At 43.8% G+C, this 144179-nt stretch overlaps 1 protein-coding gene across 1 annotated transcript; it reads left to right on the forward strand.

Moving 5' to 3' along the window:
- The first annotated feature begins 7554 nt into the window (after positions 1–7554).
- SLC41A3 (solute carrier family 41 member 3) lies at positions 7555–114799 on the forward strand. Its single transcript, XM_032592364.1, is given in 13 exon segments — positions 7555–7679; positions 24411–24697; positions 48140–48181; positions 48183–48200; positions 48202–48249; positions 73397–73468; positions 79402–79546; positions 88735–88881; positions 91484–91628; positions 93053–93132; positions 95202–95336; positions 112469–112617; positions 113908–114799. Coding segments are annotated over 12 exon segments (1446 nt in total). The 5' UTR covers positions 7555–7679; positions 24411–24442; the 3' UTR covers positions 114118–114799.
- The last annotated feature ends 29380 nt before the right edge of the window (positions 114800–144179 follow it).

The raw sequence follows: 144179 nt of genomic DNA on the forward strand, positions 1-144179 counted from the left end.
TAATGTTTATTTACTTCTGAGACAGAGACAGAGAAGAGCATGAATGGGGGAGGGGCAGAGAGAGAGGGAGACACAGAATCAGAAGCAGGCTCCAGGCTCTGAGCCATCAGCACAGAGCCTGATGTGGGGCTTGAACTCACAAACCGTGAGATCGTGACCTGAGCTGAAGTCAGTCACTCAGCCGACTGAGCCACCAGGCACCCTGCATCTCAACCACTTTTAAGCATCCAGTTCAGTGGCATTAAGTTCACTTCCATGTTGTGTGACTATCATCCATGTCCAGAATTTACACATCTTCCCAAACTGACTCTCTAAACATAGACTTTTTAATGACAATGGCAAATGAGGGGGCTCAGAGAGCTGAGATATATCACTCACATCCAGAAGAAGAAGATGCACATTATACAAATTTAAATTTGTGCCCTTTAACTACATACTACACAACAATTTAGAATTGTTAATGAATACTACAATGACTTAACTCTGAGTTATATTTTTAAGCATTAATGTGCTCCATGTTTTTTTTAAATACTTTATTTATTTTTGAGAGAGAGAGAATGAGTAGGGGAGGGGCAGAGAGAGAAGGATACACAGAATCCAAAGCTGGCTCCAGGCTCTGAGCTATAAGCACACAGCCCAACACGGGGCTCGAACTCACAAACCACGAGATTATGACTTAAGCCAAAGTTGGATGCTTAAGCAACTGGGCTACCCAGGTGCCCCAATGTGCTCTGTGTTAACATGTAAAATGTACAAGTTTTGTAGGCTTGTTTTGACATTTCTTCATCTTTTTAATATACTGCTAGCCCCCAGGCATGGAAGTGGTCCAGGCCTCTTGAGCCTTTGGGAGGAAATGGTCTGCATCTTACAGGTGAGGAGGCGGGCTTTCCTTAGGCTCTTGTTTCTGGTGAGTTGCTGACTCCTAGTCTTTTCCCCTCTGCCAGCTGCTCTTCCAAGTGAGGTCAGAAAAACTTGTGGGACTATTTTTAGTGGCAGATGCAGTGACCTTAGCCCTCCTTCTGGGGCCCTGAGGCTTCTTCCCAGTAGCCCAGGGGTTGTTTTTGAGGTTCCTATAACCCTTGAGGTGTCAGCAGCTTCGTGTGCTATCCTCCTTCGTGGGGCTATTCCCTCCTGCGTCCCCAGGCTGTCAGGGGCCTGGATGTGAGCCCAGTTGCTGTGACATTCCTACCTGGAGGGAAAACCAGCAGCTTCACTGAGGCACACCTGAGTCCATGCCCCTACCGGGGCACTGTAAGTCTGCTTGCATGAATCTCAACAAAGACAAGAACGTCCCTGGCTGTTAAGCCATTTTGGGGGTGGAGAAGACTCCTGGGTCTGCTGCAGGGAGGTTTCCTAACAGAGGCATGATCATCCCTCACATTGTAAGTCCAGCACTGCCAGACACTCTCTAGGGGCAAGTCTCAGTTTCCTCATTGGAAAATGGGAATGGTAGTGTCTGTTCTGCCTGCCCCCAGGTCTGTCACAATGATTCAATGATATCATGGATGTAAGCATGTATTGGAAAGTCCTAGTAAAGTGCAAGGTACTATTTCCATTATAGCATGAACAGTGTTTTTAAGTTTTTTAATTTACTTTGAGAGAGGGGGAGTGAGAGCATGAACAGGGGAGGGGCAGAGGGAGAGGAAGAGAGAGCGACTCCCAAGCAGGTTCTGTGCTGTCAGCGTAGAGCCCAACGTGGGGCTCGAACTCACAAACCATGAAATGATGACCTGAGCCAAAATCAAGAGTTGAACGCTTAACTGACTGAGCATAAATATTTTTGTTCATGGTTATGCAAATTACAAGAGGGTTTTGAGTAGTGGCGCTGTCTTCCTTCCTGGCAGCTCTCGACACAAGGTGGTGGTCCGGGCCTAGGGCAGAGAGAACTGCTGCAGTCCTGTCCCACCTTGAGGCCCGTGTGCTTCGTCCTGCTGTCACTGAGTCATGGGGTCATGGATTTGGCAGGACCAACAATAACAACAGCTCACTTCTCCATGTGTGCATGAAGCCCAGGAATGGCCTTTGGGTGTGGGTGGGCAGGCTGGGGTGGAGGGCAACTAAACCAGCCCTGGATTATTCAGCATGCCAAGCAGGGGTGGTGAGGGGCAGGCCCTGATTCTAAGATATCTTCCTCACCAGACAACAGATTTCTTACTTGGAATTTTATAGTTTCCTGTGTAAATTTGATTATAAATTTAATACCAAAGAGCAGCTAATTCAGTCAGTAGTCATCTTTGAGCCAGAACACTAGATGAATCGGAGCCTCCCCCTATTTATAAAGCACTCATCCGTTCATGCCTTCATTCTCTTGTTCCCTTGCGTGAGAGAGGCAGCTTGGTTGATGGAATGGAAAATGTCATCTTTAGATTTAATTGGAATGGAGTTTGAATTCTGGCTATGCCTCTCAGGGCTGTGACCTCCAGCAAGTGGAGGAACTCTTTAGGACCTCAGTTTCCTCATCATATAAAAGGTAGGAGATATTCCCCTCACAGGCTTGATCCAGAGGTCAGCACTGATTTGCAGATGGCAATCTGCACCTGGAGTAAGTGGCTGGCAGGCACCCTTTGCCCTCCATCATTGCACCTTTTTATTTATTCTGCAGTCAGCAAATGTCTTTCCAGTGCTGCAGATGTCCCCGCCACTGCCCCACTCAGGTTCCACCTCCAGCCCTGGGCACACCTGCCTGACTTCTTAATGTGGGCCCGCAGCAATTCCCAGGAAAGCCTTCTCTGCCGTGGGAGCCACTTGGCCCACCTTGCCTGACAGTCCATCAGGCCTGAAGGACCGGGGCACTATTGTCCCCTGGAAGTAGTCCTCATGTAAAGATAGGTGGGAGTTAGGATTTGTACACCCTTCAGGGGCAATATCTCCGAGGCTCCCAGAATTCCAGGCAGGACTGAGCTCCAGATGCCCACGGAGGTAACTTGCTTGGTAACAAAACTTCATTGGCTGCCCTCCTTTCCCTGCTTCACCTCCTCCCTCTCCCACCAACGTTTTCTGGGATCATCTCCCAGATAAACTCCTTGTACTTGAATCCCCATCTCAAGGTCACTTCTGGGGGCTGGGAGTGGGGGCAACCTAAAGCAAGTGTCTACTATGTACTAGTGGAGATGTTCAGAGATGAACAGACAGAGTCTCTTCCCTTGGGGAATTCACAGTCTGAGAGGCAAAAATATCCCACCTAATATAGCACAATGACATAGTTAAGAGGTGTTGGGGGATTCCAAGGAAAGAGGCTGAGGGGCATGTGTTTGACACTTCCCAGGGGAGGACAAGCCTGAGCAGAGGCTAAGGGAGTCATTGCAGAGGGCAACCACTGCAGGGACAGGACCAGGTAGGAGGCTGACCTTGCTGCAAGGTGTGGTCTCTGAAAGGATGGCTGAGTGGCAGCACAGGTGTTGGTGGGATTGTGGAAAGAAGGTGAGGTTCCTAAACTCCAAAGTGATTTGTAGTATCTATAGTATGTCTTTGTGGGTCAGTCTGTGAGGCCGGGCGATGGCCCTCCACTCTGGGCAGTGGGGCAGTCAGGGCTTGGCCAGCCCATCATACGGGCCTCTGAGACTGTGGGGGACAGTGCAGCAGTGGAGCAGGGGGCTGGGAAGGATTTGAACTGGGGCTGCTGCCTCCAGGCTGAAGGCCATTTGGAGAAGACAAGGACTGGTTGGGAACGAAGGATGGACGGTATGGTGGCAGAGCAACAGCAGGAAACTGGAATAGGCATGAGGAAAGCTGTGGGCAGGGTAAGGCCCTCCTTGTGCCCCAAGCCTGCTACAACGGTCCATCCATGTGCCTAGAATCACCCCCTGCTTGTGATTTGTCCTGTTAGAACATTAATGGTAACAGTAAACATAGTAGCAGGAAACATGAATTGAGCCCTTGCTACATGTGAGGCACTAGATGTGAGGACTTTACATGGATTGCTTCCTGTCGCCCTCAACCTTTTGAGGCAGGTACTAACATTAACTCCACTTTACAGATGAGAAGACTGAGGTTCACATCTTTCCTAAGCTCAGCTTGTGAAATTATTTTTTTAAACTTAAAAAATTATTCATTTATTTTTGAGAGAGAGAGAGAGAGAGAGAGAGAGAGAGCGAGCAGAGCAGGGGCAGAGAGAGAGTTAGGATCTAAAGCAGGCTTCGGGCTCCAAGCTGTCAGCACAGATCCTGATGCAAGGCTCAAATTCACGAATCATGAGATCATGAGCTGAGCTGAAGTTGGATGCTCAACTGACTGAGCCACCCAGGTGTTCCTAAGCTTGTGAAATTATTAATCCCTTGCATTAGTCAGCCGGGACAGCCACAACAAAGTACTCCAGACCAGGTGGTTTAAACAACAGACATTAATTTCTCAGAGTCCTGGAGCTTGGAAGTCCAAGCTAAAGGTGCCAGCACAGTTGGTTTCTGGTGACACCTTTACACTGGGTCCTCACATGGCCTGTTTTCTGTGGGCACAAGCAGGAAGAGAGAGAGATGAGAGATGAAAAGAGAGCACTCTTGATTCTCTTCCCCCCAGTTGTGAGCATTCCAGTCCTATAGGGTCAGGGTCCCACCCCATAAGACCTCATTTAACCTTTCTTATAAAATTTTTTACACATTTATTCATTGTTGAGAATGAGAGAGACAGAGTTTGAGCAAGAGAGGGGCAGAGAGAGAGGGAGACACAGAATCTGAAGCAGGTTCCAGGCTCTGAGCTGTCAGCACAGACCCCAAAACGGGGCTCAAAATCACAGATCGTGAGATCATGACCTGAGCTGAAGTCAGATGCTTAACCAACTGAGCCATCCAGGTCCCCCTCATTTAACCTTTATTGCATCCTTATAGATATTATCCTCAAGTACAATCACATTGCGTATTAGGACTTTAATATACAAAATATTCGGGTGGGGAACAACACAACTCAGTCCGTAAAATCCACTAACATTTTATCATTTACAAATGTATTTTGTGTCTATATATCTTAAATTTCCATCCCAGGACTACAGTTTTGGTGTAGTATTTCTTTGTAAAGCTATTCACTGCCAAAAGTTCAGCCAGGCCTGTGGACTCCCAAGGCAGCACTCTGGGCACTTCTAGATGCCCGTTAGTGAGGGGAAGAGAATGGGGCACGAGCTAGTTTGCAGGATTTGGTGCACACTGCCTGCCACTTACCAAGGCCCTGAAGAATGGGTCCTGTGTCCAAGCATTGCAATTGTCCTTTGGAACTTAGCTGGGGCTGCCCCCTTTGCAAGAGTGCTACATTCTCCCTATGGTTTCTTTACTATTTAAGTCAACTGATAGTTGCCATTTATCCTCATCCTTTTGATGGTTTATTTTTCCTGCATTAGAGGTAAGTAGAAAATAAAATGTTTCTTATAAGTATATTGACACAAGATAAACCCACCTCAAAATTTACAGAACCCAGGGCAAGATTACAAATGGAGGCCCACAGGGGCACCTGGGTGGCTCAGTCAGTTAAACGTCCGACTTCAGCTCAGGTTCCCGGGTTTAAGCCCCGCATTGGGCTCCGTGCTGACACCTCAGAGCCTGGAGCCTGCTTCACATTCTGTGTCTCCCTCTCTCTCTGCCCCTCTCCTGCCCATGCTCTGTCTCTCAAAAATAAAAGTAAATAAAAGTTAAAAAAAAAAAAAACAACACAATTGCGAGCCCCACAAACCATATGTTTAAATACATATGCAAATAAAACATAGCTGTAAAATAGAGTCTATTCTGTTTTCTGGCCTTGACAAATGTACTTCCATAGCAACCTGGGAGGCCAGTTCAAATGTAGAATTCTTGGACTCTTGTATAAAGACACAGGGCATGCTCCACAACTGGTTCATTCTCTGGGGCACTGATCTGAGTATATATCCTAGCAGTGGGCTTAGAGCCATTCAGAATTCCCAGGTCTGGGGAGCTGGAGCATCATCTGGAAAGTTTAGGGCAGGATTACTGGCTACCAATAGACATGAACCCTCTTTCCTTGGGGAGTGCAGGAGGTGCCAGAGGATGGCTGGCCCCCAGAAGCCTAGATGGGTAAGGAAGTGTGCAGGCAGTACCCAACCCAGATATAGGGCAAGACACCTGCTGAAAATCAGGGTGTCTGTAAACCTATAGTATATAGATATAGATAGATAGATGATTAGATATAGATATAGATATAGATAGATAGATCTATATAGATAGATATATAGATATATCTAGATATATCATATATAGATATATCTAGATATATCATATATAGATATATCTAGATATATCATATATAGATATATCTAGATATATCATATATAGATATATCTAGATATATCTATGTCTAGATAGATATATCTAGATATATCTATGTAGATAGATATATCTAGATATATCTATGTAGATAGATATATCTAGATATATCTATCTAGACATAGATATATCTAGATATATCTATGTAGATAGATATATCTATGTAGATATATATATTTGACAAAGATATATATATCTTTGTGTTTAGCAGGCAGATTTGTCTTTTGCTGAAATAATATAGCATAGGACTAAATCTTATTAAATATCTAGCATCCACTTGCCCTTGTGTTTCCATTCATTTTGGACTTTTGTCTGGTTCCACTCATGTTCCGGCTCTGTGAGCATGAGGTTTCTGGCAAAAACCATAAGGGTGAAATTTGCCTGAGGCTGTGTGCCTCCAAAATCTCTCATCCTTCTTTAGATGTTGGTCAGAAGAGGCCAACAATTAAGACTGTTTTGAGTCAATTAGGGAAAATAGAACTGGACGGGGTATTGCTAACTTTGTTGGGTGTGATACTGGTATTCTGGGGATGTTTGAAAAAACAAACCTTAATGATTAGAGAAACATACTCAAGAATTTAAAGGTGAAATACGTCTGCCAGAATGCTTTAAAAATTACTCCGAGAACAACAAAACAAACAAACAAACAAAAGGTGTGTGTAGGGGGATATAGACAGGAAAAAAAAAAAAAGGTCAAGAGGCAGACCATGATAGAAGCTGGCCTATCAGTGTGTGGGACCATTTTATTGGTCTACTTTTGCGTGAGTAAACATTTTTCATAATAAAGAAGTTAAACATAAGAACAAAATGGTATCCTGGAGAGCTGATGGAGCTCTGGCTGCAGGCGAAGCAACTGTTCCTTAAGAATGGCTGGTCTTCACACACCCTTTACAGATGGGATCCTCAAGCCCCCATTCCTCCTGGGTGGTTTCACAGCCTCCCCGGTTTCCTTCTTTGTAAACTAGGCCTCAGCATATGACCTCCCCGCAAGGGCTGTTGCCAGCATTGAGCATTGACTGCAACAAAGGAGGAGAGGAGCTTGGCACTCTCAGGAAGTGTTCAGTTTTACCCAGCCTGGAAATGACTTCTGGCTACACTTGTCCCCACCACAAAGTCCAAACTCCTGGGCCCGGGGGTGGAGTCTGCGAGGCCCTGCCTTCCAGCGAAGTAGGGGTCAGACACCGCGACCTTGCAGTGGGGGCACCCGGGGCCCGCCTCCCTCGGGCCCTGGGCGTCAGGGCCCTGCCTCCAGAGCCGGCTCCGCCCAAGGCCCCGCCTAGGCCCGCCTTCGCCATGTTCTGCGGCGGCTGGGTACGGTGGCCTGAAGATCTGGCGTTCCCTGTTTCCTCATTGAGCCCTCCCCTTGGCCCGCGCGCCTTCTGCTCGCCTCTTGCGCGCTGCTGCCCGGGAGGGGATCGGGTAAACATGGCGCTGCGCCCCAAGCGGGCCTGGGCAGGGGTGCGGGAAGTCTGGGGTAAAGCGGCGATGGAGTCCAAAGGGGGCAGAGGTCTGGGTGGGTGGACATGTCATACTGAGGAGGCCCGGCCCTGGGGAAGCGCTGGGGTTGGGGCGCGGAGTGGCGGATGAGCAGTAGAGGGAGTAAACCCAGGGCCTTTGGAGGGGGACCTCGGGACGGGGTGGGGCACACCTGGAAAGTCTGGGGCCTGGGCAACGCAGAAGAGGACATGAACCCAGAGCGCGGGGAGGCCGGTGGGAGGCCAGGGGCCTGCAAGAAGGCGAAAGTAAGGGAGAACGGGAAGGGGAAAGGGAAAGTGGTACCAGAGGGGCCTTAGGCAGAGGGGGCGCCTGGGAAGGTATCCAGGTAAGGACCCAGGGCAGGGTCCTGGATGACGGACCTGGGATGGAGGGAGACAAACCCAGGGCCCAAGGCAGGTTTGGTGCCTGGGGCGGGGGCAGGGAGGCGGGGGGGGGGGGGGGGGGGGGGGAATCCAGACTGAGGGTTGGGCAAGTCTTCACGTATTTCTGAGGCTCTCTCTCCTGCATATCCAGTATCTTGGCTTACTAGGCCTGCTGTCCCCCCACCTACTTATCAGAAACTACCCAGGTGGGTATTCCAGCTGATTCTGATGCAGCTATAATTTAAGAGGCACTGGTCTGAAACATTAGAGCTTTGAGGGATTTGAAGTGGGAGAACCAGCCAGGTGCCCTGTGATGCAAGTGCATTATTACATTTAATCTTCACAGCCTTGTGAAGTTGGTGCTCTTGTCCCCATTTAACAGATGAGGCACAGAAATTTCACTTTTCCAAGGACCAGCATCTAGGAAGAGGAAGAGCTGGGATTCAGACCCTCAGGGCAGACTCCAGGGTGCTCCCACTGAACCAGGTCTCCTATAAAACTACCAGAGGTAGTTTGGCCTCACAGCAGGTAGTAGTGGGCAGCTGAGTGGAGCCGATCGGTTCCAGCATTTTGGCTGTGCAGTGAATAGTTAGGACTGGCCTTGTCTCTTGCCTTGGGGTGAGCACTAGTTTGTATGAGGTCCTGGTGACCAGGTCTCAGACCTGATGTGTTGGCCCCAGGGTGCCCAAAGGCCCTAGATTCAAGGCCAGCTTCTCCCTGACTCATGGGGAGGCTGCGCATCAGTGTCCTCCTCAGTCTGATGGGTACAGACTCCCCAGGAGGCATCTGCAAGAGCAATGACCTTACAGATTCCTGTGACTGGCAGCCAGATGGGCCCAGGTCCCCCTGCCCAGCCCTTCTCAAGGCCTGCGCCCAAGGAAGGGGCTCCAAGCACACGGGCTGTGCACGGCTCTCACTCCACACTCTGACACCTTGGCAGGGTCTGACACCTTAGTAGTTCTTTGTTGGAGGGGCCTGTCTTGGGGCACTGCCTCCATATTGTGTCCCAGAGGAACAGAGGGAAAGGCTGGGTGGGAACCTCTGCCCTGGAGTCAGTGCCACCCCCCCAGGTCTCCCCCTCTCTGGGGGCTACAGGACAGGGTTTTCCTGCGTCCACAGCCCACTCTCCCGACAGAGGCTGCCTTCACCAGCAGGCCTGTCCTTCAGTGTGTTCATCTGTACTCATTTCTGTCGATGCAAATGACATCTGAACACATTGTCCTTCTGACACACCCCCACGTTCCCAAGGAAGCTGAGTGCCCTTGACTACCATCCACAGGGTTGTGAGGTCCCTGCTGGGGGATCACGGAGGCCCCCACACTGTAAGGGGCACAGGGTAGGTGGGAATGCATGCTGGGTGCTGACCACACTGGGCCTCTGGTGCACATTTGATGAGTTTAGAGGGCATTCTTCAGTGTGCTTCCCTCACACAAGTTTCTTCTGGAACTGTTCTGTGTGGTCCCCATAGCTCCGCCCTACACCTTGAGAGGAGGCCGCTTTCTTAGCAGTTTAGCTCGGCTGCTGGCACTTGCCTCCTGGTGCCTACCTGGTTTCTTGGTGTATTTGGAAACTCATTTGTATTCTGTCTGAATCCAACCGCCATGAGTGAGTCATCCAGAGGGTTTCACTCATTTTGGGAGGAGAGAACGAAGCTTTGTGGTTCATGCTTCTCTAATTGTCTAGTGTTTGTAAACGCTTTTGGGCCTCTTTATTTTTTTTAATGTTTATTTTTGAGAGAGAGAGACAGATGGAGCATGAGCAGGGGAGGGGCAAAGAGGGAGGGAGACACAGAATGTGAAGCAGGCTCCAGACTCTAAGCCTTCAGCACAGATCCTGACATGGGGCTTGAACTCATAGCTGTGAGACCATGACCTGAGCCAAAGTCAGACACTTAGCATACTGAGCCACCCAGGCTCCCCATTGGGCCTCTTTTTAATTGATTATCTTGTCTGATCTGTGCCCTTCAGCTGGTGAGACTTCCAGCTCCCTGGTTATCCTGTGACTGTGGTGATGGGTGATTTCTCCTCCCCTTCCTCTGGTTCCTGCTTTTCCCAGCTCTGTCTTGACTTTTCCACTCCTTCCTGCTTACATGCGTGAGTCTTCCTGAAGTGATGCAGTTGTGATTAAGTTGTCAAAAGCAGCTGACTAAAGTCAACAAAGGAAGGATTCTCTGGTAGGCTGTATCTCATCCTTTGTTGACTTTAATTAGTGACTGATTTTGTCTGCTGATTTATTTTATTCATTATTGGCTTTATACATTTTGTATTAATTTAACTTTTCTGTTTTGATATCATAATGAACTCATGGTCCTTTGCAGATTCAACTTGTGACGTAGTAACTATACTGTATTATTATTAGATGCTGAAGTTGTCACCAATTGACAGTGGTAGTCTGTTTATAATTTTGTTCCTTTGTCATTTTAGTCCCTCTTCTGACACCTTTGAAAACATCTTATTTTCTAGCAACCCCAGAGGGTTCCAGAGCCGTCTCATCTTTTCTCCTGCCCCAAGTTATGGGATTCATTGTCCTCCAAGAGTCCTGTTTTGAGTATTAGACATGAAAATCTGAGTGCAGAGATACATGGCCCCCAGGCTAGGGGGACATGTTGTTGCTTTGGACTACTTTTAGAAGTGTCAGAGCCAGAAAATACATCTTGTTTTAAGGTTAGAGTTCACATGGACTTCCAGCGTTTTGATGCTCTGTACCCAACTATCTTTGAAGTACATAGTGTCACGGGCAGCTAAGATTTTTCTCCCACATTGGCAGTCCTCAGCTCAGCACCATCTCTCACCCCCAGAGGAGGGCAGCTAAACTGTAAATGAAATCACAGAGCTGGAACATTGTCAGTTATCTTTTGATGCATAACAAAGTACTGCCAAACCTAGGGACTTAAACAGACAGTGATTTATCATTTCTCAATGTTCTGTGGATTGCTGGGGTGTATCTTTGGCTTCACAGGGGTGATCTGGGGTCATTCAGGGGCCCTGATCCCTTTTTAGTGGGGGAAGCAACAGAGTTGTCTTTTGAAAACATAAACAGTCACTCTGAGGAAGAAGCATGTACTCCTTGCTCTGCCTGTAAGACCCTAGGTGACTGGCTGCCTTGTCCTCCTTTCCTGCCATCCTCTTGTATCTACATACCCCAGACTTGTTGGCCTCTTTGCCTTTCCTTCCTTGGAAGCACCAAATTTGCCCTACCTCAGTGCCTCTGTACTCGCTGTTGTCTGCTTGCAGGGCTCCTCCCCTAGATCTTTGCACAGTTGGCTTTTTTTTTTTAAGTTTTCACTTTCCCAGGATAGTCCCTGTCAATTCACAGTATTTAATTTATCTTGTTCACTTACTTGTTCTATTGTTTATTTCTGTCTCTGCCTCTAGAATGCAAATTTCCTGAGAGCAGGACCTTTATCTGTCTTGCTTTCCACTGCATTCTTGGTGCCTAGAAAACTCCTTGCATAAAAGGAAGGAACAAAACATTTGTTGAATGGATGATAAATCATTCATGCACCAAAGGAGGAGAGGGATGAATAGGTGGAGCACAGAGGATTTTTAGGGCAGTGTAACTACTGTGTGTGATATAATGATGGATGCATGTCATTCTACATTTGTCCAAACCCATCGACTGTACAACACAGGAATGACCCCTACTGTAAACTGGACTTGGGGTGATCATGATGTGCCAGTGTGGGTTCATCAGTTGTAACATGCTCCTGTCTCGTGTGGGATGTTGGGGTATATGGGAACTCTGTGTACATTCCTCTCAATTTCTCTGCGAACCTAAGACTGCTCTAAAAAATAAAGGTGTTTTTTTTCTTTTTTTTTTTTAATAGTGCACATCCATTGGGAAGAAGTCTGAACAATATAGACTTACATATAAAGTCCAGAGGATTATATTCATACCTTCTGTACCCCAAGCCCTTTCTGTTTATATCCGCGCCTCTTGTGTTGACTGGCTGGGTGGCTGTGATGCCTTTCATGGGAAAGATGAGATTAAGAGGTGGAATGGGGAAACTGCAAGCTCTGTGTTAGACTGAGGGTGCCTGAAATGACTCTCAGACCCGCTGAGTGGGAAGTTGGCTCTCCGTGTCTGGATCCTGGGCTGAGGGCTGAGCTGGGAGACGTGATTGGGAGGTAGTAGCAGCATATCATTGTTACTTCAGGCTATGGGACTGGGGGAGGTCCACACACAGGATGTAGACAGAAGACAAGTGAGGAGAGTCTGGAGTGTCAGCGTTAGAGATCAGAGGGAGAAGCCACACCAGGAAAAGAGACAGGACACCTGTGGAGTAGGACAAAAATGAGACATGCATGGAAACCTGGGAAGGGCTGCCAGATAAAACACGGAATTTGAGAGAAACAGTGACTCACTTTTCAGCATAACTATGTCCCATTTTACCTGCAAAATCTGGCAACCCTAAGCTGGAAGAAGAATGGTGTGACATCATATCAGCCTTTCCACAGTGCTGCTATAGGCCAGGAATGCCTGCTGGGACTATACTACTTGTGGTGATCCCCTTGCGGGTTCCCCTCCTGGAGCCATTGTTGAAGCTGGATCAGCCCTTGTGGTTCTTGTTATATTATTGCAGGAAGTGCCTTAGCACAGTCATGAGGGAACTTTGGAGAACAAGATTTATTACTCACAGGTCCTGGCAGGTCCATGGCATGCCCTAGGGCCACACAGCCACGCAGTGCAGTCTAAGGTAGAGAGAGAGGGAGGGCGTGTGGGTCTGGGGCTCTGCATTTATTGGGACAGGATAACTAGGGTTTCATGGGTTCACTGTTTATTGGATGGCTTAAAACATGAGAGCAAGAAGTTGGATAAGGGAAGGGAGCAGCAGAGTCACTCAAGCAGTCAGTGATCTAGATTACCCAGGACTTGCTAAAAGGGGAGCTTCATGGGTGAGGGTGAGCTTCTGGGGTTGGTTTTCTAGGAGCTGCCTTTGAAACGGATGCCTCAGCAATCAAAGGCTTCTTGACATGCACACACTAGGAGCCCAGGAGAAACAAAATCAGTCCCAGCACCATTAACCTAGCCTTTATTGTAGAGTGCTGAACACAGGAAAGCTCCAGAAGAGCCTTTTAACAAGGGGGAGGTGGGCAGAATGTTTTAAGGGCTTTAGGGGGAAGGTATTTGTCAGAGTTCCTGTAGATGTAGCAGGAAGGGGGCAGCACCAGTGTGGCCATTTTCAGAAATGAGAGCAGGGCGTTGTTCTTGATGGTCAGCAGCTCTTCTGTGCAGGCTGGACTGGACTTCATCAGGAGGGAGGAGAAGGGATGAAAAAGGAGCAGGGGCTAAAGCCACATGCAAGAGGGGTGGGGGGCACACTGCGGGGACAAGGATGTGGGGAGGCCACGGTGGGCAAGTCTCAAGTCCTTGAGTCTCTCATGCCCTAGTGAATCTGGCTGAGACGTTGGGCACACTGAGGTCTGTGGGGATTGTTTGGCATCGTGCAGGTGACCGCTGGTCTCAGCAAGGACCACGTGTGCAGGAAGGAGCCAAATGGGTATTGAGCACAGAGGCAAGGACATAGAGACAGTATGGACATGTCTCTTTCATTGTGCCCTGAAAGGGAGGAGAGAAATAGGGTACAAGCTAGAGGATGGCTTGGGGTCCAGGAAACTTATTTGAGAGACAGATTCTCGTGCAAGGTCCTATTGTTGGAGGATCCCGCAGAGGGAGTGCGTAGAAACTGAAAAGGCAGGAAAGGAGACCCTTGCTAGTGCTAGTTCTTGAGAAGGCCAAGGTGGGCTCCAGGGCCCAGGGGAGAGGCAGTGATAGCCCTTCTCAGGATTTGTGAGCATAAAGGATATGAAGGGCTGCTGCACGGGTCCTGGGTAGCTGTGTCTATTTTTTTTTTTTTTCAACGTTTATTTATTTTTGGGACAGAGAGAGACAGAGCATGAACGGGGGAGGGGCAGAGAGAGAGGGAGACACAGAATCGGAAACAGGCTCCAGGCTCTGAGCCATCAGCCCAGAGCCCGACGCGGGGCTCGAACTCACGGACCGCGAGATCGTGACCTGGCTGAAGTCGGACGCTTAACCGACTGCGCCACCCAGGCGCCCCTATTTTTTTTTTTTTAAGAGATTAAGTATCTGGCACTGCAGGGACCCAGGGACTGCCCCCTCCCCAACCCTATTCTACTAAGCATCCTTTCTCCCCTTGGGTTTGAAGGGAGCCACATAGGATAGCAGAATGGGGACCTGAGACCCTGTTGATTGTTCTGTATGTGGCTCCGGATGAGGTTTTGGGGTGATAGTGGGGTTCAAGGGATCCAGAGCCAACAGCCAAGAAAGACTTCTTGAAGACGTCTTTGGTGCAAAAGTGATTTTTATTGAAGCATGAGGACAGGACCCGTGGGTAGGAAGAGCTGCCTGGGACCATGAGGAGAGACTGGGGGAGGTAAAGTCCAGGGGAAGTTTCCAGTGAGATTTTCATATGCCAAAGAAGACTCATAGGATACCAGAGGCCTAGCCATTGTCGAGCTAAGCTGGTTTTTCCCTGTAGCAAAGCATTAGCTCCAAAGAGTTCCTGGAGAAACTTTTTACTCTGCCAGCCTCAAGTAATTGTCAGTGGGCTGCAGGTTATAAGGAAATTTAGTTCTATATGCCATTTCCTTCTGCCTTTTTTTTCCACATCAGCTCCAGTGGTGGTAGGACTGGTACTCTTCCCCTCCCCCCCCCCAGCGCCATTACCTGCCTCCCTACTGTGGCCAGGCCTCCTATGTGTGCCTGACTCAGTTTACCACTGTTGCTGCACAGCTTGTGGTGAATTTAAGAAGAATGGTTGGTTCGCCTCAAGGTTCAGGCTCAGAGGGTCTAGGGCAAGAAAGCCACTGGGAAGATGGAGTGTGGGCCTCAGTCCGAATGAATGACCTGGGCCTGGACCAACCAGGTAAGGGTGACTTCTGTAGGGGAAGGACCAGGGCAGGAGCCAGGGTGGTACCTCTGTAGCAAGAAGAGCAGACATTTCCTGTTTTGCTGCTGGGCTGCTGTAAAGCCTTTAGGAGGGGGGACTCATGGTGTAGTACGTAATTTCCGTCTTTTTTTTTTTTTTTTTTGTAGTTTATTGCTTTTTTGAGCTGAGCAAAGCCTGCCTTCACCCAGGTTCTGTAGCCTTGTGTGTGTGGACTGTTCTACCTTCAGTCATGTCCCCAAAGATGTGAGGTTTCTCCTGTGTCCTCCTTACTCATTGCTCACAGCTCAGGCTGTCCTCACAGGCCCAGCATCTCTGTTGACTTAATAAAACTGCTGTACTCAGTGCAGGGCCCCTGGTCCCTTGCCAATGGGGATCTGGGGCTGGTGGCCTTGGGCTGGCTAGGAGTTAAAACATGTAGCGACTTGTCCCTGCCGTGTTCTTTCCTCTATTCTTCCTCAGTCTATAAATCCTCTGGCAAAAAAGGTTTTACCAACCACTGGGTGAACTATCAAGGATGACATGAGAAATTACATAAAAATTATATCCGTGCTAAAAATAGGGGTGGACAGATGTATACATTTTATTAAATAAAACAACCCAGTATCTAGGACATTGATTAAAAAAAATAGCACGTGTGTGTGTGTGTACACATTGGAAGGATATACACTAGATTTAGCATTAATTATTTGGGGGCAGTAACATTGTCAGTGATTTAAACATCCTTATTTACATCTTTATGTTGTCTAAATTATATTTCTTATTAACAAATTACTTTTGTGTTAAAAAGCAATCCGGTTTTGTTTTGTTTTGTTTTTTTTTTTGGAAAGGGATGGTTCTTCAGGAGTAGAATAGATGGATTGTGGTTCTACAGCATAACTGAATGCAAGAATCTTCATGTCAGGTAAAAGACATCACACCTGAAGAATAAGTGGAAAGTGACTATTGATCTAAATTGCAATGTAAGCACAACACTGTTATTTAGGGCTGTATTCTTAGTTGGTAACACTAAATAAGGATGATACAGAAGCTGAGGAGTGATTCTCTCCAGAGTTTGGACAGTCGCCCCTGTGATAAGGAATAAAGGTTATTGTTAGGGGCTCAGAGAGTTTGGGAAGCTGCTAGTGTTCTGCTTCTTCACCTATTCCATAAATAATTCATGAATTTTTTTATTTATTTGTAAATCACATACCATAAAATTTGCCCCTTCAAAATGTATAATTCAGGAGAACAGAAGATACATGTTCACGCAAAACCTGCATATGTTCTATGTTCATGTAATAGCCAAAAAGTAAAAAAAGTTCATGACATGGTGAATGGATAAACCAAATGTGTTCTATCCATACAGTGGAATATTATTTGGCCATAAAAAGGAGCGAAGTACTCATTGATGTAACAACGTCAGTGAACCTGGAAAACATTATGCTAAGTGGTGTCTTTTTGACTTGCATTTTTCTAACAACTGATGTTGAGCATCTTTTAATGTGCTTATTGTCCATTCAACTCCTTTGCCAGTTTTTAAATTGGATTTATTGTTGAGTTGTAAGTATTCTTTATAAATTCGGGATATTAGACCCTTATCAGATTACATGGCAAATATTCTCTCTCTTTATGTGGATTGTCTTTTTACTTTATTGATAGTGTCCCACAAAACTTAAATTTTGATGAAGTCCAATTTATTTAATTTTTCTTTGGTTGCTTTTACTTTAGATATCATGTCTAAGAAACCGTTACCTAATCCAAAGTCACTAAAACTTATACCTACGTTTTCTTTTAAATGTTTTATAGTTTTAGCTGTTAGGTTTAGGGCTTTGGACCATTTTGTGTTAGTTTTTGTATATGGTTTGAGGTAGGAGTCTAAACACATGATTTTGCATGTGGATATCCAGTTATTTTGGCACCATTTTTGAAGAGGCTCTTCTCTTCCCATTAAATAGCCGTGGCATCCTGGCTGAAAATCAATTGAACACAGGTGCATGGGTTTATTTGTGGATTCTCAACTCTATTTCATTTATCTATATTTTGATTTTTTTTTAACGTTTATTTATTTTTGAGACAGAGAGAGACAGAGCATGAACGGGGGAGGGTCAGAGAGAGAGGGAGACACAGAATCTGAAGCAGGCTCCAGGCTCTGAGCGGTCAGCACAGAGCCTGACGCGGGGCTCGAACTCACGGATCGTGAGATCATGACCTGAGCTGAAGTCGGCAGCTTAACCGACTGAGCCACCCAGGCGCCCCATCTATATTTTGATTTTAATACCAGTACTATACTGTCTTGATTATTGTAGCTTTATAGTAAGTTTTGAAATCAGGAAGTGTATTCTTTTTTTCAAGATTGTTTAAAATTCTGGCTTTCTTGCATTTCCCTATGGATTTTAGGATTAGCTTGAAAAAGATGAATATAATTTTGTAGGAACGCATTGGATTTGTAGATCAGTTTGAGAAATATCACCATCTTAACAATATAAGTCTTTCAGTCCATGAGCACAAGATATCTTTTCATTTTATTAGGTTTCTCAAAATTCCTTTCAACAGTGCTTTATAGTTTTCAGGGTAAAAGTTTTTATACTTTTTTTTGGTTACCTTTATCCTTTAAGTATTTTATTCTTTTTGATGCTATTGCAGATGCAGTTTTCTTAGTTTATTAGATTGTTCATTGCTAGTGTATAGAAATAAAACTGACTTTTAAAAAATTGATCTTGTATCCTACAGCCTTGCTGAAGTTGTATGTGTGTGTGTGTATTCCTCAGAATGTTCTATGTACAAGATCATGTCATCTGTAAACAGAGTTAGTTTTACTTCTTCCATTCCAATTTGGATGCTTTTTATTTCATTTCTTGCCTGATTGTGCTGGATACAACTTCAAGTACAATGTCATAGGACAGGAGTGGCAAAAACAGGTATCCTTGTCTTGTCCCTCATGTTAAGGGGGATGCTTTCAGTCTTTCACCATTAAGTTTGTTAACCGAGGGTTTCTCATAAACTTTATCAGATTGAAATAATTCCCTTAAATTCCTAGTGATTTTTTTTAGTGTTTATGAAAGTGTTGGATATTGCTGAATGCTCTTCTGATCTATTAAGTGAATCATGTTTTTTTTTTCTTCCTCCATTCTATTAATATGGTGTAATACATTGATTTTCACAAATTGAACCGACTTTGCATTCCTGAGATAAATCCCACTTGGTCATGTTGTATAAGACTTTTTATATGCCACATAAATCACTTTGTTAGTATTTTGTTGAGGAGTTGTGTGTGTATATTTATAAGGCTCTTATACTGGTCTGTAGTTTTCTTAGGTTGGCTCTGTCTGATTTTGGTATCAGGCAAATGTTCCCACTTCATCAGTTTCTTTGGGAGTGTGTGAAGGATGGTGTTAATTCTTTTTTAAATGCTTGGTAAACTTCATCAGTGAAGCCATCTGGTCTTGGACTTTGTGGGGGAATTTTTTGTATTGCTAATTCAATCTTGTAATTGTTACAGGTCTCTTAATTTTTTTATTTCTTCTTAATTAGTTTGTTAGTGTGTTTTTAGGAATTTATCCATCTCATCTAGATTTTCTAACGTCTTGGCATACAATTGTTCATAGTATTCCCTCATTATTGTTTTTATATTAGGTGAATGTGATAACCACTACACTACAGAAACAATTCTTTTTATGTTTGTAAGTTCAGAAGTAGTGTTCCCTCTTAAATATTTACATCCTCGCTCTTTCTTGGTCAGTTTTAGCTAAAGGTTTGTGTATTTTGTCAATCTTTCCAGAGACCCAACTGTTGGTTTTGTTGATTTTCTCTATGGTTTTTCTATTCTCTATTCCATTTATTACCACTCTAATCTTTATTGCTTCCCAGTCTCTACTTTTTTTGTGTTAGTTTAGTCTTCTTTCTCATTTTTCTTAAGGTGAAAGATCAATTTATTAATATAAGCTTCTTTTATTTTTTGCTTTTTCATATATAAAGTTTAAGCACTGTATTCCCAGCATCCCATAAATTTTGGTATGCTATATTTTCATTTTAATTCATCCCCAAAATTTTATGATTCCCTCGTGATTTCTTCTTTGACCCTTTAGTTATTTGGGTGTGTTGTTTACACAAATTTGTGACTTTCCCAAATTTTCTTTTATTTATTTGTAATTTTATTGCATTTTGTGTGTTTTTTATATGATGTGTAGTTTATCCTAGTGAATGTTCTGTATACATTGAAAATAATGTCTATTCTGCTATTGTTGGGTGGAATGTTCTATGCATGTATGATCTAATTTTTTTATAGTGTTCAAGTCTTCCCTTTTTTTGTCGATCTTCTAATTGTTCAGTAGATTATTGAAAGTAGAGTATTGAAGTCTTCTATTATTATTGAATTGTATTTCCCTCTCTCCAATTCTGTCAGGTTTTGCTTCATGTATTTTGTAGCTATACTGTAGGTGTATATAATTGTTATGTTTTTTGATAATTATTGACGCATTTACCATTATCAAATGCCCTTCTTTATCTGTAGTAACAATTTTGTTTTAATGTCTGTTTGTCTGATGCTAGGAAAGTCACTCCCCCCCCTTTTTTTGGTTACTGTTTGCATGGTGTATGTTTTAAAAATCTTTTTACTTTCAACCAATCCATTTATATTTAGTGTAATTACTGATAAGATAGCATCCTGACATTTTGCCATTTGTTTTCTATATCTTATGGTTTCGTTCTGTTCCTCTATCCTTCATTACTATCTTCTTTTGTATTAGGTGGATATTTTCTAATGTATTATTTTTATTCCATTGTTGTTTTAAAAATATATATATTTTAGTTATTAGTGATTGCTCTGAGGATTACAATTCCTTCCTTAGATAACATTGTAATTTAAATTAATAGCAACTTAATTTCACTAGTATATGAAACTTTGCTCCTATATAGCTCTGTTCTCTCCTACTTTGTGCTCCTCCTGTCATACAAATTACATTTGTGTATATTGTGTACCTATATATAGTGATTTATAATTACTGAATTATGCAGTTGTCTTTAAGTTGGATAAGAGAAAATAGAGTTACAATGCATTTATACATTTTTTTAAATTTGCCTATGTAGTTACCTTTACTAGTGTTCTTTATTTTTTATATGAATTTAAAGTACTATCTAGGTCCTTTCATTTCAGTCTCATGGTCTTTCTTTGGTGTTTCTTGTAGGGCAGGTGTGCTAGTGGCACATTCTCTTGGTTTTTGCTCATTTGGGAATCTCTTAATTTGTCCTTCATTTTTGAAGGATCCTTTTTCTGCTTTTCAGAACTGCTGGTGGAAGGTCTTATTCTTTCAGCACTTTGAACATGTCATCCCACTGCCTCTGTCCTCCATGGATTCCGATGTGAAGTAAGCTGTTAATCTTCCTGAGGAGTCCTTGTGCATGAAGAGTTGCTTCTCCCTGCTTTCAAGATTTTCTGTCTTTGACTTTTGGAAGATTGATAATGGTGTGTCTTGCGGTGGATCTCTTGTAATTTGTTCTCTTATATTCTACTTGTGATTTGTTGAGCTTCTTGAATATGGAAGTTTGATCGTATTTGGAAAGCTTTTGTGCATTATGTCTTCAAATATTCTTTTGGACCCCTTTATTTTTTCATCCCTGAGACTCCTGTTATACGTGCTGGTGTGCTTGATGCTGTCCCAAGGGCCCTGAGGACTTGTTCATTTTTCTTCATTCTGTTTTCTTTCTTTTCTTCAGATTGGATAATTTCTGTTGACTTAGCTTTCAGTTCAGTTGTTCTTTATTCTCCCTGCTCAGATCAGCCATTGTACTCCTCTAGGGCCATTATATTTTACAACTCCAGAATTTTGATTTGGTTCTTCTTTAAAATAGTTTTTATCTCCTTGATATTCTCCATTTTGGTTAGACTCCATTTTTTTTACTTTATCTAGTTCTTCAGGGATGGTTGTTCCAAGCTGGAACACTGGCAGAAAAACCACGCGGCACTCAGTGGTCTTGGTGGGTTGGAGATTTATTTTACACTAGTGGGCTCAGAGGAGACTGTTTCGCCAAAGGTCTCAGCCCAGAATGCAAGTGGGGAGGGTAATTTATAGCCAACAGCCTCCATATCTGTGGGAGTTTTCACGCGCACAGCAAACAAAGGAAGAAGAAACCGGAGGAGGGGCCTCTAAGCTAGAGACCAGAGTTTGTTTTAGTCCAGTCAGCCATCTTTGGTGTACTTTATCCACTTCTCCAACATTCCCCCCTTTGATGCCTTTTAAAAAAACTTTTAGTAGGCATCACCTTTCAATTTTACAGGTTGGTACTCTCAGAAGGCTAAAATATACAGGTTGGTACTCTCGGAACGCTTGGAGTACTTTGGCAAGCAACAGTGTTTTCAGTAAAACATACCATGGCATTCAGTATACAGGGGCCAATGGATACAAGTAAAATTATGGAGAGGAGGGGCCCTACCAGGGCAGGAAGCCAGGATGCCCAGTCTGTGAGATCCCATCCTTTCCATTGATTGACATTTTCCTGTTGTCTATGTTGAATTCTTTCCTTGAGTTCCTTAACCTTAGTTGTAACTATTCCTGACTGGTTTACAAAATAGCAACATTCGTCCCCCAGAAAGATACAAGTTCCTCCTTTTTCTGAAGTGAGGAGGTCCAGGGCTCACCTGTTTTGGAGGGTCACTGCTTCCAGAGAGTTTATTTGGCTTTGTAAGGTTACCAGAGAATCTGCCACCTGTTCCATGTCTTCATTTAGCTCTTGAGATAGTCTATGGTATAGTCCTATGGATGAACCTATGCCCCCTATTCCAGTTCCTATACCTGTCGCAATTCCTGCTGCTATCAGAATGGGTAGCAGGATTGCCCATTTAGCCCAGGAGGTGGGCCTAAAAGTTGTTAGGAGCTGATCTTCAGTGTATACGGATATCTCTGGGGTTAGGAAGATGGAATAACATCTCTGAGTCCAGTTGGCCTGTAAGCATTGGTAGGCCAAATTAGAACATAGATAGAACACCCCAGGGGTTGAACATAGGGTTGTATTCCTCTTTAAGGTTATATTTCTTCCGTATAGAGAGGTACCGTTCATACCTTCAGGGACAGATTACATTGTTGGCATTTGTGAGACGGATCCCAGTCCGTCTCTCTTAATTGGCCAGGGGTCCAATTAAGACAGAAATGTTGGTTTTGATATTTTCAGGAGCTTCCTAGGTAAAAGGGATAGGAGTGGCTAAGTAAGCCCTCCTGCTGAGGGGAAGCACATCCAGCAGGTTTGGGTGTGATTATCTATTTTATGGAGGACCGGTAAGGTAGCATTAGTCCAATGTTGGAGTGGGGAATTGGTAAGCATCTGATTGAGGGCTGAAAGGCTCAAACCCTGGTAGGCTACCGGGGGAGTGGTCACCTTTATGGCTTATATTACCCTGTTCTGGGTATCCTTTATAACCTTTTGAAGGGCCCTGTCCTGTATCCCTTCCCTGCCTGAGATTCCCCCATTGAGGAAGGTAAGTGTAGCAAGACTTCCCTCTCTGGAAGCCCTTGCTGTCACATGGGTTCCTGACATTTTGGGTTATCTCTACAGTCCAATACTTAGTCCTTGGGGCACCAGGTAACTGACAGAGAGTGGGTGTTTTTCCCTTGTAGCAATCTTTGTGGAGGGAGGTGAAGGCGCTGAACGCCCTTGACTCCCTTATTGTCATATAGCAATCCTGGGGGCAAAGTGGGTAAGCAACAGTTGTAAGGGTGGGAGAGGTTATCATAATATACAGGCAATACTTAACAATCCTCCCATCCAGAGGAGGTATGTGAGATCCAGCATGCATCTTTTGTCCCATCTCTAGCTTGTTGGTGCAGTCTCTATTAGCCCAACAGTAAGAAGTTAGATGAGGGCTATGACACCAGTGAGGGGCAAGGGCTGGCAGAGTTGCATCCAAACCCCTGGGCTCAGTCCACATATTGATTCCTCAAGCTTCTGTCACACAGGCCAGCCAACTTTCAGGGTGTGGCTGGAGCAGGGCTGGAGATCTCAGGGGCCAGTGTCTTTTTGAGGATCTGTTATTGCTGCTTTCTGTAGCTGTTGTTGGTTTAGCAACCTTTCTAAATGACTTCTTTGGTTTGTATTCTGTGTTGTACTTAGCTCCTGAGGACTCTGCTCTGTGGTCAGGTAATGCTTGGTTAGAGATTTCCTTGAATGCCGTGTGTGGAAGTGATGAGTCCCTCAGTCTTTGCCTGGAGGCTCTGTGTGCATGTTGGGGCACACCTTCAGTACATAGTGCTGTCGTTCACAGCCCTGCCTTAGTCTTCACGTCTGCTTATGCATAGCCTCCAGATCAGCTGGGGGTTAGAGCTTCGGGCCTTCTCGGCTCTTTCCTGAGCATATGCCCAGCTCACCATGAGAGGCCTTCTAGATTCCCAGGATTTTTAGGAACTTTTCAGAATTTAGGCATCTCATCTTTTAGGCTTTTGGTTTCTGTATTATTTACCCCAGCTATTACCCACTGCCTTAGGCAGCTTGAAGTGCTTATAATTGTTTTCAATAAATATCCCCCAGGGAAAAGGTTTTTTACACTATGTGAATTTTATAAGTCAGGTGAGGGGCACCTGGGTGGGTTAGTTGGTTGAGCTGTTGGCCTGGGCTCAGGTCATGATCTCACAGTTCATGGGTTCAAGCCCCGAGTCAGGTGCTGTGCTGACAGTATGGGGCCTGCTTCGGGTCTGTCTCCCTCTCTCTGTCCCTACCCCTATTCGCACTCTGTCTCTCAAAAATAAAGAAACGTTAAAAATTTTTTTAAATGTCAGGTGAAATACAGATAGTCTGTAAGTGGCATTTTGCGATGAACCACCTGATAGGCAAACAGTGATAGTCCTTTGAGAATGAGGCTTTGAAAGAGCTCCAGCCCATTCTGCTCTTTCTAGGCTGTTGGTTTTTAAGGGTGCTGCAGAGCTGCAGAGCAGGGGGTGGGACTAAGGCACAGTAAAAATATCACAAACACCATGGACACTACAATGTGGCTGTTCTTGCTGAGGATTAAGCATTTTTTTTTTTAATAAATACTCCTACATTGCTCCAAGCTTTGGTGAATTTCCAGAGTTCTGAAAAACTGGGTTCTGACATTTTTTGCTAGGTATCTTGTTCTTCTCTGGAGGAAAGAATTTTCCTCCACCTATACCACCAGTTTTGCTGACTCAAATTCGTAAATATTGAGTGCTCTCTTCTGTGATATTTTATTTTTCTCAAACATGTGCATATTAAATAAAAACTGTTTAAATTGGTGTTGCAGGAGACCATGTGGAGCAGTCCCTGAGCGAGGGGCTATTGACTAGGTAGAATGATGCCAGCCTCTGCTGGGCAGAACGGCCTGAGGGCTTACAGGGTATCAGTCCTATGGGGGTCAGGAACTCTGCTGATCAGCCACTATTGCTTTGTGTCTCCCAGGTTAAGGCTGCCAGGGGCTCAGCTCTGCTCACATGGATGGGACAGAGACCCGACAGCGGAAGCCAGAGGAGCTGGCTCTGCCACACGCCTTCAGCCCTGGAAGACTCTCTGGAGCCTCAGAAGATGGACTTCCGAGTGTGTCTGAGAGCCACAGGGTGGTCTCTAAACCACTGGGGTCTGAGTTCAGCAAGGAGACTGCCTTGTCCATTGGCCTTCAGGTGATGGTGCCCTTCATGTTTGCAGGACTGGGACTGTCTGGGGCTGGTATGCTTTTGAACTATTTCCAGGTAAGAGGAAAATAAATGGGAATGGTGGTGTTGGGGGCACTGTTGAATGCCATACCTGAAGAATAGGCCTCTACACTTTGAATCCAGCTTGAGGGACAAGGGACAGGACGTCCTCTTCTTAAATACCATTTTTCTATAAATTGAGAAAGATTCTTTTAGTTACTGGTGACAGAGACTAAAATTAACCCAGGTTAAGCTTTAAAAAGACAATTTATTAGCTCATATAATTGAAATATGTAAGGGGTTAGATTTCAGGCATGGCATGATCCAGGTGCTTAAATGATTAGCAGGATGCTGGCTTTTTCTCTGCCACTCATCTATGATTTATTTTCAGGTAGGATTCTGTACATAGAGGGGAAGATGGCCCTTGGCATTTAATTTCAACTTAATACATGCGTTCTTAGAAAAAAGAGAGACTTCTTTGTCAATGTCCACATCAGTCTCTAAAAATTGATCCTGATGTCAGGTGTCCACTCCTGTTCCAGTTCCTGTTCCCTGAGGGAGAACATTCTCTGGCTCGCCTGACTACATTGTCATCACTCTTGGAGGGGAGGCAGGGTGCCTTGATTTGCAGCCCTACCGAAATGCCACAGAGTGAAGAACTGGGAGTTACCCATCAGACAAAAAAGTTACAAATGTACCCTGACTTTCTTGTTCTTCTACTGTCATTCCTTTCATTGGTATGGTCTCAGAAGTCCTCCCTGGAAGGACATAGTACCTAAGAATATTCTAAGTCATGACTGGCCACACTGTCATTCCTTTTATCAGTGTGGTCTTCAGAAGTCCTTCCTGGAAAGGTATAGTCCCTAAGAATATTCTAAGTCATAACTGGCTAGATCTCTCCTATTAGTTAGCAGTCAGCAGAGATCAAAGGCTGTCTAGAGTGAGGCAGACTGGGAGAAACAGGGCTGATGTGTGTGACAGTTCCTGGCCTGTGACTCACTCAGTGCTCCAGGGGCTCTGTGTCTGGTAACCTAGGCCCTGCCCCTCATGGATTTAAGTCCCAGTTCTACCACTTAGCAGTAAGGCTGTGGTTTAAATTTTTAAAAAGTGTTTTTTAAGTTTATTTATTTATTTTGAGAGCAAGAAATAGCAAGTGGGGGAGGGGCATAGAGAAAGAATCCCAAGCAGGCTCCCTACTGTCAGCTCAGAGCCTGATGTGGGGCTTGAACCTATGAACCATGAGATCATGATCTGAGCTGAAATCAAGAGTTGGATGCTTAACTGACTGAGTCACCTACCCCTAAATTTTTTTTAATGTTTTTTTTTTTTTTTTTTATTTTAGAAACAGTGTGAGTAGGGGAGGGGCAGAGAGAGAGAGAGGGAGACGCAGAACCTGAAGCAGGCTGCAGGCTCTGAGCTCTCAGCACAGCGCCCCGTCATGGGGCTCAAACTTACAGACCACAAGATCATGACCTGAGCTGAAGTTGAATGCTTAACAGCCACCCAGGCGCCCCTAAATTCTTTTTAAACTAACACTAAAATCAAGAGATTTTATGTAAAAGTCTGAATTTCTGTTTTGTCTTGAAACTTGGCAACTCTCACATAATTGGCCCCACTTTCTCTCACTGCACAGTGGATGGTTGCAGCTGCCTCCAGGCGGCCATGTTCTCCGATTTGCCACAGTCCCCACCATCCCACTGCATTCCACCACCTGCCTGGCCCTGCTCCAGTCTGGAGTTCTCAAAGACCCTTCCAGTACCCAGCTGTCTAGTTCCTCATGACGTCACAACACCAGTGACCACCAGCTCACTCCCAGAATCCACCTGGACCTTGCCCGGCCCCAGGATGGCTGTCTCTTAAACCAGAGCACCTATCCCAGTCTGATTCAGTCCCTGCCTGCATGTTTGGTCTCTCTGTGCCCTCCAGACCCCTCAGCCCTCTCCTTTTTCCTGGTGACCTAGTCCACATTTTTCTTGACATGGTTAGTCAGCACTGCGGTAGCCTCTGGAGCACCTCAGTGTCCCAGCCTCCTCACCGCCCTACTTACTTCAGGTGCTGTTCCCTGCAGTCCATTCTCAATACCACTGATTTGCAAGATGCCTATTTTATTGAATGTTCTGTCAGTATGGTGTCACTGGGGCATGTACCCCTATACAGACACACACACACACACACACACACACACACACACACACACACCTCACACTTATATATTTATATATACATCCATATATATCAACCCCCTAAACATACACACATTGGTTTAGAGTGTACACACACAGGTTTATAGATTATATAGGGAGAGGCAGTATAACAGTGAGCTGAATTGCTTGAGAGTCCAGACTCTGGAGCTAGTCTAACTGGGTTTGAGTCCCACTTTTGTCACTTACACAAGTTGCTCTTTGTTCCCCTGTTTTCTCTTCTGTAAATTAGAACTGAGCCCCGAAGTTTGTTACGAGGTCTGTGAAGTGGAGGTTACAGGGCCTGGTACTAGGCAGTGAAGGTTAACTGCTGTTAACTCCTGTTGTCATTGATATTCTGTCAGTGCAACAATTTAAGAGGATAAAATTAGGCAGAAATACCCATTCTACAGTTTTTTTCATGTGTTTGTTGGATCCACATGAAGGTCATGGCCTAACTGCCATCTCAGGGGGAACTCCGTGATGCAGATCTGAATTTTATTTTTATTATTTTTATTTTCTTAAGTTTATTTTTAGAGAGAGCAAGCAGGGGAGGGACAAAGAGACCTGCATGTTTGCAGAGAGACAGAGAGAGAGAGAGAGAGAGAGAGAGAGAATCCCAAGCAGGCTCCACACTGTCAGCACAGAGCCCAATGCAGGGCTGAACCCATGAATCATGAGATCATGACCCGAGCCAAAATCAAGAGTCAGAAGCTTAACTAACTGAGCCACCCAGGTGCCTTGCAGATCTGAATTTTAAAACCTCTGTTGATTTCTCTACTGACTGTGGAATAAAATCCAAACTCCGCAAACTGGCATCCAGACATCCTGAGCTCACCTTGGCTGTATCAATTAGGATGGTTTCAGCTACACATACCAGAAAAAACACCTGTAGTAGATTAAATAAGAAGGAAGTCTGTCATCTCCCAAAATGGAATTTCCAAGATGGGGTAATTCCAGGCTTGTAAAGTATTACCATAACTGGCCCACAATGACTCCAAGGAACCAGGATCTTTCCAAGTTCCTGCCGAGTCAGCAGCCAAAGTTGACTTTGCCTTATAGCCCCATCATATCCAGAGGGGGAAGAATGGGTCTTCTGCTCTGGTTCCTTCTCCTTTTTTTTTTTTACTCATTTTCAAAGTTTATTTATTTATTTTGAGGGAAAGAGAGAGTGGGCAGGGAGGGGAAGAGAGAAGAAGAAGAAGAGAGAGAGAGAGAGAGAGAGGGAATCCCAAGCAAGCTCCTCACTGTCCGTGCAGAGCCCAATGTGAGGCTCAATCCCACGAACTGTGATATCATGACCTGAGCTGAAACCAAGAGTCAGAAGCTTAACCAACTGAGCCACCAGTTACGCCTGGTTCCTCCTTCTTAAGCACAGGGAACCTTTCCTGGGCATCCCCAACAAAACTCTTCAACTTCTCACTGGCAGATTTGGGCATGTTCTACTTCAAAACCAAAAATTGGCAAAGAGAATGGAATGGCCATGATTGGCTTGGCTTGATTGAGCTGAGAAGAGGAGAAGGTCCCCTGCCCTGTGGATTGGTTCCTGTGTACAGTTGGTTCTGTCGGGAAGGTGAAAACAGTCAGTGGTGCCACACTGGCTCAGCTGACTAAAGCCAGCACTACTGGACAGACCTCTGTCTGCTCTATTCAGTGGTGCTGGCTTTAGTCAGCTGTGTGGTAACCCCCAGCCTCACTTAGACTGCCCCCTCCCTGTGCCTTCTTTCCCACCAACCCTGAGGGAAGAGGCCTTCCGTCATCCTTCCCACCCCGTTTCACATGGGCAGCCTTACATGGAGCCTTTCTTGAGGTGCTAGCCTCACCAGCATGTCACCTTCTATAGATGTTGGGATATTTGCCATTTCTTTTTACCATGTGCAGGATCTGATGCTCTCCCTGGCTTGAATGTGAACTCCCTGAGAAAAGAGGCTGTGGTTCAGAATGTAAAAGGTTCACAAATATGCACAGGGACAAGGTCCCCAGTCTATACCAAGGCAGCCACTGGGCCCCAGTTTGTTTTGTTTCCTCCTAAAGATATTTTATGCACGTACAAACAAATATCTATATCTGTTCATCTGTCTCTGTATATTTTGCTCACTCTTTTTTTTCAAGTTTTGGCATATACAAACTCTTGACTTTTGGTGTTTTCACCTCACAGTATAGCTATACAGTATATTCACTACACAATATATTCACCTTACAATATTCTTTATAGGTACATTAAAAGTTTCCTTTTTTAGAAATGGTTGTTCAGTATTCCATTATACAAATATACCAGAATTTATTTAACCATTTCTTTTCTGATGTGTTTTTAAACTTAATTATTAGTTTGCTAGGGCTGCCATATCAAAGGACCATAGATGGGCAGCTTAAACAACAGAGACTTATTTTCCCTCAGTTCTGGAAGCCAGAAGTCCAAAATCAAGGTGTCCTCAGGGCTGGTTTCTTCCGAGGCCTCTCTGTGAGGCGTGCAGATGGCCATCTTCTCCGTGTCTCTTTACATAGTTGTTCCTCTGTGCATGTCTGTGTTCAAATTTCCTTTTCTTGCAAGGACACCAGTCATATTGGGTTAAGGCCTATCCTTGTGACCTCATTTTAATTTAATACCACTTTAAAGGCCTTGTCTCCAAATACAGTCACATTCTGAGGTGCTAGGGGGTTAAGACTGCAGTTTGGGGGAGGGGTGCATGATTCAGCTCATAACAACACCTTAAAATAGTCTTACTAATGAAAGCTGCAGTGAATAATCTTTCTTTTTAAGTTTGTTTGTTTATTTAGAGAGAGAGCAGGGGAGGGGCAGCGAGGGAGACAGAGAACCCCAAGCAGCCTCTACGCTCAGCACAGAGCCTGACTTGGGGCTTGAACTCCTGAAGCATGAGATCATGACCTGAGCCAAACTCAGGAGTCAGGATGACTACCTACTGAGCCCCCTACAGTTCCTTGCAGTGAATAATCTTGACGTTTGCTACATGCTGGAGTAAATGAGTAGGGTACATGTTGCAAGTAGAAGTGCTGGGTCAAAACATCATGCATTTGATAGATATATCACCAAATCGCCTACCCTTGGGGTGGGACCAATTATACTTCCTCCAGCACCATAGGGAGATGCCTGCTTGCCAATACTCAGCAACGTAGTTTATTTTCAAACTCTTTGATCTTTAACAATCTGATAGATGGAAAATTGCATTTCCTTGTACACTGTATTAGCTTCTATTACTATGCAACATGTCATCCCCAAATTTAGCAGCTTAAAATGGTACTCACTGATTACCTCATGGCTGCCATGGGCCAAGAATCCAGGAGACCTAGGTTTTCTGCTTCCAGATTTCTCAGGAGGCTGCTGTCCAGACGTCAGCCACAGCTGTGGCATCATCCCAGGGCACTCATAGGCTGTGGGAGGGGTTCAGCTCCCAGCAGGTTGTTGGACTGAGGGCCTCAGTTCCTCTCTGGATGTTGCCCAGAGGCCACCTTCAGTTCTTTCCTCACTGGATGTCTCCAACATGGCAGCATCATGAAAGCATGCAGTCTGAGAAGGAAATAGAGTCCGCTAGCAAGACAGAAACCACCTTTTGTAAATCTTATCACAGAAGCAACATCTTTCTTCTCTTGGCTGGAAGCAAGTCACTGAGTTCAGCCCACATTTCAGGGGAAGGTATTATACCCAGTGTCAGTAGAGGAGGCAGGGATCCTTAGAGATCATTCTCCAGGGCTGCCTTCTGGGTCCCTGGTAGTGCAATTTGTATTTCTCACATTAGCAAGTGAAGTTGAATATCTTTGGATGTTTGCTTCTATTCTTTGCCTGTATTTTTATGGAGTGGTTATCCTTTTACTGGCACCTGAGGGCTTCTTATATATTAAGGGAATTGACCTTTTAATTGTGATATGGATTATAAATATGTTTCTCATTTTTCTATTTGTTGACTTTGCTTTTGATGGTTATGTTGTGCATATTTTTTAAATTTATTTTGTTTGTGTATGTAATGAGATTAATACTCTTTCTTTTAAGGCTCTATGCCAGCGTTCTCCTTAGAAACAGAAGCTGCCTCTCATATAGTTCTCCAGCCCCCTGGGTGCCCACACAAGGCAGCATATATGACAGGGTTTTGGGAATGTGTACATAGGAAGAAGAAAGAACCCCATTCTTTGTGATGAATCTGATCTCTTTGTATTACATGTAGCAGAAATTCAAACTGGTGGTCCACAGACATCATGCTCGTTTGCAGAGGGGTCAGGAACCATGGGCCCCATGGAGTGGAGTGCGGGTAAAGAGGAGGAAGGGTCTGGCAGGGATGGTGCCTTAGCAAAGACATGGAACCCTCTAGAAAGGCAGGAGGGCAAGGGGCTGATGAGAGGGGAGAAGCAAGGGAGTGGAGAGTTATGTGAGGGAAAGGAGTGAAGCCTGGACTGAGTGCCACAGGGGATGAGGCCAGCCTTGATGAGGGATAGATTCCCATCGTTGGGCTGTGGGGATGGTTGAATATAGGGCATCCGGCCTTGGACTTGAGAAATACAGCAGGTCATTAGTTATTACATATACTCCTAACCTGAGAGGGGGACAGCAGATGCTGTGAAGGGCCCTCAGAAAGGAGCGCTTGGGAGCAGAGTGAGCCTGCATGAGCTTGGGGAACACTGTGTGCTATCGGTGGGGGAACCCTCCACCGCCCCTGTTTCTGAAGAAGGGTGTGCCTGGCTCCTTCACAGGCCGGCAGGGAAGCAGAGAGAGCCCGCTCCTCAGGGATAGGAAGGGTTGTGGGAACAGAGCGGGGTGGAACTTGTGGTTAGGTTCCTCATGGCCTTCCTTCTTTCCCCCATGTCACAACACATAATACTGCTAGTTTTAGGCCTCATACCACATTGACCCCATGATGCCGTGACACCAACTTAAATCGTGGTGGTGACTGGGACTTCTAGGGAGCAGGTAGAGAACCCCCTCACCCCCCCAGCAAGTGAAGCAGCCTCTTGACCTGGAGGGAGAGGGCCCCTGGTGACTTATAAGGGTTCCCCATTGCAGCCAATAAAAGGTAGTGGAGGGGCTGTGTTGGGGTGCAGATTAGCATGTATCCCAGGAGCATGAATCCAGATTAAAATCAGTGCCAGGGGTGCATGGCTGGCTCAGTCAGTTAAGAGCGTCCAGCTCTTGATTTCAGCTCAGGTCATGATCCCAGATGTGGGATCAAGCCCCATGTTGGGCTCTGCGCTGAGTGTGGAGCCTGCTTGGAGTCTCTCCTCCCTCAGCCCTTCCTCCTCCTCCTTTTTCTTCTTCTTCTTCTTCTTCTTCTTCTTCTTCTTCTTCTTCTTCTTCTCTCTCTCTCTGTCTCGAAAAAAAAAAAAAAAGAAAAAACTCAATCAAAAAATACCACATTAATCAACCTCCAACCCCCACTGGGGCTTATTTTTCACCTTATAGCTTAATTTGAGGAGACCAGTGTGCCTCTCAATTCTTCTGGCTGCTCAGGGTCTGCAGAGGAGGTGGGGAGTTTATTGAGTCCTTCCTGTAGAGTCAGCCCTGTGTGTCCTCAGAAGCAAAATGAGGGCTGGGCCATGACTGTAATGTGGAAAATAAGGAGGACAAGCAGTGTCCTGGTGAGGCCTTGTATTGGTGGCCTTAGTGCATGTGGAGACATCTGTGACTTTGACCTATATTTGGGTGTCTCTGAGGCAAGAGTGCCTAGTTCCTTAGAGTAAAAGTTTGGGAACAGCTCCTAGGCAGTGGCCCAAGAGTTTGTAAAAAGTTGCAGATGGAACCATTGCTGGCCAGAGCATCCAGTGCTAAAATGGTAGCCTAAATTTGACCATTTTTGCTGACTGTTGGGTGAGTTATTTCCTTTATCAGGGACATAAACATTCCACTGAGCTCCATGATGTAGTATCGTGGTCATACCACCCATAAAGTATACAAAGTCCATTGCTGTTCACTAGGTTAACGTCAAGGGGGCTCCCTACATAGCCAAGGGGACTGGGAGGGGTGACCTCCTCTGGTATGGTAGCATCTGGCAAGGGACTAAGAAAGGACAGAGGAGGCATCCTTCTGTATGGCTATGCCAGAGAGTCCAAGTTTGACTCTATCCTGTATTGAGTCCTCAGTAGCTGTGCCTCCCAAGGCTCAGTGAGCTGCTGCGTATGGAGGGTCACAGGCCAGGGTCTGTGAGAGCCTCCCTTTCCAGGAGAGCCCAGTATGTAGCCAGCAGTTGCTGCTCAGTTGGTGTAAAGGTTAGGCAAGGAGGGTATTTTCTTGCATCCAAGGGCTTCTTGGGCAACATATATCCATTATAGGTGTGTGGGTCCAGGACTCCAAGAAGCATAAGAGGAGGGTGCTAATGCTTTGTCAGTGAAGGAATTTTTGAGGGCACTGATAGCAATGCTGTTGACTTTAATTTGGACAGATTCTAGAGCCTTTTGTTGGGGGTGTCTGTTTAAAACAGCGTCCTTTGCAAGTGACAGCATAATGGGCATAAGTCAAATGTGCAGAGGAGGACTGTGTTGCCTCCAGAATTCAAAAAGGACTACAAGGTGTTGGGCTTCTATGAACAGTTTATTACAGTGTGGGTGCTAAGAGTCAATGGCTGTTTTCTGATAATGTCAAGGATGGAGTTGCTCTCGGTTTACCAAAATATGTTTAGGAATTTGCCAAGGTGTCTGGCTTTGCCCCACATGTGGAGTAATGGCCCATCCTCTCTTTGCGAGCTCCTGAGTGTTTTGCCTTTAGTGAATGTGTCACATGAGTCTCCCTGGAGGAGGACATCATAATGTAATATTAGACCTGTGCTCCTTGAGAAAGGTGCATGCAGTTAAGATGTTGCCTGCAAGACCATGCGTGGCAGAGCTGGTGAGGTACCCCGTGAGTAACCTGGAAAGTCTACTGTGTCCATTCAGAGTTGAAGGTCACCTGCGCCTAAGAGGGTGTGGAAATAGGCATTGAACAGAAAATATTAGCCCAATCTATAGTAGCAAATCCTTACTGGTGCTGATCAGGGGGAGTCGGTAATTTCAGTTACATTGGATGTTGTGTATGGGGCCACAGTGGATGGAACCAGAGCATGAAGGATGCAGTCATTCCACCCTGTGGCAGGTTCTTTCCAGGTTTAAGAGCAGGCCAAATTGGACTTTTTTTTTTTTTTAAATTTTTTTTTCAACGTTTTTTTATTTATTTTTGGGACAGAGAGAGACAGAGCATGAACAGGGGAGGGGCAGAGAGAGAGGGAGACACAGAATCGGAAACAGGCTCCAGGCTCCGAGCCATCAGCCCAGAGCCTGACGCGGGGCTCGAACTCACAGACCGCGAGATCGTGACCTGGCTGAAGTCGGACGCTTAACCGACTGCGCCACCCAGGCGCCCCTAAATTGGACTTTTAAAAGGAGAAGCAGTGGGGGTAATCACCAAGTAGGTCTTGTATGATAAATTTCAAACCTTGAAGGCCCTGTGTTAGCTTACATTGGGCTGTGTTAACTATTTTATTTTTAGCTGGGTGGAGGAGGGTGTTCCATGGTGTCCCATCTTGGCAGTTTATAATTTAGACTAGGTGCAGGAGTGCCACAGAGCACTTGCCAGATACAGATTGCCCTGAGGTGCCTCCTGCTGGGCTATGGCCAGTTGGCAATAGTTCTTGCCTTGGTGATGGGAGGAGATGGCATTACCCAGAGAGACAGTGGGACATGGAACAGGCTAATAATGCACAAGCTGGCCAGCAGTTAGTGGCTCCATCCCAGGCAGCACTGGCCATGTCAGGAGCTAGTCAGGCAGCAAAGAGCAGTTACAGTGAAAGCTGACCAGGCATCTTCTATCAGGGTTGGGCAGTCCTGTTTGTGATGCCAGCTGCTGCAATCACCCTCTCCTTACTCTGTTGGTGAAGGAGGGGTTTCCACCCTAGCATATGGAGATGGCCAAACACATGACCCCAACACTGGACTGAGGAAATCACAGTTTATCAGTCACACAAACTCACACCCAGGGACACGCAGGGTTGCACTGGAAAGCAGAGTGAACCATGAGGGGCTGCAGGAGGCAGGCTTTGTAGTAACAATAGCATAAAGTGCCCCAGTTCTCATTGAAGGTATGATTGACTTGTTTGAATAATTCTGTGGGCCGCAGGAACTAAAACCCCCCTACTCAGGGATAAGTGGGAACTGTGCCTGGTCCCCTTGGTAAGGACGGTTGCTTGACTAGGGGACCTTGTCCCTGGAGAAGAGTGGGGAGGGGGAGTTGCAGGTAGACCCTGTGAGGCCCTCCTGGTTTTACCACATGTCAAGGCAGCAGATCGTAATAATTTTAGGGCCTTACACCACTCAACCTACAGAAGGCTGATTGGGTTTCTTTTTTTCTTGTGTTTCTATGATTCTGTATATTCATTTTTTCACTCATTAATGCAACACGTATGTGTCAGCAGTGGGGGAGGAGAAGACCAGCACTATGCTGGACCCTGTGGAGGACACAAGAGCCAGGCTCCACTCTCACAGCAGCACAGTCAAGCAAGGAGGGCAGCAGATGCATTAGTCAGTGTTAGCAGAAAGAGCTATGAGGCAAGAAGGCCAGCTGCATCTCAGCCTTGGAGAGGGAGGTCCCAGAATGCCTGAGTGACATGAAGGAGCTGCTTGAGAAAGTGCTTGAAGACAGCCAGCCCTGAGTAGACATGAGTGCTCTGGTTCGTGTTTTCACCTGTGGGTGGGTTCTGCCAGTGACATCAGAAGCGGGAAATAAAGAAGAAGCCCTCCATTATTGAGAATGTAATCAGCTTGATCTCTGAGACCTTAACAGGATGAGGAAGAATTCAGGCCTTTTAGATTGACGTTTTGGCTCAGAATAGCCCAGGCTCAAGATGCCATGAAAGGAATAGGAGCCATTTAGAAGGTGTGCTTCTGGGAAGACACCCAGTTCCCATGAAGAATCAGAAATGAAAGCCAGGAATGGTGATGTGCATTCCAAAGCTCTCTGCCCACCCTCTGCAGGCCTTCCTAATTGTCCTCCAAGACACACTCCCAAAGAATCAAGGGGGTTGGAATAGATGAGTAGGTCATGCTGCAGGCCTCGGGATCCTGATTCTTGGTCCAGGCTTGGGCTTGGGCTACACATTTCAGGAGCTCCCAGGTCATTCTGGTGGCAGAGTAGACTGAAAACCACTGATGCAGTCCCACCTCTCATGTTTAGAGTTTAGAGGCCTGTACAGGGCAGGGCCTTGTTCAGGGTCATCTGGGAAACCACTAATGCTTGACCCAGATTCCATCTGCTGCTCAGTGCAGCCCCAGAATCTAGTTCAAGGTCTTTGAGCTTTTCTCCTGTGCTAGCTATTTTTAAAATTACATTCCTGATCTTCTGGATTCTGACCCAGTAAACCATGTTAACATATTTTGTTCTCAAGTTGCATGGGAAAGTAATCTTTCTCATGTAATGACATCTTTTATTTATTTTTGGTGACAGTTTATGTTTTGATGGTTATAAAAGCAAGTAATCACAATAGAATGTTAGAACATTATAAAATAAAGGTCATTTTAAATTCTGCTTCTCAACGGTAGTCACTCTTAGCATCTTGATGACTATCCTTCTGAACTTCACTACTTGCATGTGTGTGGTGTGTATTATGTGTGTGTGCATTTATCTTAATTTCTCATTTGGTTTTTAAACAGAAATTAGAAATATTTTTTATAATTAAGAACTTACTTAATCAGAAATCTGTTTCTATATGGAATTATGTAAATTATTGTCTGTTTCCATATCTTCTGTACTGATGAGGATGGTTCAAGGCCCACTGTGTATGATTATACATTGTATTAGGATGTTTGACCACATTCAAAAACTAAATCACAGGAGTTGTTGAAGTCAGAATAAAGCAATCACTTGTTGGGGGTCCCTCCAGCTGAGTGCTGTGGGAGCCGTGTGGTCAGTGTCCAGAGAAACCAGCCCAGTCCAGAGTGGTTCTGTCTGAAACGAATTACGTCTTAACTCTTTTCTCTGAAATATGCCATTTGTGTCTGCCTCCTCCTGGTTCAGACTCTTGTTTGAACACAAGAACCCAAACCACAGATGCAGGCAGCATCAGACAGGAGAAGGTGTGGAGCAGAGAGCATGGAGGGTGGTGGAGGCAGTCTGCCCCCAGAGTTGGGAGCTGAGGGTCTTCGTCCTGCCTCTGATACTGACTTGGGGTGTGGTCTTGGGTAAACCCTCTCAGGGCCTTTGTTTTCTCATTTGCAAAACTGGTGTACTTCCTGCTGGATATCCTAGAGATATTTTGAGAGTTTGGTGATTGAACATGAAATCAGTGTGAAAGGGCAGTGAGAGGCACAGATGGGTACACAAGGGAATGAAGATCTTTCATTCATTTGTTCATTCCTTCATTTGCAGGTCGTTTGGGTGCTGTGTATGGTTGGTTGATCCTCATTTCTTGCTCCCATTCCTTGGGTTTCCTTCAGAGCACTTACCACAGGTCATAATTACATTTCCATTTTATGATTATCTGCCACACTGAAAAGCTCTAAGTATGTGCTGTTCAGCTAACAGATGTACCACAACACTTAGACCAAGAGTCTGGCAAACATAAGGCCCTCAGTACTAATCTGTGGAGTAAGTGAATGAATACTTTCCCCTGCTCTGAAAGATTGTGGCCATGAATCAACCAGACTCCACCTCAAGAGGAGTGCACTTTGGGATGGAGGGTTGATGTATGTGCATTTCATTATGTCATTAGACATATGTGGACTTCCTCAGAGGGGTTCAAAAAAGAGTGTTAGTAATTCTGGGGAAGATGTTAGGCTCTGGCCAGGACACTGAATGGCCTCAGAGATGAGAAGGCACCTCAGTTGGCCATGAGGTTTGGCAAGAGTTTGGCCTGAGCAGCGAGTGGAACATGCAGAGGGAGTAGTGTGAACATAGGCACAGCCCATGTGAGGGGTCCACAGGAAGCTCCTTTTAAGGCATGCAGTGGGATGATCATGTACTAGGCAGAAAGAGGGCTCAAAAGGATGCTTTCCCCCCCTAAAGTGTGAGAGACCTTGAATGTCTGGCCACAAATCTGAACTCTCTCAGGTAAGGATTGGCAGTTATTGAGGATATTTGGGCAAGCAGGTGACTTGAAGACATAATATAAGATGTTAAGAGCAGGTATTACTTTTGGTGGACAGAAGGGTTAGGAGGTAGTTAAGGGCTATGCGAAGGTGGTGCCATGAGCTGGAGAGGAGGGGAAGACATGGGGACAGGTAGACTGGATGTGGGGTTGAGTTGGTCGGGGAATGGGCAGTCAGAGTGCAGTTTGGGCTTCTGGCAGAACCATTTATTGAGGCAAGAGGCTGGGGGAGGAGTTGGAAGGAACAAACGTGAAAGACTAATTGAGTTATACAGGGTTACACAGAGCCTGAAGCTCAGGGAGGGGTCTGGACTAGAGAGAGGTTTGGAATTGTTAGTTTCTCTGAGATGAGAAAAGTAAAGGGTGGAGATGAGGTTCCCCAGGTGTCCCAATTATCTATTGCTATGCAACACACTGCATCCACATTTAGTGGCTTGTTTAAAGCTAGTCATTCAGTTTGATCATGAATCTACAGTTCGAATAGGGCTCTGTGAGAAGGGATGTCTGCTGTGTGCAGCATCTTCTGGGGTGGCTTGCCAAGCATTGTACCCAATCCAGGCTAGCTCACTCACATGACATGACAGTTGCTGCTGTCACCTGGATCCTCAGCTGGAACAGTCAATACATGGCCTTTCTGTGTGACTACTTGAGCTTTCTCATAGCATGGTATCTGGGTTTCAAGTATGAGCATCTCAAGAGATGGGAAGCGGAGACTGTTTCTCAAGAACCAGACTGACGCAGTGTCTTTTCCACTGTGTTCTACTGGTCCAGCAGTCACAGGTTGAAGGGAGGAGACAGAAACTCCAACTCCCAATGGGAGAATGTCCAAGAAGTTTAGAGCTCGTTATGTCTGGCTCCAAGGAAGGGCTTAAAAATATCTATTGAATGAATGAGCAAGTGAATTGTTTGAGGACAGATGTAGAGAGAGGAATATTTGGGGCATGAGAAAATAGTTGTTGGAGAAGTTTGCTGGAGCTGGGGAGAGAGGTGGATAGGCCTGGGGAGGTCAGTAGGATCTAGATTGTGAACTCCAGGCTAAGGGGATGGGACCTGAGTGTAGGATAGACTATCCAACAGAGGGGAACCAGGAGGTTGCCCAAGATGGCCCTGGTTTAGGAACAGGAGCAGAAGTTGAGGTTCAGATCAGGATCCTGGTCCAGGAGAAGTCCCCACAGGGTCAGTAGGTGAGTGTGCTTCTGACCTTCAGCCTTGGGCTTCTTCTGGCTGTGACCTTGATCCCTGTTCCAGCCAACCCTCATGCCTGACATTCCATCCCTGCTACCTGTGGAATGCCCAGTGCACACCCAACAATAGACTTGCTGGCAGTCAAAGGTGATATCCAAGCCTACTCTCTGGAAGGCGGCAGTAAGCTGGGTATCGGGGCTGGTCTAACCTTTGTAATGGATGAGAGTGGAGCCTCTTCAGAAGCATCTTTAAAAAAAATTTTTTTTATGTTTATCTTATGTTGAGAGAGAGACTGAGCATAGGTGGGGGAGGGACAGAGAAGAGGTAAACACCGAATCCAAAGCAGGCTCCAGGCTCCAAGCTGTCAGCACAGCCCAATGCAGGTCCCGAACTCAGACTGTGAAATCATGACCTGAGCCGAAGTCAGACACTTACCAACTGAGACACCCAGGTGCCCCTATGTTTATTTTTGAGAGAGAGGCAGAGCATGAGCAGGGAAGGGGAAGAGAGAGAGGAAGTCACAGAATCAGAAGCAAGCTCCAGGCTCTGAACTGTCAACACAGAGCCCAACGCCGGGCCTGAATTCACAGACCTGAACTCACAGACCTGATCATGACCTGATCAGATCATGACCTGAGCCAAAGTCGACACTGAACCGACTGAGCCACCCAGGTGCCCCTGGAAGTGTGTTTATTAGTTTTCTGGGCCCTTGAGAGTAAAGAGGGCTGCATTTCCTCTGTGAACATAGCTTCTTCATATGGTCAAGAGCCCTTGATTCTGAAGTCAAGATGATCACAGGATGTGGCTTCTTTCTTGGGTACCTGCAGCCCTCTCAACCTTGAGGCATGAAACTCCTCAGGGGGGCTGTAAGAGTGGGTCCTTTAGGCTGAGATTTCTCCAGGCCTTTGTCTGCCAAGAGTAGAAGCAACTGGGGAGTATGTGCAGAGGCAGGCAGGATTCTTTGTGGGCCCTCACCAAGGTCAGGCCTCATGTGGTTCTGTCCTCCCAGGGTCTAGCCAAGCCAGTGTAGGCTGGAAGGCTGGATGCTATCAAGGTCACTGTGAGAGACTTAGCTGAGGGACGTCCTGGATGACAGAGCAGCTACTCTCTGAGGAGAACCTGATCTGTAGGGGGTGGAGAAACAGCAGGAGTTTGCCAAGGCCCCACATGAGGCTCTGAGTCACACTGGCCTTTGTTCCTTGCTTGCTCTGGCCCTTGGCTGAGGGGCATTCGGGGATCCTGCCAGCGGCTCAGGGCACTGGAAGCGTTCCCTATGTGTGCATCTTTGGAAGCATATCCTGGTGCAGGAGGAAGACAGAGGACACAAGTGGACGTCTTGCTCCTGTGAACGTGGTTGGCAGCCTGATCATGGTGGTCACCCAGCTGAACCTGCAGTTTTGCTTCCAGGGCAAGAAGTTGCGAGGCATCAGCTGTGAACTCACCCGGTCCCCCCATGGGGTCTTCTCTATCATGTGCCAGATCATGGTGCCCATTCTGCTCTCAGGCTTGGGCATGTTGACAGCCGGCCTGGTGATGAACACTATCCAAGTGCGTACCGGGCTTTGGGGGCCTGGGGGGGATGGGGGTGGGAAGCCAGGGCTCCCTAGGCATCACAGATATGATAGGCCAGGGGAACACCAGAGGCCCTGAGTCGGGGTGCCCCAGGATTCCCAGGCTCAGTGGTGCCAGCAGGAGGATCCTCCGGGGGGCCTCGGGTCTGAAATTCAAAGAAGCTTCTGACGACCCTCTCCAAGGTCAGCCCACACTAACCATGTTAGCTCAAACCATTTTCCTTCCAGATTCATCAGGCAGGGCCTGGAGGGGTTCAAATCCTCTGCCATTCACGTTACTACTTGAGGGAATTCATTAGCTTCCCCCGTATCAGTTTTCCCCATCTACAGATGGGGCTAATGAATGCACTGACCTCACCTGGGTTGTGAGGGTGAGATACCCAGTATGCTTCGTGTTGTGACTCCAAGGGTGATGGGCACTGTTCCCTCCAGTCCCCAGAATCTCTGTGGGCTCTTCAGTGAGGGGAAAAGGTCCAGATCCCGGGCTGGGGTCCAGACGAGTGTGGGGATGTGGTGGTCTCTGTTGATTAGAAGCATTGTGGGGAGGCCCTTAAACGAGCACACACTCTGGCATTCACTTCTCCTGGTCTCTTTATGCCCTGGGGTTGGTTCACGTAATGCTGTTTGAATCATTGAGGGTTTGCTCTCTCTACCTAAATATTTTTATAGTTAGTGTGTGATAGAAAAATTAGAAAATATGCACAAGTGAAGAAGGAAGGGTGCCCATAATCTCTATCAACATCGTGGTGCGTGTCTATCAAGAATGTGTAAACATAGGGGCGCCTGGGTGGCGCAGTCGGTTAAGCGTCCGACTTCAGCCAGGTCACGATCTCGCGGTCTGTGAGTTTGAGTCCCGCGTCGGGCTCTGGGCTGATGGCTCAGAGCCTGGAGCCTGTTTCCGATTCTGTGTCTCCCTCTCTCTCTGCCCCTCCCCCGTTCATGCTCTGTCTCTCTCTGTCCCAAAAAATAAATAAATGTTGAAAAAAAAAAATTAAAAAATAAATACATAATAAATAAATAAATAAATAAATAAATAAATAAAAGAAGTGTAAACATAAATATATGGGGTCTTGCTATGTAATGTGCTTTATTATATTTTTTTAAAAGAGAGAGTGTGTGCATGTGTGTACCTGAGTGAGGGAGGGAGGGCAGAGAGAGGGAGAGACAATCCCAAGGAGGCTCTTTGCTGTGAGCACAGCGCCAAATGTGTGGCTCGTCCCATGACTCTGGATCATGACCTGAGCCAAATCAAGAGTCAGATGCTCAACCGACTGAGCCACCCAGGTGCCCCCTGTAATGTGCTTTTTAATCAGTGAAATTAAATTTAAATTTAGTTTTGCAGCCCATGGGGACATTGCAGCTAGTGCAGTGCCTTCCTCAGTTCCACAAAGCATCTCCTTCCTGATGACAGTTCAGCATTCTTTGTGCATCTGTGTGTGAGTTGAAGAGAGGTTACCAACACCCACCCTGTCCCCTGGTCTCTGGATGAGGCTCTTGATGGCTCTGCCTTCAGACTTCATTGGATGGGACACTCACCCCTCCTGGGGCTAGGGCAGCCCTTTGTGTACTGGCCAACTTGCTGTTAGAAAAGCATTCATTTGGGCTTGCAACCTAGGATCCCCGTCTCTCTCACCTCAGAGCTTCACCTCTTGGGCTGCTCTACTAGTCTCTCACCCCCTTCCTAGACCCTTCTCCAGAGAAAGACTCTGCCTGTGTCCTCTGTTTTGACCTTCCATGGCCACTTCATGGAACATGGTTTTGAGCCCCTACACCACAGTGCATGTCCTTCAGTTGCTGCAGCCTGAGAGGTTATATATCAGTCAGTTGGGGGATCTCAGCAGAGTCTGGAAGATTGGATGGGATGTCAGGGGAAGAAGGGCTCGAGATTGTACCCGACCATCAGCAGGGGTGACACAGGAGGCCAGTCCAGGAGGAAGTGCCTCCAACTGGAGGGCCGTTTCCTGACCTTGTGTTAAGTCTCCATCTGGGAGTCTAGCATGAAGAAAAGGGGATGTCTTGGGAAGGAGGCCCAGAGCATACTTGGGCAACTTTGCAAATCCAGGCCTTGAGCCATCCAGCTTTGGGAGGCCCAGCATTTGGGAGGAACAGATAACAGCCCTGGAAGACACAGCTCATTCTTTCTCTCCAGTTTGCAAATGTGCAGTGACTCCCAGGTCAAGGGCACTCAGGTTTTCGTGGCTCCTGCACGTGCACCACCACCTCCCTGGTCACCCCCGCTCAGTGGTGCAGGATGTGGCCTTGTCAACACTGTTCCAGGGGGAAATTCCATAACATAGGAGGGTGGCCTGGCTCCCACTATACCCAGGCTGCCACATTCTGGGGCCTCATAGCCCCATGAGCCTGAAGCAGGGATAACCTCCTGGCAGGAGCACCTCGTGGCTGTCTCTGGCATAGTGGGCTGGCCCCAAGAGTACTGGTTAGGTGCTAACTTTACTACTGTAGATTTGGGGTCAGGAGTCTCTCTGTTAATGGGGTTTGGGGTCAGTCTATAGTTGGGTCCAGGGATTGGGGCCCAGTAAGGGGCCAGAGAGTATCAGTTCAGTTTTTTTTTTTCAAAAAATTATTTTTCAGATACACAAGTAAGGTATATATAAATGTTTCTCTCCCTTTCTCTTTTTTTTAATGTTTATTGTTTGAGTGTGGTGGTTGGGGGGGCAGGCACAGAGAGAGAAGGCGAAAGAGGACCCCGAGCAGACTCCAAGGTGGTATCAGTGAGCCCAATGCAGGGCTTGAAGTCGTGACCCATGAGATCATGGCCTGAGCCAAAGTTGGATGCTGAACCAACCGAGCCACCCAGGAGCCCATGTTTCTCTTTTTTATAAAATAAGTATTTCAGCCCTCAATCTCATCCCTGGAGGAAGCTTCTATCATCATGTCTTGTGTATCCTTTCAGGCCTTCTTGGGGGTTTATGTAGGCCCGTGGGCACCAGAGACAGTGACAGCGGTTGTAATTGTTAGAGTATATGTAGTCTTTCTTCACTGAATTAGAGATGAATCAGACAGGTGTCTGCTTTTGAGCAGCTGGTAGCTGAGCACAGAGTAGGATAGATGAATTCATTCATTCATCTGGTTCCTCATTTATGCATTCAGCATATTTTGTTGAATTTTGTGTTAGCTGCTCTCAGGCCCCAGGAGTGCAATGGTGAGCAGAAACAGACCTGTCTCTGCCTCCCTGGCTTTTGTAGCTTAGGGGGTGAGGCAGGTGCTTCATCCCACGAGCCAGTGTTAAGGGAGTGGAGCAGTGAGCAGACATTTGCCTGTGAAGAAAGAGGGAACAGTTCATTTTTCCCAGAGGAGTCAAAGAATCTGCAGTTAGTAGGACAGTCGGAGTTGGACCTTAAAGGATAACAATAGTTTCTGGGATGATGTAAGAGAGAGCAGACAGTCCAAGCAAAGGGATCAATGTGTGCAGAGATACAGACAAATGAGTGGGCATTTGCAAGGAGTGAGGAACAGCAATTGGCCATGGTCATGGGGTGGGGTGCTGGACAGCCTGTGAGAAGGGCTGTCTGCTCTGATCAAGTTGTATGCTGAGTGCAGAGGGGTTGTTGATTTTTGTCCTCATTATTTGTTTAAAATAAATGTGTATTTTATTGAAGTATATCATGGATGTGTTGAAAATTGTACGTGTTATGTGTAGAGTTGAATGACCATCTCAGGATAAATGCACCTGTATAATCCCCATCCAGGTCAAGAGCATTTTCAGCCCCCAGCAGGCTCCTCCATCCTCTGCCTCACCTAAACCAGTCTTCTGCCTTCTAATACTGTGCATTAGTTTTGGATGTTTTTGAAGCATGATACTACCAGAGACATTCCTGTCTATTTCTTGTATGTTTTGAGGGGACAGATCTATTGGGTGTATGCCCAGGATCAGAACTGGTCAAGGGGCTGAGTGACAGGGTCATAACTGTACAGAACTGAACTGTGGCAGCAGGGTGAAGGCCACAGGGAAGAGCTGGGAAGCTGTGGCTGTGATTCAGAACCCCGCGAGTGCAAGAACCATTACTAACTCTGACTGATTTTGATCTCCCCAGTGCCCCTCATAAGATTTCTTTGAAGCATTGCCAGAGAGGGCAGTTGTGGTGGAAATTAAGACAGTTACCATGACTTGGATGCCAGGCTGTCAGGGAACACAGGGGGTTACTTAAGTCCCTGCTGGAAGACCAAGAAGGATGCCTGGAGCCACAGTGGGCAGGGCAAAGGGTCCTGTGCAAGGAAGGTCAAGTCTGGAATCCTGATTTGGAGGGCCCATGGGATGTCAGGATTCAGTCAGCAGTTGGGTAGGCAGGTGCAGTGCTTAGAAGACAGATCTGAGCCAGAGATGTCGAACATCACCAGCACAGAGCACAATGTCTTCGTCAGAAAACCCTAACTCCAAGTGACTAGAGTCATTTAGGATTCCTATAAAGAAGGCTACAGATCAGACTGCTCTAGTACTTGTTAGTTCCCTGGATTAACAGTGTCAGTGAGGATCCAGGGTCCTACTGCTTTTCTGCTTTAGTCTTCCCTGTTAGTTGACTTTGTCCCATAATAGACCCCTGGTGGTTATATGGTGCCTGATGTGTCTAGATGTGACTTCTCAAGTCTCTGTGGCCATCATTGTGTCCCAGCCCACACCCACATGACTGATGCAAAGGCTCTCCTCCTGCCCTTCACCCCCTTAGGGCCGCTTGTTAATGTAGGGAGGATGGAGATGGCTGTGGGTGAGGTCATGTAGGGTGTGCAGTAGAAGGTGACTCAAGCCTTGGGAGGGAGAGGAAATGGCAGGGAAGGAGAATGAAGATGAGGCATGAAGGACTCAGGATTAATAGGTTAGGAGATCTACAGCCTTTGGTCTCCTGACCTCTGGGAGCCACTGTTGGCAGAAAGCAGACTTGGAATGGATGGGTCAGGAACCATGAGTGCCGCAGAGCAGTAAGTGGTTTGATGCCAGCCTAACCTTACCCTTGGCTCGGTTCTGTCTGTTCTGTAACAGGGAGTTTCTCAACTGTGGAGTTAGAGGACAGACCTCTTGAAAATGATGAACTGTTTTCTTGAGCATCAGTTCCATAAAGCTATTATGTAACCCAAGGACGGTCCAGAGTAGAAAAGCCTGTGTCCATTTGGAAGAATCAAGAATTATTGTTAGACCTTGGTAAAATTTCTAGCTTTGCAGCCTGCCTATCTGGAGAAAGGAATAAAGCTCTTTAAATTAAATAATATTAAGAAAAAGAGGTCAGGAGGAGGAAGAGGAGCCCTCATGGAGGTCAACATGGAATAAGCAGAGGTCAGTTTCAGACTGGGGGTATGTGGTTGTGAGTTCACAGGAGTGACATGGAGTCAGAGGAGTGCCTGTCACACAATTGGAGCTTAACACCAGCTGGGAATGGGGGTGGGGGAGGTCCATAGCTCAGAGAGCCAAGGAGTGAAGAATGGAGGTTAGAAGAGCCCAAGGAAAGGGCATTGCTATGGGGTGGGGAGGGACAGCACTCGCATAGCATCTGAGAGGGTGAGAACAAGACTCACTAAGTTCAGTGGTGCTGAGGAAGACAAGGGGAAGCTTCTGTGATGGGATGCAAGAGAGGGGATTTATTTTTACACTTGAGTTGGTGGGGACTTGGTCTTGTGTGTCAGCAAAAATGAAGGTGCTTGAGAGCAGGCTGAGGTGGGAGGCCAGAGGAGGCTTGGGGTAGAGGATGCCGGCCTCAGGGAGGCTGGAGCCCAGGGAGGGGTGCCTGTGCCAGGAACTGGGCTAGGGACTTCTGTCTCCATGCATGCTGTGGCACACTGGTGGATAGCTGCACAGGGCCAAATGCTTCTGGAAGCCTGGGAGCCACAGGAGGCCGCTGACAGACAGTGGGAGCACCTCCTTGCCTGGTGACATGGTTTTCTTCTGAACTTTCAGAGAAGGGTAGACTCATAGCTCCATCAGAGCTGGGATTGGATTCTGAATTTCCCAGCTTTGCCAATGAGGTAAAAAGAAAGAGGGAACTGGCAGCCATGAGTGCTCTTCCTCTCTCTGAGGACATGAAGGACGCCTGACCCTTTCACTCCAGACCCTGTAAGATGTTTTGTTGGGCTGCTTTAGAGGACTCTCCTGGGCTCTACCCCCCTTCTCCTTCCCCCCACCATATCTTCAGTCTCAAGCAACAGGGCCCAGACCCCAGGGCTCCTATCTCCTAGCTAACACAGTAGGAGTGTTGTTTTAGGTCTAGAATTCTAAAACCAGGAGGAGCTCTTAGCGTAGGGATCACAGAAATCTATAGGGTACTGAGAGGTAAATTAAGTCAATAGAATCGGATGAGGTATTGAAAATTGATGGGGGTAGGGTGGGAATAAGCAATCTAATTCCATATAAACTGGTGGGAATAATTTTCACCTCACAAAGAAGTTATTTTTGAGAGAGAGAGAGAGAGAGAGAGAGAGAGAGAGAGAGAGAACACAAGTGGGGCAGGGGCAGAGAGAGAGGGAGACATAGAATCCAAAGCAGGGTCCAGTGTCGCGACCGGCGTGACAATCACCGAGGTCAGGGTCCTGAGGGTAGGGGAATGCAAGAAAAAAGAGAGAAGAGAAAGTTGGGAACAGGAGGGTCCCCTGGGCTGATGGCCCAAGTGACGGCTTTATTGTTGCTGTACACAATCTTTTATATCCAGACTCTTATGGGTCAGGCCATTCTAAGAATAAACAGGTTTCACATAATCGCTGCCAACCAAAACATTTAGTTCTGTGTTTCTTGTGCATTTTCTAGACAGGTCACAAGACCTTGTTGATAAGATTGCTAGCAAAACACAATTCCCATGTTTGTTTCTATCTGACTCAGGGTAGAAAAAGGGAGGTAGCATTACTGCCAACACCTGCAGACCACAGGCTTCAGGAATTAACTTTCTCAGCCTTGACAAGGCTTTCGTATGCCCTTGAAAGTGGGGGAATGGGAGGGGGAACCACCGGGTTGGCTTGAGTCAACAGGGAACGTTGCTCGACCCGGTCTCATCCTGCACCGGGTCCCGGCCCCCACAGTCCAGGCTCTGAGCTGTCAGCACAGAGCCCGACGTGGGGCTCAAACTCCCGAACTGTGAGATCATGACCTGAGTCGAAGTCAGATGCTCAACTGACTAAAAGACCCAGGTGCCCCCTTTCATACTTTTTTTAATCTTTACCTTTGGTAGAGACCTGGATAGAGCTACATTCTGTCTGTTTTGACAAATCCAGTGTCCCCACATGATACTCTGGTCACTGGGAAATCTATGTCACTCCTTGTCCAGATGTTCTCACCAGCTCTCCCATTCATGAGAAATCTCCCAGCTTGAAACTGGTGACTTGTTCCTGTTGCTACAGACACATGGGCCACCCTGGGTATGTCGTGTTTGCAGCTGGAACCCCGCCAGTCAGGCTCAGACACAGTCTGGCCTCCAGTTTTCCTAGCTGCTAAAGTAACTTGCCACACTTCTCTCAAGAAATTTCGAAGATGTGCCAATATGTGTGTTGGGATTGATCTTACTCTTTCCCCACCAGCATTGGCCTGTGTTTGTGGAGGTTAAAGACCTATTGACGTTGTGTGCCACCCCTGGTGGGCCCTGAAGGGGAACCTGGAAATGACGCTGGCGTCACGACTCTCCACTGCTGTAAGTATATTTGAGCATCTGGGCTACCTGCCTCCCAGGGACGGACACATGGGCACCTCCCAGTTTCTCCTCATAGCCTTGTTAGACAGGTGGTTTGCCTCTCTGAAAGACAGGTGTCATGAGGTTTGTTCTGTCATGATGCTCCACCTGGTCGCCCCTCACAGCCTGCTATCCTGTTGTTCCACAGTGCAACTGGACTTCTGGCGAGGGCCAGGCTCAGCCCGTGTGCCCTTGGTTTCTCCTGTAACCTGCTGTGTCCCGGAGCCTGCTCCACACATTCACACAGAAGCTGTAATGAGCAATGCAGCCTTACTGAAGGGTTTTAGAGATGAAACAGGATTTTCGTCACCACATCATCCATATCTGTTAGAGGATTTTCTTTTGTATGATGGCTCTGAAATGCCCCGTCAGCAGAGGGGTCTTCTCAGGACTCCCTAACTCACTCTGTCCTCAGGCTGTCACTCATTCTACCCCTCCTAGCTATCCTGGGAATTGCAGTTCTTTTCCTTCTATTATGCGGAATGCTCTTTCCCCTTCTGTGAAAACCCATTTCACATTCAGGATGTGAACAAGGCTGATGGCAAGAGTAGGTATGTTGTAGTCAGGAAACTGAAAGAAGAGTGATGTAATTGGAATAGTGAGGGAAAGAGGTGGGGCCTGCCTGGAGAGTGGGTGAAGGGTGGCTAGCCGGACAGTGGCCCCCAAAGAGCCACATCCTAATCCGTGGGACCTGTGCATAGTTCCTTATGTTGACAGGGTCTTTGCTGGTGGGATGAAGTGAAGGACCTTGACGCAGGAGATGATCCTGGATTATCCACATGGGCCCAGTGTCATCACAAGGCTCTCTAGGAAGGGGGGGACAGGGATGTTTCAGAAGCAAAGGCCATGTGAGGGAAGTCAAGTCAGAGAAGATGCTATGCCACAGGGTTTGAAGTTGGAGGAATAGCCAGGAAATGTGGCTTTACCTGCTGGAGAAGATGAAGAAACAGATCCCTCCCTCAAGCTTTCTGAGGGAGTAAGACCATGTGGACACCTTCATTTTTGCCCCATAAGATGCATTTCAGACTCCTGACCTCCAGAAGGTAGGAGTACAGAAGTGCATTTCTGTGTACACGCTAGAAATAATCACTTACAAAATACAGTTTGGAAAAGAGGTATCTTTCAAACCATGATTTTATTTTTTAATTTTATTTATTTATTTATTTACAATAGAATGTGGCTTTAATAACACTACCAACCAGAGGTAATAAACAAGGCTGCATAGGTGATCTCATTTGCACATTTCACAAAGCAATCATGTACAATAATGAATACCCTAATTACTCAGAACGTCCATATTAATACAGAAAAAGAATTACCAGAGGTTACATAATATTTGTTTTCAAAACAGACAAGATGGCTTTACTGGACTTCACTGTACCCAGAGAGATACCCAAGATTCATGTTACAATTTCAACCACAAAGAAGAATTTGCAGGAAAAAAAAAGATACTTACACAGACACAGGAAGAAGAAACATGTTTGAAAAGTTACTCTAGGTGTCATAAGATTTTAAGAGTGATTTCAGCTGGAGTTGCCTCTTTAGTGAACAAACAGGGGCTCTGAGGCTCACTGTGTGATGGCACAGGAGGAGGAAAGAAGCTGGACACAGTAACAGAGATGAGAACCCAAGCACTCTGGCACCAACAAGTTCTATTACATATGCAGAAGGCACTGCTTAGAGGAACTAGGGTTTCCAAAACCAGACATATTTTGGAGTGGCTAGCAGCGAAGATGGTTGACAGGTGGCTGTTTAATGAATTTTGAAAGACGATAGAATTCCACAGTGGAAGCTTACAATAGAGCTGGCCTTCTATAGGAAATCTTTCAGGAACCCTTGTGTTCTCATTAAACATGTAGGAAAGGACCAAGCCAACAGATCTGCAATTCACATGCAAGACAAAGCAAGTGTGATCTGGCTAAATACACAGAAAGGAATCAGAGCCTTCTCAAGAAGGCAAGAGGAACATTTTGTGCACCTGCTTCTTTTACTGTGCTGACTTAGGGCATGCCACAAGAGTTGAAAATAGTGATGGATGCAAAGCCAATTAACCTGGTCTGTCAGTTATAGGTAACTGCATAATATTAAAACATAATGATGAAGAATTATAGTTGAGGTTGCTAAAGGCTAAGGAAATTCTCCAATTCTTAACTTACAATAAGAGCATTTACAGTAAATTCAAACATACAACTTACAGCTGGTTTGTTGGCTTTCCAATTCATTGCCCCAGTTTGTAAACAAGCTCTAATCACTTTGGTAGCCATCTGCACTCAGGGACACGAAGCATTCTGCAAATCACTAAAGTCCTATTTAAAATTTTCCTCCTTCCACCTAAATTTCCAGTGTGCTAAGTAATCTGCAGGACAGAAGGCAGAGAGGAATGAAGTGTGAGTCTGAACGTAATCCTGCAAGGCAGAGCTACCAAGCCACCTCCACCTAGACCAAAATAAGAGCACAGAAATAGGAGGGAAAACATTTCCTGAAGCTCAACTTCCAAAAGGTTAAGTTGCTCAAAAACTCCCAGTTTGAGAGAGGAGCATGGTTTTAGCCTCAGGTCTCCCTTTCTGATCTATAAACATCACGAGGCCCCTCAGGAGTCACTGAAACACATAGCATAGAAGCATCTATCAGAAGACTTATGCTTTGTGGTGCATTAGTTCACAGGATAATAGGAGCAGATGGAATTTCTTTAAAATACATACATAAAAGCTTACTAAGTTCTCCGAAAGATTAAACACAAAATGTCCATGACTAACCATCACTCTCCTGCCAGAACAGAGCCAGAAATGTTGAGTATGCAAGTACTAATTATAATGATTTTAAGAGTCAGAAACAGTACCAGTAACATCCCAAAGTGTACAAGCCAGTTAAACACATATAACATTGGTACTAATCCAGTTAGAAATACAAAATGAAAATTATGGATGTTGCCTCAAATATCTGGGATTCCACAAATTTACAATCAGCCTATGTAACAAAGTAGACTCTAGTTTAAGAAAACATTACCATTCACTATCTATTTCAAAAATGATCTCAAGTCCCAATGATGTCAAAGTCATTATCTGGAAATTAGAATCATTTAAATGTTTGTACAAATTTTCAAATAACAAACCAAAAAATTAGAAAAGACCTGTACAAGGCTGGCCTTTAATCTGTTTTTCCCAAATGTGTTTGACAAGTCCATTAATTCAGCAGAATGATAATGGGCTATTGGTTCTCATGTAAATTGGGTGGCCTTGTGAACAGGCCCAAAGCTGTTTCATGGAGACACAGGATGGAGAGCTTGGTTCTCTGTGGTTCATCTGGTCAGCAGAACACAGGTGGTACAAACAAAAGTTTAACTTATCAAAGACATGAGACCATCACAGTATTACAAAACTTTCCTTTGACGTAATGGATATTTAAAACAACAATGACAACAACAACAACAAAACACACATAGTTCTGTAGCTACTGCTTATGTAGAAAACTTGAAAGCACACCAGTATCTGTATGTCTTTTCTGCAGTTATATGGTGTAATGAGTTTGGCACTTCATTGTAATGAAATTTCCAATGACACAGTCCTTACCTACAGTGGCACATAACCTGCAAACATCAGGCAAACATCCTGTACAGGAAAAGTGTCTTCGCTGCCAAGTCTGACGAAAGGAAAAAAAAAAAATTGCTTTTTTTTCCCTTTTTTTTTAATCAAGAAAAGGAAAATGAGGGGTGAAGGACATCTTTGGACTGCTTCTCTCCATTCCTGTTGTCAGACAATCTGAAGTCCTTTAAACTGTAGCCTGTTCACTAACTCACTCTTAGCCTGATACCCAGCTATGTGTCATTGTCTTAAAGCTGTGTGGGAAGCTTTGGTTGGGCAACACATTGTCAGCATCAAAATCTAACATATCACCGTCCATGAGGTTGTTCCAAATGATGGACTCCATGTGAATCAACATGCCATCCAAGTCACTTGGGAGCCTACCCTGGTTGAGAAGGCCCATCCTGCCATGGTCATTGCAGCTGCTCACTGAGGAGTAGGCCCCCAGGGCTTTCGTCTGCATGGTGTGCGACAGCAACACTTGTAAAGCTGTCTTCACTGGGGGCAGTTCATTCCTGAGGTGTGGAGCATGGTGCAGACCACATGGGGCAAGACACCCCCATTAACTGCAGATGTTGGCTGGGTATGTCCGGGGTGGGTGTGGGAGCTGGGGTTCATCATTTTGTTATGAGATGCCTGACTACCATAGGTTGACATGACCAAATTAGGGCCCATTAACATTCTGACCAAGGACCTGGCTGTTGGGTTGGGTGATCCCAGGATCAACTAGTGTCATAATGTCATGATGAGGAGAGTAAGTAAGCAACTCCTTCAAGAGTCCCGGTGCGCAGTTACAATGATTCATACCTCCATAGCTCAATTTGTTGTCCTGAAGTGTTTACATAGGCATGTGGGGCAAAGGACTCCTGCTGGACTGGCCATGTGTATATTTTGGGAGTTGGGGCTGGGTGAATTCAGACTGGTGTTTGGTAGTACATATGAGTAGCATGGTGTCTGCTGCATCCTGGTGCCAGGTGAAGACTGAGTTGAAACAGTTAATGGCATTGGTGATGAGACAAGGTTGAGATTATCCAAAGGTTTCCATATTTTCGGGATTACTTATCTCAGACAGACTGGGCGGAGCAGAAGCCATCTTTGCAGCAGATAGTGGGTACACCATAGAATGCACATCCCCATCTCTAAGATCATCCTGTTCGGTCATAATGGGATAAAGTCTCCCACTAATAGTACTAGCATTTGAGCTAGTTGGAGGGTGAAATGTATGCCAGTTATCAAAGCCATCACTGCTGTGAGAGCCAGGGCTCGCATGCCATTTATAAAACTGAGATCCTGGGCTGTCCCAGGCACTCTCCTGACCAGACTGTAGAGACACTTTTTCTCTTAACAGCTCAGCCCTGGCTCTCAGCAAATTTACTGTTGTCCAGGGACTCAGCTCTTCTCTAGGGGGATTTTCCACTCCTACCTCCCTCTGGATTGAGCATCCACCAAGAACTTTTTCCGGTTCCTTAATTCTGCACACAAATGGACTTGCTGTGTAGGGCCAGATTAAAGCAAATTGAATTCTTCCAGCCCGCCGAGCTGTTGCTGTCACTCTTACCCTTGAAGTATGGCACATACTTGACCATCTCCTCTTAGATCTGCGACAGCATGAGCTGCTTCCACCCTGAGCTCTTGATGGACTTGGTGATGAGGTGGGCATAGGACAGGTTGCCTGATGCATTCCTGAGGGATGAGCTCCTCTTTTGTGGCGACCCTGTGAGGGGCGCAGTGGCAGCTGGAGGCATGGGCAGGTGCCAAGACAGCGGACTTGTGCAAGCAGCCAGCCTCTGGGCCCTGCAAGTCCCTGCACCAAACCCTGGTGGTGGCCCCAGCTGGACCCAGGCCTGAGCTGGAAGTTCCTGCTCTTATCCAACAGGCTCAGGTTGCTCAGGAAGCTTGTGTTGACAGCAGCCGCTGAGGGCAGGCAGGGCTGAAGTGGCAGAGCTGGGCTTGCCTAATGCCGGCCTAGGCGGTGGCCAGGTACACAAGCGTGGCAGGGCCATCGGCTCCTAGTCCTGGTGGATCTCCAGAACCCAGGGCGGGGCGCTTCAGCCATGGTGAGCCCACCCCTCCCCCAGCCGCGGGAGAGCCAACCAGGAGGGGGCACTAAAAGCTGGTCCGAGATTTGGAGGGGCGACATTGGTGCCTTGAGCCCACGAATACAGGAGGAAGGTGCGACGGAGTGGAAGCACGAGCCCCAAAGTTGACTTCTGACTTCGCGGATCCATCAAGCTCTAGGCTCTTTCAGGTTCTCTGCTCAGGCTGGATGGCAGGCCAGAGTCCCCAGGTCAGGACAGGGTCTGTGGACTGAGACAGACTGAGGGACGCTCGCTCTGCTGGGGGCCAGACTGCAGCACTGCTGTCTGTTGAATATGGCGGTGGCTGCTGCAGCGACTCTATGTTTACATTTTTTAATGTTTATTCATTCTTGAAGGAAAGAGAGACAGAGCCTGAGTGGGGGAGGGGCAAGAAGGGAGGGAGACACAGAATCCGAAGCAGGCTCCAGGTCAGCACAGAGCCCCATATGGGGCTCGAACTCAGGAGCTGTGAGATTATGACCTGAGCTGAAGTTGAATATTTAAGTGACTGAGGCACTCAGGTGCCCCAACATGGTCCTTTTTAAATAATTTTTAATTGTGATGAATGCACATAAAAGAAGACTTACAAATTAACCATTTCTGAGTGTCTAGTTCAGTATATTATTAAGTATATTCACATTAAGTATAGTCACATTGTTTTTTGTTTTTTTATATATATATATATGAAATTTATTGACAAATTGGTTTCCATACAACACCCAGTGCTCATCCCAAAAGGTGCCCTCCTCAATAGCCATCACCCACCCTCCCCTCCCTCCCACCCCCCATCAACCCTCAGTTTGTTCTCAGTTTTTAACAGTCTCTTATGCTTTGGCTCTCTCCCACTCTAACCTCTTTTTTTTTTTTCCTTCCCCTCCCCCATGGGTTCCTGTTAAGTTTCTCAGGATCCACATAAGAGTGAAACCATATGGTATCTGTCTTTCTCTGTATGGCTTATTTCACTTAGCATTACACTCTCCAGTTCCATCCACGTTGCTACAAAGGCCATATTTCATTTTTTCTCATTGCCACATAGTATTCCATTGTGTATATATACCACAATTTCTTTATCCATTCATCAGTTGATGGACATTTAGGCTCTTTCCATAATTTGGCTATTGTTGAGCGTGCTGCTGTGAACATTGGGGTACAAGTGCCCCTATGCATCAGTACTCCTGTATCTCTTGGATAAATTCCTAGCAGTGCTATTGCTGGGTCATAGGGTAGGTCTATTTTGAATTTTCTGAGGAACCTCCACACTGCTTTCCAGAGCGGCTGCACCAATTTGCATTCCCACCAACAGTGCAAGAGTGTTCCCGTTTCTCCACATCCTCTCCAGCATCTATAGTCTCCTGATTGGTTCATTTTGGCCACTGTGACTGGCGTGAGGTGATACCTGAGTGTGGTTTTGATTTGTATTTCCCTGATAAGGAGCAACGCTGAACATCTTTTCATGTGCCTGTTGGCCATCTGGATGTCTTCTTTAGAGAAGTGTCTATTCATGTTTTCTGCCCATTTCTTCACTGGGTTATTTGTTTTTTCGGGTGTGGAGTTTGGTGAGCTCTTTATACATTTTAGATACTAGCCCTTTGTCCGATATGTCATTTGCAAATATCTTTTCCCATTCCGTTGGTTGCCTTTTAGTTTTGTTGGTTGTTTCCTTTGCTGTGCAGAAGCTTTTTATCTTCATAAGGTCCCAGTAATTCACTTTTGCTTTTAATTCCCTTGCCTTTGGGGATGTGTCGAGTAAGAGATTGCTACGGCTGAGGTCAGAGAGGTCTTTTCCTGCTTTCTCCTCTAGGGTTTTGATGGTTTCCTGTCTCACATTCAGGTCCTTTATCCATTTTGAGTTTATTTTTGTGAATGGTGTGACAAAGTGGTCTAGTTTCAACCTTCTGCATGTTGCTGTCCAGTTCTCCCAGCACCATTTGTTAAAGACGCTGTCTTTTTTCCATTGGATGTTCTTTCCTGCTTTGTCAACGATGAGTTGGCCATACGTTTGTGGGTCTAGTTCTGGGGTTTCTATTCTATTCCATTGGTCTGTGTGTCTGTTTTTGTGCCAATACCATGCTGTCTTGATGATGACAGCTTTGTAGTAGAGGCGAAAGTCTGGGATTGTGATGCCTCCTGCTTTGGTCTTCTTCTTCAAAATTCCTTTGGCTATTCGGGGCCTTTTGTGGTTCCATATGAATTTTAGGATTGCTTGTTCTAGTTTCGAGAAGAATGCTGGTGCATTTTGATTGGGATTGCATTGAATGTGTAGATAGCTTTGGGTAGTATTGACATTTTGACAATATTTATTTTTCCAATCCATGAGCAGGGAATGTCTTTCCATTTCTTTAAATCTTCTTCAATTACCTTCATAAGCTTTCTATAGTTTTCAGCATACAGATCCTTTACATCTTTGGTTAGATTTATTCCTAGGTATTTTATGCTTCTTGGTGCAATTGTGAATGGGATCATTTTCTTTATTTGTCTTTCTGTTGCTTCATTGTTAGTGTGTAAGAATGCAACTGATTTCTGTACATTGATTTTGTATCCTGCAACTTTGCTGAATTCATGTATCAGTTCTAGCAGACTTTTGGTGGAGTCTATCGGATTTTCCATGTATAATATCATGTCATCTGCAAAAAGCGAAAGCTTGACTTCATCTTTGCCAATTTTGATGCCTTTGATTTCCTTTTGTTGTCTGATTGCTGATGCTAGAACTTCCAGCACTATGTTAAACAACAGCGGTGAGAGTGGGCATCCCTGTCGTGTTCCCGATCTCAGGGAAAAAGCTCTCAGTTTTTCCCCGTTGAGGATGATGTTAGCTGTGGGCTTTTCATAAATGGCTTTTATGATCTTTAAGTATGTTCCTTCTATCCCGACTTTCTGAAGGGTTTTTATTAAGAAAGGGTGCTGGATTTTGTCAAAGGCCTTTTCTGCATCGATTGACAGGATCATATGGTTCTTCTCTCTTTTTTTGTTAATGTGATGTATCACGTTGATTGATTTGCGAATATTGAACCAGCCCTGCATCCCAGGAATGAATCCCACTTGATCATGGTGAATAATTCTTTTTATATGCTGTTGAATTCGATTTGCTAGTATCTTATTGAGAATTTTTGCATCCATATTCATCAGGGATATTGGCCTAGTTCTCTTTTTTTACTGGGTCTCTGTCTGGTTTAGGAATCAAAGTAATACTGGCTTCATAGAATGAGTCTGGAAGTTTTCCTTCCCTTTCTATTTCTTGGAATAGCTTGAGAAGGATAGGTATTATCTCTGCTTTAAATGTCTGGTAGAACTCCCCTGGGAAGCCATCTGGTCTGGACTCTTATTTGTTGGGAGATTTTTGATAACCGATTCAATTTCTTCGCTGGTTATGGGTCTGTTCAAGCTTTCTATTTCTTCCTGATTGAGTTTTGGAAGAGTGTGGGTGTTCAGGATTTGTCCATTTCTTCCAGGTTGTCCAATTTGTTGGCATATAATTTTTCATAGTATTCCCTGATAATTGTTTGTATCTCTGAGGGATTGGTTGTAATAATTCCATTTTCATTCATGATTTTATCTATTTGGGTCATCTCCCTTTTCTTTTGGAGAAGCCTGGCTAGAGGTTTGTCAATTTTGTTTATTTTTTCAAAAAACCAACTCTTGGTTTCGTTGATCTGCTCTGCAGTTTTTTTAGATTCTATATTGTTTATTTCTGCTCTGATCTTTATTATTTCTCTTCTTCTGCTGGGTTTAGGTTGCCTTTGCTGTTCTGCTTCTATTTCCTTTAGGTGTGCTGTTAGATTTTGTATTTGGGATTTTTCTTGTTTCTTGAGATAGGCCTGGATTGCAATGTATTTTCCTCTCAGGACTGCCTTCGCTGCGTCCCGAAGGGTTTGCATTGTTGTATTTCATTTTCATTTGTTTCCTTATATCATTTAATTTCTTCTCAAATTTCCTGGTTGACCCATTTATTCGTTACTGGGATGTTTTTTAACCTCCATGCTTTTGGAGGTTTTCCAGACTTTTCCTGTGGTTGATTTCAAGCTTCATAGCATTGTGGTCTGAAAGTATGCATGGTATAATTTCAATTCTTGTAAACTTATGAAGGGCTGTTTTGTGACCCAGTATATGATCTATCTTGGAGAATTTTCCATGTGCACTCGAGAAGAAAGTATATTCTGTTGCTTTGGGATGCAGAGTTCTAAATATATCTGTCAAGTCCATCTGATCCAATGTGTCATTCAGGGCCTTTGTTTCTTTATTGACCGTGTGTCTAGATGATCTATCCATTTCTGTAAGTGGGGTGTTAAAGTCCCCAGCAATTACCACATTCTTATCAATAAGGTTGCTTCTGTTTATGAGTAATTGTTTTATATATTTGGGGGCTCCGGTATTTGGCGCATAGACATTTATAATTGTTAGCTCTTCCTGATGGATAGACCCTGTAACTATTATATAATGTCCTTCTTCATCTCTTGTTACAGCCTTTAATTTAAAGTCTAGTTTGTCTGATATAAGTATGGCTACTCCAGCTTTCTTTTGGCTTCCAGTAGCATGATAAATAGTTCTCCATCCCCTCACTCTCAATCTAAAGGTGTCCTCAGGTCTAAAATGAGTCTCTTGTAGACAGCAAATAGATGGGTCTTGTTTTTTTATCCATTCTGATACCCTATGTCTTTTGGTTGGCGCATTTAATCCATTTACATTCAGTGTTATTATAGAAAGATACGGGTTTAGAGTCGTTGTGATGTCTGTATGTTTTATGCTTGTAGTGATGTCTCTGGTACTTTGTCTCACAGGGTCCCCCTTAGGATCTCTTGTAGGGCTGGTTTAGTGGTGACAGATTCCTTCAGTTTTTGTTTGTTTGGGAAGACCTTTATCTCTCCTTCTATTCTAAATGACAGACTTGCTGGATGAAGGATTCTCGGCTGCATATTTTTCCTGTTCAGCAAATTAAAGATCTCGTGCCAATCCTTTCTGGCCTGCCAAGTTTCAAAAGAGAGATCAGTCACGAGTCTTATAGGTCTCCCTTTATATGTGAGGGCACGTTTACCCCTTGCTGCTTTCAGAATTTTCTCTTTATCCTTGTATTTTGCCAGTTTCACTATGATATGTCGTGCAGAAGATCGATTCAAGTTACGTCTGAAGGGAGTTCTCTGTGCCTCTTGGATTTCAATGCCTTTTTCCTTCCCCAGTTCAGGGAAGTTCTCAGCTATTATTTCTTCAAGTACCCCTTCAGCACCTTTCCCTCTCTCTTCCTCCTCTGGGATACCAATTATGCGTATATTATTTCTTTTTAGTGTATCACTTAGTTCTCTAATTTTCCCCTCATACTCCTGGATTTTTTTATCTCCCTTTTTCTCAGCTTCCTCTTTTTCCATAACTTTATCTTCTAGTTCACCTATTCTCTCCTCTGCCTCTTCCATCCGAGCCGTGGTGGTTTGCATTTTGTTTTGCATTTCATTTAAAGCGCTTTTCAGCTCCTCGTGACTGTTCCTTAGTCCCTTGATCTCTGTAGCAAGAGATTCTCTGCTGTCCTGTATACTGTTTTCCAGCCCAGCGATTAATTTTATGACTATTATTCTAAATTCACTTTCTGTTATATTATTTAAATCCTTTTTGATCAGCTCATTAGCTGTTGTTATTTCCTGGAGATTCTTCTGAGGGGAATTCTTCCGCTTGGTCATTTTGGATAGTCCCTGGTGTGGTGAGGACCTGCAGGGCACTTCCCCTGTGCTGTGGTGTGTCATTGGAGTTGGTGGGCGGGGCCGCAGTCCGTCCTGATGTCTGCCCCCAGCCCACCGCTGGGGCCACAGTCAGACTGGTGTGTGCCTTCTCTTCCCCTCTCCTAGGGGCGGGATTCACTGTGGGGTGGCGTGGCCCGTCTGGGCTACTTGCACACTGCCAGGCTTGTGATGCTGGGGATCTGGCGTATTAGCTGGGGTGGGAAGGCAAGGTGCACAGGGGCAGGAGGGGCAGGCTTAGCTCGCTTCTCCTTAGGTGATCCACTTCAGGAGGGGCCCTGTGGCAGCCGGAGGGAGTCAGATCCGCTGCCGGAGGTTTGGCTCCGCAGAAGCACAGAGTTGCGTGTTTGCACGGAGCGAGCAATTTCCCTGGCCGGAACCGGTTCCCTTTGGGATTTTGGCTGGGGGATGGGCGGGGGAGATGGCGCTGGCGAGCGCCTTTGTTCCCTGCCAAACTGAGCTCTGTCGTCCGGGGGCTCCGCAGCTCACCCTCCCTTTGTCCTCCAGCCTTCCCGCTTTCCGAGCAGAGCTGTTAACTTATGACCTCCCAGACGCTAAGTCGTGCTTGCTGTCGGAACACAGTCCGTCAGGCCCCTTCCGCTTTTGCAAGCCGGACTCGGGGGCTCTGCTTGGCTGGCGCCCCTCTGCCCCGGCTCCCTCCCGCCAGTCCGTGGAGCGCGCACCGCCTCGCCGCCCTTCCTACCCTCTTCCGTGGGCCTCTCGTCTGTGCTTGGCTCCGGCGACTCCGTTCTGCTAATCCTCTGGCGGTTTTCTGGGTTATTTAGGCAGGTGTAGGTGGAATCTAAGTGATCAGCAGGACGCGCGGTGAGCCCAGCGTCCTCCTACGCCGCCATCTTCCTGTCGAGCTAGCAGTCACATTGTTTTTTTAAGGAAATCATATAAATTATTTAACCAAAAATCTAATTTCCTTTGACAGACATAAATTGTTTATTAAACAACCGTTAATCAAGAGTACTATTATACTAATTAAGAGAGAATGGCATAATATTGAGCAGAGTTCTTTGAGAACAGATCCTGATTGGAAATATATGGTAAAATTTTTTTAACTTTATTTTTTATTTTTTTAAAATTTACATCCAAATTAGTTAGCATATAGTGAAGCAATGATTTCAGGAGTAGATTCCTTAATGCCCCTTACCCATTTAGCCCATCCCCACTCCCACAACCCCTCGATCAACCCTCAGTTTGTTCTCCATATTTATGAGTCTCTTCTGTTTTGTCCCCCTCCCTGTTTTTTATTATTTTTGTTTCCCTTCCCTTATGTTCATCTGTTTTGTCACTTGAAGTCCTCATATGAGTGAAGTCATATGATTTTTGTCTTTCTCTAATTTCACTTAGCATAATACCCTCCATTTCCATCCACGTAGTTGCAAATGACAAGATTTCATTCTTTCTGGTTTCTGAGTAATACTCCATTGTATATATATATACCACATCTTCTTTATCCATTCATCCATTGATGGACATTTTGGGCTCTTTCCATACTTTAGTTTTTGGTAGTAGTGCTGCTATAAACATGGGGGTGCATGTGTCCCTTCAAAACAGCACACCTATATCCCTTGGATAAATGCCTAGTAGTGCAATTGCTGGGTCATAGGATAGTTCTATTTTTAGTTTTTTGAGGAACCTCCATACTGTTTTCCAGAGTAGCTGCACCAGCTTGCATTGCCACCAACAATGCAAAAGAGATCCTCTTTCTCCGCATCCTTGCCAACACCTGTTGTTGCCTGAGTTGTTAATGTTAGCTATTCTGACAGGTGTCAGGTGGTATCTCATTGTGGTTTTGGTTTGGATTTCCCTGATGATGAGTGATGTGGAGCATTTTTTCATGTGTCGGTTGGCCATCTGGAGGTCTTCCTTGGAGAAGTGTCTATTCATGTCTTTTGCCCATTTCTTCACTGGATTATTTGTTTTTTGGGTGTTGAGTTTGATAAGTTCTTTGTAGATTTTGGATACTAACCCTTTATCTGATATGTCATTTGCAAATATCTTTTCCCATTCTGTCGGTTGCCTTTTAGTTTTGCTGATTGTTTCCTTCGCTGTGCAGAAGCTTTTTATTTTGGTGAGGTCCCAGTAGTTCATTTTTGCTTTTGTTTCCCTTGCCTCTGGAGACGTGTTGAGTAAGAAGTTGCTGCGGGCAAGATGAAAGAGATTTTTGCCTGCTTTCTCCTCAAGGATTTTGATGGCTTCCTGTCTTACATTGAGGTCTTTCATCCATTTTGAGTTTATTTTTGTGTACGGTGTAAGAAAGTGGTCCAGGTTCATTCTTCTGCATGTCACTGTCCATCTTTCTGAGCAGTACTTGCTGAAGAGACTGTCTTTATTCCATTGGATATTCTTTCCTGCTTTGTCAAAGATTAGTTGGCCATATGTTTGTGGGCCCATTTCTGGGTTCTCTGTTCTGTTCCATTGATCTGAGTGTCTGTTCTTGTGCCAGTACCATACTTTCTTGATAAGCACAGCTTTGTAATACACTTGAGGCCGGGGATTTTGATGCTTCCAGCTTTGGTTTTCTTTTGCAAGATTGCTTTGGCTATTTGGGGTCATTTCTGGCTTCATACAAACTTTAGGAATTTTTGTTCTAGCTCTGTGAAGAATGCTGGTGTTATTTTGATAGGCATTGGATTGAATATGTAGATTGCTTTGTGTGGTATTGACATTTTTTTTTACATTTATTTATTTTTGAGAGACAGAGTGAGACAAAGTGAAAGTGGGGGAGGGACAGAGAGAGAGGGAGACACAGGATTGGAAGCAGGCTCCAGGCTCTGAGCTGTCAGCACAGAGCCTGACGCGGGGCTCGAGCCCACAGACTGTGAGATCATGACCTGAGCCGAAGTCAGACATTCAACCGACTGAGCCACCCACGTGCCCTGGTATTGACATTTTAACAATATTTGTTCTTCCAAACTATGAGCGTGGAATATTTTTCTTTTTCTTTTTTTTTGTATTTTCTTCAATTTCTTTCATAACCTTTCTAAAGTTTACAGTGTATAGGTTTTTCACTTCTTTGGTTAGGTTTATACCTTGGTATTTTATAGTTTTTGGTACAAGTGTAAATGGAATCAATTCCTTGATTCCTCTTTCTGTTGTTTCATTATTGGCATATAGGAATGCAACTGATTTCTGTGGTTTGATTTTATATCCTGCAACTTTGCTGAATTCATGGATCAGTTCTAGCAGTTTTTTGGTGGAATCTTTTGTGTCTTCCATATAGAGTATCATGTCATCTGTGAAGACTGAAAGTTTGCATCCTCCTTGCAGATTTGGTGTCTGTTATTCCTTTGTGTTGTCTGATTGCTGAGGCTAATACATCTAACACTATGTTGAATAACAGTGGCAGGAGTGGACATCCCTGAGGTGTTCCTGACTCTAGGGGGAACAGGCTCGGTTTTTCTTCATCTAGGATGATATTAGCAGTGGGTTTTTTTTGTATATGGCTTTTATGATCTTGAGGTATGATCCCTCTGTCCCTTCTTTCTTGAGGGTTTTCATCAAGAAAGAATGATTTATTTTGCCAAATGCTTTCTCTGTATCTATCTAGAAGATCATGTGGTTCTTTTCCTTTCTTTTATTAATTTGATGTATCACATTGATTGAGTTGCAGATATTGAACCAGCCCTGCACCCCCGGTATAAATCCCACTTGGTTGTGGTGAATAATTGTTTTAATGTATTTTTGGACTCAGTTGGCTAGTATCTTGTTGAGAATTTTTGCATCCATGTTCATGAGGGATATGGTCTATACTTCTCCTTTTTAGTGAGGTGTTTTTCTGGTTTTGGAATTAAAAAAATACCATTTGATTTTGATGGAAGCAGTAGTAATGTACCTCTTTCATTTCTGATTTTGAGTCCTCTCTTTTTTCTAATCAATGCAGTTACAGTTTTGTGAATTTTATTGATCTTTTCAAAGAACCAACTCATAGTTTCATTAATCTTCTCGTTTGTTTTTCCATTCTGTATCTGTGATCTAGTCATTATTATTTCCTCACTCCTACTAGCTTTGCGGTTAGTTTGTTCTTCTCTTTCACATTAAAAAAATTTTTTTTAATCTTTATTTATTTTTGAAAGAGAGATAGAGTGAGATCAGGGGAGGAACAGAGAGAGAGGGAGACACAGAATCTGAAGCAGACTCCAGGCTCCAAGCTGTCAGCACAAAGCCCAATGTGAGGCTCGAACTCACAAACCATGAGATCATGATGTGAGCTGAAGTCGGCTGCTTAGCCACCTGAGCCACCCAGGCGCCCCTTCTCTTTCACATTTATTAAGTTGTCATTTTTGGTGGTTGACTGAGATTATTATTTTTTTTAATGTAAGACTGTTTACAGCTAGAAATATCCAGCTTAGAACTGTGTTAACTGTATCTCTTAAGTTTTGGTATGTTGTGTTTCCATTTTAATTATCTGAATATATTTCCTATTTCTGTTGTGATTTCTTATTTGATCCATTGGTTGTGAAGAGTAATTTTTTTTGATCTTCATGTATTTGCTGATTTTCCAGTTGTCATGCTATTGATTTCTAGTTTCATTCTAATGTGATTGGAAAAGATATTTTATATGATTTCAGTGTTTAAAAATTTATTGAAACCTGTTTTGTGGGGTAACATATGGTTCATCTAGGAGAATGTTTCAAGGCTACTTAAGAAAAATTTGCATTCTATTTTTGGGTGGAGTGTTCTATCTATGCCTGTTTGGTCCAGTCATTCCATATTCTTAGTCATATACTCTATTTCCTTATTTGTCTTCTGCCTGGTTGTTCTGTCCATTATTGAAAGTCTTCAACTATCATAGTAGAGCTGTCCATTTCTCCTTTCATGTCTGTCAGTGTTTGCATTTGTTTAAGAGCTCTGATATTTGGTGCATTTATAATTGTTATATCTTCTTGATGATTTGACCCCTTTGCCATCAAATAATATCCTTGTTTGTTTCTTACAACAGTTTTAAATTTTTTTTTTCAACGTTTATTTATTTTTGCGACAGAGAGAGACAGAGCATGAACGGGGGAGGGGCAGAGAGAGAGGGAGACACAGAATCAGAAACAGGCTCCAGGCTCTGAGCCATCAGCCCAGAGCCCGACGCGGGGCTCGAACTCACGGACCGCGAGATCGTGACCTGGCTGAAGTCGGACGCTTAACCGACTGCGCCACCCAGGCGCCCCTCTTACAACAGTTTTAAATGGAAAGTCTATTTTGTCTGCTAATAATATAGCAACTCCTGCTCTCTGGGTTGCTCTTTGCATGAGATATTTCCATCCTTTCATTTTCAACCTAGGCATCTCCCAAATCTGAAGGGAGTGTTTTGTAGAAAGCATGTATTTGGACCCATTTTTTTTCTTAATTCTGCCAGTCTATGTCTTCTGATTGGGGAGTTTAACCTATTTATAATGAAGTAATTACAGATAGGTAAGGACTTATTATTGCTATTTTTAAAATTGGTTTTCTATATGTCTTACAGCTTTATTTTTGTCCCTTATTTCTTTCCTTAATGTCTTTCTGTATGATTAGGTGATTTTTTATAGCAATATATTTTGATTCTCTTGTCGTTTTGTTTTTTTGTTTGTTTGTATTCTATAGTTATTTTCTTTGTGATTACTATAGTGATGACATATAGCATCCTAAAATTACAACAATGTATTTTAAACTGATAATAGTTAAGTTCAATCACATAAAAAAGTCTACTCCTTTATACCTCTGCCCTCTTCTACTCCTTGATTTTATGTTACTGATGTCACAAAATATCTATTTTTATTAGAGTATCCATTAGCATAGTTTCATTATTTTTATGCTTTTGCTTTTTAAATTATATAAAAGAATAAAAAATGGAGTTACAAAGCACAATTAAAATAATACAGGTTTTTATATTTATCCAAATATTTACCTGTGCTGGATAACTTTATATTTCCATACAGCTTTGAGTTCCTGTCTTGAGTGTCCTTTCATTTTAACTTGAAGGGCTCATTTTAGCATGTCTAAAGTCCTGTCATTTTAACTTGAAGGACTTCTTCTAGGGCAGGTCTAGTGGTATTGAACTCTCCCTCAGCTTTTATTCATTTAGGAATGCTCTCGTTTCTCTCTCTCTCTCTCTCTCTCTCTCTCTCTCTCTCTCTCTTTGTTGTTGTTGTTTTTGTTTGTTTTGTTTTTTGTGAGGTTTTTTTTTTTTTTTTTGCAGTACAGTTCTGCTGTATATAGAACTTTTGGTGAATTTTATTTTTTCTTCCAGCAAAAAATATATTTAAATATATTATCCCACTACCTTCTGACCTGCATGGTTTCCCCTGAGAAATCTGATATCTTACTGAAGATCCTGTATTTGTAAGGAGTCTTTTCTCTTGTATCTTTCAAGATTATCTCTTTGACTCTGATTTTCAGTGGTTTGGTTATAATGTTTCTTGGTGTGGGCCTCTTTGAGTTTGTCCTCCTTGGGTTTGTTGACCTTTTTGCATTTGGATATGCATGGATTTCCTCAAATTTGGGGAAATTTGGCCATTATTTATTCAAATAAGCTCTCTGCCCCTTTTTGTCTCTCTTCCCTTTCTGGGAAACACATGAGATGGATGGATGGGTGGATGGATGGATGGATGGATGGATGGATGGGTGGATCTGATTGATGGTGCCCTATAAGTCCTGTAGGCTCTCTGTTCATTTTCCTTCCTTTTTTTTTTTGTTGTTTCTGAGACTTGATCATTTCAAATGACATTATCTTCAAATTCACTGATTCATTCTTCTTCCTGTTTGAGTCTGCTATTGAACCCCTCTAGTGAATTTTTCAATTCAGTGATTATATTTTCCAGCTGCATATTTTTCTTGGTTCCTTTGTAAAAGTTTGTCTTTGTAGATATTCTCATTTTGTTATCATCATTTCCCTAGATCTCTATCCATGTCCTCCTTTAGTTCTTTGAACATATGTAAGACAGTTATTTTAAAGTCTTTATTAAATAAGAGAGTGAGAAAAGTGGGGCTCACCCAAAGTGGGGTTTGTGCTCACCCAAAGAGGGCTCAAGCTCATCTACCATGAGATCGTGACCTGAGCTGAAGTCAGATGCCTATCCAACTGAGCTACCCAGGCACTCCCTGCCTTCTCATCTTTTGTCGAAAAATTGGCATTTGAGAAAATAGCTACCTCTCCCAGTCTTTGCAGACTTGCTCATGAAAGGGAAGACCTTCACTAGTCAGTCTGGTGTGAAGGCTTAAAGTCTTTTCAGGCTTTTTGTGGGCATGTGTCTTCCCTGGGCCTGTATATGTACTTTTTTTTTCCATTCCAATTCACCACACATGGCTGCTATTAAATGTTTTAATTACCTTGGGTGCTTGGGTGGCTCAGTCGGGTGAGCATCCAACTCTGGCTCAGGTCATGATCTCACGGTTAGTGAGTTTGAGCCCTGTGTCAGGCTCTGTGCTGACAGGTCAGAGCCTGGAGCTGGCTTTGCATTCTGTGTCTCCCTCTCTTTCTGTCCCTGTCCAGCTTGTTCTCTCTCTCCCTCTCAAAAGTAAATAAACATTGAAAATTTTCTTTAAAAACCTTTTAATTACCCTAAAAAACTCAACATTGCTTCTCCTTGGGGACTTACATGCTTTATTGTACTTTTCCGTCTATAGTCTTTGCCCCAGGCATGCATGGGCCTGCAATTCCCTGCAGCTGTACTGTATCCAGCACCCCGGATACAGGGTTTCAGCAGCCTGGAAACTGATATCCAAACTATGCCACCTTTTCCTTTGATCTCCAAGTCCGGCAAAATGGAAACTACACCCTCAGGTATCCTCCAGGAAGGCCAGGATGTTGCAAACTGGTCCACTGTTTTCCTTCTATCCTGAGGAAGGCACCATGCACTGCACTACTCTGTACCAAGGAGGAAGTGGTGCAAGGATAAGCAAAGACACTGTTGGATTTTCTACTGTTCTAAGTGTGGGTTTTTCTTGGTGAGTGGTCACTTGATTTTGCAAATCCTTGACTGGTTTCTAGAGCTCTCACAAAGCTGTTTTGGTCAGTCTCTTGTTTTACTTGGTATTTGCATGGGGGGAATGAGGCCTGGAGCTTCCTAGCCTTCCATCTTGCTGATATCATTCTCCCTCACTTTTCTCTTAAATTTGTTTTTTTGTTTTACTTTAGTGTGTCTTCTAGTAATCAGATAGGATTTGTTGGAAGTGAACTTTTTGGACATTTGCAGTATGACAATATTTTATCTTCACAATTGGATGCCAACCTGGAAGGGTAGAGAATGCATGGTTCACAATTATTTTCCGTCAGTACTGAGGCATATTTTCAGGGTCTTCTTGTGGTCAGTGTGGCTAATGGAAGCCTCATAACTTTTAAAAATAAAATTTTATTTTTAAGTAATGTCTATACCCATTGGGGGGCTCAAACGCACAACTCTGATATCGAGAGTTACATGCTCTACTGACTGAGCCAGCCATGCCCCCCCTGGAAGCCCCATTAGTTTTAGAATCTAATTTCTTTTAGATTATTTGTTCACCTTTCTTTTTTTTTTTTTAATATATATATGAAATTTATTGATAAATTGGTTTCCATACAACACCCAGTGCTCATCCCAAAAGGTGCCCTCCTCAATACCCATCACCCACCCTCCCCCCCCTCCCACCCCCCATCAACCCTCAGTTTGTTCTCAGTTTTTAAGAGTTTCTTATGCTTTGGCTCTCTCCCACTCTAACCTCTTTTTTTTTTTTTCCTTCCCCTCCCCCATGGGTTCCTGTTTAGTTTCTCAGGATCGCAGAAAATTAAAAATAGACCTACCCTTTGTTCACCTTTCTATCTGGACTTTTTGGTATATTTCTCTTTATCAGCTATGTTCATCATGTCTCTGGCAAGGGCCTTTTCTCATTACCTTACATATATCTTAGATTTTTCTATCTAAAGGGTTATGCCTGTCTTCAGTTCTATGCAAACCTTGTTGCTGCTATTACTTATAATATTTTTGTATTCATTCTTTCTGTCACCCCACCCCCTACCCCCTACTACTACTATTGGGTGCACAATGCAACTTCTGAATCTACCTTCTGAGTTCCTTAACTTTCTTTTCACATTTCTTGTATTTGTGTCTGGTCTGGGGGAATACTTCTGCTTGATGTTTTATTTCACTAAATCACTTTCCATCTCTCTGACCATTGTGTTATTGAGGTCATCTAATGAAGAACTTTTGTTTGTTTCTGTCTTTTTTTTTTAATCCTCTCTTTTAAATTCAGAGATCACGTTTGTACTTTCTAGAATTTAAAATTGTCTTTTCACTTATGGAAGCACCATTCTCCCACATCTGTTAATTTGCTTGCCCTAGAGTCTTATTCATTTTCCTGTTTTGACTGTTTCCTTAGATTTTTGTGCTTCCATTTGTTGAGTTTGATGAATCTCTTTCATGATTGTGACCTTCCTTTCATGAACAGTGATTTTTTGGTTGGTTGAGCATCATTTTATTTTAGCTTTCCTCTTACTCTGTGAATCTCTGAATGCTGTCCTTTAGAGGAGGATATTGTAGTGATTGGGGTGGGGGGGGGTGAGTCAAAATAGGTTACCTGGAAGTATGTGCCAGTAACTGGGCTTATGGGTCTAGAGACTCTTTGTCCATCTTATCATGGCCACTTTGGGCACTGCTTTGCCTTTTTAACCCCAACACACACACACACACACACACACACACACACACACACACACTACTTCTGCTTAGAGCCCAATGGCCAGGTGTCTCATTGTTGGCAGACAAGGGAAGAGGCCAACTGTTCTGGATGTTCCTGCTCTGCTCTCTGAGCTAAAGCCCTTTCAGTTGTCCCAGGCTTCCTTCTGCTCCCATAATCCCCAGGGCTACCTCTGCTTTGTGCAGTAGACCTTTTGGTTATGGGTCCTTCCTCCAACCTAACTCCTGCTTTACATTATTTAGGGATGCCCTCTTAAGCTGTGTTAAACTATAGATACCTCTTTTTATTTTCCACAACTTGTGTCCATTTTAAAAATCATTTCCTCAATGCTAGAATTAACCCTATGATCCTGGGTTTGACTCAGAAATATGAATATGGACTCACATTTGTTTTAATATGTATGCAGATAGGTACAACAATAGACATGGGTATGTGTACATACATGGGTTAGGATCCATACATACATTTCCTAGCTCTCCCACTAACAGAACCTAGAAGCAGTACCATCCCAGTGGCACCTAACACATCTGCCATCTAGGTCTTGATTTCTGATACCATTCTTCAATAAAAGAAGCCAACATTCTTGGGAAAATGGCTCATCTTAGAACTGGGGCAGAGAAAATACAAGATGTACCTGGAGTATCAGATAGTGCCAGAAAGTAAGGAAGTACTAAACAGCATGCGGGTGCATGTCAGAAAGACAACCTTAATGAGCTCCCAAATGGCCACAGTGGGAGCAGTGTTAGTGACAAAATAAATATAATAGTATTATGACCTCAAGAATAAAATAAATACCCATGAGTCCAATTATACCATGTAAATAAATGATTTAAGAGGGGGAGAAGGGACCTCTGTATCTCAGAGAAAATTTTATGTGCGAAGAATGAAGGAATATAAAATCACCATTAGAATACCATACTGATCACAGGCAAAATCCACTAATGAATTAGTAGGTGGCACTTGAAGGAGAAATAGGGTCTTTGCTTGGCCCCAAACTATCTCCCCAAATACTTGTGAATCACTATAGTAGTTTGTAGATGTCCTCAAATCTTTGATACGTTGTTCTCTAGGAGGTGAAGCTGGATTCCCTTGCCTTGAATATGGAATGGGCCTAATGACTCACTAGTAAATAACAGAGTATTGGAAGGGAAACACAGTAAGTTTATAGTGGAGAATCCTGGCAGACACCACCTGAACCAAGGACCAAGGTTAAGGCCACATCTCATCAGCCATGTTGGTATGACAGCTCTCCAGATACCATGTGAAGAGAAAAGCACTATACCTCTATAGCCTGATTTCCCTCAAAACCCAATAATCTCAGTGTAATCATGAGGAAACACCAGACAAACCCATTTGAGAGACATTGTACAAAATATCTAATCAAGTACTCTTCAAGAGTGTCAAGGTCATGAAAGACAATGAAAGGTGAGGAACTGCCACATATTGAAAGAAACCAAGGAGACATGATGACTAGCTACATGGGCAGCCTGGGACAGAAATAGGACACTAGTGAAGAAACTGGAGGCATCTGGATATGTTCTGTCATTTAGTTAATAGAGTTGTACTAGCCTTAATGTCTCAGTTGATAATTGTCCTGTGGTTATATAAGGTGTTAACATCAGGAGAAGCTGAGTGAAGGGTATATAGGAAAGTATATTAACTTTGGAACTCCTTTGAAGTCTAAAATTAATTCAAAATAAAAAGATTGTCTTTCCCTATCCTTCAGTTTGGTTAGGAAGGATAGTAAAACATTCAGTCCTCCATCTTAATCCAGTAAGTCTTTTTTTTGTTATTGGAAAATAATTGGTATATTTGTTATTGGGAAAAAATATACAAAATAATGACAGATTGGATTTTTTTTTATTGTGAATAAGCTAAGTGTCCTTATGAAGATGAAACTCAGTGGATAATTCAGGATCCTGGCAGGAGAGCGGTGGCACATACAGATGGGAGCTGAGCAGGGTTTAATGAAGAGTTGACCACATTGTGGGCAGGATTATGGGAAACTGCAAAAGGGCAGTGAATCACCCTAGGACTGGCAATAAGAGGAAGTGATGATCAGTCTAAGCTGAAAGGGGCAAGAGGATGGGTAGAGGTAGGGATGATTCTCAGAACCTGGGAGAGCTGTAGGAAAGGGCCATCTGGCTGGTGCTGCAGGTCTGTGTGGAGGAGCGCAGCCACTGGGGCAGTGGGAAGGGCACAGAGATGCTCATACCCCACCCTCACTCTTGCTGTCCCTCCAGTGACTTTCTGTGACTCCCCACTGACCAAAACCAACCAGAAGCAACAGGGCAAGGGAGCTTGTATATGCATCTATATGGGTCAGCCTTCCAGGTACAATCCAGACCCAGAGAGGTGCCCGGAGGATATGTCATCTTCATGGTCTGAATCCGTTAAAGCAACCTGTTATGATGTAGCCAATAAGAAAAGATTTAGAAAATCTAGAACTGATATAGGACCCCATAGGATTTCACATAGCAATTTATACTTGTAAGACATTAAAAGACATTTTAAAATGTTCAAGTCTGTGTGATCCAAATGAACATTTGGGAACGGCCTCCCTAAACGTCTCCCACTGAGATGAATCTAGGTCAGTCTCCATAATAGATGTCCCAAATTCCCACTGATTTTCTCTTTACATTCTTAGCAAAAAGCCACCGAGCCTGTGCTTGGACTGGCTTTGTCTCTCCAGCTCTTACCCGGACATTTCTGGGACCACCATTCCAGGGTAAAGCAGTAACCATCTACCTTGATGGAGACCTGCTCCCAAGTGCCCCCTCCCTGTGGGTTATCCTGCTAGTCTGGTTGTGCTCTGCTTCCTTCCCTACCTTTTGCTGCCTTGGTCTGTTCCCCACTGGAAAATGGGCCATCCATTCCACATGCTCTGAAATCCTATTTCCTTAGCATCCCACCCCTTCTCACAGCTTCTTTCCCTCAGGTCCTCCTCCTTCCTCGTTTGTATGAGTTCTGCAAGCTCCCCAGCCCTCCAGTCCTCCTGCTGCACCTCTTGGCATCACTCCCTTTCCGGTTCAGCCATTGAGGAAGGAATGCCCTTCTAATTAATACTCAGGGGTCATGGGCTGGTAGCTCCCCCTTATCTGATGAGTACAGGGTTAGAGTTGGTGGATTGATAGGACACAGTAAATGCACTGGTTGAGTCCAGCAAGCACCCAGCATAGCATGGAGCAGAGAAGGGAAATGAGCCTGTTGGCCTTGCATGTTTGGTGTGTGGCAAGCTGTGTAGCTGTGTTCTGTTTCACCTTAGTCCCTTGTCCCGGTGGGTACTCCCAAGATGCATATTAATCTACCTGTGTGAAGTAAAAGTCACCTGGCTCCATGGCGTGTGCTACACCTGAGGTTTCCATCATGCTGAAAAGAAAAGCCTCCCCTTATTTGAAAATGAAAAGTAATTTTATTTTTTCTTTGGAGTTCAGGAACATAATGAACTAATTTCAAAGGAGCTAGAAAAGTATATTTGCTTGAAACCTTTTCTTATCTACATCTTGAATTTTGCAGTAAAATGCTATGAAATTAGAAGCCGACTACCATTTTTTAAAGGAGAAAATTGTATTTCTGATCATGTTTTTTTATCCTAAGAAGGACTTAAACATTTCTTAAATGGGATGATTTGCAGAAGTGAGATTGAGGAGGTTAGTGGTCAGCTGAGATGTGACTTGCTGTTAGTGGGAAAAGGGATTGCAGGTGCTGAGGAGAACATAGCTGAAGACCTAGCTGAGGATGCAAACCAGCTTCTCAGCAGGGGTCCTCCCCCTGCTGCCCATGGATGAGTTTGAGAGGTGGCTCTGAAATTGTTGGTGACGCTTACCTCTGTGTGTGCTTGAATACTCGAGTATGGGAGAGATGGTTCATGACACCATCTTATTCTCAAAGGGATTTGTGTCTTACCTTCCCATCCCACATCAGTTTTGAAAGTTGGGCAGAATAATTTGTTCTGGTGTTAATGAAATGGTATTTGCTGATTTCTTTCCTGAGAGATTGCCTTTTCCAGGAAGGCTTCATGTGGCTTTTTGACCAGCCAGACTTACCCTTTGCCTTTTTCTTTTCATCCTAGGCCAACACTGGACAAATTGATGACACCCAAGAGCAGCACAGAGTTATCAGCAGTAACCTCGCCCTCATTCAGGTGACTCTCCCCTTTGTCCATTTGATGAATCTCCTTCCTGCTTTGAATCTGTAGTCAGGCCTGCTCCAGGTAGGAAGAGCAAAGACTAAGTGAGCCCTTGTCCCTGTACTCCAGACTGAGCTTTGGGAATGGGCCCCTCATCCATTCTGTAACCACCAGACCACACTCATGTGGCAGCTGGAGGATCAGCCCAACTACAGGCACTGGCACCGGAGTGTAGATGCCTCTTCTTGGAACCCAAGTTCCCTCCAGCTTCTCTACCTCCTTCTTTCCAAGACAGACTTATTGAAAGATTCACCTATACTTACTTACTCCTGTTTCTCATAGCATGGACAGGGCTAACTGCCTTCTCTTCCCACTGTCTTGACTTAAGCTATGCTTGCCAAAGTCACTGACATCCTAATTGGTGTACCCTCTGACTGCCTCGTGCATATGATCCTGCTTATAGTTTCTGGAGATTCTTCCTGTCTGGAAGTTCCTCCTTGGCCCCACTCCTGCCTCTCACCCTGTGCCTTCTCAGCTTTTGCAGGATATCCTCCAACCCCCACACCTTTGTCCCTTAAATGTTTCATGCTTGTTCAAACTTGAACCTCCTTCTAATAGACCCTAATTGGGCTAAGTTTTCATCCGAGGAGTCTCAGAGTATTACAAAATCAGGAAGCCTAGGGCAGGGCGAGACTGGGAAGAGATTGGCTCAGGACAAGAGAGGAAGTAGTTTTATCCAGAACCTTCTGGGCTTCTTTGGCTGGGGGCAGCTGAGGCTGCACAAAGCACCTGGACTCTAAGATCAGACGGGCTGGTGTTAAGGCTGTCATTTATCAACAGGTTGGCCTTGGGCAGACCACACAAGACTTGCTTAGCTGTATCTCCCTGTCCATCAGAGTAGGTGGATATCCACTTTACCTCTCACCTGGGTTCTAGAGCCACTGTTTCTGGCTGTCTACAGGGCATCTCCATTTGCCCCTCCCCGAAGCATCCCTGAAACACCTTAGCCAGATCTGGCATCATCACCTTATCTCCTCACACTTACCTCTTGTGAAGTCCCCAATCCTTAAGAGTTTGATGGTTGAAAGTTCATTTTGGGGGTAGACCCTTGGGCAAATCACCTCACCTTATCTGTAAGATGGTCTCTTGTGAGGTTTCAATCATGTAAGGCCATGGCACCTGGCCACATGTGGTAAACTCCCAATCATGGTAGCTGTGCCTAGTGAGGAGTCTTCCCATTAAATCAAGCCTGAGACCGAGTCTCTCTCAGCATCTCTGCTCCTCAACCTTATGACCACTCACGGAGGAGTCTGCCTCTGAGCTGTATTTGAATCCAGCCCTGCTTCTTTTCTTCCTTGCCTTGGCCTCTTGGTCTCCTGCATCACTGAACAAACCTCTTCATTGCCCCAGGTTCCTTCCCCTCTGGCTCCCCTCTGCTTGGACACCTGAGTGACCTTTTCTAAATCCTAGAGCTGATCAAACTGCCTCCTCCTGAAGCTCCTTTGTTGGTTCTACTTGTCAAAGTGTAGGCCTGGCCCAAAGGTACTCCTGGTCTGGTCCTTTCCCTTCCACAGCCTCATGTACCCCACACCTGCTGCCTTTGTGTGTGTGGTTGCCTTTCCTTGGAATGTCCTGTCTCTTCTTTTTCAACGTTTATTTATTTTTGGGACAGAGAGAGACAAAGCATGAACGGGGGAGGGGCAGAGAGAGAAGGAGACACAGAATCGGAAACAGGCCCCAGGCTTTGAGCCATCAGCCCAGAGCCTGACGCGGGGCTCGAACTCTCGGACCGCGAGATCGTGACCTGGCTGAAGTCGGACGCTTAACCGACTGCGCCACCCAGGCGCCCCTGTCCTGTCTCTTCTTGTTCTTCCGGCAATGAAGTTCCAATCAGGTCTCAGTTCCAGCCCAACACCAGGTACTCTTTGGGGCCTTGCACATGCAGCTGCAGCTGACCTGGTTGCAATTCTGTGTGTAGATGTCTGCCTTCTCCACTTGAGCCAAGTCACCTGTGCCAGGACCATGGCCTATGGCTGAAGAGCTTTGGAGATTAAATGAGATGCTCGTGATGCCCTTAACAGAGAGGCTGGCAAGGGGCAGGTAATAAGTGCCTGAGCTACAAGTTTCCAAATCCTTGTCCATATGCATGCACATTTCCACATGATCAATTCTCAACCAACATTCATTAAGTCCTGACCTGGGCCAGACACTGGCTTGGCACATTCTGGTTCATAGCATGGATATAAGTTTGTCTCTTCTGTTTGTTAAGGAGCTTAACATTGAGTCACACATGGTCCAATAAATTTCATAATTGAACTTTTAGTAACTTCATATTCTATCACAAATACACCCGACAGTAATATTTAAAATATACCCAAGAGTGATTTTTAACAACTGGTAGGGCCCAGGAACTCAACTAGTAAGACTGAAGTGCAGCCACTAAGAGCTGGTCCAACAGGGCCGTTGCAAACTGTCCAAATTCAGCCCTATCCCACCTCATTCAACCTTCATCACATGGGTGCACATAAAATTGTTTGTAGGCTTCTGTCCAATAAATTACACAATGACATTGTTCTCTTTTTGCACGAATTTCTGAAGATAACTTCCCACAAGTTCACAAGGTATGAACAATTTAAAGATCTAGATTTTTCCAAAAAGGATTATAAAACATTTCAGTGCTTAGTATTAAGTAATAGCACCAGTGTTAATGTTTTAATTATTAGCTTCTCCATAACCTCACCAACATTGAAAGTATTCTTCTAAACTACTTTGTATTTGCCATATAGGTGTATGTGGCCATAGACAATATATGCTAGGACTTCCTGTGTTTTTTTTTAATATTGTTTTATTTAAGTAATGTCTACACCCAACCTGGGGCTTAAACTCACGACCCAAAGTCAAGAGTCACATGCTCTTCCAGTTGAGCCAGCTAGGTGTCCCTGTCTTTCTGTGTTTTTTTTTAAGCACAAAAAGTATAATGCTGTACATATAATTCTGTAACTTGTACTTTTAAGAATGACTTAATGAATGAAAATCACTTAGAATAGCAGATAGCACTCAGGAAATGTCAGCTCCGGTCATTATTCTCATTATTACGTGGTTCTTTGTTCACATGTGCAAATGTTGTACTGAGAAAATGCTAGATCATAAGGTGTATGTGTAAATTGTAGCCAAGTTTCCTCCCAGAATTCCTGTACCAATTTTACCACCATCTATATGTAAGAGAACCATTTTCCCACATATTTGTCGATGTGTATTTTATGTTATCAACCTTTTAGATTTTTAAAAATTTATCTAATGTTTATTTCTGAGGGAGAGAGAGAGAGCAGGGGAGGGGCAGAGAGGGAGGGAGAGAAAGAATCCCAAGCAGGCTCTGCATAGATGGCACAGAGCCCACTGCAGGACTCGAACCCATGAACCTTGAGATCATGAACTGAGCTGAAAGCAAGAGTCAGATGCTTAACCGACTAAGCCACCCAGGTGCCCCTAAACCTTTAAAATTTTAATTTTACCTAGTCTGGGGGATAAATATAGTGTACCCATGCACTCATTGATTGATTCATTCATTGGATAAGCACAGACAAGGGCTTAGCACCTGCTGAGTTCCCCACCCACCCCCGCCAAAACTGAGAGGGCACTGACCTTTTCATAGAGGAACACCAACATCAATTACAAAGAAATAAGATACCTACTTTCAAATTGGGATTAAATTTTTTTTCCTATTACTTGGGAAGCTGGTCACATTTTTGTTTGCTTTTTAGCCATTTGTATTTCCTTTTCTGTATCTTGTCAATTTATACTCCTTGTACATTTTTCTGTTGGGTTATCTTTTTTAAAAAGTTGGCGTCTGGGCGCCTGGGTGGCTCAGTCGGTTAAGCGGCCAACTTTGGCTCAGGTCATGATCTCGCGGTCCATGAGTTTGAGCCCCACGTCGGGCTCTGTGCTGACAGCTCAGAGCCTGGAGCCTGTTTCAGATTCTGTGTCTCCCTCTCTCTGACCCTCCCCCCGTTCATGCTCTGTCTCTCTCTCAAAAATAAATAAACGTTAAAAAAAAAAGTTGGCGTTGCTTGGGGTGCCTGGGTGGCTGAGTCTGTTAAACATCTGACTTTGGCTCAGGTCATGATCTTGCAGTTCATGAGTTCAAGCCCCACATCAGGCTCTGTGCTGACAGCTCAGAGCCTGGAGCCTGCTTCAGATTCTGTGTCTCCCTCTCTCTCTGCTCTTCTCCTGCTCATGTTCTGTCTCTCTCCCCTTCAAAAATAAATAAACATTAAAAAAACAAAAGTTGGCATTGCTTTGTAAAATGGACTTCATGATTTTGATCACTAATCCTTTATTATAAATGCTCAGTTTCTGTCTTTGAAGTTTGTGGTATCACATAGAAGTCATACTTGGATTTATATACAGCTTATTTCATTTTTCTTCAGAGATTTTACACATCTTCAGAAGGAGTATTTCTCTAATCCAAAATCTGAAACATTATCCTATATTTTTTCTTTTCATACATTAGGTTTTATGTTTAGTGGGGTGTGTGTATGAATGGTATAATGTAGGAATCCTTTTTTTTCTCTTAGGTATCCACTTTTCCTTACCCCGTTTATTCAGTACCCACCCATTCCATACTAATTAGAAATGCCACCTTTATCATATTAAATTTCCATATATAAATTTTCATCTATTCTTGATGGTATTCCTGGACTCCAGTCTGTCCTGCTGATCTATTTGTCTATTTTTGTGCCAGTACCACCCTGTTTTAATTACAGTAGCCTTAATTAAATATTGATAATGAATGTGCCAAACTCCCTCTTGATCTTTTTTCTCAAGGTGTCTTGGCTGTTCTTGCACATCTACTCATCTTTGTGGAACTTAAGATAAATTGTCAAGTGCCATGAAAAGTCTTGTTGGGACTTTCACTGGAATCACGTGGGTTAACTTGGGGAACATTTTCATCCATATATATGGTAGAGTTCTTTGTTTTTTTAGGCTTCTTTAATAATACAGCATGTTTCCATTGAGACATTTGAATTACAGTTGATCCTTGAACAATATGGGTTTGAACTGCATGGGTCCACTTATAGGCAGATTTGTTTTCATAAATACAGTACTGTAAATGTATGATTCCTTATGATGTTCTTAATTTTCTTTTCTCTAGCTTACTTTATTATGAGAATATAGTATATAACATAGCATACAAAATATGTGTGAATCAAGTTTGTGTTATGGGTAATGCTTCTGATCAGCAGTAGGCTGTTAGTAGTGAAGTTTTGAGGGAATGACAAGTTATACACAGGTTTTCAACTTTACACAGTGTTGGCGCCCCTAGTGCCAGTGTTGGTCAAGGGTCAACTGTACTGATAACGTGCCAGTATTGATACTGAGATCTGGGCACCTCATGGTACTGGCCTGCATGAGCAGCAGAGGTGTGACGCCACGGAGATGAGATGGGAATTGCAGCTGGGATGGGGGAGAATGGAGAGAAAGAGGGCCACCAGCGTGAAGGGCAATTGCCAAGGAAGGAAAGTCTGGGAGAGAGAGAGTGTGTGCACAGAGACTTCCAAGGCATAGCTGTGGATCGTGGATTTCCACATTGCAGGGGAAGTTGCTTGTCTGAGCAGCTGGGGTTACAGAGCACTTTTGCCCAGACCAGTGAGAGGAGCCATGAGCAAGAGACTGGTGGCCCTTGGCCAAGGGCTGAGTAGGAGGTGAAGATTTTGTGATGGAAAATGGCATCAAACAAGTTGCAGAACAAGAAAACAATAGTTTTCAAGGGAGTTGGATTGAAGCAATGTGTTTGTTTTTTCCAGGTTGGAGGGGCTGTTGGCAAATTTTAGGGTGAGGAAAGGAGGTTGGGTGACCTCAAGGTCAGAGAGGAGGCGGAGGGAAAAGCAGGGAGGAACAATGATGGTCAGAGACACCTTTCCTCATGTTTCTGATTTCTGCCCTGACAGGTGCAGGCCACTGTTGTGGGGTTCCTGGCTGCTGTGGCCGCCCTGCTGCTGGGTGCTATGTCTAGGGAGGAGTTGGACTTTGTGAAGGTGGAGTTGCTGTGTGCCAGCAGTGTCATCACCGCCTTTCTCGCTGCATTTGCCTTAGGTGAGCTGTGCCCCCAGCCCAGTTACCACCCCCCCCCAGCTCTCTCTGTCCTCCATTCCTCAGTACTCTGCTCTCAACTCTTTGTGTTTCAGTTCCTTGAGATGTGGAAGATGGGTGCACTAATGGTGGGACCTCACATGTCCTGCCAGAGGGTGGGGGAGAGCCTGTTAGTTAAATCTCCAAGCCCCACCTTATGGATGGGCAAGGAGGACAATGAGTCCTTTCCTAGGCAATGTATGTGTGCAGGAGTGAGCTGCTGACTCCATTTCTCTTCCCTCTGCTTGTTCAGAGAACTGGCCTTTGCTCAGTGGACACATTCATCTGTTCATCCATTCTCCATCCATTCATTCACTCATTCAGTCAGTCAGTTTTTAAATGTTACTTGAGCACAGCTTGCGAATGGGCCTGTGGAAGATTCTGGCATCTGCAGTCCTGTAGGGAGCAAGACTCTAGCATTAGCCTCAATTTCATCTCTGCAGAGAGGTCTTTTCTGACTCACTCAAGTTCTGCCCTCCGTCCTTCTTCCCAGCTGCTGACATGCTCTTCTGCACTCTGCACCTGTTTTCCTTATTGAGCACTTATAAACATCTGCAATTGTTCACTTCGTTTTCTTCATTCTTTTCTGTCTCACCCCTTTGCTAGAATGTCAGCTCCTCAGAGAGGTGCCCTGTTAGAATAGGGCTTCTCCTATTCTGCTCCTGTCACACCGCCTGCCATGCATTAGATGCTTCCTCCATGTCTGCAGAAGGTGGAACACACAAGGAGTGACAAACAACCCTGTCTTCAGGGAACTCACCCATTTCAGGGGCAACCACGGTTGCCATGCAATTACCATAGAATGTCCCCCCATTCACTCCTTACTCAGTACTTACTGAGTGTCTACTGTGTGCCAGGCACTGGTGCAGTGGAGGGGATGCACTGGTGAGTAACTGTACTGTTTTGTGATGTGTATGTTCTGGTTTGGGGTGAGACATCAGTATGCAAGCACATAGCAAATTTTTTGTTTGTTTGTTTTTCAATATATGAAATTTATTGTCAAATTGGTTTCCATACAACACCCAGTGCTCATCCCAAAAGGTGCCCTCCTCAATACCCATCACCCACCCTCCCCTCCCTCCCACCCCCCATCAACCCTCAGTTTGTTCTCAGTTTTTAAGAGTCTCTTATGCTTTGGCTCTCTCCTACTCTAACCTCTTTTTTTCTTTTTTTTTTTTTCCTTCCCCTCCTCCATGGGTTTCTGTTAAGTTTCTCAGGATCCACATAAGAGTGAAAACATATGGTATCTGTCTTTCTCTGTATGGCTTATTTCACTTAGCATCACACTCTCCAGTTCCATCCACGTTGCTACAAAGGGCCATATTTCGTTCTTTCTCATTGCCATGTAGTACTCCATTGTGTATATAAACCACAATTTCTTTATCCATTCATCATTTGATGGACATTTAGGCTCTTTCCATAATTTGGCTATTGTTGAGAGTGCTGCTATAAACATTGGGGTACAAGTACCCCTATGCATCAGTACTCCTGTATCCCTTGGGTAAATTCCTAGCAGCACTATTGCTGGGTCATAGGGTAGGTCTATTTTCAATCTCCTGAGGAACCTCCACACTGTTTTCCAGAGTGGCTGCACCAACTTGCATTCCCACCAACAGTGCAAGAGGGTTCCCGTTTCTCCACATCCTCTCCAGCATCTATAGTCTCCTGATTTGTTCATTTTGGCCACTCTGACTGGCGTGAGGTGATATCTGAGTGTGGTTTTGATTTGTATTTCCCTGATAAGGAGCGACGTTGAGCATCTTTTCATGTGCCTGTTGGCCATCTGGATGTCTTCTTTAGAGAAGTGTCTATTCATGTTTTCTGCCCATTTCTTCACTGGGTTATTTGTTTTTCGGGTGTGGAGTGTGGTGAGCTCTTTATAGATTTTGGATACCAGCCCTTTGTCCGATATGTCATTTGCAAATATCTTTTCCCTTTCCATTGGTTGCCTTTTAGTTTTGTTGGTTGTTTCCTTTGCTGTGCAGAAGCTTTTTATCTTCATAAGGTCCCAGTAATTCATTTTTGCTTTAATTCCCTTGCCTTTGGGGTTGTGTTGAGTAAGAGATTGCTACGGCTGAGGACAGAGAGGTCTTTTCCTGCTTTCTCCTCTAGGGTTTTGATGGTTTCCTGTCTCACATTCAGGTCCTTTATCCATTTTGAGTTTATTTTTGTGAATGGTGTGACAAAGTGGTCTAGTTTCAACCTTCTGCATGTTGCTGTCCAGTTCTCCCAGCACCATTTGTTGAAGAGGCTGTCTTTTTTCCATTGGATGTTCTTTCCTGCTTTGTCAAAGATGAGTTGGCCATACGTTTGTGGGTCTAGTTCTGGGGTTTCTATTCTATTCCATTGGTCTATGTGTCTGTTTTTGTGCCAATACCATGCTGTCTTGATGATGACAGCTTTGTAGTAGAGGCGAAAGTCTGGGATTGTGATGCCTCCTGCTTTGGTCTTCTTCTTCAAAATTCCTTTGGCTATTCGGGGCCTTTTGTGGTTCCATATGAATTTTAGGATTGCTTGTTCTAGTTTCGAGAAGAATGCTGATGCAATTTTGATTGGGATTGCATTGAATGTGTAGATAGCTTTGGGTAGTGTTGACATTTTGACAATATTTATTCTTCCAATCCATGAGCACGGAATGTCTTTCCATTTCTTTATATCTTCTTCAATTTCCTTCATAAGCTTTCTATAGTTTTCAGCATTCAGATCTTTTACATCTTTGGTTAGATTTGTCCCTAGGTATTTTAGACTTCTTTGTGCAATTGTGAATGGGATCAGTTTCTTTATTTGTCTTTCTGTTGCTTCATTGTTAGTGTATAAGAATGCAACTGATTTCTGTACATTGATTTTGTATCCTGCAACTTTGCTGAATTCGTGTATCAGTTCTAGCAGACTTCTGGTGGAGTCTATCGGATTTTCCATGTATAATATCATGTCAGCTGCAAAAAGCGAAAGCTTGACTTCATCTTTGCCAATTTTGATGCCTTTGATTTCCTTTTGTTGTCTGATTGCTGATGCTAGAACTTCCAACACCATGTTATACAACAGCGGTGAGAGTGGGCATCCCTGTCGTGTTCCTGATCTCAGGGAAAAAGCTCTCAGTTTTTCCCCGTTGAGGATGATGTTAGCTGTGGGATTTTCATAAATGGCTTTTATGATGTTTAAGTATGTTCCTTCTATCCTGACTTTCTCAAGGGTTTTTATTAAGAAAGGTGCTGGATTTTGTCAAAGCCATTTCTGCATCGATTGACAGGATCATATGGTTCTTATCTTTTCTTTTATTAATGTGATGTATCACGTTGATTGATTTGTGAATGTTGAACCAGCCCTGCATCCCAGGAATGAATCCCACTTGATCATGGTAAATAATTCTTTTCATATGCTGTTGAATTCGATTTGCTAGTATCTTATTGAGAATTTTTGCATCCATATTCATCAGGGATATTGGCCTGTAATTCTCTTTTTTTTACTGGGTCTCTGTCTGGTTTAGGAATCAAAGTAATACTGGCTTCATAGAATGAGTCTGGAAGTTTTCCTTCCCTTTCTATTTCTTGGAATAGCTTGAGAAGGATAGGTATTATCTCTGCTTTAAACGTCTGGTAGAACTCCCCTGGGAAGCCATCTGGTCCTGGGCTCTTATTTGTTGGGAGATTTTTGATAACCGTTTCAATTTCTTCGCTGGTTATGTGTTTGTTCAAGCTTTCTATTTCCTCCTGATTGAGTTTTGGAAGAGTGTGGGTGTTCAGGAATTTGTCCATTTCTTCCAGGTTGTCCAATTTGTTGGCATATAATTTTTCATAGTATTCCCTGATAATTGTTTGTATCTCTGAGGGATTGGTTGTAATAATTCCATTTTCATTCATGATTTTATCTATTTGGGTCATCTCCCTTTTCTTTTTGAGAAGTCTGGCTAGAGGTTTGTCAATTTTGTTAATTTTTTCAAAAAACCAACTCTTGGTTTCGTTGATCTGCTCTACAGTTTTTTTTTAGATTCTATATTGTTTATTTCTGCTCTGATCTTTATTATTTCTCTTCTTCTGCTGGGTTTAGGCTGCCTTTGCTGTTCTGCTTCTACTTCCTTTAGGTGTGCTATTAGATTTTATATTTGGGATTTTTCTTGTTTCTTGAAATAGGCCTGGATTGCAATGTATTTTCCTCTCAGGACTGCCTTCGCTGCATCCCAAAGCGTTTGGATTGTTGTATTTTCATTTTCGTTTGTTTCCATATATTTTTTAATTTCTTCTCTAATTGCCTGGTTGACCCACTCATTCTTTAGTAGGGTGTTCTTTAACCTCCATGCTTTTGGAGGTTTTCCAGACTTTTTTCTGTGGTTGATTTCAAGCTTCATAGCATTGTGGTCTGAAAGTATGCATGGTATCATTTCAATTCTTGTATACTTATGAAGGGCTGTTTTGTGACCCAGTATATGATCTATCTTGGAGAATTTTCCATGTGCACTCGAGAAGAAAGTATATTCTGTTGCTTTGGGATGCAGAGTTCTAAATATATCTGTCAAGTCCATCTGATCCAATGTGTCATTCAGGGCCTTTGTTTCTTTATTGACCGTGTGTCTAGATGATCTATCCATTTCTGTAAGTGGAGTGTTAAAGTCCCCAGCAATTACCACATTCTTATCAATAAGGTTGCTTCTGTTTATGAGTAATTGTTTTATATATTTGGGGGCTCCGGTATTCGGCGCATAGACATTTATAATTGTTAGCTCTTCCTGGTGGATAGACCCTGTAATTATTATATAATGCCCTTGTTCATCTCTTGTTACAGCCTTTAATTTAAAGTTTAGTTTGTCTGATATAAGTATGGCTACTCCAGCTTTCTTTTGGCTTCCAGTGGCATGATAAATAGTTCTCCATCCCCTCACTCTGAATCTAAAGGTGTCCTCAGGTCTAAAATGAGTCTTTTGTAGACAGCAAATAGATGGGTCTTGTTTTTTTATCCATTCTGATACCCTATGTCTTTTGGTTGGCGCATTTAATCCATTTACATTCAGTGTTATTATAGAAAGATACGGGTTTAGAGTCATTGTGATGTCTGTATGTTTTATGCTTGTAGCGATGTCTCTGGTACTTTGTCTCACAGGATTCCCCTTAGGATCTCTTGTAGGGCTGGTTTAGTGGTGACAAATTCCTTCAGTTTTTGTTTGTTTGGGAAGACCTTTATCTCTCCTTCTATTCTAAATGACAGACTTGCTGGATAAAGGATTCTCGGCTGCATATTTTTCCTGTTCAGCAAATTAAAGATCTCGTGCCAATCCTTTCTGGCCTGCCAAGTTTCAAAAGAGAGATCAGTCACGAGTCTTATAGGTCTCCCTTTATATGTGAGGGCACGTTTACCCCTTGCTGCTTTCAGAATTTTCTCTTTATCCTTGTATTTTGCCAGTTTCACTATGATATGCCGTGCAGAAGATCGATTCAAGTTACGTCTGGAGGGAGTTCTCTGTGCCTCTTGGATTTCAATGCCTTTTTCCTTCCCCAGTTCAGGGAAGTTCTCAGCTATTATTTCTTCAAGTACCCCTTCAGCACCTTTCCCTCTCTCTTCCTCCTCTGGGATACCTATTATGTGTATATTATTTCTTTTTAGTGTATCACTTAGTTCTCTAATTTTCGCCTCATACTCCTGGATTTTTTTATCTCTCTTTTTCTCAGCTTCTTCTTTTTCCATAACTTTATCTTCTAGTTCACCTATTCCCTCCTCTGCCTCTTCAATCCGAGCCATCGTGGTTTCCATTTTGTTTTGCATTTCGTTTAAAGCGTTTTTCAGCTCCTCGTGTCTGTTCCTGAGTCCCTTGATCTCTGTAGCAAGAGATTCTATGCTGTCCTCTATACTGTTTTCAAGCCCAGCGATTAATTTTATGACTATTATTCTAAATTCACTTTCTGTTATATTAATAAATCCTTTTTGATCAGCTCATTAGCTGTTGTTATTTCCTGGAGATTCTTCTGAGGGGAATTCTTCCGCTTGGTCATTTTGGATAGTCCCTGGAGTGGTGAGGACCTGCAGGGCACTTCCCCTGTGCTGTGGTGTATAACTGGAGTTGGTGGGCGGGGCCACAGTCAGACCTGATGTCTGCCCCCAGCCCACCGCTGGGGCCACAATCAGACTGGTGTGTGCCTTCTCTTCCCCTCTCCTAGGGGCAGGATTCACTGTGGGGTGGCATGGCCCGTCTGGGCTACTTGCACACTGCCAGGCTTGTGGTGCTGGGGATCTGGCGTATTAGCTGGGGTGGGTAGGCAAGGTGCACCGGGGCAGGAGGGTCAGGCTTAGCTCGCTTCTCCTTAGGTGATCCACTTCAGGAGGGGCCCTGTGGCAGCCAGAGGGAGTCAGACCCGCTGCAGGAGGGGTGGCTCCGCAGAAGCACAGTGTTGGGTATTTGCGCGGAGCCAGCAAGTTCCCTGGCAGGAACTGGTTCCCTTTGGGATTTTGGCTAGGGGATGGGCGAGGGAGATGGCGCTGGTGACCGCCTTTGTTCCCCGCCAAAGTGAGCTCTGTTGTCCCGGGGCACAGCAACTCTCCCTCCCTTTGTCCTCCAGCCTTCCTGCTTTCCGAGCAGAGTTGTTAACTTATGACCTCCCAGGTGCTAAGTCCCGCTTGCTGTTGGAACACACTCCGTCCATCCATCAGGCCCCTCCGCTTTTGCAAGCCAGACTCGGGGGCTCTGCTTGGCCGGCGGGCCGCCCCTCCGCCCCGGCTCCCTCCCGCCAGTCCGTGCAGTGCGCACCGCCTCTCCGCCCTTCCTACCCTCTTCCATGAGCCTCTCGTCTGTGCTGGGCTCCGGAGACTCTGTTCTGCTAGTCTTCTGGTGGTTTTCTGGGTTATTTAGGCAGGTGTAGGTGGAATCTAAGTGATCAGCAGGATGCGCAGTGAGCCCAGCGTCCTCCTACACCGCCATCTTCCCCGAAAGTCGCACATAGCAAATTTTAGCTAAGTGCAAGTGTCTCCTTTTTGAAGCCTCTCTGATCAGCTCTCTAGCATCACGCCCCCATTCATAGTCCTGCTTTCTTTTCATGTCCTGTTTTTTACTTCAAATGCTTGTTCACTTACTTGTGTGCTGTTCCTCCACCCAACAAGCATTTACTGTATGAACCCAGAACCTGATGGCTATTTTCAACACCTAAAATGGGCATATTACCAGCTGCCAAATGTTTGCTGAATGAGTGGACTTCATTTTGGTTCTCTTCTGGACTGCATGTCTGAGTGTCTCTCGCAAACAATGTGCACGTATAAGAAAGAATAAGTGCTAACTGGGAATTGGATTTGTATTTACTCTTCTGTTCTTCATCTGCTCATGAAACACCTTTGAGCTCAGCTCTCTGTAAGGATAATGTGGCGGGTTATTTAGTGGTTTCTCTTCCTTCCTGTGCTAGTGTATATAATTGGGATGGAGGGTAAGAGTGCAGAAACCCAGGAGCAAATTCATAAACTGCACTTCCCTGGGCAGACGGCTCCTGGTCATATACCTGTGCCTATGCATATGGGGCAGGGGCTAGGACGCCATCACTCAGTCTGTCCAAGGGAAGAGAAGAATGAGTATGCCACACCTTGTGGAGAAATAGAGCCCAAGAGATACTTGATATGAAGTCTCTGAAAACAACACAATCCGATGATTCCAGAGGCCAGTCCTGTTCCTGTGGAGTCTTGTAGAGAATGTCATTCCTAGCTCCCCATTTTCCAGATGAGGAAAGTGAAGCATAGATGAGGGGTGAAGTTCAGCAGCATGGACATAAACTGGGTTGTCCAAAGATGTGTACAAGTTGAGGAGCATGGCTGGTGGCTCATAGTGTGACCTAAGTATGACTGCTGTAAAGCCAGGTGGTGGTGGTGGTTTTTAATAAGTGCTCTCAAACTGGTGGTTTCGATGTAGTCCCTATTTTTCACCAGACCACCAGCCACACAGACTCAACCTCACTTAGAACTGGCATTTCAAAAGAGATAAAGTAGCTATGACCTGGTCACAAAATAGGGCACAAACTGTGGCCAGTGGCAACAGTGTTAGTAGGCCTTGAGGTGATAATTCTAATTATATTTAGAGTTACAGAGTAGTGAGTAAAGTATTAAAACACCAAGAGCCAAGATAAAATGTGTCTTTTTAAAAAATGTTTATTTATTTATTTTGAGAGAAAGAAAGAGTGAGTGGTACAAGCTTAAGCAGGGGAGGGGTAGAGGGAGAGGGAGAGAGAGAGAGAATGCCAGGCAGGCTCCGTGCTGTCATCACAGAGCCTGACATGGGGCTCGACCCCACAAACCATGAGATCATGACCTGCGTCAAAACCAAGAGTTGGACGCTTAACTGACTGAGCCACCCAGGAGCCCCCAATGCTGTTGGATTAAGTCCTAGGCAGTAGATGAGGGCTGGAAGATTGCATGTGACAGTCATCTCAGAACACAGTCAGAACACAAAATAGGACCCAGGGAGGTATAGTGGCCACGAGAATGTGTCTCTTGGGTTTCCAGTGCTACACCCAAAAATTTACCCCCACTCCCCGCTGTTAGAGGTTACCTGCTGCCTTCGCCCAGTGGTGGCCCTGCCAGGATCCTGAGATGGGTCTGTTCGCCAGAGATGTGGACCTGCTGACAATGCTGTGCTGTTGTCTGCATGTGCTTCCCCTGCTTTCCTTCCTGTCTCCCACTGCGGGTGGCCTACATGCCATCTCGTGGCTCTCCCAACACCCCTGTGGCCCCCCCATTCCTCCCCACAGGGTTTGTCCCTAACAAACCTCTCACGTGGCTAATCCCACTGGGGCACCTGTGTCCCCAGGGACCCCGACAGACACAAGAGGCTGTGCTCTGCCCCTGGGGCTCTGTTGCTCAGAGCGGTTTTGGAGTCCTCTTCCTGTCAGGGAGCAGCTGTGAGCTTCACATCTGTAGTTTCTGGTTTGGGAGCCCAGGAACCACCTCCCTGCTGTCTCCCCCATGGGTTTGAGTGTATCATCAAATCTTTCAGGCTGCTGAACACCACACCCGCAAGTCGCAGGGTCCACCCTACTGCAGCCTTCTCAGGCTTCAGCATAGTGGGGAAACTGAGTGTTAGGGCAGCCTGGCTCCAGGAGAGGGCTGTGTGGATAGAAGCAAGTTACTGAGCAGCCTCCCGACCACTTTCTCATCCTGTGCTGTGAGTTTCTTCTGCCACCTCCCTGCAGGAATGCTGATGGTCTGCATAGTAATTGGTGCTCGGAAGCTTGGGGTCAATCCAGACAACATTGCCACGCCCATTGCTGCCAGCCTGGGAGACCTCATCACGTTGTCCATCCTGGCCTTTGTTAGCAGCTTCTTCTATAAACACAAAGGTAAGAGGTACCCCTTGAGGTGGGGCACACGAACAAGGCTGGGTCCAATGTCGGCAAACAGCAAGCTCTCCCATCCACTCAGGTCAGCAGATAAGTTCAGTCTCCACCTTAGGGCAGGGGTATGCAAGGAGACCAGGGAGGGCCAGAGGATGGCCTGGCCACTTCAGTGCGCCCTCATAGGTTAACAGACCCTCCATGGGTAAGGCATGTGTCACACCAGACACATACAAACCAGCTGGGAAGGGACTCCCAAGGAGGCATGTCATAGCCATGGGCAGCAGCATATGCTCTCCCTGCTGGTGTGAGGCAGGAAAAGCCCAGGTCTCCTCAGAAGGTGGCCCAGTGCCCTGGTCATCAGCCAAGGAAGGCTTTCACACCTCTTGTGTGACAGACCCTTGTGGCCAGAGGCTCTGACTCCACCAGGGGTCTCCCTAGATCTGCCCTGGGGGCACACTGAACATGTTCTGCCCTGGGCATTGTGGACAGGTAGCATCTCCCTTCCCCAGATGGTTCTCACCTGCTGACTACTCCCCTCTGAGCATCACAGTTTTTGCTTTCCACCTAAGCTGGCTGCCCACAGTTGTTTGGATCTAGTAAGTGTTGATTCTGTGCATGGTCATAACCCCAAGTACCTGGGAGCAGGTGGCATCAGTGAGTGGAGTGGACAGTGAAGAAGATGGTGGACAGCAGTGGGGAATGTGGTGACACTTATTTGGAGGACATACCTAGACACAGGCACAGACACAGCGAAGCTCTGGCTTATCATTGCCCTGTGGGAACTCAGACTCCGGAGCAAGAGAAATCACCCAATGCTTACATGCTGGCAGCTGAAGCAGACTGACAGAATACCTGTGATTTGGTGTGTCCGGGCATTGAGACCCTCTCCCTCTCAGCTCTGGGACCAGCTCCTTGTCACCCCAGGAACTGCCTGCCACCAATACTGTTTGATGGTTGGGAGATCCTCAAAGTTCCTGTAAGTGGCAATGAAGATCTAATGATAAGATGACCTAATTTTATCTTTAAACCATAGTGAATTTAAAACAAGACTTGTGTGTGGGTTGGTTAATCGAGTTTTACTTATAAAACAAATTTGGGTCACTGGTGTTTCCAGACCCTTCTTCTCTGCCCTACTGTGCATGTTGCAATACATGACTTAGTAGCTGTTGAATCATTGTTGGGTTGTCCGTCCCTCAAATTAGACTGAATTTATCTTGGGTGCACTTACAGGTTCACTGGGCCTGGCACATATGAGATAAATCTTCACTGATGAAGAATGAGCTGTTGATTGTGTCATCTATCAGTGTAGTTGGGAAGACAAGCCATGTGTGGGGGAAGTATTCATCATGGTGGTGGGAAAATATGAAGTGGAGCCTCTGCCAGGGCTCCTGAATCATTCTAGAAAAATCAGACTGAAAAAATGTCCTAAAAGCAGCACTCCTGTAGGCTGCTGCTTCCTAGAGCTTTTGAGACTTGCTTAGAGCTTCCTGGGCCTGTCTCCCACCTCCTGGGATGGTGAAGAGGCTGGCCCCTTCCATGATGAGTTACTTTGTCTGTAGTCCAAGTTGAGCAACTGTGGCCTGTGCTTCCATGTAGCTGCCCAAGGAGACCGGCCTCCCTATGGCAGAGGAATGAACCATGATTGTTTAGTGCAGAGAAAGACAAGAGGGGAGGGGTCCTCCTAACGATGCTGCTCAGAGAAATGGGATGTGGGGCACAGACCTACCTGCACACCTCTACATGCTGGGGTCCACTTGGCAGAGGACTGTGCACCACCTGAGCCTGTCCTTTAGAGGTGGGGCTGGGGGTGAGAGGATAGCTCTAGAGAAAGCTGGTGTCTTGTTTAGAGTGATTGGGAAGGTGACACACAAAATATAAGGGAATGATGTATGTGGGGCCCTGACCTGGCTCCAGGAACAGTCAGGTGTCCCAGAACCGTCAGAGTTCTGCTGGCTCCAACCAGCAGAGAAGATGACACAGGGGCATAAGTAGCTGCAAAGCTGGGTGTGGTCTGAGCCCTGAGGGACCCATAGATGCTGGGGAGGCCACCTTAGGCTGGCCTCAGCCAGGAGCAGATTGGCATCATTAACCAACCCTGGCTGTAGCCCTGATGTCTGCATGCTGGCTCGGGTGCTGGTGGGCCACCTCTTCATGCTGTAGTCTCTCCTATGCCCATCTGAGGGGGAATGGAGAACATGACATGAGTTTGTGCTCAGAAGGTGCTGGGCACAGTGCTGGCCTGTGGACACAATCCCATAAATGTAACCATTAATAATAATAATAATAATAAGGTTGAGGTGGAAGGAGATGGGAGAGGTTATGTATGTCAGGAAAATAGCAAAAAAGAGAAGTAAAGGGGCTTGTGACAGGAATTGAGGTTAAAGAGGAGCTTTTCCAGTTGCTTAATAAGATGGACAAAATCTTTAGAAGTATGGTAGGTTGTCCACCCTAAACTGCCGGAGACAGAAGCATCTCCTCAGCTCCAAGCCCACCTCTAATCATTGCAGCCCAGACTGTGGCCCCACAGTCCATGCTCATGTGCCCTGGCACTCACACTGTCTGTCTGTCTGTCTGTCTCTCTCTCTCTCTCTCTCTCTCCTCCCAGATAATCGATACCTGACGCTGCTGGTCTGTATCAGCTTCACGGCCCTGATCCCCTTGTGGGTCCTCATTGTCAAGCAGAACCCGCCCATCATGAGGATCCTGAAGTTCGGGTGGTTCCCAATCATTCTAGCGATGGTCATCAGCAGGTGCGCATGAGTGAGGGCTGCCACCACCCCTTTGCTCTCCATGCCACCCCTGTCTGGCCTCTGCAGACAGGGAGAGTGGCCTGAGGCCACCAAGCCTCCAGGGTGAGGATGTAAATCATGTGGGTTTAAATCATTTTCTGGCTGATCATGGTTGGAGGGAATCATTGCTGTGGGCTCCTTCACTAAGTCCCGGTGCCGGTTGTTGAGTCATACCTCTTTGTTCTTCATCTCTTTCCCTCTCACCAAGAACCTTAGGCCTTATTCTGAGAGGCAGTCCTGTTTACCACTGCAGGAGTATCAGAGCCAAGAAGAACTGAACCTGGAAACATCAGATGAACACACTGATGCCAGGACCTCTTGTCCCCTCGTGGCACTGCAGGACACCTGTCTCCCCCATCCCTGCTGCCAGAGTTCCCCTGCTTGGGCTTCAGGGAGTCCCTCACCTGGCCCTACAGTGATGGCTCTGTGGATACCATTTCCACAGCATGGCTGCTGGTGGGACCTAGTGGGGCTGAGGGATTCCTCCCCCTGGGCCCTTGGGCCTTCAGCTGAGCTCAGGTCTTCCACCCTTGAACCTCACTCTCCAGAGCCCTTTCTGTTAGTAGACCTGGATGATCACCACCCCAGTGCTTTCTGGGGTGCTTTCCAAACTTTGAATCTTAGGGAGAAGTGGTTATGGTCCAGGTGTCTTTGATTCCAGAAAGCTCCTGGGCTCCTCTTACGAACTGATCCAACTTTGCCAGGACTGTAGGAGCAGGGCAGTCTTTGCTGAACTCCAGGGGCTGGTAGGAGCAAGGTCTTATTGCAGCATCTCTGAGAACAAGGAGCAGAAGCGGATTCTCATGCAGGTTCCATTTACTGCTCAGGAAAGTAGCAGTTCAGTTGTGGTACATGAGCTGTCACATGGGAGAGTCCAGCCAGCTACGTGGCCTCAGAGAGTTTGTAACTTGTTTTTAATGGGCTAACATTATCTGATGGGCCTTCTGGAACAGCTGAGGCTCAAAATAGAGGTGGAGAACCATGTGCGTGGTGGAGAGGACACTGTGGATACCAGCCTGTCTATATCAGATATTTTGTGTAGGGGTCAGGAAAGTGTTTGCTACACTGAGAAAGGAAACTGGTAAGACATTTTGAAAAAAAATTTTTTTTAAATATTTGTTTATTTTTGTGAGAGTGAGCCAGCGAGCATGACTGGGGGAGGGGCAGAGAGAGAGAGAAAATGCTAAACAGGCTCTGGGCTCTGAGCTGTCAGTATATAGCCCGACGTGGGGCTCAAACTCCAGAATAATGAGATCACGACCTGAGCTGAAGTCAGACTCAACCGACTGAGCCACCCAGGTGCCTCTGATAAGACATTTTGTATAGAGGTATACCAGGTCCCCTACAAGGATAAACTAATCATTTGCCCTCTGCTCTCTCCCCAGTTTTGGAGGGCTCATCTTGAACAAAACCATTTCTAAACAGCAATTCCAAGGCATGGCCATATTTACTCCCATCATATGTGGTAGGTATTGGCAGTCACCATCACCTGGGACCCCTGGGCTGTGTTAGCCCCCAGGGCCTGGGCAGTGGGACCTGAAAAGCAGTGACTTCAGAGCTCCAGCCCCAGGCCCTCAAAGGCAGAATCTGGAAACTGAGCCATGGCTGTGTTTCTGCTGGGCAGGGACTACCAGGCTGATTTTTCTCATATGGAAGGAGATCCTTAGGGAGAAAGCCCTGACCACTGCTCCACCAGCTCACGTTCTTCCTCACAGTCACCACAGAGGCTTGAGCTGTCCCACAGAGCTAAATCTCATGCCTTGAAGGCACATCTAAGCCAGGATTCACTGGCACCTGATCGTGGCCTTCAGAACTGGGGTGTTGGCTTCTCATGGACTGTTTGTATGTTTGTTTGCTAATTTCTTAAATTTAGATTCATTGATGACATTTAAAACTAAGAATTTTGCACATAAAAATCTGGATTTCTGCCTTCTTCAAAAGCAAGACTGTGACAATACTGAGTTTACATTCTGGGTGAGGAAACAATCAGCTGCCACTCAGACAGGACTTGTGTTTGTCTGGTTTGCCTGAATCCCCTCCATTCCTTGTTGTCTTCCACCCAACCCTGCATTGATCTCCCTTCTAGGCCTAGATCCTATGGGCTCTTTTAACCAAAGCTTGGTTTGTGTCTGGATTCTGATAAGGATCTGTAAATGGGACTGACCAATCAGGGAGGGAACCAAATGTGATAGCTTTTTGCACACTTTGCTTGGTCCCAGACCCTGGTGTTCTGGGGCTGCAGAAACAGGCTACAGAGGCCTTTGGGCACCCCCTCTCCCCATTTCCATGGGAACACAGGTGACTATTCCTTGAATATCAGTGGGCCACCCAGCACGTCTGTCCCAGTAGAGGCAGGGCTTGCCCGTCATACAAGGAGTTGGCCATGTAGAAGACAACAACTGCTAAGGCAGGCTAAAGCTTGGAAAGATTTCCTTGGATGTCACCAACTCAGATGACTGTGGGGCAACATGAGAATGTTGAATGAGTTCAGCCAGTATGACAGTAGCTGGGCAGTAAGGAGCAGCAAGGAATAGGTCATGCTGCAGAAAGTGTTCCTGGTATGGAGGGAGAGGGGCCTGCTTAGCTCCAACCAATTGCTGCCTGGCAAGTTTGGAGGTCCAGAGTTGCCAGAACTGACTTGTTAGGAGAAGCCAGCAATTTATGTAAATGCTAACAATTAATTTGAGTTACATTTTTAAATCCACTCTTCCCCACATGATTTTTAAATCATGTGGATTGAGTAAAATAGATCTGCAGCCATCCTCTGCCCACAGACCTTTGCATCCAGGGTTGTTGGTCTCTACCTCTGGAGATCACTGGGGCACATCTGGCCCAATGAGGGGTTATTCCCCAATGGGCTGAGGAAACAGGATGGAGGCAGCCTTCCCACTCTCTAAAGAAGATGGTCCTGAACAGGCGCTCTTCTCTGTCAGCCTGTAATCCTGTCCCTGCAAAGACAGCTCAGCATGGCCTTTGTCGTCTTGGCATGGTCCATTCTCTGTGGAAGCTGGGAGTCTCAGCCATAAGCCCCAGGCCTGTTGCATATGCTATCCCCTCTTCCCTTGCTGCTGTTGCCCACCTTCTCTTCCATCTCCTTTCCACCTTAGGTGAAAAAATCTTTTCATTTTCTCAGATGTTCCAGTCTGTAATCTGATCCCTGTCACTTCCCACGGCCTTGAGGTCCTTATCAAAATATCTTCCCATAGACCTTTCCATCACTCTCCCTCCCTCCCTCTACTTGACAAATCTGTATTGTAAACCTACTTTGCCAGTCACATTTCCTTCACCATAAGAGGTAGCTGTCAAGGTGATACAGTTACTACCCTGGCACTAAACTCACAAGGTCGAGTTTACCCTTGCTTGCAGTTTACCCTTGCTTACCCTTAAAATCTGTTGTAAAGTGGGAGGGAAGGAAAAGAGACCAAGTGCTACATCAATCAAGGGAGGCTTCTGGAGGAAGTAGACTTAAAATAAGGGCCAGAACTGAGAGACTGGCATAAAAAGGGGGAAACCACATTCTTTTTCTCCTCCCAGGTGTTGGTGGCAATCTAGTGGCAATTCAGACCAGCCGGATCTCCACCTACCTGCACATGTGGAGCACACCTGGTGTCCTACCCCTCTGGATGAAACAATACTGGCCTAATCCATGCTCCACTTTCTGCACCTCAGGTGAGTCTGGTATCTTCTGGAAGCCACATGGCCATTTCTTTCAACAAGTAAAATTTGCCATTAGTGGAATCTGGTGTCTGTAGCAACAGAGGTCTAAGGCCGGTGCTGACTTCAACAGAAATCATCTTCAAGGTCATGAGTCCTTCTCCCAGAGACCTGACTCCCACCCTTGCCTTTAGTTGATTGATTGATTGATTCATTCATTCATTTAAATATTCAAATATTCAAACATTCAAATATTCATTGAAGGTCTGCCAGGTACTAGATGTCACATTATTGTGATGAGTCAGGGAAAGCTGAGTCTGGTCCCCATGTATATACATGGTCCAAAAGAGCAGATACAGGGAGCAAGTGTGGCTCAGTTGGTTGATCGTCCCAACTTTTTATTTTTGGCTTAGGTCATGACCCCAATGTCATGGGAAAGTCTCTCTCTCTCTCTCTCTCTCCCTCTCTCCCACTCTCCCACTCTCCCTCTCCCCCTCTTTCTCCCTCCCTCTGCCCACAGTACTCTCTCCCTCTCTAAAAGCAAAAACAAACAAACAGAAGAGCAGATAAACACACCAAAAATGGAGCTCTTGACTACATATTGTGGTATGGTTTTTAGGGTTTGTTTCTTTGTTTATTTTTTTAAATTTTATATTTATTTTTTAAAATTTATATCCAAATTAGCATATAGTGAAACAGTGATTTCAGGAGTAGATTCCTTAATGCCCCTTATGCATTTAGCCCATCCCCCCTCCCACAACCCCTCGATCAACCCTCAGTTTGTTCTCCATATTTATGAGTCTCTTCTGTTTGTCCCCCTCCCTGTTTTTTATTATTTTTGTTTCCCTTCCCTTATGTTCATCTGTTTTGTCACTTGAAGTCCTCATATGAGTGAAGTCATATGATTTTTGTCTTTCTCTGACTAATTTCACTTAGAATAATACCCTCCAGTTCTATCCACGTAGTTGGAATGGCAAGATTTCATTCTTTGTGATTGCTGAATAATACTCCATTGTATATATATGCCACATTTTCTTTATCCATTCACCCATCGATGGACATTTGGGCTCTTTCCATACTTTGGCTATTGATGATAGTGCTGCTATAAACATGGGGTGCATGTGTCCCTTTGAAACAGCACACCTATATCCCTTGGATAAATGCCTAGTAGTGCAATTGCTGGGTCTTAGCATAGTTCTATTTTTAGTTTTTTTTTTTTTTTTTAATTTTTTTTTTCAACGTTTATTTATTTTTGGGACAGAGAGAGACAGAGCATGAACGGGGGAGGGGCAGAGAGAGAGGGAGACACAGAATCGGAAACAGGCTCCAGGCTCTGAGCCATCAGCCCAGAGCCTGACGCGGGGCTCGAACTCCCGGACCGCGAGATCGTGACCTGGCTGAAGTCGGACGCTTAACCGACTGCGCCACCCAGGCGCCCCTATTTTTAGTTTTTTGAGGAACCTCCATACTGTTTCCTAGAGTGGCTGCACAAGCTTGCATTGCCACCAACAATGCAAAAGAGACCCTCTTTCTCCACATCCTTGCCAACATCTGTTGTGGCCTGAGTTGTTAATGTTAGCCATTCTGACAGGTGTCAGGTGGTATCTCATTGTGGTTTTGATTTGGATTTCCCTAATGATGAGTGGTGTTGAGACTTTTTTCATGTGTTAGTTGGCCATGGGATGTCTTCCTTGGAGAAGTGTCTATTCATGTCTTTTGCCCATTTCTTCACTGGATTATTTGTTTTTTGGGTGTTGAGTTTGATAAGTACTTTGTAGATTTTGGATACTAACCCTTTATCTGATATGTCATTTGCAAATATCTTCTCCCATTCTGTCAGTTGCCTTTTAGTTTTGCTGATTGTTTCCTTCGCTGTGCAGAAGCTTTTTATTTTGGTGAGGTCCCAGTAGTTCATTTTTGCTTTTGTTTCCCTTGCCTCTGGAGACGTGTTGAGTAAGAAGTTGCTGCGGGCAAGATGAAAGAGGTTTTTGCCTGCTTTCTCCTCGAGGATTTTGGTGGCTTCCTGTCTTACATTGAGGTCTTTCATCCATTTTGAGTTTATTTTTGTATGTGGTGTAAGAAAGTGGTCCAGGTTCATTTTTCTGCATGTCGCTGTCCAGTTTTCCCAGCACCACTTGCTGAAAAGATTGTCTTTATTCCATTGGCTATTCTTTCCTGCTTTGTCAAAGATTAGTTGGCCATATATTTGTGGGTCCATTTCTGGGTTCTCTATTCTGTTCCATTGATCCGAGGGTCTGTTCTTGTGCCAGTACCATACTGTCTTGATGATTACAGCTTTGTAGTATAGCTTAAAGTCTGGGATTGTGATGCCGCCTGCTTTGGTTTTCGTTTTCAAGATTGCTTTGACTATTCACGGTCTTTTCTGGTTCCATACAAATTTTAGGATTATTTGTTTTAGCTCTGTTAAGAAAGCTGGTGTTATTTTGATCGGGATTGCATTGAATATGTAGATTGCTGAGGGGATGGAGAACTATTTATCAGGCTACTGGAAGTCAAAACAAAGCTGGAGTACCCATACTTATATCAGACAAACTAGACTTTAAATTAAAGACTGTAACAAGACAGAAGAAGGGCATTTTATAATAATTACAGGGTCTATCCATCAGGAAGAGCTAACGATTATAAATGTCTATGAGCCGAATATGGGAGCCCCCAAATATATAAAAAAATTACTAACAAACATAAGCAACCTTATTGATAAGAATGTGGTAATTGCAGGGGACTTTAACACTCCACTTACAGAAATGGATAGATCATCTACACACATGGTCAATAAAGAAACAAGGGCCCTGAATGATACATTGGATCAGATGGACTTGACAGATATATTTAGAACTCTGCATCCCAAAGCAACAATATACTTTCTTCTCGCGTGCACATGGAACATTCTCCAAGATCACATACTGAGTCCCAAAACAGCCCTTCATAAGTATATAAGAATTGAGATCATACCATGCATACTTTCAGACCACAATGCTATGATGCTTGAAATCAACCACAGGAAAAAGTCTGGAAAACCTCCAAAAGCATGAAGGTTAAAGAACACCCTACTAAAGAATGAATGGGTCAACCAGGCAATTAGAGATGAAATTAAAAAATATATGGGCAGAAACGAAAATGAAAATACAACAATCCAAATGCTTTGGGACGCAGCAAAGGCAATCCTGAAAGGAAAATACATTGCAATCCAGGCCTATCTCAAGAAACAAGAAAAATCCCAAATACAAACTCTAACAGCACACCTAAAGGAAAAAGAAGCAGAGCAGCAAAGACACCCCAAACCCAGCAGAAGAAGAGAAATAATAAAGATCAGAGCAGAAATAAACAATATAGAATCTAAAAAAAACTGTAGAGCAGATCAATGAAACCAAGAGTTGGTTCTTTGAAAAAATAAACAAAATTGATAAACCTCTAGCCAGACTTCTCAAAAAGAAAAGGGAGATGACCCAAATAGATAAAATCATGAATGAAAATGGAATTATTACAACCAATCCCTCAGAAATACAAGCAATTATCAGGGAATACTATGAAAAATTATATGCCAACAAATTGGACAACCTGGAAGAAATGGACAATTTCCTAAACACCCACACACTTCTAAAACTCAATCAGGAGGAAATATAAAGCTTGAACAGACCCATAACCAGCCAAGAAATTGAATGAGTTATCAAAAATCTCCCAACAAATAAGAGTCCAGGACCAGATGGCTTCCCAGGGGAGTTCTACCAGACATTTAAAGCAGAGATAATACCTATCCTTCTCAAGCTATTCCAAAAAATAGAAAGGGAAGGAAAACTTCCAGACTCATTTCATGAAGCCAGTATTACTTTGATTCCTAAACCAGACAGAGACCCAGTAAAAAAAAAGAACTACAGGCCAATATCGCTGATGAATATGGATGCAAAAATTCTCAATAAGATACTAGCAAACCGAATTCAACAGCATATAAAAAGAATTATTCACCATGATCAAGTGGGATTCATTCCTGGGATGCAGGGCTGGTTCAACATTCGCAAATCAATCAACGTGATATATCACATTAATAAAAGAAAAGATAAGAACCATATGATCCTGTCAATCGATGCAGAAAAGACATTTGACAAACTTCAGCAACTTTCTTAATAAAAACACTTCAGAAAGTCTGGATAGAAGGAACATACTTAAACATCATAAAAGCCATTTATGAAAAGCCCACAGCTAACATCATCCTCGATGGGGAAAAACTGAGAGCTTTTTTCCTGAGATCAGAAACACGACAGGTATGTCTACTCTCACCGCTGTTGTTTAACATAGTGTTGGAAGTGCTAGCATCAGCAATCAGACAACAAAAGGAAATCAAAGGCATCAAAATTGGCAAAGATGAAGTTAAGCTTTCACTTTTTGCAGATGACATGATATTATACATGGAAGATCCAATAGACTCCACCAGAAGTCTGCTAGAACTGATACATGAATTTACCAAAGTTGCAGGATACAAAATCAATGTACAGAAATCAGTTGCATTCTTATACACTAATAATGAAGCAACAGAAAGACAAAGAAACTGATCCGATTCACAATTGCACCAAGAAGCATAAAATACCTAGGGACAAATCTAACCAAAGATGTAAAAGATCTGTATGCTGAAAAGTATAGAAAGCTTATGAAGGAAATTGAAGAAGATATAAAGAAATGGAAAGACATTCCGTGCTCATGGATTGGAAGAATAAATACTGTCAAAATGTCAATACTACTCAAAGCTATCTACACATTCAATGCAATCCCAATCAAAATTGCACCAGCATTCTGCTCGAAGCTAGAACAAGCAATCCTAAAATTCATATGGAACCACAAAAAGCCCCGAATAACCAAAGTAATTTTGAAGAAGAAGACCACAGCAGGAGGCATCACAATCCCAGACTTTAGCTTCTACTACAAAGCTGTAATCATCAAGACAGCATGGTATTGGCACAAAAACAGACACATAGACCAATGGAATAGAATAGAAACCCCAGAACTAGACCCACAAACGTATGGCCAACTCATCTTTGACAAAGCAGGAAAGAACATCCAATGGAAAAAAGACAGTCTCTTTAACAAATGGTGCTGGGAGAACTGGACAGCAATATGCAGAAGAATGAAACTAGACCACTTTGTCACACCATTCACAAAAATAAACTCAAAATGGATAAAGGACCTGAATGTGAGACAGGAAACCATCAAAACCCTAGAGGAGAAAGCAGGAAAAGACCTCTCTGACCTCAGCCATAGCAATCTCTTACTCGACACATCCCCAAAGGCAAGGGAATTAAAAGCAAAAATGAACTATGGGACCTCATGAAGATAAAAAGCTTCTGCACAGCAAAGGAAATAATCAACAAAACTAAAAGGCAACCAACGGAATGGGAAAAGATATTTGCAAATGACATATCGGACAAAGGGCTGGTATCCAAAATCTATAAAGAGCTCACCAAACTCCACACCCGAAAAACAAATAATCCAGTGAAGAAATGGGCGGAAAACATGAATAGACACTTCTCTAAAGAAGACATCCGGATGGCCAACAGGCACATGAAAAGATGCTCAACATCGCTCCTCATCAGGGAAATACAAATCCAAACCACACTCAGATATCACCTCACGCCAGTCAGAGTGGCCAAAATGAACAAATCAGGAGACTATAGATGCTGGAGAGGATGTGGAGAAACGGGAACCCTCTTGCACTGTTGGTGGGAATGCAAGTTGGTGCAGCCACTCTGGAAAACAGTGTGGAGGTTCCTCAGGAGATTGAAAATAGACCTACTCTATGACCCAGCAATAGCACTGCTAGGAATTTACCCAAGGGATACAGGAGTACTGATGCATAGGGGCACTTGTACCCCAATGTTTATAGCAGCACTCTCAACAATAGCCAAATTATGGAAAGAGCCTAAATGTCCATCAACTGATGAGTGGATAAAGACATTGTGGTTTATATACACAGTGGAGTACTACATGGCAATGAGAAAGAATGAAATATGGCCCTTTGTAGCAACGTGGATGGAACTGGAGAGTGTGATGCTAAGTGAAGTAAGCCATACAGAGAAAGACAGATACCATATGTTTTCACTCTTATGTGGATCCTGAGAAACTTAACAGAAACCCATGGGGGAGGGGAAGAGAAAAAAAGAGGTTAGAGTGGGAGAGAGCCAAAGCATAAGAGACTCTTAAAAACTGAGAACAAACTGAGGGTTGATGGGGGGTGGGAGGGAGGGGAGGGTGGGTGATGGGTATTGAGGAGGGCACCTTTTGGGATGAGCACTGGGTGTTGTATGGAAACCAATTTGACAATAAATTCCATATATTGAAAAAAATATGTAGATTGCTTTGGGTAGTATCGACATTTTAACAATATTTGTTCTTCCTATCCAGGAGCATGGAATCTTTTTCCATTTCTTTGTGTCTTCAATTTCTTTCATAAGCTTCCTATAGTTTTCAGTGTATAGATTTTTCACCTCTTTGGTTAGATTTATTCCTAGGTATTTTATGCTTTTTGGTGCAACTGTAAATGGGATAGATTCCTTGATTTCTCTTTCTGTCACTTCATTTTTGGTGTATAGGAATGCAACCGAATTCTGTGCATTGATTTTATGTCCTGCAACTTTGCTGAATTCATGGATCAGTTCTAGCAGTTTTTTGGTGGAATCTTATGGGTTTTCCATATAGAGTATCATGTCAACTGCAAAGAGTGAAAATTTGACCTCCTCTTTGCTGATTTGGATGCCTTTTATTTCTTTGCATTTTCTGATTGCTGAGGCTAAGACTTCCAATACTATGTTGAATAACAGTGGCGAGAGTGGATATCCCTATCGTGTTCCTGACCTTAGGAGGAAAGCTGTCAGTAGTTCCCCATTGAGGATAATAGTAGCATTGAGTCGTTCATATATGGCTTTTGTGATCTCGAGGTATGCTTCTATCCCTACTTTCTTGAGGGTTTTTATCAAGAAAGGATGCTGTGTTTTGTCAAATGCTTTCTCTGCATCTATTGAGAGGGTCATATGGTTCTTGTCCTTTCTTTTATTGATGTGATGAATCACATTAATTGTTTTGCGGATATTGAACCAGCCCTGCATTCCAGGTATAAATCCCGCTTGGTCGTGGTGAATATTTTTTTTAATGTATTCTTGGAGCCAGTTAGCTAATATCTTTTTGAGGATTTTTGCATCCATGTTCATTAGGGAAATTGGTCTATAGTTCTCCTTTTTAGTGTGGTCTATTGTCTCGTTTTGGAATCAAGGTAATGGTGCCTCCACAGAAAGAGTTTGGAAGTTTTCCTTCCATTTCTATTTTTTGAAACAGTTTCAAGAGAATAGGTGTTAACTCTTCCTTAAATGTTTGCTAGAATTCCCCTGGAAAGCCATCTGTCCCTGGACTCTTGTTCTTTGGCAGATTTTTGATTACTAATTTGATTTCCTTACTGGTTATGGGTCCGTTCAAATTCTCTATTTTTTCCTGTTTCAGTTTTGGTAGTGTATATGTTTCTAGGAATTTGTCCATTTCTTCCAGATTACCCATTTTATTGGCATATAATTTTTCATAATATCTTATTGTTTTTGTTTCTGGTGTGTTAGTTGTAATCTCTCCTCTTTCATTCTTGATTTTATTTATTTGGGTCCTTTCCTTTATCTTCTTGATTAAACTGGCTCTTGGTTTGTCAATTTTGTTAATTCTTTCAAAGAACCAGCTCTGGTTTCATTGATCTGTTCTACTGTTTTTTGGTTTCGATAGCATTAATTTCTGCTCTAATCTTTATTATTTCCTGTCTTCTTCTGGTTTTGGATTTTATTTGCTGTTCTCTTTCCAGCTCCTTAAGGCATAAGGTTAGGTTGTGTATTGGAGATCTTTCTTCCTTCTTTAGGAAGGCCTGGATTGCTATATACTTTCCTCTTATGACCACCTTTGGTGCGTCCCAGAGGCTTGGGGTTGTGGTGTTATCATTTTCATTGACTTCCGTATACTTTTTAATTTCCTCTTTAACTGCTTGGTTAGCCCATTCATTCTTTAGTAGGATGTTCTTCAGTCTCCAAGTATTTGTTACCTTTCCAAATTGTTTCTTGTGGTTGATTTCGAGTTTCATAGTGTTGTGGTGTGAAAACATGCACAGTATGATCTCGATCTTTTTGTACTTACTGAGGACTGATTTATGTCCCAGTATATGGTCTATTCTGGAGAACGTTCCATGTGCACTAGAGAAGAATGTATATTAGGCTGAAATGTTCTGAATATATCTGTTATGTCCATCTGGTCCAGTGTGTCATTCAAAGCCATTGTTTCCTTGTTGATTTTTTGATTAGATGATCTGTCTATTGTGGTGAGTGGGTGTTGAAGTCTCCTACTGTTATGGTATTACTGTCAATGAGTTTATTTATGTTTGTGATTAATTGATTTATATATTTGGGTGCTTCCACATTTGGCACATAAATGTTTACAGTTGTTAGGTCTTCTTGGTCTATAGACCCCTTGATTATGATATAATGCCCTTCTGCATCTCTTGATACAGTCTTTATTTTAAAGTCTAGATTGTCTGATATAAGTATGGCTACTCTGGCTTTCTTTTGTTGACCATTAGCATGATAGATGGTTCTCCATCCCCTTTTTTTCAATCTGAAGGTGTCTTTAGGTCTAAAGTGATACTCTTGTAAACAACATATAGATAGATCTTGTTTTCTTATCCATTCTGTTACCCTATGTCTTTTGATTGGAGCATTGATTCCAATGACATTTAGAGTGAGTACTAAAAGATATGAATTTATTGGATTATGATGCTTGTAGAGTTGGAGTTTCTGGTGGTCTCTGGTGCTTTCTAATCTTTTGTTGCTTTTGGTATTTATATATATATATATAAATATATATATATATGTGTGTGTGTGTGTATGTGTGTATACATATTTTCATCTTTTCTACCCTCAGAGATTCCCCTTAAAATTTTTTGCAGGGCTGCTTTAGTGGTCACAAACTCCTTTAATTTTTGTTTGTCTGGGAAACTTTTTCTCTCTCCTTCTATTTTTAATGACAGCCTTGCTGGATAAAGCATTCTTGGCTGCATATTTTTCTGATTCAGCACACTGAATATATCCCACCACTCCTTTCTGGCCTGCCAAGTTTCTGTGGATAGGTCTGCTGCAAACCTGATCTGCCTTCCCTTGTAGGTTAGGGACTTTTTTTCCCTTGCTGCTTTCATGAGTCTATGCTTGCCTGAGTACTTTGTGAATTTGACTATGATATGCCTTGTTGATGGTCGGTTTTTGTTGAATCTAATGGGGGTACTCTGTGCTTCCTGGATTTTGATGTCTGTGTCTTTCCTGAGGTTAGGAAAGTTTTCCACTATGATTTGCTCACATAACCCTTCTACCCCTATTTCTTTCTCTCTCCCTCCTCTGGGACCCCTATGATTCTGATGTTGTTCCTTTTTATTGAGTCACTGATTTCTCTAATTCTTAAATCGTGCTCTTTTGCCTTTATCTCCCTCTTTTTTTCTACTTCGTTATTCTCTATAAGTTTGTCCTCTATATCGCTGATTCTCTGTTCTGCCTCATCCATCCTTGCTGCTGCTGCATCCACCCATGATTGCAGCTCAGTTATAGCATTTTTAAAATCATTCTGGCTATTTTTTACTTCTATTTTTGACTCCAGCTAGTATTCGTATTATCGTGATTCTAAATTCCGGTTCAGACATCTTGCTTGTATCTGTGTTGGTTAAATCCCTGGCTGTCATTTCTTTGTGGTCTTTCCTTTGGAGTGAATTCCTTCATTTTGTCATTTTGAAGGGAGGAAAGGAATTAATGAGGTATAAAAATTGAAATTAAAATTAAAAAACATTAAAATTAAGAATTAAAAACACACACATAAAATCGAATGAATAGATGATGCTAGATCCTAGGTGTGTTTTAGTCTTGGTGTTGAAAGTGGTGTGACAGATTAGAGGGGAAAAAAAAGAGGGGGGGTGGGTGAGAAAAAAAGGAAATTGTGTGAGAATTTGCAAAAATGAATACACTGAAGTAGACTAAAATGAGATTATGGGGTAAAATAGAATTTGAGTAAATATATACAAAAGTAAAGAATATAGTAGAAAAAAATTAAAGAAAAATATTTTTAATAAAAATTAAAAATAAATATAAATTTTTCTTTTTCTGTATTTAAGAAAAAGGGAAAGAAACAAAGAAGAGAAAAAGGATTAAAAAAAGGAAAAAATCATTTGAAAATTTGAAAAAGTGAATACACTGTAGTAGACTAAAATAAAATGATGGAAGTAAAATAGAATTTGAAAAAATTTACATAAATGCAAAAAATCTAGTATTATATTTTTTCAGTATTCAATATAGTATTGTATTTTTTCACTTTTCAGCATTTGAAAAAGTGCCACTTCCTTCTGATGAGAAATTACTGTCATTTGAATTGTTTCTATTGTATACATAAGGTGTCATTTGTCTTTTGTTTATTTCAAGAATTTTACTTTACGTTTTACACTATGAGTTATGATATACTTTGATGTCTATTTCTTAGGGATTTTCCACATTTGAGGTCCATTCACCTCTTTGAAAAAATAGATTTAAATTTTTTCAAATTTGGGAAATTGTAAGCCATTATTTCTTCAAATACACTTTCAGTCCCACTCTCTTCTTCTTTTCCCTTAGGACTCTGATGACATGAATGATAGATCTTTTGTTCTAGTCTCATAAGCCCCTGAGTCTCTGTTCAATTACCCCGTGCCAGCCTATTTTACCCTCTCTTATTCAGATAGGCTAATTTCCATAGTTTTTCCCTTCAAGCTCACAGATTTTTCTTCTGTCCTCTCCATTCTGCTATTCATTCCTTTCATTGAGTTGTTTGGGGTTTTGGGCCATTATGTGTTTTTTCCATTCTAAAATTTCAACATGGTTCTTCTTTGTATCTTTGTTTCTTTTCTGAAACTTTCTGTTTTTTAATCAAAACTTTCTATTTTTATCATTTGTTTCAAGTGTGTTTGTAATTGGTGGTTGAAGCACTTTTATAATAGATTCATTAAAATTGCTTTCATATAATTCTACCTTCTTATCTCATTCTTAGTGTCTGTTAGTTGTATTTTCTCATCATGTTGAGACTTTTTTCTTTTTCCATTTTTTAAAAATTTACATCCAAGTTAGCCTCTAGTGCTATAATGATTTCAGTTGTCAATTGCAGTGATTCATCCCCTGTGTATAACACTCAGTGCTCATCCCAACAAGTGTCCTCCCTAAAGCCCCTTACCCATTTAGTCCATCCCCCCAGCCACAACCCCTCCAGCAACCCTCAGTTTGTTCTCGGTATTTGTCGCTTATGTTTTCTTCCCCTCCTTGTTTTTATATTATTTTTGCTTCCCTTCCCTTTTGCTCATCTGTTTTGTGTCTTAAGTTCCTCATATGAGTGAAGTCATATGATATTTGTCTTTCTCTGGCTGACTAATTTCACTTAGTATAATACCCTCTAGTTCCATTCATATAGTTGCAAATGGCAAAATTTCATTATTTTTGATTGCTGAGTAATACTCCATTGTGTATATATACCACATGTTCTTTATCCATTCATCCATCGGACATTTGGGCTTTTTCCATACTTTGGCTATTGTTGTTAGTGCTGCTATAAACATTAGGGTGCATGTGCCCCTTTGAAACAGCATACCTATATCCCTTGGATAAATACCTAGTAGTATAATTGCTGAGTCACCCAGTAGTTCTATTTTTAATTTTTTGAGGAACCTCCATACTGTTTCCAGAGTGGCTCACCAGTTTGCATTCCTACCAGCAGTGCAAAAGAGATCCTCTTTCTCTGCATCTTTGCCAACATCTGTTGTGGCCTGAGTTGTTAATGTTAGCCATTCTGACAGGTGTCAGGTGGTATCTCATTGTGGTTTTAATTTGTATTTCCCTGATGATGAGTGGTGTTGAGCCTTTTTTCATGTGTCAGTTGGCCATCTGGATGTCTTCTTTGGAGAAATGTCTATTCATGTCTTTTGCCCATTTCTTCACTGGATTGTTTGTTTTTTGGGTGTTGAGTTTGAGAAATTCTTTATAGATTTTGGATGCTAACCCATTATCTGATATGTCGTTTGCAAATATCTTCTCCCATTCTGTTGGTTGCCTTTTAGTTTTGCTGATTGTTTCTTTTGCTGTGCAGACGCTTTTTATCTTGATGAGGTCCCAATAGTTCATTTTTTCTTTTATTTCCCTTGCCTCTGGATATGTGTTGAGTAAGAAGTTGCTGCAGCCGAGGTCAAGGAGGTGTTTCCCTGCTTTCTCCTCGAGGATTTTGATGGCCTCCTGTCTTATACTTAGGTCTTTCATCCATTTGAGTTTATTTTTGTGTATGGTATAAGTAAATGATCCAGGTTCATTTTTCTGCATGTTGCTGTCCAGTTTTCCCAGCATAATTGCTGAAGAGACTGTCTTTATTCCATTGGATTTTCTTTCCTGCTTTGTCAATGATTAAATGGCCATATGTTTGTGAGTCCATTTCTGGGTTCTCTAATCTATTCCATTGATCTGAGTGTCTGGTTTTGTGCGATTTCCATACTGTCTTGATGATTACAGCTTTGTAATACAGCTTGAAGTCCAGAATTGTGATGCCTCCAGATTTGGTTTTCTTTTTCAGGATATCTTTGGCTATTTGGGGTCTTTTATCATTCCATACAAATTTTAGGATTGTTTATTCTAACTCTATGAAGAATGCTGGTGTTATTTTGATAAGCATTGTATTGAATATGTAGATTGCTTTGGGTAGTATTGACATTTTAATAATATGTGTTCTTGCAATCCAGGAGCAAGGAATATTTTTCCATTTTTTTGTGTCTTCAATTTCTTTCATAAGCTTCCTATAGTTTTCAGTGTATAGATTTTTCACCTCTTTGGTTAGATTTATTCCTAGGTATTTTATGGTTTTTGGTCCAACTGTAAATGGGATCGATTCCTTGATTTCTCGATTCCTTGATTTCTGTTGCTTCATTGTTGGTGTATAGGAATGCAACTGATTTCTGTGCGTTGATTTTATATCCTGCAACTTTGCTGAATTCATGGATCAGTTCTAGCAGTTTTTTGGTGGAATCTTTTGTGTTTTCCATATAGAGTATCATGTCATCTGCGAAGAGTGAAAAGTTTGACTTCCTCCTTGTCAATTTGGATGCCTTTTACTCCTTTGTGTTGTCTGATTGCTGAGGCTAAGACTTTTAATACTATATTGAGTAACAGTGGCGAGAATAGACATCCCTGTCATGTTCCTGACCTTAGGGGTAAGCTCTCAGTTTTTCCCCATTAAGGATGATATCACGTATGGCTTTTTATGATCTTGAGGTACGATCCTCTTATCCCTACATTCTTGAGGGTTTTTATCAAGAAATGATGCTGTATTTTGTCAAATGCTTTCTCTGCATCTATCGAGAGGATCATGTGGTTCTTGTCCTTTCTTCTATTAATGTGATATATCACATTGATTGTTTTGCAGATATTGAACCAGCCCTGCATCCTGCGTATATATCCCACTTGGTCATGGTGAACAATTCTTTTAATGTATTGTATCTGGTTGGTCAGTTTCCTGTTGAGTAATTTCACATCGGTGTTCATCAGGGAAATTGGTCTGGAGTTCTCCTTTTTTCGTGGGGTCTTGGTCTGGTTTTGAAATCAAGGTAATACTGACTTCCTAGAATGAGTTTGGAAGCTTTCCTTCCATTTCTAATTTTTGGAACAGCTTCAAAAGAATAGGTGTTAACTCTTCTTTAAATGTTTGGTAGAATTCCCTTGGAAAGTTACCCAGCCCTGGACTCTTGGGTTTTTTGGGAGATTTTTGATTACTAATTCTATTTCTTTACTGGTTATAGGAGATTTCTTTTGTAAGAAGTGATTTTAGATTAAATCCCAGGCATATGGGGTATAGGTTATTAAATTCTGGATCTTATTTAAGTCTTTTTTAGGCACCTCCTCTGACAGTGCACCACTGAAGGAAAGGGAATAATGCATTGCTTGCTTACTGCCAGGTAGGGCTGGAAGCCCAGGATTCCCCTATCTCTATTCACACACTGGGCGAAGAGGAGCACCTCATTGCTGGTGGACTGGCAGGGAGTCTGTGTTCTTCTGATCCCACCTTGTCCGAGAGGGAGAGGGATGCCTTATTACTGCTCCTCACATGGCCTTCATCAACATGAAGTGGGGAGCTCATTACCACCAGGCAGAGTACCACTTACTCTTCTCTTATCCCACGTCAGCCAGAAGGGGTGAGCACCACATTCCACATAGATTAGGTCAGAATCAAGGCTCCCCACTTGGCCTTTGCTGATGAAAGTGGGGCTGCAGTCTTTCCTGTGATGTTTGTCTGGAATAGAGCAGCTGTTGTCTAGAAGTTCTGTGCTTTGCTAGGCTGTCCCTCTTCTGGAACTTTGGCTAGACAGAGCAGGCTTTTGTTGAGTCTTTTCTTTTGAATCTTGCCCATTGATTGACATTTCTGGCTTGCTGACTTCTCCAGCATCCTGTCTGGGATATATGAAATAAACCAGCACCACCCACCAAAACAACAAAACAACAACTCAGGTAACTTACCTCTGTGTTGTTTGTTGAATCCTGAGGTCCCTGGCCAGTCACTTTTTCTCTCCACCTTTTAAAATCTTATGTTTATTTTATATATAATGTCCAGCATTTTTAGTTGTATTTAGTGAGAGGATTAGGAAGAGATGTGTCTACCCCATCTTGTCTTAACGTGGAAATTCCTGTTATTTTTTCTAGTACTGGGAACCATATTTTATCTTTTTTTTCTTTAATTTTAATTTTAGTTAACATCAATGCAATGTTGGTTTCAGGAGTAGAATTCAGTGATTCATCATTTACATACAGCACCCAGTACTCATCACAAGTGCCCTCCTTAATACCCATCTCTCATTTAGCCCATACCCCCACCCCCCCCTTGCCTCCAGCAACCCTCAGTTTGTTCTCTGTCGTTAAGAGTCTCTTATGCTTTGTCTCCCTGTCTTCTCTTTCCACACCCCCTTCCCATATGTTCATCTGTATTGTTTCTTACATTCCACATATGAGTGAAATTGTATGGTATTTGTCTTTCTCTGACTGACTTATTTTGCTTAGCATAATACATTCTAGCTCCATCCACATCATTATAAATGGGAAGATTTCATTTTTGATGGCTGAATAATCCACTGTGTGTGTATATATATGAAAACACACACACATACACACACACACACCATATGTATATATGGTGTGTATATATATGTGTGTGTGTGTGTGTGTGTGTGTGTGTGTGTGTGTGTGTATACAAATGTATATATACATACCACATCTTCATCCATCCAGTCTATGGACATTTGGGCTCTCTTTGTAGTTTGGCTGTTGTTGATAATGTTGCTATAAACATTTGGGTGCATGTACCCCTTTGGATCTTTATTTTTGTATCCTTTGGGTAACTACCTAATAGTGCATTTGATGGATTGTACCTATTATATTTTCTGATTTGTCACTTGTGTTTGGAAAATCTATTTCAATTTCTGTATTTTTGTACCTTTCCTGGTTCAGACTGCTATAATGCAAGCATAAAATGATTGGCTCATAACCACAAGAAACTTGTTTTCTATAGTTGTGGTGGGTGGAAGTTCAAGATCAAGGCACTAGCAAATTCTGTGGTGATGGCCTGTTCCTCCTTCACAGCTGTCTTCTCACTATGTGCTCACATGACGGAAAGGGTGAAGAGGCTTTCTGAAGTCTCTTATAGCTTATAAGTTATAAGCACTAATGCCATACATGAGTGCTGTACCCTACCCTTATGACTTAATCACCTCCAAATACCATCACACTCAGGGTTAAGTTACAACATGGGGATCTGGGTGGTGAAAGCAAGGGGGATACGGACAAACATCCAATGTATAGCAGCACCTAAATATTTTACTGAATTCTTACTCTCAAGATCGTCTTGAGTTTTAGTGCCAGCTGCCATTAGTAATTATTTATTTTGCTTCTACTTGTTCTTTTTTTATTTTTTAATTTTTTTTAATTTTTTTTAACATTTTATTTATTTTTGAGACAGGGAGAGACAGAGCATGAACAGGGGGGGGTCAGAGAGAGGAAGACACAGAATCTGAAACAGGCTTCAGGCTCTGAGCTGGCAGCACAGAGCCCGACGTGGGGCTTGAACTCACGGACCGTGAGATCATGACTTGAGCCGAAGTCGACCGCTTAACCAACTGAGCCACCCAGGCGCCCCTACTTTTTCTTTTTTTAAAAGAATCTTCTCATACCTTGTCTAATTTTTCATCACGAATAGACTTTGGAGCTCTTGTGTTTTCTCACCCTCTCTACATATTATTTTATGGTAGTGTTTTTGGCTTCTAAGCTATATGATTTCCCCCCTCTTTCTTAGGAATTTGATGAAATATATTAACTCAGAGGCAAATGGAAGCTTTTTACTGAAACTATTTCTGTTTGAAGAGTCATTTGCGTTTACACGTGACGCTCTTAAAAGTGTGTGTGGTTGGGGCGGGGAAGTCACACTTCTTGCAGAGTCTCAGATTCCTGGAGGGCTGAAGCCAAAAGAGAATGTGCTGAATGGATCTCTCAGGCTTAGCGTGAGGAAGGGGCTGTCTGAGGCCCCCTATGAGTGTGCCAGCCCTCCCTGGATCAGACTTCACATGCTGAGCCTTCATTCCCCCCACATTCCAGAGCTCTCTTCTACCTTCAGCCCCTTGCAAATCCTCTTTTCTCTGCCCAGAATACTCTCCTCCAGATGCGTGTCTCAGCCTAGTTGTCCTCTTCTCGAGAGAGCTTTTAGTATCCAGTAACTCATCTTGCTAGTACACACCTGGTTCTCTAAAACAAAGACCCATGCTTCCTAGCACTGGTCACCGTTTGAAATGACCTTTCTTGTTTGCTTCTGCTACTCAAGTCTGTTTTTTTTTTTTTCCTCTTCCCTAAAATGTCAGTTCTTTGAAGGAAGGGACAGAGCTATATCCTCATCTGCTAGAACATGCCTGCAGTATAGTAGGTGCTCAGGAAACACTCGTGTAGTAGATAAATGAATGCGGATGCCTCACGGGAAACTAAACATGCCAAGGTGGTCCCTGCTGCCTGTCAAGTCACACACACCTCTATGGTTGTCTTTTCCAGAAATTAATTCCATATCAGCTCGAGTCCTGCTCTCTCTGGTGGTTCCAGGCCATCTGATTTTCTTCTATATCATTTACTTGGTGGAAGGCCATTTGGTCCCACAAAGTAAGATGTTTGTGGTGTTCTATCTGCTAGCAAGTCTGATGCAGGTAAGGATGACTGTTAGTAGCATCAAAGCAGCATTCAGTGCTTAGTCATCCAGCAAGATTTATCTCCCTGAGCTGGGAAAGATGCTGAGGGGGTGAGGTTGGGGGGTTCCTGGACATGGCAGGGCATGGCCCCCATCTTCCAAGAATCAACATATTCAAGCTCAAGGGTGTGAACCAGACACAGAAGTCACACCACACTGCATTGCATGCATTCCACATTGCATACTGCACAGGGCACATTTCATACTGCAAGCAGCATGCTCCACAGTACACACAGCACACTGCACATGACACACTTTACACTGCACACTCGTTAATCTCCACTTCCCACAAGGCACCATCCATACTGCATATAGCACACTGCTCAATTATCACCAGGAGATCAGAGGATGGTCCTGAAGATACAGCAAGTTGCCATGAAGCAAGCTGATGTGTGGTTCTGGCTGGTGAACTGGGCCATGCACATCATTCATCACAGACAGGGTGGGCAGGGGCCAGGTCCCTGCTGGGATGTTGCTAAAACACATGCAAGGACTTTTAGTCAGTGCTGGGTGGTGATAAGGGCATGATGAAAGGTTAGGCTGGTGCCTGCCTGTGGCTAGTACTCAGCAGACTATCTGCCCAGACTAGTTGTCGGATGCCCCTGGTGGGCCTAGGGTGTCCACAGGGATAACAGTGGGCCTTGATGGGCACCATTCTAGGAGAGCAATGCTAGAACTAGGGACTGATGTTTTCAAATCCTCTGAGTTAGGGCATTTGCAATTGCAGCATGTCTCTGATCATGAAGGATAGGGCGGGGTACTTTGAGAAACTGTCCCGAGGGGGACAGAGGGGCTGCGGTCAGCCTGTGACAAGACACTGAGGAGCTCTGAAGTGAGACCAGCATTGTGGTGCTTCCAGGGAAGGGTTACTCTCCAAAACTGCTCAAGTGAGGCCCTCTAGGGAACCCTATCTGAAGTCTGTGTCTTGAGTTTCTAAGGAAGGTGAGAGGAGCCTGTGTAGCAGAGACGATCTGTCTGCCACCTCAGGATGCTGCAAGCAGGTCCTGACGACAGGAGGGAGACTAGGCAAGTGTGGATGAGGGTGGACTTTCTGGCCTCTGCATGAGCTCAGAGCTAGGCATTGACCCCAAGAGAAGCTGGAGGAAGTCCAGCTGGGGTTGACATGGGGTTGACTCCCTGGGGTTGACATGTCCACCTTAGTATCTGCCTTTGAAATCTAGTGTTTCTTGGTGACATTTGGCTTTCTGACTTAGTTGTCATCTTTTGTGTCTGCTTGCTCTTATAACAGGTGACAATTCTGCTGTACCTGGCAGAAGTAATGGTTCGGCTCACGTGGCACCAGGCTCTGGATCCAGACAGTCACTGCATCCCCTACCTCACAGGGCTGGGGGACCTGCTAGGGACTGGCCTCCTGACACTCTGCTTCCTTATCAACTGGTTATTGAGGAGTGAAGCAGGGCTGGATGGCATCTCAGACCCAGCATCCGGGCCTCCCTAATGAGCCCAGGCAGCCATATTTGCTCAGTAGAATTTTCCTTCCCACCAGCAGGGTACAGAATACAGTTTCTCCCTGACTAGGTCCTCAGGAAGGATGGTTAACACCCTGATTCTGCAGTGACCCTTTGTCAGTCTTCCAGGGACATTCACACATCTTGACTCTGGAGTTGGAAGCTGAGCCTGTAAAGGTGAAGGAGACCTGAAATCAGAGGCAGTGTTTGTGTACATGTGACTGCATGCTCCTGGGCTTGAGTGTGTACTCATGTGCTGGGTGAGTGCAAATAAGTGCATGTGTGTGTGTGGAGAGCAGGGGACTCTGGCCTGAAGACGCTGAAGGAAGAGGCATGTCCAGTGCACTGGGGGGATGTGTGGGCAGTGTTCTGTGTCCACACAGCCTGTACTTGGAAGGAGCAGGAAGGAAACACTTTCTGTGCCTATACCTCAGGACTGTGCTGTGGCTTACCCACAGGCTGACTAGATCCAAGCTTCATGGGCTATTTTGCTGATGTGCCTGCAAATGTGCAACCCTTCCCAGGACAGCCCTTCCTTGCATACCCTTGTCATCTGCTCTTGGTATTTAATCCTGTCGCTATTTTTCTTTTTCTTTTTTTATGTTGAAGCCAAACTTCTGTTTAGATTTTAGTGATCATAAAAGTATAAAATAAAACATAGATTATATTGTACTTGGCCTTTTGTGTCTTTAAAGGTAGTTAATGCAACCATGAGACTTGGGGTCTGTAAGTAACAAATACCTCTGGCATTTCTCTAGTGTCTGTTTCTCAAACTGTGGTCTCTAGCAGAGAAGCATCAAAGTCAGGGAAACTTGTTAGACATGGAAGTTGTTAATCCTCCTTCCCCTGGGCCTGCCAGTCAGCCTGTCTTGGGGTGGGGTCAGCAAGGTGGGTTTAACAAGCCCCATGTTGTTCTGATGCACTCTTACATTTGAGAAGCACTGCCCCAGAATGTCCTCACTTTTTAAAATAGATGTTTAATTCCTGTTTCTTATTCACTCATCATAACAACTTTAGCCATGATTTGGGTTGAGGATTATTATCTTCATATGGTGAAATAGGTATTTACTTATTCATGTCATCTTGGATGAAGACATGTGTGAGACAGGTCAACACTGGAGATGCATATAGTTCCTTGACTGAGGACATCACCAGGTATATACCCTCTTGCTAGAATGAGGGAAATTTATGGGATGAATTTTTCTGCCAAGTTGAGGTCAACATTGGGGAGGAATTTTTCTGTACAGAGGAGGTAAACATGAGGATTGAATACAGCTTTCACATTGAAATCATCACAGATGTATCCATGTGCAGCTCTGAGATCATCATCAGAGATGAACCCAGATGAGGTAAGGTTATCATTGGAAATGATCCCTAATGCGGGGCTGAAGTCAGCATCTGGGATGAATTTTCCTATGGGGTAAGGTCATCATACGTGATGAACCCAGCTGCAGAACTGAGGGCACCATCAGGGATAAATCCAGGTGGTTCTCATAAGGACAGTCCTGCTGCAGCTCCAGTACTGAGGTCAACATCTGGCTGAATCTGGCTACAGTGTTGAAGTGGCCATCAGGATTAAATCCACACACAAAGCTGAGGAATTATTGGGTATAAATCTGGTTGTGGAGCTGAATATCTTAGTTGGGATGAATCCGGCTATGGGACTGAAGTTAGTAGCTGGGTTAATTTTATCTATGGAGTTTTGATAAGAGTAAGGGGCAGGAAGTGGGTCAAGGTGAATATAAATTTAAGATTGAAGCCAAACTCAAGGTTTGGTTAAACCTCACATCCCAAAGCTGTACATGCTCTGGCTGATAGTGTCAAGGGCCTGAATCAGGCAGAAAGATAAAGTCAATTCCTTGGTGAAAGTCATGGTTGTTTAGATCCAACTTAATTCACAGATGTAGATATGGTCTGGACAATAGACAGGAAGACGATGAGGATTTGAATCAAGGTGAAAGTCAAGGTCAAATTCAACATCAGTATCAAGTTTAAGGTCAATTTATAGTTAAGGTCAAGATCAGTTCCAAGACCAGGAACATACAGATCATCCCTGATGTATGACGATTTGACTTCTGATTTTTCAATTTTACAGTGATGTGAAAACAATCTGCATTCAATGGAAACCGTACTTCACATTTTGAGTTTTGATCTTTTACTGGGCTATTGGTATGGTATGATACTCTCTGGTGATGTGGGGCAGTTAGCAACAGCTGCAACTCTCTGTCAGCCAAGCAATTGTGGGGGCTAACAATTACTATCCTTACAGGCATTCTGTTTGTCACTTTCAGAAGAGTATTGAAATTATAGGAGATAGTCAATACTTTGTTATCTAATAGGCTTTGTGGGAAACGATTAAGCTCTGATGTTTGATAGGTTAGGTGTATTCGATGCATTTTTCACTTATGTTTGACTTAAAATGGGTTTATTGGGATGTAACCCCATCATAAACTGAGGAGGATCTGTATTTAAGTTCACAATCATGGCTACACATGTCCTCGATGATTAGACAAAGAATTGGGTGTGAATCATGGACAAGGTCTAGATCAAGGTCAAATTCATAGTTTGATCTAGATATTACCTTGAACAACAATCAGGAACCCGATGAGGAACTGAATCAAGGTCAAGGTCAATTTCATGGTCACTTTAAGGTCAAAGTCCTTATGGGTTAAGGATCAAGGGGTCAAGTTTGTGTTTGAAGTGAAACTTGATTAACATATTAGGGACAGATTTTCATTGAGGTCAGCATCAAGATCAAGTATAGGGTTAAGGTTAAGGTCATGTGTTAAGACCCAGACATAGTTCAAGGTTAATATCAAGGTCAATTTCAAGTTCATATTCTGGAGTAGACCTATACATGAGAGTCTGAAACAGGTGGTGGTCTGAATTATGAACAAAATCATGATAAAATTCAAGTTCAGGATCAAAAGTCAACGTTAAGTTCCAATTCAAAGTCAAGATCGGGGTTAAAACCAAATTTATATTTAGAAGGTCTGGATGATAATCTGGGTCAGAATGTGGTCTAAACCAGGGTCGAGGTAAAGGCAGATTTCAGTGTGCTAAGGTCATGTTAAAGGTGAAAGACAGGAGGACTTGGGCAACACATAGTATGGATTAGGAGCAAAAAGTAAATCTGATTTAGTGTCAAGGTCAAGATCAAAGTAAAATTCAAGCTCAGATTCAAAGTCTGGGCCAAGTTCAAGACTAAGATCAGTTAAAAAGACAAATCAAACTAAACTTCACATCAAGGTCAACATTACAATAAGGTCAAAGTCCAAGTCCAGTTCAAGTTGTAGTTCACAGCCTGGGCTACGCATGATAAAGTGGCTCTAAATCAGGGTTTACATGAAAGTCAAGGAGAAATTTAAAGTACAGGTCATCCTTGAGGCACCTGGGTGGCTAAGTTGATTAAGCTTCTGACTCTTGGTTTTGGCTCAGGTCATAATCTCACTGTTTGTGAGATTGAGACTGCTTCTGGCTCTGTGCTCACAGCATGGAGTCTGTTGAGATTCTCTCTCTCCCTCTCTTCCACTCTCCTGCGCTCACTCTCTCAATCTCTCTCTCTCAATCTCTATCTCTCTCTCTCTCAAAACAAATAAGTAAACTTAAAAAAAACACATTTTCCTGCCTTGTCAAAAATTAGTTGGCCATATATTTGTGGGTCCATTGCTGGGTTCTCTATTATATTCCATTGATCTATGTGTCTTGTTTTTGTGCCAATACCTTACTTGCTTGATGATTACACTTTATAATACAGCTTAAAGTCCGGAATTGTGATGCCTCCAGCTTTGGTTTTCTTTTTCAAGATTACTTTTCTTTTCAGGGTCTTTTGTGATTTTATACAAATTTTAGGATTTTTTTTCTAGCTCTGTGAAGAATTTTGATAGGAATTCCATTGAATGTGTCAATTGCTTTGCATAGTATTGACATTTTAACAATATTTGTTTCTCCAATCCACGAGCATAAAATGTTTTGCCATTTCTTTGTGTCTTCTTCAATTTCTTTCATAAGCTTTCTATAGTTTTCATCAGACAGATCTTTACCTCTTTGGTTAGGTTTATTCCTAAGTATTTTATGGTTTAGGTGCAATTGTAAATGGGATAGATTCCTTGGTTTCTCTTTCTGCTACTTCATTATTGGTGTATAAACTTCTAAATATTGATTTTATATCCTGTGCCTTTGCTGAATTCATGGATCAGCTCTAACAGTTTTTTGGCGGAGTCTTTCAGGTTTTCCATGTAGAGTATCATGTCATCTGTGAAGAGTGATAGTTTGACTTCTTCCTTGCCAATTTGGATGCCTTTTATTTCTTTTTTGTTGTCTGATTGCTCCAGCTAGGACTTCCAGCAGTATGTTGAAGAGCAGTGGTGAGAGTGGACATCCCTGTCGTGTTCCTGATCTTAGGGGAAATCTCTCAGTTTTTCCCCATTGAGCATGATATTAGCTGTGGGCCTTTCATATATGGCTTTTATGATATTGAAGTATGTTCCTTCTACCCCTACTTCCTTGAGGGTTTTTATCAAGAAATGATGTGGGGCGCCTGGGTGGCGCAGTCGGTTAAGCGTCCGACTTCAGCCAGGTCACGATCTCGCGGTCCGTGAGTTCGAGCCCCGCGTCGGGCTCTGGGCTGATGGCTCGGAGCCTGGAGCCTGTTTCCGATTCTGTGTCTCCCTCTCTCTCTGCCCCTCCCCGTTCATGCTCTGTCTCTCTCTGTCCCAAAAATAAATAAAACGTTAAAAAAAAAAATTAAAAAAAAAGAAATGATGCTGTATTTTGTCAAATGCTTTTTCTGCATCTATTTTAAGGATCATATGGTTCTTATCCTATCTACTCATATGGTGTATCACATTGATTGACTTGCAAATATTGAACCAGCCCTGCAACCCAGAAATGAACCTCACTCAATCATGGTGAACAATTCTGTTAATGTACTGTTGAATTCAATTTGCTAGCATCTTGTTGAGAATTTCTGCATCCAAGTTCATCAGGGATATTGGCCTGTAATTCTCGTGTTTAGTGGGGTCATTGTCTGGTTCTGGAATCAAGGTAATGCTCCCTTCATAGAATGAGTTTAGAAGCTTTCCTTCAATTTCTATTGTTTGGAACAGTTTGAGAATAGGTATTAACTCTTTTTTTTTTGTAATTGTTATTAACATTTATTTATTGTTGACAGACAGAGTATGAACAGGGGAGGGGCAGAGAGAGACACACACACAGAATCTGAAGCAGGCTTCAGGCTTGAGCTGTCAGCACAAAGCCTGACACGCGGCTCTAACCCACAAACTGTGAGATCATGACCTAAGCCACAGTTGGACACTCAACCGACCAAGCCACCCAGGCGCCCCAGTATTAACCGTTTTTTAAATGTCTGGCAGAGTTTCCCTGGGAAGCCATCTAGCCCAAGACTCTTAATTGTTGAGAGATTTTTGATAACTGGCTTCATTTCTTTCCTTGTTATGGGCCTATTCAAATTTTCTGTTTCTTCCCTGTTTGAGTTTTGGTAGTGTGTGAATGTCTAGGAATTTGTCCATTTCTTCCAGATTGTCCAGCTTGTCAGTACATAATTTTCATAGTATTCTCTTATAATTATTTATTTTTCTATAGTATTGGTTGTGGTCTTCCCTTTTTCATTTGTGATTTTATCTATTTGGCCCTCTTTTCAAGTATCTTTCTAGTGGTTTATCAATTTTGTTTAGTCTTTCAAAAAATCAACTCTTAGTTTCATTGATCTGTTTTTTTAATGTGTGTTTTTTTATTCCATATTGTTTATTTCTGCTCTATTTATTATTTCCCTTTTTCTACTGGCTTTGAGCTTTATTTGCTGCTCCTTTTCTAGCTTCTTAAGTGTAAGGTTAGGTTGTGTATTGAGGACCTTTCTTGCTTCTTGAGATAGGCCTGAATTGCAATTTATTTTCCTGTAAGGACTGCCTTTGCTGCAACTGAAAGGGTTTGGACTCTTGTGTTTTTATTTTCATTTGCTTCCATGTATTTTTTAATTAACTCCTCTTTGACAAAGCAGGAAAGAGCATCCAATGGAAAATAGAGAGCATCTTTAGCAAATGGTGCTGGGAGAACTGGACAGGGACATGCAGAAGAATGAAACTACCACTTTCTTACACCATACACAAAAATAAATTCAAAATGGATGAAAGATGTAAATGTGAAATGAGAAACCATCAAAATCCTACAGGAGAAAACAGGCAGCAACTTCTTACTTGACATGCCTCTGGAGGCAAAGGAAATAAAAGCAAAAAATGAACTATGGAGACCTCATCAAGACAAAAACTTCTGCACAGCAAAGGAAACAAAAAAAAAGGCAACTTATGGAATGGGAGAAGATGTTTGCAAATAACATATCAGATAAAGGGTTAGTATCCAAAATCTACAAAGAACACCCAAAAACAATCCAGTGAAGAAATGTGCAAAAGACATGAACAGACACTTTTCCAAAGAAGACATCCAGATGGGTAACAAACACATGAAAAGATGCTCAACATCACCCATCATCAGAGAAATACAAATCAAAACAGCAATGGGATACCACCTAACACCTCTCAGAATGGGAAAAAATGAACAACTCAGGCAACAACAGATGTTGGTGAGGATGTGAAGAAAGAGGAACCCTTTTGAACACTTGGTGGGAATGCAAACTGGCTCAGTCACTCTGGAGAATAGTATGGATGTTCCTCAAAAAAATAAAAATAGAAATACCCTACTACCCAGCAGTTGCACTACTAGGAATTTATCCAAAGGATACAAAAACGCTGATTTGAAACACATTCATCCCAGTGTTTATAGGAATGTTATCAAAAATATCCAAATTGTAGAAAAAGCCCAAATATGCATTGGCTGATGAATTGATAAAGATGTGGTACACACACACACACATACACACACACACACAATGGAATAGCATTTGGTGATAAGAAAGAATAACTTGTCATTTGCAACAATGTGGACGGACTGGAGGGCAGTATGCTAAGTGAAGTCAGTCAGAGAAAGATACATGATTTCACGCATATGTGCAATTTGAGAAACTCAACAGATGAACCTAAAGCGATGGAAGGAAAAATAAAATAAAAACAGAGAGGGAGGCAAATCATAAGAGACTCTTAAATACAGAGAACAAACTGAAGGTTACTGCAGGGGTGTTGGTTGGATGCATGGGCTAAATTGGTGATAGGCATTGAGGAGGGCACTTGTTGGGATGAGCAATGGGTGTCATATGTATGAGATGAATCACTGGGTTCTACTCCTGAAGCCAAGACTACACTGTATGTTAACTAACTTTAATTTAAAAAAAAAAGTACAGGTCATCTTTAAGCTTGTACTTACTTTAAGTTGTACTTATTTTTAACAGATCAAAAATAAAAACGAACATTGATGCCAAAATCAAGTTTTAGGTGAAGTTCAAGGTTAAATGCAACTTCACATTCAGGGCTATACATTGTCTAGACATTTTATAGGAAAGGATGAGTGAGTCACAAGAAAGCTCAAGGTCAAGATCATAATCAAAGCTAAAATCAAGGCTAAAAGTAAAGAAATGTTAAGTTTGTCTGAGTTGGAATCAAAACAAGGCCAAGGAACATTCAAAGTTAGCATTAAAGAGAAGATCAAGACCAATGTCAAGAAAGAAAAATCTAAAGAAAAATAAAAATCAAGGTTAAGCTCAAGAATAGCACATAGTATTCAAGGAGCAGTTGTAGACTGGCCAAGACGGAGTGTGAAAGAAATGGCATTTAGATGGTGGGGAATGGGTGTGAAAAGAATGGTGGTTGTATCATACAGTGAGTGAGCATAGAGTGGTTGTTGAATGCACAAAGTTTAGTGTGCAAGGAGTGGAAGTTGGGTGATAGGGAATACTTGTAGAGTGATTGCTAGATTACACATGAGCGCACAATGAGTGGAAGTAGAATAGCGCAGTGAGTTTGCAAGGATTTATTGTTGAATGGCACAGTGTGCAAAGAATGGAAACTGCAAAGTGCAGAATGAGTTAAAAAAGAGTGCCTATTGATTCGCAAGGAGCAAGTGTGCAGGAAGTGATTGTTGAATGGCAGAGGAGTGGTACTGGATGGAGAAGATGGAGTGCATTAAGAGAGATTGTTGAATAGCAAACAGTGAGTGTTCTAGGAAAGGGATTGGGCTGTACATAATGCATGTGCAAAGAATAGTTGTTGAATTGCACACTGTGATTATCCAAAGAGTGGTTTGCAAATCACAGTGAGTGTGGAAAGAGTGGTTATTGAAACACTAAATGTGCACAGAGAGGATGTTGAATGGTATACAGTGTGAATAGCAATTATTAATTGGAAAATAATGGGTTTTCAAGGAATGGAGGTTGGTAGGACCTGCCAAGAATACATATACTTTTGGAATTTCACACGGAGTATGTAAGGGATGATTGTCCAATGGCATGCAATGGGTGTAGTGAATGGAATTTGGATGGTGCAGAATGAGTATAATGTGTATGAGGTTGTTCTTGAAAAGCATACAATGTGAGTGCAAGGAGTGGCATTGGAATAGCAATAATGAGTGTGGGAGGAGTGGATGTTAAATCACAAGTGGTGGTGAGTAATCCAGTGTAATTGTTAAATAAAGTACAGTCAGTGTGAGGTGTTTGAATAGCTCAGAATGAGTGGGCAGGTATTGTAAGTTGGATGGAACAGAACGAACATACATAGAGTATTTATTGCAGATAGTGAGTGTGCCAAGAGTGAGTATTGGATACCATGATGTTGGTTTTAATGAGTGGAAGTTGGATTGTGCAAAAGGATTATATATGAAAGGTTGGTCATTTGCACACATAATTTTGTGAGTCACAGACACTGAATGTGCAGGCAGGTAGAGCTAAATGGCACTGAATGAGTAGCCTGGAGTGAAGGTTGGATTGGAGGTGGAAATACTGTCTGTTGGAAAACCCACAGTGAGTGTGTGAAGAGCGACTCTTGAACTGCAGGCAATTGTGCACAAAGAAGGTATTAAATAGCACACAGTGTGCAAGCGATGATTGTCAAATGAAAAACAGGAGGTTAAAGAGTGACATTTGAATAGAGCAAAAGAAATGTGCAGAGAGATTGAATTATACACAATTTGCTATGAATTGGGGAGTCAGTGTGTGTATGAGTATGCAAAGACAGTAAACAGAATGTGTTTAGAATGAGTAGAATATGGATGGTGCAAAACTAGTATTCAAAGATTAGTTTTTTAATACTTATTTTTTTAAGTTTTTATTTAAATTCCAGTTAGTTTAACATGCTATTTCAAAGGGACACATACACCGTGATGTTTATAGGAACGTTATCTACAATAGTCAAATTATGGCCACACCCCAAGTATCCATTGACTGATGATATATATATATCATCCATTGACCCATCCTTCCCACTTTACTCTCAAATCCTCACTCTGGAGGTGGATTCCCTCCCTGGTCCCAGCCTATTCCCTCATGGCTCTGGAGGGCAACAGGAGGCTGCTGAGCCCTCTCCCTTGCTGGGATTCTGCTGACCCCAGTTCTCTCCTAAGATTGCACCACACCTCCTTCCTCAGCCAGGTGCTGCTGATACCTGGTGTACCCCTTCACTGCCATCCCACAGAGAGGGCCCTTAACCCTGGACAGGGGAAGATGAGTGGTTTCTGTCCCATGACAGTGTGTGTTCTGTCCCCAATCCCATTCAACTGGCTGTACCTACCAGGGTGTGTTTATATTCCCATTGGCCTTCCTGGGTAAGGACCATCTTTCTTCCATCTCTGCTAAGGCCCAGAAAGGGTGGGAGATGAAAAAGAGACAAAGAAGAACAAGGGAAATGGAGTTGAGTAAGGGAGAGCTGGGTTCCAAACAGATGGTAAAATAGAGGATGGGGGATGGGTTGGGTGCAGGTGACTTGGAAACGCCCAGTAAGCATGACAGAGAATGACCTGGGAAAGAAGCAGAGGGAGAAATGAAAATAGACAAATCAGCAGAGAGAGGGAGGGAGGCAGAATAGAGAAGGGGGCCCTGACCATCAGTAACAATGTGGGCAATAGAAGCGTAGATCCAATCATACCTCGAGATCATAAAAGCCATATATGAATGACCCAATGCTAATATCATCCTCAATGGAGAAAAACTGAGAGCTTTCCCTCTAAGGTCAGGAACAAGACAGGGATGTCCACTCTCGCCACTGTTATTCAACATAGTATTGGAAGTCTTTGACTCTGCAATCAGACAACACAAAGAAATAAAAGGCATCCAAATTGGCCAGGAGGAGGTCAAACTTTCACTCTTTGCAGGCGACATGATACTCTATATGGAAAGCCCATAAGATTCCACCAAAAAACTGCTAGAACTGATCCATGAATTCAGCAAAGTTGCAGGATATAAAATCAACGCACAGAAATCAGTTGCATTCCTATACACCAACAATGAAGCGACAGAAAGAGAAATCAAGGAATCGATCCCATTTACAGTTGGACCAAAAACCATAAAATACCTAGGAATAAATCTAACCAAAGAGGTGAAAAATCTATACACTGAAAACTATAGAAAGCTTATGAAAGAAATTGAAGAAGACACCAAAAAATGGAAAAAGATTCCATGCTCCTGGATAGAAAGAACAAATATTGTTAAAATGTTGATATCTACCAAAGCAATCTACATATTCAATGCAATCCTGATCAAAGTAACACCAGCATTCTTAACAGAGCTAGAACAAATAATCCTAAAATTTGTATGGAACCAGAAAAGACCGTGAATAGTCAAAGCAATTTTGAAAACAAAAACCAAAGCAGGAGGCATCACAATCCCAGACTTCAAGCTATACTACAAAGCTGTAATCACCAAGACAGTATGGTACTGGCACAGGAACAGACACTCAGATCAATGGAACAGAATAGAGAACCCAAAAATGGACCCACAAACGTATGGCCAACTAATCTTTGACAAAGCAGGAAAGAATAGCCAATGGAATAAAGATAGTCTTTTCAGCAAGTGGTGCTGGGAAAACTGGACAGCGACATGCAGAAGAATGAACCTGGACCACTTTCTTACACCATACACAAAAGTAAACTCAAAATGGATGAAAGACCTCAATGTAAGACAGGAAGCCATCAAAATCCTCGAGGAGAAAGCAGGCAAAAACCTCTTTGATCTTACCCACAGCAACTTCTTTTTCAACGTTTATTTATTTTTGGGACAGAGAGAGACAGAGCACAAGTGTGGGAGGGGCAGAGAGAGAGGGAGACACAGAATCGGAAACAGGCTCCAGGCTCTGAGCCATCAGCCCAGAGCCCGACGCGGGGCTCGAACTCACGGACCGCGAGATCATGACCTGGCTGAAGTCGGACGCTTAACCGACTGCGCCACCCAGGCGCCCACCCACAGCAACTTCTTACTCAACACGTCTCCAGAGGCAAGGGAAACAAAAGCAAAAATGAACTACTGGGACCTCATCAAAATAAAAAGCTTGTGCACAGCGAAGGAAACAATCAGCAAAACTAAAAGGCAACTGACAGAATGGGAGAAGATATTTGCAAATGACATATCAGATAAAGGGTTAGTATCCAAAATCTACAAAGAATTTATCAAACTCAACACCCAAAAAACAATCCAATGAAGAAATGGGCAAAAGACATGAATAGACACTTCTCCAAGGAAGACATCCAGATGGCCAACCAACACATGAAAAAAGGCTCAACACCACTCATCATCAGGGAAATCCAAATCAAAACCACAATGAGATACCACCTGACACCTGTCAGAATGGCTAACATTAACAATTCAGGCCACAACAGATGCTGGCGAGGATGCGGAGAAAGAGGATCTCTTTTGCATTGCTGGTGGCAATGCAAGCTGGTGCAGCCACTCTGGAAAACAGTATGGAGGTTCCTCAAAAAAACAAAAATAGAACTACCCTACAACCCAGCAATTGCACTACTAGGCATTTATCCATGGGATACAGGTGTGCTGTTTCGAAGGGACACATGCACCCCATGTTTATAGCAGCACTATGAACAATAGCCAAATTATGGAAAGAGCCCAAATGTCCATCGATGGATGAATGGATAAAGAAAATGTGGCATATATATACATTGGACTATTACTTCAATCCAAAAGAATGAAATCTTGCCATTTGCAACTACGTGGATGGAACTGGAGGGTATTATTCTAAGTGAAATTAGAGAAAGACAAAAATCATATGACTTCACTCATATGAAGTTTTAAGAGTCAAAACAGATGGACATAAGGGAAGGGAAACAAAAATAATATAAAAACAGAGAGGGGGACAAAACAGAAGACACTCATAAATATGGAGAACAAACTGAGAGTTCCTGGAGGGGTTGTGGGAGTGGGGATGGGCTAAATGGGTAAGGGGCATTAAGGAATCTACTCCTGAAATCATTGTTTCACTATATGCTAACTAATTTGGATGTAAATTTTAAAAAATAAAAAATAATTTAAAAAAATAAAACAAAACAAAAAGAAGTGTCTCCATTCCTCTTTTCCTGGTGATAATAATGACCTGGCATGGACAAGGTAACCAGGAGTTTGGACCATATAGCTTAGTCTAGCTGAAGTACTAGAACAATTAAATTCCAAGAAAGAGATGATGAGTACTTAATAGGGCTTTAAGATTAGTTGCAATAACAACTATTATAGTTTGTTCCAATAAACCTGGTAATTAAATTTGCCTCTTAGAGATTCCAGCATCTTGAAGGCCTAATGAGAGATTTGTTCATGGAAGCACGGACTATGGCAGGTGTGCCTATAACATCAGCTTACCAGTGAGTTCAGCTGCAGTTGCAGCTGATCCTGTAATCCTGGGTTCTTCCAAACTAAAATGAGCACCATGGAGTTTTCCAATTTTTTCCTCAGGGCCTTCTCCAAAACCACAGGATACCATTCATCCATTACCCAAGAGAAGCCCAGAATTGATGGGGAAAGATAACAGTGCTGGGGGTAACCCTCAATCAATGAGCAAAAGTGCCTGGTGGATGAATGCCCCAGCCTCTTGTGTTTGGGAAAGACAATATTGGAGATGATTTTATGCACATCTTTATGATCCTAGAAAAATTTAACCCTAACTATTCAAAGCAAATATTTCAATAGTGCACCATTAGTTTTGCTTTTCTCTGTATCACTCTGCCAACTTCCTACTCTATCTCTGTAATTATCTTGCAAATAAACCACCTGCAACTCAAAAAAATAAATCAATAAAAATAAATAAATTTTTAAAAAGGGTAGATCCAAATTCATTATATGCTGTGATGGTTAATTTTATATGTCAGCTTACTTGGGTTAAGGGGTACCCAGATAGCTGATAACACTTTAATTCTGAGTGTATCTGTGAGAATGTTTCCAGAAGAGATTAGCAGTTGGAGCAGTAGATTGAGAAAGAAGATCACCATTCCTCATGAGACTGGGCATGATCCAATCCATTGAGGACCTTAATAGAACAAAACAGCAGAGGAAGGGCAAATTTGTCCTGTGCTTGAGCTGGGGTATCCATCTACTCCTACTCTTGGACATTTATGCTGCTGTTTTTCAGGCCTTTGTACTCAGACTGGGACTTAACACCAGAACAATTAAATGGAAAAATGACTTAAGGGAATTATCACGAGAGGATTGCAGGGCAGAAGTGCAGAGATTGTGTATTACCTTCCTACACTAACATTGTCCAACATTTTCAGAAGGACCAAGGGGAGCATTTGGGTCCTGTGCCTGTGGTAATTGTGACCAAGAGTTCACAACAGGGTAACAAAGTCCCATGAACCAGCCTGTGTGGGAGTCAGAAGTGGTGTGGGGGTGGGCCCCAAAGTGGCTTAGGGGTCACTGAAGCTTGCAACTGAGTTTCCTGACTGTAATGCAGTAGTTGGATCTCTCCACTGTGATGGTTTTTCCTTTTTATAACAGTAGCATGGAGCAGTCCTTCTAAGAGGCCTGAGGTATTGGCTGTTTATCCAATTCAAAGTTCAAAGGGGCACTCCATGGGGATCCAGACATTCTGGGGGATTTATGGTAAGAGACAGCAACTTGGAGGGATGTAGGGGATGCCAGAAAGGTGGCTGTAAAAGCCTGGTTTCCAGAAAACAGGTATTTCCATTTTTTTGGCAGTGAATTTGTGGTTTCAGATAGCTATCAGGGAGCTACCCTGTGGGCTTCTAAGAAACACGAGGAATCTCCAAGAGGTCCCCTGACTGCTTTGGTGATGCCCAGCTGCACTGTGTGCACAGTCTTTCAACATGCTGTGACCCTGCCCAGGGATGGTCCTTGCATCTGACCAGAGAAGATGCTCCATCCCCCCTTACAGCAGGGCCAGGGGAAGCAAGAAAAAGTACTAGGGACAGGGTGGGGGTCTTGTGGCTCCCCCCACCGAGTTTGGGTTTTCTTTATGATGGACAATTCAATGTGTGGTCAACCAGTTTTGCTCTCCTTAGAATCCGTCCATGGCTCTTCTCCCCTTCAGGGCAAGTCCCAGTCATTTAGTGGGCTTTTAGGACTCTCCTACCTGTCCCCATGAAGACCTTTTCACCATCACCCTGCACTTGCACACACCGAATCATTCACTTTCCCACAGATACTTTTCCTATGAGCCTTCCTCTCTGAGAAGCCCATATGCTGGACATTCAGCCAAATGACATTGGGCTCCCCCCCAAGATGAACCACACATAGATCCCACCTGAAGAATTCATGGGCCAGTTGGGAAGACAAGGCAGGGACATAACTACAGTACAGTCACCTGTTCATAGGTGCAATGGGAAGGATATTCAAAGCACAGCATATGTTCATCTACTGCTTGAGGTATCAGGGTGGCTTCCTGAAGGAGGTGGTGTCTAGTAGGCCCCAGGTGTATGGGTTTGACACAAGAAATGGAGAAGGGGCATTCTAGACAGAAGGAAGCTGGAGTGTTAGGTTAATCGGATCAGAGATTGAGAGTAGGGAGGGAGGGATTGGACTAGCACCCTTTGTGTACAGGACCACCCCACTGGTGCATTTTGCTATGTGTCTCTAAAAATGAACATCCCACAGCTCAGGGCCTGGAAAGCAATCGGCTCTGATGGTGAAGTGCTCTGCTAATAAAACTTTCTCCTTCTGTGAGCTGTGGGCCTGGCTGCTGAGCCAGTGGTTTCCACTGATCTCCATCATTAGTCAAAGCTTAGTTTCACAGGAAAGGGTTTGGGTTTTGTTCTGAAGAGCAGGGGATCCACTCCTGCCGGGGGTCCGGCAGGGATTGGTATAGTCGACTTCCATTGGGCAAGACACATCTGGCTGCTGTGGGCTCTGGGTGGGAGAGTGGGAGCCAGGGCCCCTCCCTAGGAGAAGTAGGTCACTGTGGTCATCTGAAAAAGGAGACCTGGGGCGCCTGGGTGGCGCAGTCGGTTAAGCGTCCGACTTCAGCCAGGTCACGATCTCGCGGTCCGTGAGTTCGAGCCCCGCGTCAGGCTCTGGGCTGATGGCTCGGAGTCTGGAGCCTGTTTCCAATTCTGTGTCTCCCTCTCTCTCTGCCCCTCCCCCGTTCATGCTCTGTCTCTCTCTGTCCCAAAAATAAATAAACGTTGAAAAAAAAAAAAAATTTTAAAAAAAAAATGAAAAAGGAGACCTAGTGTACTGGGAATTTGGGGGTTAGGGAGAGCAAGGCACAGAGGAATGGAGAAGTGGAGGGGATGGGAGAGAAGGGGACTAGAGGAGGAGAGGGTGGCCTGGAGGTCTTAAAAGGTAGTTTCTGCAAAACTGGCCTAGGAAATGACTATCCAGTGACAGAGGAAGAAAACAATCAAGAACAATTTTTAGATTATTGACTCAAACTGTGAAGACAGTGGTAGTTTTTACTTAGAGTGAAGATGGGGGCAGAAATAAGATTTGTTGAACAAACTGAGAGTCCCCTTTGGGACCTAGGAAGTTTAGCAGACCTCATTAGAAAGCTCATTTCTAAGCTCATTGTATCTCCCCACAGTGCCAAAGCTTCTTCAGAAACATGATTTTTAAGCAGTATGATAATTATTATATAGTACAATACATACCTGATTATCTTATTGATAAGGCATTTAAATTGCTTCTAATTTTTGGCCATTATACACACCACAGTGAACATTTTGTACATTAATCTTTGTCAGCATCTTTGATTATTTTATAATTGTGTATTTTATTCTTTTATTGAAGTATAGTTAACATACAATATTATATGAGTTTCAAATGTACAAAATGTAGTTTAACATTTATATACATGCAAAATTAACACCATGGTAACACTACCTATCCTCTGTCACCATACAGAGTTGTTATGCATTATTAACTATATTCCTCATTATGTATGTTGCATCCCCACGTCTTATTTATGTTATAACTGCGAGTTTGTACCTTTGTAACTGGAAGATCACCCTTTCCCCATTTTGTCTACGATCATCCTCTCCCCTCTGTCAACCACCAGATTATTCTCTGTGTCTATGAATCAGATTCTGTTTTATTTGTTTCATTTTTTAGAAATTCCACATATAAGTGAAATCATATGGTATGTCTTTCACTGATTTATTCCGCTTGGCATAATGTCCTCCAGGTCCACCCATTTGTCACAAATGGGAAGATTTCATTCTTTTTTAAAGTAATACTTCATTGTGTATATGTATATTACATTCTTCTTTATCCATTCATCTATTGATAGACAGTTGGGTTGCTTTCATATCTTGGCTGTTGTCAATAATGCTGAAATAAACATTGGGAGACATAGATCTCTTGGAAGTAGTATTTTTGTTTTCTTAGAATAAATACCCAAGAGTGTAATTGATGGACTGTATGGTAGTTCTATTTTTAATTTTTTTGAGGAACCATCACACTGTTTTCCACAGTGGCTGCACCAATTTACATTCCCACCAACAGCGCATGAGCATTCCCTTTTCTCCATATCTTCGCCAATACTTGCTATTTCTTATCTTTTTTGATAATAGCCATTCTAACAGGTATGAGGTGATATTTCATTGTGCTTTTGATTTGCATTTCTCTGATGATATTGACCATCTTTTCATCTTTTCATGTTGATCATGAGTATGTCTTCTTTGGAAAAATATTCAGATGCTGTGCTCATTTTTAAATTGGATTGTTTACTTAATGTTTATGTTTGACACAGAGAGAGAGAAATAGAGCATGAGTGGGGAGGGGCAGAGAAAAAGGGAGACACAGAATCTGAAACAGACTCCAGGCTCTGAGCTGTCAGCACAGAGCCCAACATGGGGCTCAAACTCACAGACCCCGAGATCATGACCTGATCAAAGTCTGATGCTCAACCGAATGAGCCACTCAGGCGCCCCTGGATTGTTTACTTTTTATTGAGTTGTGTGAGTGAGTTCTTTATCTATTTTGGATGTTAACTCCTGTATTTGCAACATTTGCAAATATCTTCTTCCATTCAGTGTGTTGCCTTTTCATTTCATTATTGGTTTCCTTTGCTGTGCAAAACTTTTTAGTTTGATGTCATCAAGGTTGTTCATTTTTTGCTTCTGTTTCCCTTGTGTGAGGAAGCAGATCCAAAATACATACATACATACATACATACATACATACTGTTCAGATTGATGTTCAAGAGCTTACTGCTTGTTTTCTTCTAGGAGATTTGTGGTTTCTTGACTTACATGTAAGTCTTTTTTTTTTTTTAATTTTTTTTTTCAACGTTTATTTATTTTTGGGACAGAGAGAGACAGAGCATGAACGGGGGAGGGACAGAGAGAGAGGGAGACACAGAATCGGAAACAGGCTCCAGGCTCTGAGCCATCAGCCCAGAGCCTGACGCAGGGCTCGAACTCCCGGACCGCGAGATCGTGACCTGGCTGAAGTCGGACGCTTAACTGACTGCGCCACCCAGGCGCCCCAGGTAAGTCTTTTTTTAATGGAGAAATTTTTATTTATTTATTTTTATTTTTAAGTATAATTTGTTGTCAAATTGGTTTCTATACAATACCCACTGCTCATCCCAACAAGTGACCTCCTCCCTGCCCATCACCAACTTTCCCCTCTCCCACATCCCCCATCTACTCTAAGCTTGTTCTCAGTCCTTAAGAGTCTATTATGGTTTGCCTCCCTCCCAATCTGTAACTTTTTTTCCCTCTTCCCCTCCCCCATGGTCTTCTGTTAAGTTTCTCAAGATCCACATATAAGTGAAAACATATAGTATCTGTCTTTCTCTGCCTGGCTTATTTCACCCTGGAGGGCATAATACCCTCCAGTTCCATCCACATTGCTTCAAATGGCCAGATTTCATTCTTTCTCATTGCCAAGTAGTATTCCATCTTATATATAAACCACATCTTCTTTATCCATTCATCCATTGATGGACATTTGGGCTCTTTCCATACTTTGGCTATTGTTGATACTGCTGATGTAAACATTGGGGTACATGTGCCCCTATGCATCAGCATCCCTGTATCCTTTGAGTAGATTCCTAGCTGTGCTATTTCTGGGTCATATGGTAGTTCTATTTTTAATTTTTTAAGAGACCTCCACACTGTTTTCCAGAGTGGCTGCACCAGTTTGCAGTCCCACCAGCAATGCAAGAGGGTTCCTGTTTCTCCACATCCTCTCCAGCATCTATAGTCTCCTGATTTGTTCATTTTAGCTACTCTGACTGGTGTCGGGTGATATCTCACTGTAGTTTTGATTTGTATTTCCCTGATGATGAGTGACTTTGAGCATCTTTTCATGTGTCTGTTGGCCATCTGGATATCTTCTTTGGAAAAGTGTCTATTCATGTATTCTGCCCATTTTTTCACTAGATTATTTGTTTTTTGGGTGTGGAATTTGGTGAGTTTTTTATAGATGTTAGATACTAGCCCTTTATTCGATGTGTCATTTGCAAATATCTTTTCCCATTCTGTCAGTTGTCTTTTAGTTGTATTGATTCCTTTGCAGTGAAGAAGTTTGTGTCTTGATGAGGTCCCAATAGTTCGTTTTTGTTTTTAATTCCCTTGCCTTTGGAGATGTGTCAAGTAAGAAATTGCTGCAGCTGAGGTAAAGGAGGTTTTTCCCTGCTTTCTCCTCTAGGGTTTTGATGGTTTCCTGTCTCACATTCATATCCTTCATCCATTTTGAGTTTATTTGTATGTATGATGTAAGAAAGTGGTCTAGTTTCATTCTTCTGCATGTTGCTGTCCAGTTCTTCCAGCACAATTTGTTAAAGAGACTGTGTTTTTTTCCATTGGGTACTCTTTCCTGCTTTGTCAAAGATTAGTTAGCCATACATTTGTGGGTCCAATTCTAGGGTCTCTATTCTATTCCATTAGTCTGTGTGTTTGTTTTTGTGCCAATACCATACTGTCTTGATGATTACAGCTTTGTAGTAGAGACCAAAGTCTGGGATTGTGATGCCTGCCATTTTGGTTTTCTTCTTCAATATTACTTTGGCTATTCAGGGTCTTTTGTGGTTCCATTCAAATTTTAGGAATGTTTGTTCTAGCTTTGAGAAGAATGCTGGTGCAATTTTGATTGGTATTGCATTGAATGTGTAGTTGCTTTGGGTATTATTGACATTTTAACAATATTTATTCTTCCAATCCATGAGCACGGAATGTTTTTCCATTTCATTTTATCATCTTCAATTTCCTTCATAAGCTTTCTATAGTTTTCAGCATACAGAACTTTTACATCTTTGGTTAGGTTTATTCCTAGGTATTTTATGGTTCTTGGTGCAATTGTGAATGGGATGTTTCTTTATTTCTCTTTCTGTTGCTTCATTATTGGTGTATAAAAATTCAACCAATTTCTGTACATTAATTTTGTACCCTGCGACCTTGCTGAACTCATGTATCAGTTCTAGCAGACTTTTGGTAGAGTCTGTCAGGTTTTCCATGTAGAGTATCATTTCATCTGCGAAAAGTGAAAGTTTGACTTCATCTTTGCCAATTTTGATGTCTCTTATTTCATTTTGTTGTCTGGATTGCTGATGCTAGGACTTCCAATACTATGTTAAACAATAGAGGTGAGAGTGGACATCCCAGTCGTGTTCCTGATCTAAGGGGAAAGCTCTCAGTTTTTCCCCATTGAGGATGATATTAACTGTGGGCTTTTCAGAAATGGCTTCTGTGATGTTTAAGTATGTTCCTTCTATCCCGACTTTCTTGAGGGTTTTCATCAAGAAAGGATGCTGTATTTTGTCAAATGTTTTTTCTGCATCTATTGACAGGACCATATGGTTCTTATCTTATCATTTGGTACTTTGCTATTATCCTCCCACTCTCTGGCCCTGTCACCTTTGCCAGCCAAAAACTTCAGAGTTCGTAATGGGGTTACACTAGCAATTTGCTAGCAAATCTAATGAAAAGTATCCACTGGCCTATGATTTTCAGCTGGTTCTTGAATTATGAATTAATCCAATTTATCTCATGGACAATCTGTTATAAAACATGAACTTGGGATATGGAGTCGTTGGGTGGTGGGAGGGAACGTTTTTTAAAGGGATGTGGCAGACATGTCCATCTGGCTCCCGGTGGCATTATCCACTACTGCAAGTAACCAGACACCTGACTTTGAACTGTGCATATGGCTGCCCAGGCTATAAATTTCCCAGCATCCTCTGTGGCAGGGCTGGTTGTGTGACCAGGATTTCCCCCCTGGATGGGAAGCAAAGTGATTTGTACTTCTGGGATGTCTCCTAGCAGAGAGAATCAGGCACTTTCTGCTTCTCTCCCTGTCCTGCTGCTGGGATGTGAGCTCCATCCTGGCCTGTGTGGACAAAGGCAACTCCTCTGGGATGACAGGGCTTCAGGGAGAGGGGCTTCCTGGGGCAGCCCTACCAGGCCAGCCCTGAACTGTCTGCCTCTAGACCAAGCAGGAGAGAGATGCAAACTCATGCGAGGGACCTCTTTGACAGCAGCTGAACCTTATCCTAACCAGGACAGCAGTCTTGGGGAAGAGTTTTCTGTGTGGTTCCTTTGGGCCAGGCTGCTCCTAGAACCACAGCCCTCTGATATTTCAGCCCTTCCTTCCATAGGGTGAACAGCCAAGTTCGGCTCCAGCCATCCCCTCTCCAGGCACTTCTCTGGAAATTCTCTGGAAGGTTGATGTTCCCAAATAAACAAGTCTGGAGCTATTATCTTCCAGGGGGATTCATCTTGTTCTTTCTTCTATCACTTGTGCATTCCCAGTCTCTTATCCAGATGCCTGGTCTGATCCATATAATTTCCTATATGCCCTCCACTCTTATGAAGTCTGAAATTTTATGGGGGAAAGGAACTCTAGTATATTTTAAGGTATTAAACTTGAGAATATTATGAAAAGATGTATAGTTTACTCATTTGCCCACTCTTCAAAGTGCCTTGGAGGTCTCTTGTCATTCACTATTTTAAAATATAGTGTATTCATAAATGTGTTATAGTAAGGTAAACATATCAGGATGTGGTCTTTTATTGAGAAGACAGTTTTTACTCAGAGCTCCCAGAGGAGGGGGCAAATCACACCGCACAGGGCCACATGTGCCATGATGGTCAGGAGGCAGAGGGAGTGGGTGGGAAAACGTGAGAAAGTTCCTTATTGTAGTTTCCTTAGACAGGAACAGGTAGAAAAGGTAAGCAGGCTTAGGACTGGCTGGCTTGAATACTTTCAGGACTCTGGAACATAGAGGTCGTCCCTAGTTTTCTGGTACATGGCCCTGGCATTATTAGGGCAGGTGGATAATGGCCCCAAGTGTGAGAGTCTGATAGATGAAGTGGTTGGAGTTGTGGACACTGGATGGATTGGTTTGTATTTGAAAAGGAAACCCCTTGGAGAATGATTCCTCTAAGTTGAAATGGTGAGCAGGAAGGCTGGACGCCTAGATGAAGTGACTCAGACATACCAATGGGTTGTTACAACAAGGCGTGTCCAGTGTACACATGTAGGCAGATGCACATGCTAAAACACCACATTTAGCAAGCTAGAAACATGGTCCATACAAGAGATACATATCAGCTCACATGTCACTTCCTAAGAGAAGGCTTCCCTGCCTACACAATCTATAGTGACAGCCTCCCCCACCCCAAGTCTCCCTAGCTATTACCCACTTCATACCTTCAGGGCATTCAGAGCCCCACCCCTGCTCAGCACAAGCTGCCCCACCTGGAGGAAAAGTCCTCACAGCGGGCACGATGTCCTGTGCAATCTCTTCAACATGACTGTCCCCTGCTCCTGCTGTTCCTAGCCCCCACCTGTCCACTCCAGCCCACTTATAAGCTTCCTGAGTCCCCATCTTTCCTCTGTAGCACATACCCCTTCTAACATGCTGTGTTCACTGGCTCCCCTCCAAAGCATCAGTGCCACATTCTTTCCCTAAGTGAGTGAGGCAGGCATTACACCATAGGCCTCACCACCATTCTATCTGTGCTATGATCTGAATGTTTATTCCCTGTCCCCTCCCCTGCTCCAAATTCATATGTTGAAATCCTAATGCCCAATGTGAAATTGTTAGAAGCTGGGGTCCTTGGAACTGTTTAGGTAATGAGGCTAGAGCTTTCATGAATGAAATTCTTGCTTCTATAAAAAGACTCCACACTGACACCTAGTCTCTTCCACCTTGCGAAGACATATCAAGAAGCTACCAGATATGAACCAGGAAAAGGTCCTTTACCCAACCATGCTGGTACCATGATCTTGACTTTCAGCCTCCAAATAGGGTTGCTTTTTATAAGTTATCCAGTCTGCTGTATTTTGTTATAGCAACCTGAATGGACTAACACACCCAGTGTGCACTGTGTTTCAGCCCTCAGCATGGGTGAGCTTCCCTGCTTCATTCTCTGCTAGATGGATAGCCATTCATTCGTTCATTCATTTGTTCATCCATTTGTCATGTTTTTGTTCCAGCTCAGTGGCTGCTCCTGGCTCATCTTGTAGACCCAACTCAGATGGCACTTCCTTCATGAAGACCATCTTGGGCCTCGCTCTCTCCTGCAGGCTTCTAGGGTCTCACTTGGGTCCCTTAGTCTGTTTAGTGTCAGTCTCAGTCAATTGATAGTGATGCTATCAGTTAGGAGTGCCTGAGGCACTCACCTGGGCATGTACTACTTGTGATGAGCACCCACAGGCATTTCCCCATCCAGAGCCACTGTTGAGGCTGGACTGGCCCTTGTGGTTCTTATTATGATTGCAAGATGCACCACAGCAACAACCACCAAAGAACTTTGAAAAAAAAAATACTCACAGGTCCTGGAGGGTACACAGCACACCCAAGGGCCACACATTAGGGTCTCAGGTAGGGAGAGAAAAGCAGACTTGGGAGTGTGCCTTTATTGAAGTCTCAGGAGGGGTGTCTAGGGTTTCAAGGTTCACTCTTTATTGGAAAATTATAGGGATTAAAGTATAAGAAGGGAGTCACTCAAGTGGTCAGTTATCCAGGGCTTAATAAAAGGGGAATTTCATAGTTGCGGTGACCTGGTTTCTCATCTAGCTGTTTCCCCAGTAGCTGTGTCAAACACTGACAATGGGTGTATTCACAATGGATATCTTTGAAATGGCTACCTTGGCAATCAAAAGCTGCATGTCAGGCAGGTTGTGCAGGTGCAAGTGCTGTGTTCACACTCTGATGATGTCTCCAGCCTGTGAGCTCTATGAGGACTCTGGGCCAGATGCAGAAAAGGGCTCAGAAAAATGTGATTATGGATGAAACACTGAATAGATGAAATTTTTAAACAGAGGCTCTATGTGGGTCAAGTTCACCAAAGGTGAGATTCTTCTCCCTTCTCCATCCCTCCTGGACCAAGCCTCAATCACTAACAGGAGTCTGAGAGACCTCCTGCCATCTTCATCTCATCCAAACCATTAGCATTCTACATGATTTTTATGTTAAATTTTAATTTTGTTAGCCTTTTACATGACTCTACATCTGAATAATAAACCTAATCTTCACTCCAGAGGCAGAGATCCCTCTGTTCTATCTCAGACTGGACAGGACAATAGGAAAGTGCAGGATGTTTAGAAGGAGATGGAAGTACAGGGCTTCCAGGCAGTAGGAAGGAAGTGAGGAAACAGACCAATCCAGGCAAGAGCCAACCCCCACCCCACCATGACCCATTTACTCTTCCACAACCTGTTTCTGTAGTAGATGGTCTGTTCTTTAGAGACAGCTTTAGGGGTCACCACACCTAGGTTTTAATCCTTCTACTGGCCTTAGGCAAGTCATTTGGGCCTTTGCAGCCTCAGTTCCTAGCCCTAAGTGAATCTGCCAGTGGCCACCTCACAGTGATGCTGCGCCAGATGTGGTATCAGAGGCAGGGCTGGCCAGGCACCTGCACTGGTCACTGCGAAGCTGAAACTGTGTTTCCACCCTGTCCTGTTAGTGTCATCCACAGAGCAGAAGCCAGAAGTATGACCAGTGTTTAAGGAGGGCCTGGGTGGAGCAATGCATGAAGGAGTAAGAGAAGGGCAAGAATTTCAGGTTTAGCACAGAAAATGAGCCACTTGGCTTTTCTCCCAGACACTTCAGCTACCCAACCCTGAACATGGGTGGGAGACTGCCTGGGAAAATAGGGTGCTGTAGGCTTATGCCTCCCACCCTTTTCTGCTGCTGCTGTCACCACTTCAAGTGAGGATCCCTCCAGACACCTCCTGCCTCTTTCCCTCCCTACCTCCAGCCCCCAAACTTCACCTACCCACTTCAGTCCCTGTAGCCATCTCTGTCCCCCTACCACTGGGTGGGCAGACAGCATCCCAGCCTTTCCTCTTCGAACCTTACCCAGACCCAGGGCCAACCAGGGGCTCCCTATAACCTCTTCCCCCATGGAATCCTGGGAGCCCCAAGCAATTCACTTGGTACCCCAACCATCTAAGCCCTGGGATGAGGCTCCAACTTATGAAGAGACAGCCCTTCTTTTCATGATACTCGGGCTGCTTTACCAAAGAACAGACATCTTCCCCCTAGAGCAAGTAAAAACCCATCCAGTCTTGAGGAGACGAGAGTGATCCAGGCCTCAGGCCCTACTGTCTTTCTTATTGCTGCTGCTGTCAGGAAACAGGGAGCTGCTCTCAGGAAACAGCGAGCCACTCTCAGCAAGCCCAGGGTCACTTGACATAAAGACAAAACTCAAAAGCAAAGAAAGAAACACAGAAACACATCCCAGTTGCACTATGAGGCTGGGCAGGAATTAGAGTGGAACCCTCCTCAAGAGATGGCACTTCTCAGGACCTTCAGGTGACTGCCAGCCCCAGGGCACTGCCTCCTGTCCTGACCCACGCCATGCATGACCACCCTCCTTTTCAGGAGCTGCACTCCTCTTCAGAGCCCCCCTCCCTCTGGAGCTCTCATTTTTGGCTGCTGTTGAGAGGAAAGCTTTAGCTGGGTCCTGGTTTGGGTGGGTGGGTGGCACATGGGACTCCAGGAAGGGCAGCATGGCCTGGTTGGTTCTTCTGGTTGTGATGATGGTTGTGGTTTGGTTAAGGCAAGTTGGGGTTGGGCAAAAGGGGCAGTTAGGGCCAGGGCTGGGCTGCACTGAGGGCCAGGAGGGGCTCCAATGACCTTGGGCTCCACAGCCAGATGCCTCTGGCCACACCCTGCTCCTGAATATGCTGGATCTGGGCAGGTCTCAGGAGCAAGGCCAGGGGTGGGCCTGAAGAGTCTCAGATGTGAGAGCAGGGTGTTGGAAGCCCCTGGTACTCCCATGGGTAGGAGAGCACTGCCAGGACTGGCTCCCTGCTGGCCTTCTGGTAACCAGAGGTTAGGTGGCACAGTGGGTTTCTAAGAAGGACTGGGCTGCTGTCTTCTGAGTGTGCTGCTGTCTTTGAGTGGGTGGGGCAAGTTGTGGCAGGGCAGGAATGTAGTACTTAATGGCACTGTATTGAGTTTTTTTAAAAAAATTTTGCTGGGCCAAAGCTCTTATTTCCAGGATCTGTGTGGATAAGCAAGTCAAATTTAAACACTCTATTTGAAACATAAAAGAAAGAAAAATATAACAATGTACACAATTCAAGGGGCAGAAATTTCTAGAGAAAGACTAAAGTTGCACAGTAGCAGTTATGACCTTCAATAATATTTTGTTACATTGAAACATATATTCTGCCACATATCTTGCAGGGGAAACTTCTTTCAAGAGGTGTCACACCTAATCTATTTCACATAGTTAAAAATGGCTAAATCTGTAAGTCTTTTACTTTTAGCGATGAAAAAGTAGGACCACAGAAGCTAGATGACATTGTTTATGGCAATCACGAGTCGGCATTTTTATTATATAACCCCAGGATGAAAGACTGTTCGTTCCCTCTACCACTCTGCCTTACACTATCCTTTACTGCCAGACTTCATCTTACTAAAAACCCCATGCCATCAAATTTCCCTTGTTCTATCCAAAAAATGTCCTGCAGTGCAAGCCACTTGCCTCTTTGTTTTCTGTGAGGCTAGAATATAGCCATCCAGGATTTTAGTACAAGGACCTTTCCCACTCTTGAACTGGTTATCTCTATCTCAGTGTTATGCCAAGTTCTCTAATGTTTTCTCTCTGGGGATTATTTCCCAAACCTGGCTACTCTTCCCAGGACAGGCACCTGTTCTGCACATCTCTCAGGCTGTGTAGCCCTGAATGTGTCAACTGTCCTAACAAAGATGAGTTCACAGGCCAACTTGAGCGAGCACTAGCTGTGAAGATGATGTGATATTAAACTGGTCTGAAAAGCAGCATGGGAACAGCAAACCGATCTGAATTGTTCAGGTTAAAATATTCCAGTTGAGAGTAACATTGAGATACAGGAGAGGAAAAAATGTGTAATGACCATCTAATGCACCTGCATGAGTCAATCATGTCTGGTGAGTGGACAGAACCATCAGTGAAGAATTCAGATGAAGACTAAGGACAGAAACAACAATAAAGAAGTCAGGCTCAACTCATAGTTTAGAGGAACTGAAATGCCTCAATTTGTATTCCTGCAAAATAACTGACAGTGATTTGTCAACCGTCATGCTCGGTGTGCCATGTTGTCTCTAGCATACTTCCTTATGAGGAAGTAGTGAAGGGCCCAAAACTTCAGTATTTTTCAGAAATAATTTCAAGCTCTGTAGGTCCAACTCATAAATAGCACAGCCCTGATTCTATTATGTCTTGTCCTTGTCTTGAACTTTTTCCACTTTTCCTTGCTTTTGGTGATTCTTTCTCTTTGTTTTTATTCCACACAACTAGTTCAGACCGCTGCCACCACCTACCCCCTCAGCAGAGCTCCCTCTGTGGTGTCTACCACCCCCACCACTGACAGCCCCCATACTCCCTAGTCCAGGGACTGAGTTTCTGGCTCAGAGCTTTCCTTTTTCCAGACTCCCAGAGGCTTTAAGTGTTGCAATGACCAGTGTTTTGTATTGTATATTTTCCACAATTTAAAAAATAAGGGACTTGGTGGCACATGTATATATATATGTCTGTGTGCATATATATTTTTAATATTATGTACATATAATATTAAGGTGAGTAATAAAGCACTGGTATATGTTAAAACATGGGTGAGCCTTAGATACATGATGCTAAGCATAAGAAAGAAGGCAGACATACATGGTTACATATTTTATTATTCCATTTACTTAAAATATTCAGAATAGGCAAATCCATAGAGGGAAAAAAAGCATATTGGTGATTTCCAGGGTTTGGGAGGGGGGTGGAAAAGGAAGTGATCATTTAATCAGGGCTGGGTTTCTCTTCCCCACTCCAACTTTACTGAAATATGGTTGACATACAACATTGTATAGTGTAAGATGTATGATGTGATGATTTGATATGTGTACATATTGTGAAATGGTTATCACTGTAAGATTAGTCAAGGCATCCTTTTTTCACATAATTATCATTTTATTGTTGTTGTCATTATGGTGAGAACATTAAAGCTCTACTTTTACAGTTAACTTTCTTGTATACAACAGAGTATTGTTAAATATGACCACCATGCTACACACTAGATGCCCTGAACCTGGGTTTCTTTTTGAGGTGGTGATAATGTTCTGGAATTAGACAATGATGATGGTTTGCATAACTTCCTGAATAGACTGTAAATAACTGAATTGTACACTTTTAAAAGAGTAGATTTTGTGGTATGTGAATTATATATCAGTTTTTTTAAGCTGTATGGATAAATAAATAACTCATTTGGGAAAAAAGTTAACTTATAAAACATATATATTCTGGGCGCTTTATTTGGTCCCTGTCTACTAACCTCCCTAGACATCAGTAAAGACCACCCAAATGAGAACACACACTGTTCATTCAGAGCTTGCTCTAAATACCAAGGGACTCAGCCATGACCATGTGCTCTTTTGGAAGAGACTCAAAGGCATAGGGAGAAGTAGAAAGCTTTCTGGGGTGAAAAGGAATGTGCAGCCTGATCAGAGGTTGTGACTGGGGAAGCAGGAAGCAGGTTGGCTGGAAGAAGGCATTTTATGTGATTAGTTAGCTTTCCTAACTTAGAATCAGGATTAAAAATGAGAGGAACTCCAAGGCTGGTTGCTTCATGTTGTGGGTTAGGGCTTCTCAGGTTGGAGCAAGCAATTCACATTCTGAAATATACAGAAAATTCCATGTACTGAAACCCCCTCTTGCACTGTCTTCAATAAATTGTACACTGTCAGTGGATAGAGAAATTTTATGCAGTCAACCACAATTAACTACAAAAATGGTAACAATGACAAGAGTGATGAGTAACAACAGTGATACTTATTATGATTACTCTAAACCTCAGGATCTATCACTTTGCCAGTCCTCACCTTAAAGTAAATAGCAAATATGATCATAGGGAAGAAGATGGCGGTGTAGGAGGACGCTGGGCTCACCGTGCGTCCTGCTGATCACTTAGATTCCACCTACACCTGCCTAAGTAACCGAGAAAACCCCCAGAGGATTAGCAGAACAGGGTCTCCGGAGCCAAGCGCAGACAGAGGCCCACGGAAGACGGTAGGAAGGGCGGCGAGGCGGTGCACACTCCACGGACTGGCGGGAGGGAGCCGGGGCGGAGGGGCAGCTCGCATGCCAAGCAGAGCCCCCAAGTCTGGCTTGCAAAAGCAGAGGGGCCTGACGGACTGTGTTCCGACAGCAAGCGTGACTTAGCATCTGGGAGGTCATAAGTTAACAGCTCTGCTCAGAAAGCGGGAAGGCTGGAGGACAAAGGGAGGGAGAGCCGCTGAGTCCCCTGACGACAGAGCTCAGTTTGGTGGGGAACAAAGGCACTCGCCAGCACCATCTCCCCCGCCCATCCCCCAGCCAAAATCCCAAAGGGAACCAGTTCCTGCCAGGGAACTTGCTCGCTCCCCACAAACACCCAACTCTGTGCTTCTGCGGAGCCAAACCTCTGGCAGTGGATCTGACTCCCTCCTGCTGCCACAGGGCCCCTCCTGAAGTTGATCACCTAAGGAGAAGCGAGCTAAGCCTGCCCCTCCTACCCCCATGCACCTTGCCTACCCACCCCAGCTAATACACCAGATTGCCAGCACCACAAGCCTGGCACTGTGCAAGTAGCCCAGACAGGCCACGCCACCCCACAGTGAATCCTGCCCCTAGGAGAGGGGAAGAGAAGGCACACACCAGTCTGATTGTGGCCCCAGCAGTGGGCTGGGGGCAGACATCAGAACTGACTGCGGCCCCGCCCACCAACTCCAGTTATACACCACAGCACAGGGGAAGTGCCCTGCAGGTCCTCACCACTCCAGGGACTATCCAAAATGATCAAACGGAAGAATTCCCCTCAGAAGAATCTCCAGGAAATAACAACAGCTAATGAGCTGATCAAAAAGGATTTAAATAATATAACAGAAAGTGAATTTAGAATAATAGTCATAAAATTAATCACTGGGATTTAAAACAGTATAGAGGACAGCAGAGAATCTCTTGCTACAGAGATCAAGGGACTAAGGAACAGTCATGAGGAGCTGAAAAGCGCTTTAAACGAAATGCAAAACAAAATGGAAATGACGACAGCTCGGATGGAAGAGGCAGAGGAGAGAATAGGTGAACTAGAAGATAAAGTTATGGAAAAAGAGGAAGCTGAGAGAAAGAGAGATAAAAAAATCCAGGAGTATGAGGCGAAAATTAGAGAACTAAGTGATACACTAAAAAGAAATAATATACGCATAATAGGTATCCCAGAGGAGGAAGAGAGAGGAAAAGG

This window comes from Lynx canadensis, chromosome A2 (assembly GCF_007474595.2).
Source record: "Lynx canadensis isolate LIC74 chromosome A2, mLynCan4.pri.v2, whole genome shotgun sequence".
NCBI classification, from domain to species: domain Eukaryota; kingdom Metazoa; phylum Chordata; class Mammalia; order Carnivora; family Felidae; genus Lynx; species Lynx canadensis.